At 48.2% G+C, this 143449-nt stretch overlaps 3 long non-coding RNA genes across 4 annotated transcripts; all 3 read left to right on the top strand.

Moving 5' to 3' along the window:
* Window positions 1-28279: 28279 nt before the first annotated feature.
* On the top strand, window positions 28280-92018 carry LOC116666920. Of its 2 annotated transcripts, XR_004323724.1 has the most exons (4): window positions 28280-28387; window positions 52054-52186; window positions 84343-84415; window positions 85271-92018. It is a non-coding gene; the product is annotated as an uncharacterized LOC116666920 (long non-coding RNA). The 2 variants fall into 2 exon arrangements; XR_004323723.1 differs by having other exon boundaries at window positions 84343-92018.
* Window positions 92019-120769: 28751 nt separating this feature from the next.
* Window positions 120770-123596, top strand: LOC116666922. Its single transcript, XR_004323726.1, has 3 exons — window positions 120770-121258; window positions 121811-122036; window positions 123494-123596. It is a non-coding gene; the product is annotated as an uncharacterized LOC116666922 (long non-coding RNA).
* An 8687-nt stretch (window positions 123597-132283) lies between these two features.
* Window positions 132284-137363, top strand: LOC116666921. Its single transcript, XR_004323725.1, has 4 exons — window positions 132284-132417; window positions 133250-133323; window positions 133687-134190; window positions 134419-137363. It is a non-coding gene; the product is annotated as an uncharacterized LOC116666921 (long non-coding RNA).
* The last annotated feature ends 6086 nt before the right edge of the window (window positions 137364-143449 follow it).

Raw genomic sequence — 143449 nt, 5'->3', positions numbered from 1 at the left:
GAACACGCGTATCTAACAAGCGCATCTGCTCCTGGGGTCCGTGGGGGCACTGAGTAAGCTAGCACAGCGAGGCGGCCAGAGCTGCTCAGTGAATGCTGACTTTTCTCCTGTAGTTATTCTAATATGATGGCTGTTCATATTGCTGTTACCTGTTACCATCAGCCTCATCTTCATCACTTAAGGCGGGGGAGGGGAGAGAGAGGAAAATAGGAAATTAGGAACAGAGAATTAATTAGAAACAAACAGAGCTCGTGAGGGGAGATGGGGGTTCTGGGTTTGTACCACCAAGATGCAGGCACATGTTACCTGCCTCGAACCCAGCCACCAACCCCCAGCCCAGCTCATCCCAGGAGTTGTCAAGGAAGCTTTTGGGGGCCAGAGACATGGCTTGGACCCCACTGGCCCTTGCAGCTCCTCCGTGTCCCTGCTTTATCTGCAGAGCTTTTGTAGACTCTGGCATGAGCACCTCCCTGCTGGCGAGGGACTGGCGGGGTGTGAGGGCTGCTTCAGTCTGCTCAAGTCAAGGGCAGGAGGCACCCCAAATGCAGTGAGCACAAGTGTGCGTGTTTATCGTTGGATTTCAGAGCTGGCCCTTGGGGTGCATTTACATGGAGGCCAGAGTCCCCCTGGCCAAGGCATCTGGACAGCTCTCCTGGCCTTCCTTGCTCACAATCCATTCTTCTTCGGAGTGTTTTTAACAGCTGGATGTTTGCCTTGCCAATTTAGAATACACGGGTCCTGTGCCGAAGGCATCGATAACCCGCGGTAAGGATGACGTGACGGGCGCAGATTGGGAAGATAGAAAGCAGATGAGGGTTACTTGGAGGTGAAATGTGGTTTTCGACGCTTACAGTTGAGGCTCTGAAATCCAAGCTCCCCCTGAGTTTCAATGGCCTGTATTTGTTTGCTTATTTTGGCCGCCCTCTCTGCGGTTGGAATCCCCTCTCCTTCCCTGTAACAGGGCCAAATGACACACGTTTAATCTAAAACCATGAATCCAAGTTCTAGGGCCGCGGCTGTCACCAAGCAGCTGTGTGACCTCCACAGCTACTCAGTCCTCTGGCAAGTCCCGGCTTTCTCGTCTGCAGGGGAGGGAGTCGCTCCCGACTGCAGAATTGTGTGGTTCTGTGGGAGCTCGCTTTGCTTAGAGAATACGGTGAACACAAAACGAAATCATGAGGAACTGACACATGGTAACTGACTATACTTCAATTAAAAAAAAAAAAAGCAATCATAAGAGACCCTCCAGGGTCTGCGAACAGGAGGCGGGGAATCAGTGCATTAACTTTTTTTTACCCGTTTGCAGGAAAGCGCATCTGATACACTTCGGTCTACTTGGCTGTCAAGTCCACGTTTAATTTATTTACTTCCTCTGGAAAGTCCTGCTAATACGTGGCTAAACCTCCATCTTTAAATAAAACCTCCGTGTGAAGAGGACTGCACTCCCCAAAGAAGGCACGACCTTAATGAGGTTAACCGTTCTCAAACAGCACCCCAGTAAGATGGATTAGTTGACATCAGGGTGGCGAGAAGTACTCTCTAGTCCGCGACGTGCCGCGGTCTGCCGGGGGACGTCATTTTTGGCTTTTATCCAGCAGGAATGAACAGTAAATAAATGAAGAAGTATATTAGGCTGAACCGCTGACATTTGTATGCAGGGTAGTAAATGTTTGTAGATGAAGAGCAGCGAAAGATTTTTTAATAAATGCTTTTGTGGCGGATTTTACACTAAATCATTTCTTGACATTTCGACTAAAACCAACAGCTTAGATAATGGATCTGATGTTCATACCATGCATATACTCTGGTTTGATAAATCCCCTGCTCAGAGGACCTCCATGAAACCACGTTCCCTCTAGGCCAGGAGAAGATTGTATGTGGAATAAATTAATTCAGGGAAGTCGGGGAGGACGGGGTCTGCGCTCCTGCCCACGCCCTGGGTCTGAGCTGAGGCTCAGGGAACGGTCTCCCTGGGTTTTAAGCCTGGGCTGGACCAGGTTAAATAAACTCCATGGTAGAGATGACTTTATGATGGTTCTATTTCTGCTGGGAACATTTACTCAAGGAAGCAAGACACAGGACAATGGAGGAGTTGGCAAGTCAGCGCAGGGACAGCCCATTGTCAGCACTGTTGCTCTGTTCTCCCTCTCTGCTGGGCAGGCCCTCCCTGGCCATCCTCCCCTTCTGGCCAGCAGACGCCAAGCCAGGACACGTGGCTGACTCCTGGGGCCCCGGAGGCTGCCCTGTCTCTTGCCTGCAAGGCCCTGCTGGTCGGGCCCTCGGAGGCTGGAGCTGGCCTCTGCCCAGTTGGACGCTGGAGGGTCTTCCCACCTGCCTCTGGGCTGTTTCCTCCCCTCCTCTTTGCTCCTGAGTCCACACCATCTTCTCCTCAGAGACTCTTCCCTTTCCTCCAGCCAGGCCTCTTGTGACTTCCTACTGGGGCCTCGCTCCTGCTGCTCCCAGAGCCAGTGTCCCTTTCTGTCTTCCGAGGCAGCTCCATCTGCATTTTCCAGAGTTTCTCTGGGAGGGTCTGCGGATAGCTGGAGATCACCTGGCACGCACTGTGACCAACACTGATTTCTGAATCTGACCCACTGGGGACCAGTGCAGGCCTCTGCATCTTCCCCAGGCACCGCCTCCCCGCGTCCAGCCCCTACAAGGCCCCCAGGGGATGTGTGTGGAATGAATGAAGGAACAAACTAGAAAGGAAGAAAGGCAGGCTGTAACCTTTAGGTCTTACGAGTCCGGGTGATGCCTCCTCTCCCATCGTATTGTTGTTTCACGTGTCCTGTGGTTTCCAGGCCTGGTAAGTGACCTCACCAGATCCATCCTGGTGTAGTAGATTAAGCCATCCTTCAGAAAAAAATTAAAGAACCTTGACAATGATAATTGCTGTTAATATCACTCTGGACATAGGTTTACTGATTGATGGGTTTAGAAAATTTGTTTCTGAAACAACACGAGAAACTGCCCATGGTTTGGCCAGCGGGTGATGTGGCCACGCCCACAGAGGTGTCTGCAGGGCCAGAAATGGCCTCTGTGAGGCTGGACCGGAGCCCCCCCAATGAAGCCAGAACAAGCAGGCTCAGAGCCCGCTGCCCCCCGGACTGGCTGGGCCCTGCAAATACCGTGGAGTGATGCCCTGGGCGGTGCGCAGATACCGAGGGACATCGGAGCCCTGTCCCCAGTGCTGGGGGAGCCGGTCACATGGCCCGCAGTGAGCACCTGCGCCTTTCTGCTCTGATTTGCCTTTTTCCATTTTACAAACGCCCTCTCCCTGGTGAATCGGCCTTGGCAGGTTTCCCAAGATATCAAATTCCAGGAGAGAAAATACACAGGTCATGTGTAAGGACTAAATAGAACCTTTTGCTGGAAACGACTTTTGTCAGGTGTCTGCGAAACAGCTCCGCCTTTAGCTACGAGTTAATCAGACACAGAGCAGCGGGCGGAACGCGGGCACGGGGCCCTCCGTGGCCTCCCAGACTCACCGTGGGCAGGTCACACTGCTTCTGGGGCTGCAGGCCTCTCATCTCACTAATTAGGGCCTTGGATTAGCTGGGCCAGGCTCCTTCCAGGTCGGGGAGTGTGTAATTCTATCTGCCTCCCGTCGGTCCCCAGCTGCCCTGATCTGCAACCGGGATGCAGAGTGCTGGCCCACACTTAAGACGCTCAGCTGGAGTGTGTGGCTTTAAAACCCGCCTCAGTTGGCTTCGCAACTTTCTGTGACTTGTTTCTAATCAAAGGAACAGGTGAGTTGAGCACGTTAAAAACCTTTCACCATGAGAGAAGGTCGAAACACTTTCTGCGCTGATTGTGGTGACCTGTGGCACGTTGGTGTGCCCTGGAGGTGTCGCCCAGGGATGGTGGAGAAGTTTCCCACGGTGCCCCCCGCAGATGTGTGCCCCTGGACAGGGACGCGCAGGGCCCCGGGGAGACACGGGCTGGGGGTTGCTTTGTGAGTTAGGGTCAGGAGGGGCTGGACTCTGAGCCTGGATTTTCTCATCTGTAAAGTGGGCACAGGAGTCCCCGTCAGGCTGGTGAGGAGGAGCAAGGGTGGAAATGTGCTTCACCAAGATATGCAAAGTGCCCGGAGTGATGGCAGCACTGATGAAGGTGACCAGAGTGTTAGGTGTCGTCATGACCACAGTGCAGCCTTGACGTTCAGGTCGCTAGTTGTCTTCAGTCACTTCCCTCTGGTCATGACTTTTCCTTGAATTGGGAGGAAGGTGAAGTTTCTTATCTCTGGTGACCTGGTTCTCCTGGTGGAGCTGGGACACTCGTCCAGGCAGGGCAAAGACTCCTTACAGGGAGGGAGGCGATGAGGAGGCAGCAGGGACGGGGAAGATGTGGCCCCACCTCCTGGGCATTTAATCTGGGGACAAGCTGGGTTGGTCACTGGTTTGGTGTCCAGTCACCACGGTTCTAACACAGGATGTTGGTGAGTGCAAACAGCCCCAAGGACACGACACCCTTGCCCATACACTGGGGTGGCCAGGGTCAGGGCTGGCGTTCCTGCAGGTCCTCGTTGCCCATGCACACGTCTCCACGGGGGATGTGGCGTTCTTGCCAGGGACTCTGGGTGCGTGTGGCTCCCCCAGGGCAGGGACTACGCGGACACCTGTGGATTCCCAGGTGCTATTCCTTAAATGAGTGGGAGGGGGCACAACTGCTCTGTGGGCACTTTGTCCAGTGTGTCTCTTCCTGAAAGAGGGTCCCAGGGGGTTTGTCCATCCCCCGACAGTGTGACCGTATAAGCCTCATTCTCTCAGCGTCTCCTGAGCCTTTGTCACTGTGAGCAGAGTGTCACCCACATGTATGTACAGCTGCTGTGTGTCACCTGCCCCAACTACACACAGGGTTTTCTACCAGCTGTGTTTTTTCAACAGCTGGATTGAGGCACAAATTCCACACCGTAAACTGCACACATTTTCAGTATGTACCTGTCAGTGATTTTTAGTAAACTTACGGAGTTGTGCAGCCATCACCACAATCCAAATCCAGGATGTTTCCATCCACCCCCAGAGGTCCCCCATGCCCCTCTGCAGAGACCCCCACTTCCACTCCAGCCCCAGCTGACACTCAGCTGCTTTCTCTCTCCCTAGATTTGCCTTTTCTGGACATTTCACATCAGTGGAATCATGCAATCTGCAGTCTTTTTCAGACGGCATATTGATTACTCTCCCTCCTGGTTCCTGGCAGGAAACAATTTGTATTTGTGGTTGGAAAGTATCTCGGGGTTGGGCGAGCTGCTTTTGCCCTGGCCAGCCGTGGCCGCACACTTGCTCCTCCAGTGGCCACCCCACTCCACCGTCTGCGGGTCCTGTACCCCCACGTGTCTCTGTTCTCCCTCTCACTACTGAGCATACGAGTCTGGTGATGCACAACGTCTGAAATGGAGCTCCCACCCTGGGGGGCAGGCTCTCAGGTGGCCCCGCGGTCCCTGGCCCCAGTTCCTGCGATGTGAGTGAGGCTGTGACTTGTTTCCGACCCTGTCTTACAGCAGAGGTGATGAGAGGTCTGTGGTTCTGTGGCCTGTGATTGCAGCACCAGTCTTGCTGGAGTTTCTCCCACCCACTGTTGACAAGGAAGCAAGTGGTCCCGCTGGGGATTCTTACATAATACTATGGACTTCCAGAAACTGAGGGCAGCCTCCTCAAACCCAAAGCTCTCTGTTTTACAGCCACAAGGAGCTGAATTTTGCCAACAACCACACAAGCAAGGAAGTGGAGCCTTCCCCAGTCAAACCACCAGATGAGAACTCTGTTCGAGGCGATGCCTTGCCTGTAGCCTTGTGAGACTCATGCTAAGGACCTGGTTAAGTATGTCTGGACTCCTGGCCCACTGAAGCTATGAGATGGTAGCTGTGTGTATTTTTAAGTTGCTAGCTTTATGGTGATGTGGAGTTGTAGCAAGAGAAGACTAACGCGTTCCCTATGTAAGGGAGCCGTCTCTGAGTTCTCCTTCCTGCTGCCCCAGCCTGCCCTGCCCCAATTGTCTTCTCCTACCGCACTGCCCTGCCTCACATTAGACCTCATATCTTGCCTCTGGATGATTGCAATGGCCTCCCACTCATCTCCCTGCCAGAGGGTCTTTTCAACACTAGGACTGGCCCCGGCAGGTCCCCTCGTGGCACTAAGGAATCTCATAATCACAAACCAGCTCCAACATCCTTCTCAAACTTTGTCTTCTGTCCCTCCTGCCCACATCCCTGTGTTCTGGCTACACGGAGCAGCTTGGCCGTTCTCAGACCTTCTGGGTCTGCCCCACCTCTGTGACTCTGCGTCTGCTGCTCTCTCTGCCTGGAACGCTCTCCATCTCTTCTTACCTGAAAAATGCTTATTCATTCTCTAAAATCCAAGTCCAGTATCACCTCTTTTTGAAACCTTCCCTGGACACCCTAGGCAGAGAGAGCGTGGACTTTGTTGGCCACACCGCGCTTTCCTGTGCTCACTGACCATGGTGTTGCATTTGCCTGTGTGCCCCAATACCTCCAACAGAGCATGGACAGGGCTTTGGACCTGCTGCCCCCCAACTTGCACCAGTGGTGCTCGAAGAACAGCTTTAGGACAAAGGGCTGGTGCCCTGCTTCGCTAACAGGCTGATCGCTTCAACACATGAGCCGGGACCTCCAGCTGCAACATCGTAGCATGGGCGTCCTAAGGCTCCTTGACTTCCAGGGAGTTGGGTGTGGGGGTTGGGTGGGATGGGGCAGAGGGAGAGGGGGACAGACCTCAGCTCTCACGGGGCTTACCGTCTCCCTGGGGAAACAGAAAACGAGCAGGTGAATAAGAAAGTCGCGTACATCTGACGGCAAAGAGTGTAGGCGAGAGACAGCAGTGAGCCATTTCGAGACACATTCTGGACCCTTTGGTAGGTCTGAACGTCCTAGTCATTGTCCTCTCCCCAGCTGGGCACCAGTGACAACCAAGACCCCTGCTGTTCCAACCACTCTGGCGCCCTCCTCCATCCCCTGCCTGCGGCCCCAACACACGGAGACTAACACGAGAGTGTTGATAGAGGATGTGAGATATCGAGGGCCTTTCAGCCGCTGATCGCTGCAGTTAAAACCGCACCCCCTCGCCCCAGGTAACCCCCCTTCCCTGCTGGCTGTCACTTCCCTACACACTTTGCCATCAGCTGTTCGTGTCTTTCTTAGTCACCTGCTCGTTTTCTGTTTCCCCAGGGAGACGGTAAGCCCCGTGAGAGCTGGGGTCTGTCCACCCATTCGTGTCTGCCTTCCGGGGGCTGGGCATTCCCGGCCCTCGGGGTGGACGGCTGAGTGGAGGGGAGGGAGCAGTCCCCGCGGCCCAGCTCTGTCTGCACCAAGGCTGCCTCCCCTCCGGGTCTTCCTTCCCCTTAGGATCAAGAAATTAATCCTTACCTCCAGAAAATTTTTACTTTCCAATTCATCCCAGATTAAGGATTTAAAGAAAGCCCTCTTTTTAGAGATTACACATGAATCTAACCTAAACTATAATTCCAGCCGTAACCCTGAAGTCCAAAAGATATAATAGGCATTTGTCTTCCTGGAGTGTTTTTAGTTTAGAGGATAATTTCAGTTTGTCTCCCTGTAGGATACAATTACACATCCTTAGAACCTACCGATAGGTTCCTCTTTGGTTGATTATAATTTCAGGGACTTAGAGTTGAAAGCGTGAGGGTGAAGATGGTCTCAGAACCAGGTGGTGCCCCAGGGAGCAGGTACCCCCTCCGGGGGGCCTTGTGTGGTGGTGGGGGTCAGACTATGATCCTTTACGTGGATTATGGTCCTTTACCAATTTATGCCTGTGTGACACTGGGTGTGGGGTGGGGGCGACTGACTTCTCAGGATAGTTTATATCAATTTTGCGTTCTTTGCAGAGGGAAGAGAAAACCCCCTCCCATCCACTTCTGCTGGGGCTTGTTAAGCCATGGCCTTGGGGGCCAGCCGATCAGCGGCAAGAAGCAGCAAGCAGCCGGCAGCCTTGGCGGTCACCGGGCGGGACAGCCTGTGGCTACTCGGGCCCGGGGCTGGCTGTGCTTCACGGAGGGGGTCACCTTCCTGCAAATGTAAAAGCCAGCCATGTTAGCATCCTGGGGCCCACTGAAGTCTGCCTGGCTTGGTATTTGGGGAAGAAATCAATGGCATGCAGGTACTGGGCCCCACAGCTGGGCAGGGGCCGATACGCACTGCAAGGTCTCAGGGTCAGTGCTTTTTCTGGTGATTATTTCCCATCCCTGAGTCAGTGGGAACAGAATGGAAGTGGTGTTCCTAGCTACTTCAGGGAGCACAAGGGACAAGGCAGCCACTCCTCAGCCAGGACCGCTTGTATAATATGAGGTCCTAAGAAATTAAAATGAATCTCTTTGCGGTCAGCCCTATCCCCAAGGGACATGTTCATTTGGGGTTTTGTTCTGTTTTCAGTAGTGAACCACCCCCACCCCCTCCAGCAACGATTGAGGATTTACTGTGGTGAATCAAAACCAAATGCAGAGACACACTACTATATATAAAATAGGTAAACAACACGGTCCAGTGTATAGCACAGGGAACTCTATTCAGTATCACGTAATAGCTTGTGATGAAAAAGAATATGGAAAGGGATATATATACCTATGTATACCTGAATCACTATGCTGCACACCAGAAACTGACACAACACTGAAACTGACTGTATTTCACTGAAAAAACAAATGCCGCTTCACGTCGAGTCAAGGAGGGACGCCGATAAACGCACAAGCTCATCTGCCGCGTGCACTTCAACTGCAGGGGCCGCGCGTGAGTGACAAAGCAGGAGTGAGTGAGGCGGGAGGCCCGTGCAGGTCAGAGGGACTCCCGCATCACCGGCGGAGCCCTCTCCTCGGCAGGCACGGCAGGGATATGCTAACCCAGGGAAGCAGAGTCTAGAACGGCCACCTTGGTACAGAGCTGAGCTCTATAGACGGTGCGGTTGCGCATCCGGTGAGGGAAAGAGATGCCGCCACAGAGAGCAGGTGTCATCAGAGAGGAATGAGGAGGTCGCTGCAGGTTCTCTTATAACTACGACATCTCTGCTCAGCTGGTCTGTCCTCTCCAGGGAGGCAGGTCCAGGTGCAAAAGCATGAGTGGATCAGAGGTTCCCAAAAGTTCTTCCCGCACCGTCTCCCAATCCACCGCTCCCCCCAGTGGTGGCTGCAGCCCCCCTCCCCCCAGCACCTGCTTCTCCCCTGGGAAGCATGCAGAGGACGGCTTTGAAAGTGAATGTTGTCCTCATGCCCACCTCCTCGTGCTGTCCTCTCCAATAATGCATTTGATGTGGTCTCCAAAGGCCTCCCGGATGCCCACAGAGAGGAGCTATGGAAGAGCCGTGGACGGGAGCCACCCTCTCCCCACGATCGCCGAGGGAGCCCGGGGCCCCCGGCGGCCGCGCTGAGCCGATAGTTGCAGCCGGTCTGCCTCTCTCAGACTTCCGCCAGGCCCTCTGGTCAGCCAGCGACGCTCCGGGCTAAGTCCCGGGTTCCGTCTTGACTTTCACGGTGCCAATTAACTTCCTGTTCCTTTTTTTGGTTCGTGGAATAACAGCACTCCACGCGATGATGTTTAGTAATTCTCATCGACTGTTGAGAAGCCTGCTGGGACACTGCCAACTGATCTTAACAAGCCCACTCACTGCAGGGTCTCCCACTGCTTTCCCGGGCTCGGAATTCCTTAACCAAAGGCAGATCTCCCAGGAGAACCTGGCGAAGGTGCCTCGTTATGAATATTTTGATGTTGGAAATGTTCGGCGTGCAAGTTGTTTGCAGAGCCGGCCAGTGTGTTTGGAAAAGCAGGGTGGGCCTTGGGCAAACTTGGAGCAGGGCGGGCTGCTGAGTCCGCCGCCTTCGCCTTTCATCCTCGCCTCTGTCCCCCACTCCCCCTCACCCGGCTCGCCCGGCTCCAGCCGCTTGCTGCTCCGCTCCACGTCCACACCGAAGGCTCGTGCGCTAATTGGTGATTAGGCATTAATGCCTGGCGATTGTTGGCTTGTTTCCCCTCCTGGATAACTTTTTCTTCCCTTTTGTATTAGTTAGATCCTTTCATGTCTTAACAAGAGGGGCAGACTTGTATGAGATTTCAGGAGTGCCAGGTGGGCGAGCTCTCTCAGATCACATGGACTGTGTGACCACTTGTGCCACACTGGGCCGTGCCTGGCCCCAGGGACTGGTTTCCAGAAGGCTATCAGGGCTGTTTGATGGACAAGGATGGGGGTGTGCATGGCGAGCTCTTCAGTCCGGCTGCACAGTGTAGAGGGGAGGGTCTCTGGATGTCAGGTACTCCGCTGGGGTGACAAAGGAAGATGCACCCCTGGGCTGCAAGGACAGACCCCGTTTTGAGCATCAAGCAGGTGGGGGGGGCTCCCGTTAGAAACACACACACTAGGAAATAGGGGTTTGCCATCAGGCCGGCTGAGGGGCAAGCAGTGTGGTGCACTCAGAGTGTTTATCACCCAAGAGCTGCTGAAATTGTGCAGGAGCCAAATCAATCCAATACACGGACAAACTGACTATGGGGTTTGATTCTGAGAACTGATTCATTTTTATCTTCCCAGATTCCTCAGATGTGGGAGAAGCCACGTGGCGAGAGATCATGGTTCTTCAGCTGAATGAACGATGTTCTCTGGATTTAAAGCAGGGCCATCAACAGAATGTGGTGATGGTGTTCTCTGCCTGCGCGGTCCAGGGTGGCAGGCCCTAGCCTCAGGTCGATATCCACCCCAGACAGCAGGGTGACCTTGGCAGGCGGATTCTCAGAGAGCACAGGAGGATGGCCCTGGGCTGGGCAGGGTCAACTGGGTGAGGTGTCTCTTCCTGTCCAGGCGGTGTAGCCTGTCCTCTTGGCCCTGGGTGAGGAGGGGGGAGGCCGTGAGCGATGTGGAGGCCTCTGGGAAGGTGTTGGCTGCTCCCTATGGTGACAGGAAGAGGTGTGTTAATGGCACAGTGACGTGGACAAGGAGCTCATGTGGGCCAAGGGCTCCGAAAAACGATTTGGCAATTTATTAAAGTATGTAGTTGCTATTTGTTTTGTACACTTATTATTTAAAAGCATTCCCTGCTCTACATAAAAAAGGCTTGTTATTTGAACTAAAGCAGTTCTGTCTGCATTTATCTCTCTTTGTTTATCCTAAAGAAATAATCATGTCCCTGCACAAAGCTTTCACCTGGAAGATATGCCTCAGAATGTGGTTTATCCAAATGCGGGACAACAGTGCACTGGGAAGCAAGAGGGTGGCTGGACTCGGCATCCTTTCAACGGTGGAAAGAAAATATTTAGGGATTTGACAATTTTTCAGGTTACGTTGATAAGTGAAAAAAAAGCAGATTATAAAATAGCACATAGAGTATAATTACATTTTTGTTTAAATAAGGTACATATGTCCACTGAAAAAAAATTAGGATAATATACCAAAAACCATGGTTACTCTGGGAAGTAAAATTAAAATTACTAGACGTTGAGAGGAGAATTATAGATCTAGCCCCCAACGCCCCCCCCAAAAAAAACCCAAAACAAAAATAGATGTTTTAAAATTCTCTTTTTTCCTTGCATTTTATGAATTTTCTACAAAAACATGTTTTGCCATGAAATTGGAAAAACAATTTTTTATTTTTGTAAAAGACAAGCCAGAAAGAAAGGTGTCGTGGAGGCAGGAGACGCAGACAGGCTGTGCCCTGGAATTCAGCTTCATCCCCTGAAGCTCACTGTGTTAGACGTTTTCTGGATGTGAAACCAGGGGATGACTTTCCTGTGAATCCTTTGTCCTCAATCAAAAAAACGTTTTCCTCCTCTGCAAAAAGCAAAGCACAGGCTTTGTCTGGTTCCTGGTGTTAAACTGGCCTCGTGTGGAGGGTCCGATGGGACCTGCCTCCGTGAGCAGCAGTGACACGGCCACTCCCTCGCACTCAGCCGAAGAGGACACCTCACGCCCACTCCCAGCTGGGTGAGGTTCCGGGTGAGGTGCTGCACAGAGCCCAGGCCTTCCCAGCGACAAGACGCAGCTGACATGGGGTCGCCGGCTGGGTTAGATGGAAAAGTCCCGCTCCCAGGGGTCCTGGGTCGGCCAGATGCCACAGGAGTGTGTGAAGGGCGCATGTCGCTAGTTAGGACCCAGGCCAGGGCGGGGCCTTCCTTAAATGGTGTCATGAATCAGGCACACACCGGGCCATGGAGCTGGGACCTGGCGGGGGGACAGCTAAATAGCTTTAATTGGATTCTGCTCTCTCTGGGCACACCCATTGGGTGGTGAGTTGACCCGAGATGGGAGAAAAAGAGAATTCTTTAGATGTGCGGGTGTTTCTGGAAAGGTCTGACTCTCAGGTCAAGGCAGAGAGCGGGTGGCAGGCACGCAGCCAGGCCGGGCTCTCCCGCCCCCGCAGCCCTCCCCAGGGGCACTTTGGGAGGCCATGTGACCCCGTCGAAGTGGAGCGTTGTTCAAAAATACATTGAAACTCGACTTTTGGGACAGCCTTCCAAGCTGATGGTCATTCATCCAATCATCTGAAATGGCCAATCTTATCCTTAGAAGAAGGCAGATTTTCTCCTTGGAAATCGGCAAAGTCATCAGAACCGAGTGTGATGAGGGACCTGCGTGGGAAGCAGCTGTGCCATTTTAGAGCACGCTGGGCAGGAAACAGCCTCTGTGTCTGTGAGCCGAGGGGACAGAGACATAGCCATGCTCTCCTGGGCAGAGAACAGCTGAGTCCCCGTGTTCACGTCCCTGCAGTCTGGCTCCGGCTGGAGTGGAGCTGGCAGATTGGACAAGATGGCCCCGTGCTGGTGACGACTTGTAAGGACACGGTTCTGTGTTCTAGCAAAGTCCCATGTGAATGCTGCTACTGTCCTCTGCCCAAGGCTGGTTCTGGGCATCTGGGGTATTTCCAAATCACATCGCTCTGGAATGATGCTAACAGGTGCTCCAAACCTTTGGATGTGGGAGGATACATTGTGGGAGGAATGCTGGACTTTCTCACGTCTCATCTGAAAGTTTTGGCGTTAGATACGGGCTATTTTCCTTCTTTTGTGCTGAGAGCACATATTTTTCTGAGTTGAGAGATGTATGTTTTTATTCCAATAAAACAGCCTGCCATTTAGAACGATGCCTGTTTGGATGCAACGGGAGCAGAGTGTGTCAGCACACGCTTCCCGGGGGTCTGCTTCCCCGTCGGGGGCAGTGGCCCCACACCCGCTCAGAAATTAGGCTGGGGTTTCTCCGCCTCTTTTGAGTTATTTGGACTTTATCTTTAATATATATTCAGATGGTGATCTTTTCATGAATTCAGGAAAGGTTTTTACCTCCCAGACTCTGTTCATGAGGTTTTGATGCACCGAGTGCAGAGGTTCATGGCAGCAGGGAGGGTCTGAAGTCCTCCATGAAATTTTTGTCGTTTGGGCTGTAGTGGGTATTGTTTGTTGGTCTTTCTTTCTAGGTTTCTATTTCTTTTGGAATTAGACAATTTTAGAGTTTGGGGTTCAGGCTTTTGTGCTATTTTTCCTTCTCCTCCTGGTCTTTCTCCTTCTCTGTCTCTCTCTCACTGCCTTTGTCTCTTCCTCTCGCTGTCTCTATGTCTCTCTGCCTCTCATTAGAAGGAACTAGTGGTAAAAGCACAGAACAGTTGGAGCTGGTGCTCACTGTTGCAAAGGCCCCTTAGGAAGAATGGGGCTGTTGTGGCCCATTTCAAGGGGCACCAAAGCTGTTTGGGGCCAGCTGTTTTCATGACAAGGCATTGCCAAGGACCCTGCAAAGCCTTGGACGAGGAGGGAGTGATGCGAAACCTGTGGGGGACACCAGGTAACAAGAGCAGGACCCTGAGCTCCTGCTGACAGCAACTCACCGTGGCCGGTGCCGAGGTAACAAGCGCCCCAGTCATCCTGCCACGGGGTCCCTCCTCCGCGGAAGCCGCTCGTCACTTAGCAGCCCGTCCCCACCTCCTCCTGCCTCCCACCCCTCCCCAGCCTGTCTTGCAGAAGACTATTTCTTCCTCATTTTAATATTTTTAAAAAAGAAATCAGTGGCCTCTTCTAAGACAGGGATTTGTTGACTGATCTCCTGATGCTGGGAATCAAACCTGTCTTACAAAGCTGCCTTCTCAGCATGGTGGGTTTTTGATATTTGGAGCCACAAAGCGGGCCTTGTTTTGAGAGGGTTAACTAAGATTAATGAGGAAAGAAACATGAAGCCATAAAGGATCAGCGTTTCCAATCAATGACTGAATAAATTGAAAGTGTATTCCATCTGCAGTTTCTTTGGCACAAACATCCAGATGCCAATTCCGAAAGGTTTTGCCTTTTTATGCTTCTGAATAACCTCCTAAGACAACAGCAGTGTGCACTTCCAGTTTAATAGTGCTTTATTTAAGGTTTATACCGCAATCGATGTATCGATCAAGAGGAATTTGTAGAATGCCCAGGCGTGTTTAGTAAGAGCTGGACAGAGTACCGCAAACCTGCTATTCCCAGGACTTCTCATAAGTGTGAATTGCAACTTCAGCATCTTATTTGGGAGATGAAGGAAAAGGAGAAGAAAATTAATTGTGATTGAGTAATGGATGTAGCAAAATTGGAGCTCTGCCACGCATCAAACACCCAAGTCATGAACCCAAGCAGCATCTCCACACGTGTTCGGGAGTACCTTTGAGAGGGCAGCGTGTGCGTTAGCTTTTTGGAGACTGCGCGTTGAGGCTGTGCGTAATGACTGTGCCAGGTGGGGAGGGACGCCAAGGCTCTGTGCACCTTATTTCCGACTTCAGCCCTGTACCAGCAAGAGAACATCTCCCCTTTTGATCGCCCCAAGATTAACCTGCCTTTGCTTCTTTCTACTCGACATTTGAATAACAAGCTTGATGAAGCCACTTAACTCCGTCCAATTACAGGTGCCAAATGGGGGTACAGAAGAGAGAGGCCTTTTACATGTGTGAATGGCTTCGCAGCCCAGTGTCATAATCAGATTCCAGAAATTGAACTTGCAGAAAGTTTGTGCTAGCCTTGTGGATTTTCATTTCAGATGTTGTCAACTCAAGGGCATTTGGACCAATCAATATCTGTCTGTCTTCTTGCACATAGAAAGTTGGCTATTAGAAAAGAGAGGCTTACAGCAGACTCAGCCAATACCATTAGCCCTAGCCTTAGGGCAGTTCTGTCCATGTGCCCGGGCAGGCACCTGCCCCCTCCCCTCCCCCACCATTAGGGAGGCCACTGGGGATGTCATTTGGACAGAGCGGGCAAAGAGCACTACTTTATTCTTTCTTTTTTTACACCCAGGCTCCCCCAAAAATCAATGAATCTGTTCTTTGCTTATTTTCAGAACTTTACTTCAATATAAGCAAGGACTTTCCTTCCAGCAACAAACTTGAGTAACACCATGTCAAGCTTATGTGTGTGTGTTTTCTTTCTCTGTTCCAATTTGAAAAATAATTGGAAATAATATCTGATTGATGTTCTCCCTCTCTGGTTTTTTTTTTTTTCTTTTTTTTTTTTTTAGCTAAAGATTTCCTAGATGAAAGCCCTTGATCCGCCGTCTCTTCCTGATTCAGCACTTGATTTTCTTTTCCACGCATCTTTCTACCCCAAGTGATTTTTGTGAAATTAATGAAACGCAGTATTGCTTCCTTAATCAGAGAGAACTTTACACGAATTGCGTTCATTGACTGCTGTTTTGTGTTTCACTGTTACTGATGCGTTCCTGGTGATTTTTTTGTTTTGTTTTGCACCGAACAGCTCCCTGACAGAGAGAAAAGCCTGAAGCAGTTAAGACAACAGGAAAGGGAGAATGGAGAACTGGTTAGGGAAGGTTTGGAGTATCTCCCGACAGGTCTTAGAATTCTGTTTGGTTTATTGTGATATTTCTCTTTCTCTGTCTCTCTCTCTCTCTCTGTGTTTCTTGCTCTGTCTGCTGCTACTCATCAGAAAGGCACAAAAATGTTGAAATTGTTGCTCACTGTTGCAAAGGACCCTTAGGAAGAATGGGGCCATTGTGGCCCATTCTGAGGGGCACCAACACAGTTTGGGGCCAGCTGTTGGCATGTCGAGGCATTACCAAGGCCCCTGTAAGTCCATGGGCAAGGCAGGAGTGATGAACTCAGGGACCCGGGAGAGACCAGAGACAGGAGACCTGGGGCAGCGGCAACACGGCTGTGTCCTGACAGAGGAAAGACTCAGTGTTGGAAACAGAGAGATGGGATGTGAATGTTCAATACAGTGGTCCAAGAAGATGGCATTTTCTGTGACTGGAACAATGTAGAATGAATGCGTATCTGCAAGAAATATCATTAAGATTAAGTATTCTTCAGAGAGATGGAAGAATCAGAGAATTCAAGTGGGTTTGTTGGCTGGAACCAGCCCTCTGATACCTGACCCATCTGCAGGCGGAAAGGGCAGCCTTACAGTAAAGACATCTGTTGGCAGACAAAAGTAAAGATGTGAATTTCCTTTCAATTTCCTGGGAGAGCACAGTACTTTCAGTTCTCTCTTTTAATGCGACGCTGGATTGCTTTCTCCCTGACGGTTGCTGTAGAGATAGTGCAGGCTGCTGCATGGCGCAGACGTACTCTTTATTTCACTGTAATTAGCAAGGGTAATTTTCTGGCATGGCTCCGGAATGGTCCATGAGGGGTTTTCATATTTGAAAGCAGAGGAGAGCTCAAGGTGAGATCCTGCGCTTCAGCAACGAAGGCCGGTTCGAATCTGAAGCTGGGACGGTGACGCTAGGATGCAGGTTGGGCTACAGCAGCAGAGGGCGTTCAGGCCGCAGGGCAGAAGTGCTGCTGGGGCCCAGGCCAGGGGAGCACACGTGTTCCGGAAGGGCTGTCACTTGCAGAGTGACACGGGCATCACAAGGCGTGCCGTCCTGCTCTGTAAGGGGTCTGCTGTGTAGACGGCTCCGTCGAGCTGACTTCCTCCTTGAATGAGAACACAGACCCTTCACTGGGGGGCTTGTCGTTATCAACCTGGCCCAAGGCTCGCCAGTCCTCAATGAGCTGTTTCATTTATGCTTATGCCTGACTCCCTCCCAGACGGTAAGAAATAGTGTGTGTTTTTGTTCACCTTTGCATCTTCACTATGTGCCAGGGGACCTTGCAGAGACATTGTTCAAACACGGGAAGCCAAGTGTGCCGCTGAAGACACTGTTTAGTCCAAATGAGTCCAACTGACTATTATTGGATAGCAAGACTTTCTCTATAAAGGAACCAGCGTCCTGCTGCGTGCGCTGCTGAGACGTATCTTGGCAGGGACCTGCATCAGAGAGCGTGTGGACGTCACTTTCTCCTCAGACCAGACTCTGGGTGGCGCTGGTCTAACAATGAGCCTCGCCGGCTTGCCTGGATCTGAAGGCGATACTGCAAACCACTCCTGCCCCATTCCGCCCATGATGAGGGGCTGGGGATGGAACTGAGGCTGAGTTAATCCTAGTGCCCCGTTTTATGGTCCTGTGACTGGTCTGGATGTGGTCACGTGGCAAAGTCTAAGTCTAATCAAAGCTGGGAGAGTTACAAAAAATCTTTTTTAGTTCTGGGTTGTGGAACTGGGATGATATGAGCCTAGAAACTTCCAGAAACCCTGCTTTTGCCCTCAAAGAGAAGCTCAGCTGGCAGTCAGCTCGGAGAATAAAGACACAGGCAGAGGGCACAGGAGGGACCTGGCTCCGTCCAGGTCTTAGTTCCAGACACCCCCCGCCCCATTCCCACCCCAGAATGCCCGGCTGTGTGCTTCATGCATCCTCCTTTCTCCCCAGCCTGTTTGAGTTATGTTTCTGCTACCAAAAGAGCCTTGATGAACAAAAAAATCTCAAAGATTCCATAGGAGTTTTGAAAGTCTAAATTTTTAAGTGAGTCCTTATTTTTCAGAGTATTATTCTTAAAAAGGGGACTTCCATGGTGGAGAAGATAAGGAATTTCTGTAGATGCCATGTGGTCTTGCTAAGCAATTTGCATGAGACTGGTTTTTTTCAAAATATTTAAACAATTGTTCCTTTGAATTATTCATTTTCCAATGTATATGTGGTTCTTGGCAAACAAGAGACAATTTGCATTAATCAGTGATCTTTAAGCAAATTCCCCTGCAATCCTTTATTTTCAGATAAACACGGAGCTTCTTAAACATTAGAGGCAATCACACCTGTGTTTTAGTGCGGCTTCTTTTATGAATAACGTGAATGGGGTTGGAAGCAAAAAATAGTCTTTTTTCCCCCATAACTGCAGTACTGAAATCTTTGTTTTCAAGGCAGTTGGATCCCACAGTACTTTTTCACTATAACAGACAATGAAGTAGAGTTAAAAAACTAATAAAGCCACCATCAAGTTCAGAATTATCAATCCAAAGCTTGTAGCACATAGTTTGGGGTCTCACTTACAATTTTCTTATCTTTTAAAACTGTTTCGCAAATTAAATTCTCTTTAACTGTATTTTTTTCTATGCAATCTGAACCTAAGCTGCAAATTAGATGATTTTAAGTTTAAGAACAAAACTGCATCTGAGATTGCTACAAAAGTCTACCTTCTGACCAACCACAGTAGTTGAAATTATCCTTAGTAGACCTGTATTTTTTGGTCTGTTCAAAGTCCTTTTCTTTGAAGAACGAGTCCTTTTACATTCTAAAATGGTCTTGCCCAGATTCTGAGGTCAAGCTGGCACCCCCTCCATCTGCCTTCCAGCCTGGGGAGTGCTAGAGTGGACCCCTGGTCCCTGATGCCCAGTCAGAGAACCTCACCTCTGCAGCATTCACGGTTGCCTTGACAACTGGCTCAGGACCTCTTTGGGTCACAGAAAGCCCTTCTCTAGGCTTGTGCTGGAGCTTTCAGGAAGGAAGCTCACTTTCTCCGGGATCAGGAACTTTAAGGGCCAAAGTCTGGAGCTGCGGAGAGAATCTGCCTGAGGCTACAACCAAGCAGAGGGAAGCAGGGCTGGAGGACCGAGGTGTCCACCTGGCCTGGTTGAACCTTGGGCTCCAGTCATGTAGGAAAAGGATCCTGACTCTACTCATGGACTTTCCAAGATGTTTGAGGCAATGGTTTATCTTTTTCACTTAAGCTACTTTGAGTTGTGTTTCTATTACTTTTGACCCAAACAAACTGGCGACTACACTGTGATAGGGTAGAAATTAGGAACCACTTTAGTTTTTATGTGACTTCTGTTAGAATTCCTAAGCGTGCTATCTGTGTGTCTGAGCTGGTCTAGGAAACCGTGTTTGTTTGTTTGAATCACGGGGTCGAGTCGCTCATTTCTTGCTGGGTGTAGGATACACTGCATGCCTTTATTGGTTTTTTTTTTTTTTTGTTGCCCATCAGTAAGTGGCACACTCAAACAGTAGGGTCAGTTTTGTTCCAGAAGCATCAATAATATTTGGGGACTCTGAAGACTGCAAGATAAACAAACCTTTTAAAACTTGCAGTGAAAATGATAAGTGGATTGTGAATTGGAGTCAGGTTAACTAAAGCAGACATTTAGTGAGTGAAATCCTGAAGTTGTAAAAAGCTGCTGGACAACTGGAAATCACAGTCTTGAGTTGGGCCAGGTTTGTCATTTGGCTTCTAAATAAGTTTCCTTGAGTCCTGGCAACGTGGGATCTCCCGCTATCAGGATTCGTGAAGCCGGGGCTACACGTGGCCCACACCACCTGCAAATGATAGAAATACTAACCTCTGGCAGCGTTCCAAAGCATTTGCACATTGACATCTGTTTTATCCCAACTTCTAGACTTAGTCTTGCCTGTCACAGGCTGGGAGAAAAAGGACTGCCCAGAGCAGGGTTCTGTAATGGAGATGAAGGAACATGGATGGCAGAGAAAGGAGGATGGCGAAAAAGACAGGCCTGAGCTGGTTCCATGTCTGAGATGAAAAACAACAACCTTCTACTCCTAAGATTCTTGCTTTTTAAAAGTGAAAACACCAGTATAAGAGTCTGTTGACTTCCACTGTGCCTGACTGTTAAGTCACAGGCTGCCCTGATTCTAAGCACGGTCCCGGCCGTTTCAGCCTTGGCTTGCCCTCCTGGCTGTCTCTGCAGAGCAACCACATCTAATAACTGAGCGGTGTCGTGGCCGGAGAGTTCCAGGAGAGTGCAGACAGGGACACAAACAGAGAGGACAACAAAACAATTCTTTGACTATAAAGTTGCAAATGCCATGGGTAAAAGCCTCAGCCAGCTGGTCACCTCTTATAACGGTTTCTGCGATGCCCAGAATCTTAACCTGGTGTGACGGCTAGCTCTTCAGAAAACTCTATTTCATTGTGAGATCGTTGTAGATTTGTATCGGTTGTAGGAAATGATTTGGAGAGCTTCTGTGTACCCTTCACTCTGCTTCCCCCAGTGGTGCCATCTTCCATAACGGCAGTCCGATGTCACAGTCAGGACACGTGTCGATATAGGTCACCGACGTGATTCGTGCTTCACTAGTCTGACATGCACTGATTTGTGAGTGCGTGTGTTTATCTCTGCAATTTTATAGATTTGAGCGATCACCACCACAGTCAAGATACAGGGCAGCTCCATCACCGGAGGGTTCCTCCATATCTAAAAATTTAAATCTGTGATTTTTGTTGTGGTCTTAAATGTGATTTCTTTTTATTGTTTGGAGCCCAACTTTTTCATGAAAGATGATGGGAAAATAGGGCTTTGGGTGTTAGTGTTTGTTCAGCTCCGCGTGGACCACACGCTGCAGACTTGCTCGCAGTTTCCACGATGAGGCTCCTTGAGACGGATGCTGAAGGACGCCCTCTCTGGGAGGAACCGTCCCTTGGATTTCTCTGCACTGATCTTCCTACTCACCAGTCATGATCCTGAAATGAAACCACGAGTCTTCGTGCTGAAATGCCAGTTCCTTTCCCCTCCACCATGCTCCGCGCCCGTCAGCTCATTTGGCTGCAGCCTTCCCACGTTTACTTAACTTGATGTATAGAAATAATGGAAAATAACGAAAATTCTTTGAAACTATTGATTTTCTCCTGTATGCACCCAACTGCTCCACAGAATGTAGTTATTTTTAGTCTGTGCCACTCCCTGGCCCATATTGTCAGTATAAAGTATCATTTAAAAAAGAAAGTGGATTTAGTTAGGGATTCTTAAAAAATCAGTGCATCTGTAATAAGGAAGCCCCACCAGGTTCTGTGACCTACCTTTCTGGAACTCTGTTCTAAAGTCTCCTTCTTTGTACCCCATAGTCATCTGAATCTTAGCTCCTCATGGACCAGCTCTGCACACTCCACACAATGTGCCTCAGCTTCCTGAGTTCCAGTTTTTTTAATGCAAAATTATACATACCTTATATTTTTATTATAAAGATTGAATGAATTAATGGGCGTAGAATAGGCTCTTAATTCTGGTCCTTTTTAGTCATTTGTCAATTATGTAGCGCCTTCCACAGGCCAGGCACTCGCTGGATGGTAAGAACAGAGAGAAAATAAAAGCTACCTCTGTCCTCAGGAGAATGCGCGGCTCCAGCAGTTATAACAGAGCATATTCAGTGCTGCGATAATCATTTCTCTACAGGGAGGCTAGGCTTGCCAGGAGCCAGGGAAAGTCTTCCTTGAGTAGGTGGTACTTGACTTAGGCTCTGGGAACAGATTTTGAAGGACCCAGGCTCTGAAGAGACAGAAAGGCATTTGAGGCTGAGATTGTGTAAGCAAGGTCCAGAAACTAGAGAGAACTGGACGGCTCAGGAAGCCTCGTGTGGACCAGAGACAGGTGGGGACAGAAGAGTGGAGTGGGATGCAGGGAAAGGTCAGAAGGTCCAGAGCCCCACAGCCAGACCACCTCCTAAAGCCGCACTGTCCACCACGGGCTGAGTTCTGGGTGGCAGAGGGTCCACCGGCAGAGCTGAGATCTGGCACCCAGGTGGACTGGGTTTGGTACCAAGACCTCATGGGTCTCCTTAAGTTATAAGGTCCGGGGTAGCTCAGAGCCCTTCTGCTTGTGCGATGAGGATTCCATCTCCAGACGCCAAGGGGCTGACTCTAGGCCCCCTCAACCTCCAACCAGCAGTGGATCCTTGGGCAAGTCATCTTGTGAATGAAAGAGACTGGTCTGCTAGCTTCTAAAACTCCATGCAGAGTGAGGATTCATTAATTCTCAATGGTTTTACAATATCATAAAATGAAAATCACTTTAGGATAGCAGTGTGTTCTGTAGCTGTGAACATTTTATCCTGTGCCAGAGACTGCCGTGCACAACGGGACCCACCAAGGGTCCTGAAATTGAGCTGTCTCCTCGGCCAAGACAAATCCTACTTGATTACAGCTTCCTGGATTCTGTCAATCCCTAATTAATTTGTCATAGAGGTAGGGCTGGGGACTCACATAGATGTGAAATCTGAAGGAAGGTTACCATTCTCCACATGAGGTGGGGAAGTGTGTTTGGGAATTCCTGGCCCCTGTGTTATCCGATCCATTTCTCCTAGTTGAAAAGGGACAGTCTTTGTGTGTTCACACTGTGCATGGACTGGGGCACTCTCTCTTGGGGTGTCTGTCCCCCTGTTTTGGGCCCTTCTCAAGACAACCCTTTGAACTGAGCTTTGGCTGGATGTGGCCCAGGTATGTTTCGTGGCAACATGGTAGCCTATCCTGGGGACTGGTGTGTGGCAGGTCCAGGAGGAGGCTTCCTTGACCAGGCTTGGGACTAGGACACAAGATTCTCAGAATCTCTTCTGTCACTGTCTTGCTGTGACCTTCTCAGGCTCCTATTCCATGACCGTGTCTGTTCATCTGCGTGCCCTTCCTTCAGAATCTAAGGCTATAAGACCAAGCCTGCATTTTGACGAGGGCCAATAGTCACCTGAGCGGTGCCCCAGGCCAGCAATGCACATGTAGGAGTGGGGGGCCGTCACCCCGGCGGGGGCCGGTCAGTACCTGCAGGAGCTGCTGCAGCCCTTTCAGTGCTGGTTCTGTCTTGCCCGCCTGAAGTGGGGTGGGGATGTGAGGCTCACAGTCCTGGGGGGCCCCACGGATGTCCTGCTGAGTTGTGAGCGGGGGTCGCTCCCTCTGCAAGACCCAGAGCGTCTGCCATCACCACTGACCACCAAGTGTCTCTCACTTTGTGGGGACGGCTTTGCATAGATCATGTCCTCTAATTAGCCTTGTGATGTTCAGCGTGTGACCCCAAGCTGTGAATCCACCGCAGGCTGGATGACGTGCCCCTTCTGTGGACCCGGGAGCCTCCCAGCACCACATTTGGGATGAAGTTTCCCTGTGTAGAGAGGGGTACATGTAGCCTGTCATCCCATGGGAGCTAACAAGTGGATGCAGCCCTGGGCAACTTTGAACTTTAGCAGATGAAAATCTAATGGCCCACTGGGTTTTTGTGTCACAGCTGTGGACGCACTAGGGGGCTTGCCTGGCTCCTGGCAACAGCCAGGGCGTGGTGAGCACATGTTTCCTCATTTCTGAGAGTCGGATGCTCTGGGCTTCCGGCCTCAACCAGCCTCTTTTTCCCCCACGTTTGTCCTTGAAGTGCAACTTCAGCTCAGCTGGACGTGGCCATTCACAGATGGTGCCGTTTTTCAGTATGAATTTGTGTTTCTGATTCTAAAAATAAGTTCTGCTCATTATTGAATATTTGAAAATGAAGAAAAGTGCGTGGAATGAAGAAGTCACCCATATGATTGTCTTTCCATTTGCAGTCCCTGTGACCCCAGGGTCTGTGGTTCTTGTTCATGTATCTGCGAGCATCCTTTGTGCACTGGTTAGGGTCCTCCTTCAATGCTCCTGCCCTGCACCTTGGCTCCTCCTGCATCTCCACTTACAATCCTTTCCCATCCCAAGCGCCTCCTCCAAGGCTGCTCTGCTCCAGTCTGTGTGCTCCTTGCAGACTTTCTCCGCTGACCACCCAACGCTCAGGGCTCCTCCTCTGAGACCCAGAGCCCTGTCTGTGCCTCGTGTTGGGTTTCTAACTGCAGACACCCTGGCTTGTACTGTTCTCTGACTTTGTCCAAACCTCCACGGCCAGGAGTGCATACTTCTATTTCTCCATACACCCAACAGCATCTCATGTTGGGCTAGAAAAGTGATTCTTTAACAAGATACATGGGGATGTTATTGATGAATAAAAAAAGTAAATGAATATATTCATAAAAGTATTGTATCTTCATTAATAATTGCAGTCTCAGATGCCACCGTCTTTTCTGCTTTATTGGTAACAGTCAGTGCACGTCATGGTTTTTATTCTTGGGAAAGTTGACCATGGCCTTTACCAAACTCGGTGCTCTCAGCAGGTGTTTCAGGAGGGCTGGAAACACACCTTTCCAACCCATCTGCCACATGGAACCATTCTTTTTAAGCGGCCCAGAGCAGGCTCACCATCCAAGGGGTTTCTTGGGCAATCAGTCTTAGTCTTATGGATCCTCTCCTTCCTCTCCCTCTGGCAGATGTGAGACGAGGCGCTGGAAGCAGATAGAATGGGTTTGGGGGGCGTGTGACCTTTTCATGGGGTAACCCCTTTAAAGAGCTTCCTCTGGCCGTAGGAAAAAAGCAACAAAGAAAATGTGGCTGTCGGTTGTGTTTCATAGATAACGTCCCCAGACTCGGCGGAGGCAGACCCCCACCCATATTTATAATGATCTGACCCAACAGAAATCTACTGGTTACAAAGACGCTGCCTTAGAATTTTAAAAAACCTAATAAATAATTTGTTATACCCGCAGGGTATCATGTTACCATGTTACTTATTATGGAACTGGGATAATATTTAGATTGCTTATTTACAGCGTTAAAATAAATAGTGGTTTGGGCATTTTGGGGAAGCAGGGGACACACGTGGTGATTCCCTCCCCCGCTGCCTGCTCGCCCCCCCCAGCTTCAGGACACCCTTCCTTCCTGCCGGCTCTGGGCTCTCTCCCCAGCTGCAATTTCTCCATTATGCTATTAAAGTTCAAAATGTGCAACATGCCTGACCCCGAAGGCATTTGCCACTCATTTTTTATCTTTTCTAATACCTGTAGCTCCCTTTCTGCGCTAACATTTGACTGCGAGCCTTCCAAAGAATCTGCTAGTTAGCTGTCCCTCCAAGGCCACTGGCCTCTCACCTCTTACAGCCACTGGTCGAGCCCCTCTCAGATCTCCGAGGGGGGCGGCAGGCAACACAGTGAATTAAATATCAAGCAAATCAGATCAAATGGCAGCCTGCCCCCCCCCCCCCCAGGTAAGGAGCAGGCTGCGGCAGGGAGCGGGTTTGAGCAGGTGCGGTCCTTCCCTGGTTCACACGGGTGCGCACCCTCGTTCCACCAAGTGGCCCTCACTTAAGCCCCACTAATTGGGTAGGATTGCTGCCGTCTGATGAGTCATAATTAGGACGAGGCGGCTCCAGTAGGAGCCATCTCATCGGGCAAAGGGTCGGGGACTAATGACTAGCAGAAGGGAGCGGGGTTGTTGGTGCCTGTACTCTGCTGGAAAAAAACCCCACTCCTGCTGCATTTCTTCCGGCGGCAGGCGCTGAACCTCTCCCCTCATTTGATTCAGTGACCTCTCAAGTGCATCGTCGCCCCGAGGGCTCCGGGCCGCCCAGCAACTGTTAAGCCCCTTGGGTTGACAATCTTCTCCCACATTTGCCCTTAACACCAGGCGTGCCACCATTAGCCGCAGCTGCACTGGTGCTCATTAGAGGCGATCGATACGCAGCAGGGTACAGCGTGCGGCTGCACCTCGCCGTCTCCGGTTACTGCAGATGAACAGCCTTCCCACGCCCCGCCTGCCTGTCAGCCACGTGGAACAGGGGGCTTTAAAAAAGGGAAAAAGTGATGAAGGATGAGGGGAGAGTACATATTTGCCTTCTCGGTCTCAGGATGCTGTTGACTGTCTAGAGGAAGTTTTATTTTCACTTTGATGTGAAAATTGCACATCTTTGCCTCCCAATGCTCCTGGCGTCAGGCGGGCTAAATAAAAATGTTTCCTAACGAAAGAAGGGCGGGCTCTGCCCAGAGTCAGGGGCAGCGGGGCTGATTCTGGACGCAGTCGCCGGGGAGCCCTCCGGAAAGTGGAGGACTGGGGAAGCAGCCGGCAGCAGTGCCTGGAGTCCTGCTTCTCTCCAGAAGGTGATGCCAGAGAGCCTGGTAATGCCAGCTCTCCTTTCTGAGTCCGAGAACCCAGCCCCAGCGGGTGCTGGAGGCAGGAGAAGCCTTACGGTGGCCCAGTCTGCTGTCTTCTTGGACTTGCAGGCCAGCATTGTGTCCTGAGAGCTGGGTCAGGTTGCCACTGGGCCATTCTTCCCCTCTGGTGGGCTGGGAGGGGTCCAGAGCCTCACAAGGTGAGGAGCAGCTGTTGGGGGAAGGGGCCAGTGGGCAGCAAGGTTCCTCATTCTCAGGTGGGATGGGCACTGACTTTGGTACCCTCATGCCTGCATCTTTTGACCCACCCTTACTGCCCATGGGAAGGACCAGAAAACTGTGAAAGTAGGGAAAAATCCAGGGCGGAGCCAGAGACTATGGTAGTGTCTCCAGACTAGAAAATTCAAAATATTTACCTACGTTTTCTGTACATGGGGCCATAGGGAATGAAAGGCTGACCTGAATCACATCTTTTCCTAAAGGAAGGAATACTCCTTTGAGAACAATCTGGAAAAGATCCCAATCTAGCTGTACTATTATTCTCTATGGGGGAGAGGCTAGGCTGGGGAACAGAAGAGTCTCGGTGTCAGGAGAGCACGTCTGGATGCCAATAGCAGCCGTGCCAGGCGGAGAACCAGAGCTCTGCTCCTGGAAGTGTGGGGTCCCCACACTCAGGGTAGGCACTCTTCAGGGTGAGTTCTCACAGGGGAAGGCATCCCACTCTGCTTCCTTATCAGACTCACTGCCAGGTGGGTCACTCAACTTTCCCTATGTTCTTTAGTCTGTGCCTGAACTGTGTAGTGACAGAAGCCATAACAATGTAAAAATGGGCAAAAAAGAAACCTGCCTCCACAAGGATAAGCAGAGAACAATGACTCATGACCAAAAACCAGAAGTTCTGAGCAAATATCCTTCTATGACATAAGTAACAGCAAGGAATAGAAAAATTCCAGAAATGTACAAGTTTCTGTTTTTAACAAGATGTAGGGTGACATTGCACTTATGAAATCAGAACAGGCATGTTTGAAGATGGCAAAAAGCAAAACCCTCCCCCCTGCAAAGGCTACATACAAATAAGTCATTGCTGAATTTTAAACTGTAGTTTCACAGCTAATTATGGAAAATTGATTCAGTGAGTTGAAGATGAACTTGAGACCTCAGGGAAGTTCAGAGAGAAAGTATAAATAAATAAAGTCATAAAGGAGAAAATGAGAGACCTGCAAAGGTAAGAGATCCAATATACATATAATGGGAATTCCTGAAGGAGAGAGTAGTGTGAGCGGAGAAGCCAAAATCATCACTGGGGTATACAAAGAGCTCATGAATACGAGGCACAATTAATGGAACCTGAATTTCAAGGTAAAAGAAAACATACATCCAGGCTGAAAAACACTTACCTCCAAAGAAATAAGACTCACACTGCAATTAGTCTCTTTTGCTTACAAAAAGTCCAAGTCAGTGTCACTTTTATTCGAACCCACAGCTTTTATGCAGTTCTGCTTTAGATTTCCAATGGTTTTGTTTACTTTGTTAGTTATTTACCTAAACAGTTTACCTGAAAAAAAAAATTCAATTCCAATACTCCCCCATCTCCCACCATAATTTGTTCCTTGGGATAAATTGGATAAGCTGGTAGACTTTGCTGCAATAATAAAGACAAGACAGCAACGCGTCAATACTTATAAAGTTTTTATAGAAAAATAGTTTGACCCAAGTATCCTCTACCAAATGTGCCCTATTTGGGTGCATCTGGTTTAGCCTGTAAGCTCTTTAAGGTATGAATCGCAAAGATTTGTGCCATCTCCTTCTCTCTCCCCTGGATCTAGCTAGGTGATCATGGCGTGTGTGTTGATTTGAGTTAGAAACAGAGAAAAATGTTCTCAGATATGCAAAGAAATTGAAAAATATACCACTCATGTCTCCTTCCTGAAAAATGCACTTGGAGCCACATGGCGGCCAACTATGGAAGTTGTACATTCACTGCAACCCTTCTGAGTCTGGCCCTAGCAAGGGTCCTCCTTCCCAGTGCGGTTTGAGCCAGTAGGAGACTGAGCTCAGTTCCGAAGGGAAGCTTTAATCTTGGACGCGGGACCTGAGAGGCAGGAGCCGGCGCACTAGGGCACCTGCTCCAGGCAGGCTGTGGGTGGGGCTGCTCCACAGGGCTCCCGCGGGGAGGGGGCGGGGCTCTCGCGAGCGTTTGCAGGCGCGATCGGGCGCGGTGGGCGGGGCTTCTGCCGCGCTGCGCTGAGGCGTCTACGCAGCCGTTCGTGGCGGGAAAGCTGGCCTGAAGGGCTGCGGGTCAGGCCTCTGCGGGGCGTCCCGTGAGCGAGGGAGACCAGACTAAGCCCGAAGGAAAAGGAAAAACAAAAAAGGTTAGTCTTTGCTTTATTACCCAGGTTCTATTTTTATTTCCCGGGAATTGTTAATGCATTTTGCCGGAGACAAAAATCACAGCGTAAGAGAGAGAAACAACAGATTCAGCAAAACGTGTAGAGTTGAAATAACTCTGGCTCATATGACTAAAAGCAACTCATATAAAAAAGCATAACTTAGATAATTTAAGATTAATTATTTGGTTTAAGCTCTTCCCTCATGGCAAAAAATTGGGAAATCAGACGGAGCAGGGAAAAAAAAAAGTGTTAAATTTCTGTTTTACTTGGGAAGAGATGCTGGATAATATCTCAGTGTTAATAGAAACCAGAGGAAAATATGTGACTTCTTAAAAAGAAATGCGAAAAGAACCACACGTGGAATAAAACCAAGATTCACACTTTCCAAATTACTAAAGAAAAAAACTATGAAAAGTATCTTGTCAGAAAAAGATGAATAAAAAGAAGCAAGAAGGAAATATTTAAAAATAAAGCATAGCAGAAGTAAGTCCAGAGATAAATATGAATAGGCCAAACTACCCAAATGGCAGACCTTCAGACTTAATTCAGGAACAGAATCAAAATCTGCTGACAAGAGACACATCTAAAATTAAAAAAATATGGAGACATATGCTATCACTTATATGTGGAATCTAAAATATGATACAAGTGAACTTGTTTACAAAACAAAAACAGATTTACAGATGTAGAAAACAAACTTACGGTTACAAAGAGGGTGGGGAGGGATAAATTAGGAGTTTGGGATTAGCAGAGACAAGCTACTACATATAAAATAGATGAACGACAAGGTCCTACTATGTAACACAGGGAACTATATTCATGTCCTGAAATAAACTGTACTGAAAAAGAGTATGTATGTATAAGTGAATCACTTTTCTGTACACTGGAAACTAACATACTGTGAATCAATTATATTTCAATAATTTTTTTAAATGGGACCATTGAAAAATAAAAAAATTAGACTTTAAATAGTTTCAGGTGAGTTATTTTTATATTGATAAAAGGTAAATTTACCGTAAAGCTGTAACAAATGACAAATACTTATGTGTAAAATACAATTTTTAGTATATATAAAGTAAATGAAAATACAAGAAGAAATTGACAAAAACAATTAATTTACTGAGTGACTTTAATAAGCAATCATCAGTATTGGACAAGTTGACAAAAATAAAGAGATAAAGAATTAGACAAATATAATAAATGGAGCTTATTCAATATTTAATAAGTTGTAATGAAACTTGTACCGTACAAAGAAAGATGATATGGCCCATGATATATTTGTATAAGCTGGTCACTAAAAAAGCTTAATCACAAAGAAAAGTGTAATGAATTCTCTTAAAGAACAAACTGTACTGACCACAAAATACATACAAATTTTAATTTAAAAAAGAAACACAAACTACAATATGCTTAAAAAATTAAAATGATACTCTCCCAGTGACTATCAGATAAAAAAGGAGCTAAGTCTATAATTCTAGAATATTTAAAAAACAAGGACACATAAAAATTTAGGGGATGGAGCCTAAAGTTAATTCAAGGACAAATGCATTAAATGTGTTTGTTATGAAACAATAAACAACAGCAAAAAACTGATAAGCATTTAATTTAGGATTTTTTTTAAAATCCAGGATATTAAGTTCAAAAAATACTGAAAAAAGAAAATAAATATAGATTTTATCAAGTAGAACATAGAAAAACAGTTAAGTTGAGAAATTCAACAACTTTAAAAATAAACAGATACACATTAAAGTAGATTAACTACTGGCAAATCTGATTTAGGAAAAAAAAGAGGAAATATATATTTATTATATAACATATGTAATAAAAAATAGTGAATATGACTGAGGAAACAAACGTAAGATACACTGAAGGACTCAATGGTAATAAATAGATAATAAATATAAGGAAATACTATAAATTGTTCAGTTTTCCACTCAATGAGTGAAAGATTTTTCTGAGGAAAATAGAAATCTTCAAGTTGGAATGAAAAAGAACACTTCTACAGGCTAATAACCTTGGAGAGAAATTTCAAAAGTTGCTTGTGGTTTAATTATTATAGCTTTGTAGTATTTTTAAATGAATCTCTGTCATTTCCTCTTTGTTATTATTCAGTATTTGGTCATTCTTTTAGAACAATTTTAGAATTCTTTAGAGTGTGAGGCTGAGGGAGTGCAGAACACATTATTCCTCTCTTAAATGCAGGATTGCAAAGCACTGGGAGGAGATGTTTCCAGGTGTATTTTGCAGAGAGAGGCTGAGGCTTAACTCTAAAACCTGAAAAGGCTAAGAAACTTCCAGACCCATCTCACTGAGAAGGTAAAGCTTAAAAAGTGGATCGGGCTGGAACCTGCAAGATGCAGACTGGACTCATTGAATCAAAGAACAAAAAGTCCTAAATAATATATAGCAAGTTGAAAACAACAGTTTTATATCCCATATAGGTCTATTCCAGGAATGCAATAATGTTTCAAAATTCAGAAATCTATTAATAAAATATATCACATCAGTAGATTAAAAGAGGAAAAACTTCAACAAATTCCCTGAGGACATTTGATAAAATTCAACATCAATTTCTAATAAAAACTTAATAAGCCAGGAATAGGAAAATGATTCCTTGACATGAAAAAACACTATGAAATCAGCAGCTAGATAGCATTTAATGAGGACCTTCTCTAGGTCCCTCAGAGTCTGGAGCAGGATGCTGCAGCCCCACCATTATGAACATTGTTCTCCAAGTTCTAATGCAGGTAATAAAATGGGAAGCAGATAAAGGAAGATCAACTATTAGAAAGGAACAGACCTAAATCTGCATGTGGTATGATTATATATCTAGAAATTCTAAGAATATTTTAAGGAGAGTAGTCAACAGAGATTCTTTTGTTGGTAGCAGGCACAAATCTAACTTTCCTGGATTCCATTAATGATTAGCTGGAAAGTAAAAAGATAAGAGATTTCCAGTCCCCAAGACCATGTAATGTTCTAAATCCTAGGAATAAACCTGGTGAGATGTGCAGGGGGTCCATGTGAAGAAAAGGACAAGAGGTTTGGAGAGGTGTCAAAGACATCTTCAGTAAATACAGACTAGCCCTTGGTTCTGGACAGTGCAAAAAGGCCAAATTCCCCCAATTTAGCTTATACTTTTAGAGCAATTCCTATCAAAATTCAAATTTAAGGTTGATTAATTCATTCTAGAAGAATAGTCAAAATATTGAAGACTAGAGAGCAATTAAGTGGTGCGCTCTACAGCTTTGATGGTTCCATGGTGGGGTGTGGGTGCGGGGCCAGACAGGCAGATGGGAGCCCACTGGTGCAGCACACGGTAAGTGTGGCAGTTCAAGTATGTGGGGGAATGTTTGGATTATTCAGTGAATGATGTTGAGAGAGCAGGTTAAGTACCTGGAAAAGAATCCCTTCATCACCCTTAGATGAAAATTCATTTCAGTGGGTAACAGAGGTCAAGTACAAGAGAATTGGATGGACCTGAAGCACGAGGGCGGCACACATGTCTGGTTTCCAGGTAGGGGAGGAAGAACAAGGGGAGAAACGAACGGGAAACACCAAATTACACACTAACCAGTCTTTACACACATGGGAACATACTGTAGCATATTGTTAAATAAAGGATTATCACCTCTAATACATAAAGAACTCTTATAATTCAGTAAAAGTCTTGGGAAAAATGCCTAAAAACTTGAAAAGGCATTCATTAAATAACAACTCCAAATGCTCACTAAACATTTGGAGAAATGTTCGTCACGTTAGGAATGAAGAAAATGCAATTTTAAGTAAAAGATATATTTGTGGCTGATCAAATTAGTGAAGATTTTTGAAAGACGTAATGCTCAGGGTTGGCATGGTTATGGAAAAACAGCAATTACTACGTATTGTATATGATATTTCCTGGAGGAAAAAAACGGCAGTAAAATAAAACTTAAGCATTATTCACACTTTGTGGTCTGGTACCTGGATTGACTTCCAGGGGTTTGTCCCATGTAAACAATTAAAGAATCACAGAGAGCTGTGTGTACAAAGAACACTCTGGGTGGGGCTGTCTGTAATAGTGCAAAGCGGGAAACCGCGTAAATATCCGATGAGAGGGAACAGGTTATATAAATTGCAGTCCATTAAAAGCAATGGAATACTAAGTAGTCATTAAAAACCATGTTCTCAGAAACGAAGCATGTACAATAACATTCACAATATATTAAATGATAAAAGTAGGTTGCAAAATGTTATGTGCTTTATAATTCCAATGTTGTAAAAACACATATGCCTAAATAAATGATGGAAGGAAATACAGTGGTTATCTTCAAGTATAACCACTGGGAGTATAAGCATTTTTTATTCTCTTTATCCTTTTCTGGAGTTCTCAAAATTTATGCAATGCCACTGTGTTACTTAGACACAAATCATAATAATAATTATAATAAAAGAGTTTTAAAAGCTCCGTAAGGGAAGCAGCACTGGTCTTGTTGTCTGATGCGCATCGAACAGTCTTCCTCTGCCCAGTGAAGTCCAGGGATTAGAGAGGACGGCTCGAGGCACAGTCTCTCTGTCTCTGTCTGTCTGTCTGTCTAATACCAGACACTTATTTCCCTCTGAAAAGGTGATGGTTTCCAGTTTCTCTGATTTCAGTTAACATTTCCTTATTTAATGTGTGACTTGATCTTTTGGAATTGGATGCATTTTCCTTCTCAGGCTTCTAGCATCCTGGCTTAATTTCCTGAGAGAGCTGTTTTCGAGTCCCAGGCATCTCACTTCGATCCTTGAAGTCAATGTGAATGAGGAAGGAGCTGGATGTGGAATTTCTGCTACTCCTCCCGTGCTCTGCTCAGTCCTAACGGGGCCTGCGTTGGCTCCTAATTTAGTCTGATTGTTCTGGGCATGAATGAACTTGGCTGTCTTTTTATCAACAGAAACCTCAAGTTAGGATTGCCAGATTTAAAAAAATAAAAACACAGAATGCCAGCTAAATTTGATCTTAGACGAATTAGTAAACTTTTAGTTTAAGTATATCCTGAACATTGCATGGGATATATTTCTACTAAAGACTATTCATTGTTTATCTGAAATTCAAATTTAACTGGGCAACCTGTATTGTATCTGGCAACCCTACCCCAATGCTTTCAGTGGACCAAGTGCCCACATGGCCTCCTGCCTTACCTTGGCCTTAGTTACTTTGTCTGCACGGGGGTCTTCATACTCCATCCCCAAATGGATGGCCAGCCAGGACCATGGCGTCTGAGCGCTGTCATCCCCTGCTGGATCTATTTGGGCCCTGCTGATGGGTAGCCATAAACTGGCTGTCAGAAAATTAAAGTTTGGCCATTCCTCTCTGTAATCTAAAATTTAACAGCCACTCATTTTCATAAGCAGAGAGAATAATTAAGAAGTTGATGAAAAAGAGGTGAAGTTGTGGTTGTTTTGTGACTAGAACACCGGCCCCTGGAACAGGAGGCTGTTCCTCTGCTGTGAATGGCGTTCACTCTGCCTCCTTCTCGAAGGGCCTTCAAATACTCTCCCTTATGCACACACCCTGGAGGGGGAAAGACAGAGTCTGTGCCAGCAGTGTCAACAGGATCACCTTCCTTAGGTTTGTAGACCTTAGCGGCTCCCCCTTTCTTCTGCAGAGTGGAAATGATGAAAGAAGGGCAGACTAAAGCGGCTAAGAATAAGGGACTGTAAGTGCAGGAGGAACCCGAGGCATCCAAATCCAGCTGGCTGAGTTTTGTTTTCCCCAGTTATTTAAAAAATGGTTAGGGGATAGACATACTTGTTACAAGTTGCTTTAGGGTTAAATCTGGCACATTAAAAGCTTTGATTTGCAGTGGCCGCCTCTGCCATCATTTGTGCTTCTAAATTTGGTTGGGGTCAGGGCCATCCCGAAACCCAATGCCCATCAACTGGCCTTGCCACCCTGGTGCTGACCCTGGGAAAGCCAAGCAGCCAGGAGCCCCTCTGGAGACGTCTCCTATGTCCCTTCTGTGAGAGCAGCAAAAGCACGCGGTCCAGCCTCTCTCCGGCATTAGTCATCCCTTCTCCGGGAAGAAGCCTGGCCCAGAGCTGGCCTGGGAGCAGACCATGTTTTATTACCTCTCTGGCTTCTGGTTGCCCGCCAGGAGCTGAACCAGAAGTGCCAAAATGCTGTAAGAAATCAGATCATGGAGAGCGACTGCTTGCGCGGCATTTCCAGCTGTTGGCTCCGCAGCAAAGCTCTTTGTGAATTTTGTAAGAAAACATGTTCTCAAGAGGTTTTCATTTCAAGTTGGCAGCATGAAGGAGTCAGGAGAGCTGGAGTCAAACTTTCCAAGGAATGTCTGAGCTTGGATCCCGCTCTGCACTTGGTGCGGGCTCCAACTTCTGGGGCCTCAGATTTGGAACCGCTGTTGCTGGCTGATAATGGGTTGTATTTAACGTGCCAGAGGGGAGGAGTGGAAGCGTGTGGCTCCCGTAACACCTTCACTGGCTTCAGAGGGTGCGCTGCACATGGCGGGGGGTGGTTTATGGGAGCCTGGTTAGGCGAGAGATTATGAGCATCGTTTAAACATGGATTTGTTCTTCTTTCTTCTGGAAAAGTAGCCTCTTTTCATTCAGAAAAAGGTAGCAGGAATCCTGTTTCATGTGTCCAGTTTAGGCCACCTCTGTGCTCTCAGGGTGTTTTCCCCAAATTCTTGTCAGAATCTTTTTTTCTCCTGACCTTTCCGGCTCTGACGCTTGGCCTGGATGGCTGAGCATTCCTGTGTGGCGGGGCTGCTCCTCACTTAAGGCCCTATCTTTGTTCCTAGTGTTTGTCACGGACAATTTTTCATCCTTCCTGCCATTTATCTTTCTTATTTTTCTCGTTTCCCTGCGTTTTGCTGGTGGTAGATTGATACTGACACCGTGCAGGAAAAGGCAGCAAATGGCAGAGAAAGCCCCTCAAGCTGAATGAGAAATGGGACCGCTCCTTGTTCGGCCAACCGTTGCAATGCCCCGTTGGCCAGAATGGCAGTGGGAGCCTACATATGTTATTTTTATTATTGTGCTAATGTGAGAACTGCAAATTTTTAAAGTGAGTGGATTTAGGAAGTACCAAACTTGCTACGTTTAATATTTTTGTCAAGAGAGTATCTTCATCCGTGAAAGCAAATATTTTCATATGGATGGAGGCTCGTAACGACGTGGTCTTCCTGCGAGGCAGTGTCGTATACTAGATTATAAACTTCCTCCACATTAAAATAAAGCGCTGTGGGAGGGACATTAACTCTTTTAGGTTACTTAACGCATTTCCCAAAGTGCCCATCATAAGTCCAGGAAATTGCATTGTCATTGTTACATTCAGGAATAATTTTACTCCAATACATTTCTGCGGCACACATAATTCTATTTTAGGGAGCAAAGATGTTTAACTTATGTCAGAAGAGTCTAATGATTGGTTGTGTTTTGCACCAGTGTTATTTTAAATCAATGGCTGCTGCTGCAAAAATCAGATAATGTCTCAGAAGACTTGCATGGAAACAGATTCTGTGGTGGTTTATGTTTGAGGTGAAAGCTTTCAGTTCGAATCACTGTTCCGAAATGGATGAATGCCGTGTACGATATCAGTCAGTGTACCTCAGGCAACTGGGGAGCCTGAACTGAGTTGAAGATAAGGCTGCTGAAAGAGTTGCTTCCAGCTGGAGCTTAACCCCAGGTGCTAATGGGAAGCTGGAAGTAAGGGGCAGGTGTGGGTGCCCCGAGATGAGGAAGAATTACAGACACGTGCATCCCCAAGCCTGTAAGACACAGACGGGGCAGTGCCGTCCAGGGGCTGAGGCGTGACAAGCACACGGGCGACCTGTGTCTGAGCCAGGAGGGGCGTTTGGACAGCGGGTGAATGGACGGAGGTTTGTGAAACGCCCCAGACACGCAGGTGGAGAAAAAGATGTGTAATCACATATTCTTCCTTGGTGTCCAGGCTTCTCAAGAAATTGGAATTCTGAAACGTGTCTTCTGAGTTTACAGATCAAAAGCCCACGGATTCAACCTGGAAAGTTGCCCCAGAAAATGAGTTATCAGTGAAGAAACAAGCATATTTTGTCTAAAGGGATGACATCCTCTTTTTCCACAGCCAAAGGCAAACGTCTTCAGGAGATCTGTACAGTGTTAGCGAGACTCAGCCCCCTTGCCTTGGGCGTACAACATACTCGGCACAACAGCAACCCTCCTTGCTGCGCTGGGATGACTTAAGTTTTTTCCAAGAAATGGGAAGGAGTGTACTACTTTTATCGGAAACATTTCAACCACGAAGGGAGTAGATTTCAAGTCCCAGAAAAGACACGACTTGAAGATTTTGTAAAGCCTGAGTGGAAATTGGTGGTCCAAATGAACATCTTGTCCCCCTCAGCCTAGCGGGGGCATGGCGGGGCACGGCACATCTCATCAGATGTGCATCTGGGAAGCGAGTGGTGGAACAGGACACACCTCTCAACAGGCACGAAGCAGGAGCAATTAGGTGCGACCGAGACACAGCAGGTAAGAGCCAGAGGAGGAGCAAGATGGGAGCAGGCTTCGAGAGGGACGTGGGGCTTGACTCAGCTGCAGATAATGAGGGCGCATCCTGTCTCAAGAATCGCCACCATTTTTTATGAAAGGTAGACACTGACAGCTTCACAAAGGCCACTGCAAGGGAACGAGCATCGGAAAATCTGAGCAGTGAACATGGAGGCTCCAATCAAGCTGTCAGGTCCTGTAGCTTTAGACAGCGCGAGGAGGGCAGCGGGCCGGGGCGGGTCAGGAGGCCGGCTGCCTTCTCCCTGGGCGCCTCCTCCTGGAAGCGCACACCAGGCGCCGGGAAGCAGGACACCCGCTGTCCACGCCCCTCCCTTTCGCTCTGGGCCGCAAGCCTCACCCTTTTTGTCTGTTTCTTCTATGAGCTGATTTTTATGAATAGAGAGTGATTTTCCTATTATTTTCTTTCCTTCAGGGGAAGGGAATTTCATCAAAAGCGCACTACTAATAAGTATAATACATTAGTAAAGTAGAACCATGAGGTGTGGGGCTAGTGAGAGTAATAATCTCTTTAAACTTTCAAGCTGTACACAATACAAAAATTAAATATCAATGCACTCAAATGTTTTTTCACTACCGTAATTACTGAAAGGAACACACACGTGCTCAAGAAATTTGTTACGAATTACTTGTGGATTCCTGAGATCTCTCTGAAGATCCTTCTCAATCTTAAGTTAGAAAGAAGACTAGGTTGACCATTGCTGTTGGTCCCAAATGTTGTTAATAGAAAATGCTGGCTCAGAGGACAATCCGGGTGTCTCTTCCTTGCTGGGGTGTGGAGTGCATTACATCATCCTGCTGACACCTGTGGTGGGCATGGATGCCGCTGCTTTTGGAAAAAGCAGCGCTCAGTAAACGGAGGAGAGAATGCTTGGGGATGGAGGGCTGGAAGGTGTCTGGTCTGGGCCTGTACCTCGGTGTTCCCAGTAAGTGACTTTTTCTTTGAATCAGTTTTGAGGTCTTGGCAGCTTCGCCTTGATTTTGGAACATTTTCTCTGCCCTGGATGCCTTCCTGTTCTTGAGCTTTTAAATCTTTTTGTTATTTCGGACTTTGGGATTTCCACCCCCACTTCATGCGCAGGGATCCTATGACTACACCCTCTGCGTTTCCCAAAGTGCACTCTTTTGTTTGAGATTTTAGTGTCAGAGGCTTGGATACAGCAACATTGGCCTTTGCTTCTCAGAGATGAATCACCTTGACGTAATGGACTGTGCTTTGTAGAGTCCTTGTGATCTTCCCCGTGTTTGTTTGTATCAAACTCCTAAGAATGACAAATGCGAGAGAACTCAAAAATCTTTTTGGTCACCAGTGTCCCAAAACTGAACTTTCCTCTGTGGTTATTCTGCTTCTGAGAGAACAAGGTAGACCTGGAGAGGAGGAGAATGGGCTTCCGTATCACCTGCGATTTTCAGATTGCCTTCTGTGAGCTGTGAGTCTCCGATGGGGACTGGAGGTGGCCGGCAGTGCCCGGCGGGGAAAGGTGTGTGCGTACAGGTTGTGGGCCCCCACCTGCAGCTCAGTCACAGCCACCCCACCATAAAAGGGTCGCCCACTGTATGTACAAGAATTTCGACAGATATTTTATTCGGAAAAAAGAAGGGGTGATAGTTAAAGGTACAGTGTTTCTTTTTGAAGTGATGAAAATGTTCCAGAATTGATTGTGGTGATGGTTGCACGTATTTGTGAATATACTAAAAAACACTGAATTTTTACACTTTAAAAGGGTGAATTGTGTGGTATGTAAGCTGTATCTCAATAAAGTTGTTTAAAAAAAGAATTGAACTATTAAATTTGAGACCCCATTTGCTGAGAACCATCTGTTCATTTCAAAGATTGAACACAGTGAAACAGATAAAATTCCAGTGTTTTATCAAAGTGTGGTGTCCGCACCCTCCCTGCAAATTAACCATGCCTCCTGACCTTCACTCTGGCGGGTTGTTTGCCTCCCCTGGAGTCTGAACCTCCTCTGCCCCTTGCTTTTGACCAAGACAATGCTGTGGAAGGGATGCTGTGTGACCTCCAAATCGAAGCCTTAGTGCTTCCAGCCGGGCTTCTCGAATGCTTTTAAGACATGTACCTCTGGCAACCCAGTCACCATGCTGAGAAGTTGAAGCTTCATAGGCAGGCCATGTATGTGCTCTGTGTAGCAGCCCCAGGTGAGCTGCTGGCCCAGAACCAGCATTTACTGCCTACCGTGTAAGTGGGCTATTCTGTGCCTGCGTTTTCATTTTCTTGATAGTGTCTTTTGAAGCAACAATGTTTTTATTATTTGATAAAGATGAATTTATTTTTTTCCTTTTTTTACTCATGCTTTGAGTGTCATATCTAAGAGACTGTTGCATAATCCAAGGTCATGCAGGTTTACATCTATGCTTTTCTCTAAGAGCTTTATAGTTTTAGCTCTTATGTGTAGGTCTTGGATCTGTTTTGAATTAAATTTTGTATATCATATAAAGCTGGGTCCAATTTGATTCTTTTACATGTTGGTATCTAGCTGTGCCAGCACCATTTGCTGAAAATACTATTCTTTCCCCATTTAATTGTCTTTGCACCCTTATCAAAAATCTATTAACAGTAAGTGTGTGGGTTTATTTATGGACTCTCAATTCAATTTTACTGATACTATATGTGTCCCATTATGCCAGTACCATACTGTCTTGATTACTGTTGTTTTGTAGTAAGTTTGAAATCAGGAAACATGAGTCCTCCATCTTTTATTCTTCAATTTCAAGATTGTTTTAGCTCTTCTGGTTCCTATATGAATTTTAGGATCAGATGATCAATTTCTGAAGAAAAACCCCAGCTAGAATTCTGATAGGAATTGCATTGAATCTGTATATCATTTTGGGGCATATTGTCATCTTAACAATAGTTTATCAATCCATGAACATGGGATGTCTTTCATTTATTCAGATCTCCTTTAATTTCTTTCAGTGATATTTTATGGCTTCAGTGTACAAGTCTGGCACTACTTTTCTTAAATTTATTCCAATGTATTTTATTCTTTTATACTTTTAAAATTATTTTTTGATACTATTGTAAATGGAATTGTTTTCTTAATCTCATTTTTGACTTCTTTGTTGCTAGTGAAAAAATCTGACTGACTTGAGTATTGGTGTCGTATGCTGTATCCTGGCTGAATTTTCCTATTAGACCTAATAGGTTTTTAAAAATTCCTTAGGATTTCCTATATATAAAATCATATCATCTACAAATAGAGATCATTTTACTTCTTCCTTCCCAGATGATATGTCTTTTCTTTTTTCTTTTTCTTTGACTTTGTCTATTGTTCTTCTACTCTCTATTCTATTTGTTTCTGCTCTAATCTTTATTATTTCATTCTTTATGTTTGCTTTCAATTTAGTTGGCTCTTCTTTTTCTACTTTCTTAGGTTGAAAATTTAGGTAATTTGAGAACTTTCTTCTTTTTTGAATATAGGCATTCACAGCTATAAATTTCCCTTCAAGGAATGCTTCAGCTGCACCTCAAAATTTTTAGTATGTTATGTTTTCATTTTCATTGCTTCAAAGTATTATTACATTTTCCTAGTCATTTATTCTTTGATGCTTTGGTCATTTAGGAATGCATTGTTTAATTTTGATATATTTGTGAATTTCCCAAATTCTCTCCTGTTATTGTGAATTTCATTCCATTGTATAATTTTAATAATTGAAAATTAATTGAGATTTTTCTATATGGTCTAACATATGGTCTGTCCTGAAGAGTGTTATATATGCATCTAAGAAGAATATGTATTCTGCTCTTGTTGTGAGGAATGTTCTATAGACATCGCTTAGATCTAGTTGTTTCACACTATTGTTTGAGTTTTGTATTTACTTTCGTGTTCATTTTCTGTCTAGTTGTCTTATTCATTATGGAAAGTGGTATATCAAAGACTCCAACCTCATTGCTGATTTGTCTGTTTCTCTCTTTAAGTCTGTCAATTTTTGCTTCATGTACTTTTGGTCTCTTTTTAGGTGTGTATATGTTTATAATTATATATTCTTAATATATGGACACTTTAATCATTATAAAATGTTATTCTTTGTTTCTAGTAACAATTTTTGTCTTCAAGTACGTTTGTATACTAGTGTAGACACTCCACCTCTCTTTTGTTTACTATTTTTATGGCGTATCTTTTTCATCCTTTTACTTTCAGCTTATTTGTGTCTTTGAATCTAAATTATGTCCCTTATAAATGGCACATAGTTTGATCATGTTTTTTTTAATCCATTTTGCCAATATCTGCGTCTTAATTGAGGCTCTTAATCCATTTACATGTAATACAATTACTAATAAGGTATGATTTATGTCTGCCATTTTGATAGTTGTTTCATATATGTCTTATTTCTTTACTGTTCTGGTATTCCTCCATTATTGACTTCTGTGTTAAATAGATATTTTGTAGTGTATCATTTTAATTCCTTTATTGTTTATTTTTTTAACATTTTTTTTATTGAGTAATAGTCATTTTACAGTGTTTTGTCAAATTCCAGTGTAGAGCACAATTTTTCAGTTATACATGGACATACAAATATTCATTGTCATATATTTTTTTTTTTGCCGTGAGCTACCACAGGTCTTGTATATATTTCCCTGTGCTATACAGTATAATCTTGTTTATCTATTCTGCATTTTAAAATCCCAGTCTGTCCCTTCCCACCCCCTACCCCCTTGGCAACCACAAGTTTGTATTCTATGTCTATGAGTCTGTTTCTGTTTTGTATTTATGTTTTGTTTATTTGTTTGTTTTTTTAGATTCCACATATGAGTGATCTCATATGGTATTTTTCTTTCTCTTTCTGGCTTACTATTGTTTCTTTTTTATTGTTATTATTTCGGGTATTTTTTTTTATTGAAGTCCTTTATTGTTTCTTTTACTATATTTTCTGAGTTATTTTCTTAGTAGTTGTCCTAGGGGGTTAAAATTAACATTTTAATTTACAACAACCTAGTTTAGATTAATACCAACTAATTTCAATATTATATATCTGAAAGAGTAGCAAATATTTGTAGGAAGACACTTCTGGTAGGATGTTTACCAAAAGCTTATACTTACAGACTGTGGCGTTTTCATATGGAATTATTTTATTTGCACTTAAGCAGATGCATTAACAGAAAGTAGTTTGGTTATATGTCTCCATGTGTTAAATTATTTGGGGAATTATTTGCTCATGCATTAATTCAGTTAACACTCACTGAGATTCTAATATGCTCCAGGTATTCTTGATGCTGACTTAAATAACTGAATTGGATTGATTAAGCTAAAGTAAAGTTGGGGTTAGATGATTTCTTCCTAAATGGCTTGAAAGAAAAAAGATGCTAATTTGATATAAACTTCTCAGAAGAACTGAATTAGTGTTGACCAGTCGCCTGTACTCTTTGTTTCTTCCTAGAACTAGAAAACTTATATAATAAGATAGGTACACTAAGTTAATTATTAAAAGTAAAATTGAGTAGGGGGCCTTCTCTTGTGCCTTCGAACAATGGGCCAGTTTAACAAAGCAAATACAGCTTTAATTTATATCATCCATATGTAAATCAAATTTACATATATAAATGTCCTTTGAAATACAGAAGGAACCACACATGTCATATTCTCTTATCCCTTATTTGTGAGTCAGTAAGAATGCAGACTCAAGTCACATGCTCTGTCCACCTACCAGCTGTCAGATTCTGCGTATGCTATGTATCCTGTTGCCTCAGTTTTCTTATGTATAAATGGAAACTATAATGGTGCCCTCCTCAACATTTGGAAAGTACTTAAGGTAAGTCAGGCATGTAGTAAATCAATATAAACAATACTAAATGAGCAGGCATGTTATTATTCATACTGTTTTATTACATGGGGCAGCTGATAATAGTAACAGATATTTATTGACAGATTGTCTTCTACTATCTCATTTAATTTTTTTTCTTGAGGTTGACACTATCACTCCCCACTTTCACAGGGAGTGAATTTGAAGTCCTGAATAGTTTAAAGCTAATAAAATTTACTTATTTCAGTGTACAGTTAAATGGGTTTTAACAAGTATACATTATATATATTTGTACCCCATACATATTCATATATATGTACATATATACACACAATCAAGATATAGAGAATTTCCATTAACCTGAAAATGTGCTCATTTTCAGTTAATCCTCTCCCCAGATAGGCTCTAAATAACGTGGTCTAAATAGTGGTCTGAACAACCACTTCTATGTTTTTATTATGCTTTTTAGCATTTGAGTTTTGCATTTCCTGAAGTTTCATTTAAGTGGAATCAGATAATATGTGTTATTCTGTGTCTGACTTCAGTCACGTAGCATTATGCCATCTATAGAACACATCCTTATTTGTTTTAGTTTTTATTGCTCAGTAGTACTCCTCTGGGTGGATGTACCACAATTAGTTTATCATCTGTCTGTTGATAGATATTTGAATGTTACCAGTTTTCAGTGCTGATTTATGAATATAAATCAGTTATCAACATTTATCTACAAGCTCTTTTGTTTGGGTACAGTTTTATTTCTCTTCAGTAAGTACTAAGGAGTAGGATTGCTTTAATTTAAATTTCCTCAGTGATTAATAGTGTTGAACATTTTTAATGGGTTTATTTGCTTTTGTATATCTTTCTTCTGATCAAATCTTCAATCTTTGGCCTAGCTTTTTTTTTTTTTTTTAATCAACCTATCTTTTTATTATAGAGTTCAAAGAATTCTTTGTATATTCTGGCTATAAGTCCTCTGTTAGATATGTGTTTTGAAAATCATTTATTCTTTCTCCTATTAATGGTTAGCCTTTTTGTTTTTCTATCAATGAACATAGTTTTTAATTCTTATAACAATTTTATTGAGAAATAATATACATACCATAAATTTACCCTTTTAAGTTGAAATATTCAGTAGTTTTGATACATTCACAGATGTATGCAACCATCACCACAGTCTGTTTTAGAACATTTTCTTCACTATGAAAGAACTCCATATAATTTAACTACGCACCCCATCCCCACAAGTTCCACTCCCAGCTCTAAGTAACCACTAATCTAGTCTCTATATAAATTTTCCTGTTCTGGACATTTCATATATGTAGAACCATATAAGATGTGATCTTCTGTCACTAACTTCTCTTACTTAGCATAGTGATTTCAAGGATCATCTCTATTACAACATGTATCAAAACATTATTGCTTTTTTTGCGGTTGAGTAATTTTCCATTGTATGGATAACCTTCATTTTGCTTATCTACTGTTCAATATATTTGGGACATTTAGGTTGTTTCCACCTCTTGGTTATGATAAATAATGCCACTGTAATTTTTTTACATTTTTAAATTTATAATTTTACCATTTTACGTTTCAGGTGTATGGTGGTTATGATTTCTCCATATGTTTGCCAACGATTAGCAGCTGACTTTTTAATTATAGTTGTCCTATTGAGTGCGAAGTGGTATCTCATTATGGTTTTGATTTGCATTTGCCTGATGACTGATGATGAATATCTTTTCACGCTGACTATGGTTATTAGTATATCTTCTTCGAAGAAATGTCTATATAAGTCATTCATCCATATTAAACTTGTTTTATTTGTCTTTTTATTATTGAGTTGTGTTTTTTATATATTCTAGATACAAGCCCTCTGCCAGATACGTGATTTGCCAATATTTTCTCCCATTCTATGGTTTGTCTTTTTACTTTCTTAAAGTGTTTTCTAAGATTTTTTTTTAGTTTTAGCTGTTACATTTAGGTCTTGATCCATTTTGAATTAATTTTCATAGAATCCAATATTATTCCTTTGCATGTGGCAAAATCCAGTTGTCCCTGCACCATTTATTGAAAAAACTATTCTTTCTCCGGTGAATGATCTTGGCAAAATTGTCAAAAATAAATTGACCGTAAGTCTATTTTATTTCTATTTTATTGATCTTTGTGTCCATCATTATGCCAGTACCATTCTGTCTTTATTACTGTTGCTTTGTATTAAATTTTGAAGTTGAGAAATGTGAATTCTCCAATTTTGTTCTTTGTCAAGATTATTTTGGCTATTCTGGGTCCCTTGCAATTCCATATGAATTTTAAGATCAGCTTGCAAATTTCTACAAAGACTCCAGCTGTGGTTTTGATAGGAATTACCTTGAACCTCTAGATCAAGCTGGGAAATACTGCCATTATAATGATATTACATTTTCTGACTTACGAACAAGGGATGTATTCCATTTTTTTTTTAGAATAGAGAAAAACTTCCTCAATCAGATAAAAGTTACCTATTGTACAGTCACAACTGACATCATTTTTAAAGGTGAATGTCTGAATGCTTTCCCCTCTAAGATCAGAAATAAGGCAAACATGTCCACTCTTGCCACTTCTACTTAATATTATACTAGAGGTTCTAGATATTGCACTTAGGCGAGAAAAAGAAGTGAAACACATCCAGATTGGAAAGGAGTAAGAAAACTATCTCTACGCACAGGTGATGTAATCTTGTACATATAAATTCCTAAGGAATCCACTAAAAATCTATTAGAACTCGTCAACAAATTCAGCAAGGTTTTAAGATATAAAATTAATATATAAAAATCAATTGTGTTTCTATACATTAAACAATGAACAATCCAAAAATGAAATTAAGAAAACAATTCTGTTTACAATATCATCAGAAATAATTTGGAATGAATTTAACTGAGAAGTGTAAACCTTATATTTTGAAAACTGCAGAACCATTGAAAGAAAAGTTTTAATGTTGATGAAGTCCAATTAATCACATTTTGCTTATTATTCAGGATTTTCTCTTATTTAAAAAATATTTGCCTACCCCAAAGTCACAAGGCTTATTTTTTAATAGAAATTTTATAGTTTTAGTTTTATGCATAGGTCTATGATCAATTTTGAGTTAATTTTTCTGTATTACACGGTATAAGGATTAAGGTTCATTTCTCTCATAGGCTGTCCATTGAATTACCTTGGTAGCTTTTGTCTCATATTCATTGATTAGGTATGTTTAGGACAGTTTCTAAACTCTAGCCTTTCTGACTGCTCTATGTCTATTCCTACACCACTACCACACTGTATTGTTTCCTGATGCTGTGTAGTAAGTCTTGAGGTCAGCAGTGTGAGTTCTTTGCCCTTGAATTTTTTTCTAATTTGTTGTGGGTATTCTCAGTCTTTATATTTCCATTTAATTTTGAGAATCAGCTTCTTAATTTCTGAAAACCCTTTGTTTAGATTTCAATTGGATTGGATTTGTGTTATGTCTAAGGATAAATTTGGGGAGAATTGGCCTATTCACTTGTTTTGGTCTTAGGGTGAAGCTGACCTCTTTAAAATTGCTACTGTTCTTCTATTTCCAGAAGAATATGTGTAGAACTGGTATTATTCCTTTCTATAATATCTGATAGGATTCATCAGTGAAGATAGTTGGGTCTGTAATATTTTTTGTTGAAAATTTTTTAACTAAAAATTCAGGTTATGTATTCCCTCTTGAGTGAACATTGAAAGTTTGTGTCTTTCAAGGAATTTGCCCATCTTATCCTGTCAAATATTATAAAACATAAGAGTTTTATAATATTCTTTTAGTATCTTTATAATAGGTAATGATGTCACCTCTCAGTCTTCGCTTTCTTCTGTCTTCTTTTCTGACCAGTCTGTATAGAGATTAATCGGTTTTACAGATCTTCTCAAAGAATCGGCTTTTTTTTTCCTATTTCTTTTCCTATCTCATTGATTTCTGTTCTGATCTTTATAAACCAGAACAGCATTTCGTGAAGATGCACTTGTTCCTTGCTCCCAAGGCAAGACTTTCTGACTGCTTTACGCAGTGACTTGTGGATCATAAGGTTTGCAGTCTGACTGACGGGATCAGGTGGGACTCTTGGCCTGTGTGATTGCGGGGCATCTCTCCCTCTAATCCTTGCAGTGGTTTTTCCCTCCAGCCTCCAGCAGCTTCCTCACACGCGCACCAGACCCAGCACTCTGCTGAATTCTCTCTCTGCACAGATCTCTCCTCTCTGGCACCGTGTTTAAGAAGTTTACTGTCCTCTTTCCCTGGACTCTCAGCTTCCTGGTCGTAGTGCGGCGTACCTGCAGGCCTCCACCCGAGCGTCCCTGCCTGCAGATTCTCTCACGTTAGATTCTCTCACGTTAGCCGGAGCAGGTGTGTGGTGAATATCATTAGTTTTCTGTCCCTCATGGATCACTGTCCTTTATGCCTGATGACTAATGTTTTGAAAACACTTCTTTTTTCATCTATTTTGTTTAATTTTTTTGATGGTTTGCAGATGAGGGCAAGTCAAGTCCTTATTATTCCATCTCGGCTGGAAGTGGAAATCGTATCTTTAAAAATTTATATGTCACTATTTGGGGGGCAGTATTCAGGTATAACTTTATTTTTCATGTTTATCTAGAATCCAGCTAATTGATTAAACTGTTTCATTAATCATAGTCAATTTTCTAATGGCTTCTTTTTTATTTTGTAAGTAATTTTCATAATGAAAATTTTTGTAAATAATCTACATAATGAATTTTTTTCAACACACCTTTCTGATATCATTTAATTCTTCCCTTTCATTGTATTTGCATGGCCTGAGCTTCCAGAACAATGATAATTAATAAGGTTGATAATAAGCATTAGAACTTGACTCCTAGTGTTAATTGGAATAATCCTAGCATTTCACTAATAAGTGTAATGTTTAATGTTCTATCTTCTATCATGTTAAGCAAGAATGCTTTTGTAATAAGTGATGTTTTTATAAATCAGAATTTTTCATAGAAAATATTTTAGGGTATATTGAACTGATTATTTATGATGAACTCTCCTTCCCCTTTTTTAAAGAACTATGCTTTTAAAATTTTTATCTATCTATCTATCTATCTATCTATCCATCCATTCATTTAATGGAGGATCCGGGGATTGAACCTGGGACCTAGTGCATTCTAAGTATGCAATCTACCACTGAAGTACCCCCCTTCCCCCACCAACTTACTTTCTTAAACAAAAATTCCTAAGTCATAATATTCTATTTCTTTAATCTATTACTAAACTTTATATACCAGTGTCTTAAAATTTTTATTAGCTCCTTTGTGGGTTAAAGCATTCTACTGATACATAATTTTAAGAATTTTGGTTTTTACTTTCTCTTTCTATTATCATGGAAATAGGATAGGGAAACTATAAAACAAGTAGTCGTTGTTCTCTTGTCTTTGCTTTAGCGTTAAATACTTTATCACACAGTTGCTATTATACAGTCTTCTCAATCTTAATAATTTTGCTGCCTTTAAGTATGAAATGGGAAGTGATGATATCTTTATGATATGTTTATTATTTTAGGTTTCCTGAGTAAAAAATGACCAATTCAAACAGCTTTTTGGCTATTTTAACTTTCTATGCAAATCAAGAAAAAAGTGGAAGAATCGTCTCTTTACTTTCCAGTAGGCCGTCTCATTCTGTCTAGGGACTATGAGCCATATTTTCTGGAAAATTTTTTAAAAGTGCAGTTGCTCATGTCCGTTCTCTGTGGACATCAAATTTATTGACAGTGCAGGGTAGAATGTACTTTAATTATCAGCTATTTTGAGAGCGAGGGGGTAGAAACTGCTTACTGGCATGTTTGCAGGAACTCAGCTGGCTGTTTCCATGCTGGGTATTTGACCTAATTAAGATGGCTGTGAGGGATGGGCATGGAAACTGCTCTTACTCTGTGTGGAACGAGCCCAGATGCTGATGAAGATTCTGTTGAGGCTTAGGGAATCTGTCACGAGCACATAAAGATATACCTGATGTGAAACATCACCCAGTGAGAATGATGGAAATCAGCTTGAGTCGAAGTCTGGAGATTTTTCTTTTGTTTTCATTATTTTCAAATAATATCAAAAAACATTTTCCATATTCTTTCTGTGCTTCCCAAAGTATTTGTTTTTAATGAGTGAGTGGTAACAAAAAATTACTGTAGATTAAGAAAGTAATTCTGGGTTTTTTTGCTAATTTTTTTGAAATTTGGAGTCGCAGGTTTTGTAGATTATGCTGTGCCATATTGTACATAGAATTTCCATAACCTTAAAATGAAAGCTTTCTGAGAAATACGGGAAGGGACTTTGAATGCCTCTGCAGCACTTAGACCTTAGGAAAGCAAGCATGAGAAGGCTGAGAGCCCCCCGCCTACCCGGACTAGTGACTCATAAAACAAGAGCAGACTTACTGTCTTAAACAATCGTGCATGCATGCATACGTACATTAAGGTCGCCTTCTATTTATAAGCTCCAAAGTTTGCTGTAGAAAGCAAACATTAAACTAAAAGGAAAAAACATTTCTATGTACAATCGGAACAGAATTCCTTGGTGGTTAACAACTTCAGGTGCTATTAGGCGAGTTAGTGATATGTCTCTAGTTTACACTCCCACATTGGTTTCCACATAGAGCTGTGGATGGAGGGTCCTGTGACCAAAGAGCTGAGCGAGGAAGGCAGGTTTGGAGCTGGTGGGTGCTCCCCCTTGACATTAGCGTCATGAAGACACAAGAAATCCTTCAGTTTTCTTAGAACTTTCCAAACATATTAGACATTGGAATCCTTCCCCAGAAGAAAAGGTGATAAACCCTACGTGGCCTAGGAGGGTCTGGTTCTCTGACCGTCCCTGACTTGACCTTCTATGTGTCCTCTCTGCTTCTCTGATTTCAGCACAGTGGCCTCTTTGCTGATCCTCGTCAGAAACCCCCACTGTGTTCCCACCCCAGGGCCTTTGCAGCAGCTGTTTCTTCTGCCTGGAATGCTCCTCCCTCACCTGGTCCCACGGCTGGCCTGTTGTCTCACTTTCTTTATGTGTCTCATCAAATGTCACTTGGTCAGAAACGTCTTCCCTGGCCACCCTGCATAAAACAGTAAGCCCTTGACCCCCTCTCCTCTTCCCCTGCCTTTCTGTTCTCGTCTTGAAATAATATACACTTGCCTTTAATTTGTTACTGACTGTCTCCTCCAACTAGAATGCCACTTCCACGAGGGCCGGGTGTAGTCTGTGCTATTTGCTTGTGAACCTCCAGTGCCTGAGTTTTGTCTGGAACACAACAAGTGCCCAACCGTTGTTTGGAGTAAATGAATGAACGAATGACTGGATTTTGCTCCAGCAAAATGCGTATGTGTGAAGGCAATAAGATCGATAGCAATACTAACCATAGCAACAGCAGTGACGCCTGGGTGACGTTTATTAAATGTCACCCTGTGCCCAGTGGGGGCCAAGCGGTTGAAAGAGAAGCAGGCGAACTGTGCAGTATGCCGAGTTCCATGACACAGGCTGTGGACTCTGGTCTCCGTGCAACAAGGAGTTATACACTACCTTTGCATCTTTGTATGAGGAGGAAGGTGAGCGGTGTTTTGAAAGGATGAATCTGGGATAGGATGGACTGGAGGAGGGAGAGGCTGGAGGGATCCATCAGAATCACTTTGACTGGTGTTAATTATCATCCAAACTAGTTGGATGTGGGAAGTTGAAGTGGAAAGTCGCCACATTTGCGGGGCATTTTGGAGCTAGCAACACCACCATTAGCTGGTGATGATGGAGTCCTGTGAAGTAGGTGAGAGAGGAGGACGGATCTAGGATCATTTCTGTGGGTTTCCCCACTTTAGGGAAGATCACAACTTTGCTTTTGGGCATGCTGAATTTGAGGGGCCAGTTGTTCATCCCCCTGCTGCAGCTGCAAGCAGGACTTGTACGCAGCAGAAGGGGCCGGGTGAGACACTCAGATGTGACGACTTCTCCATACAGACTCTCCACACAGACTAGGGGTTGAGGGTGACAGGGTTGGATGCACTCCCCAAGAGGTTGGGGAGCTGGAAAACACAGAGGTAGGGATGGGGCCGGGGGGGAGGTTAGCTTCCAGTGTAGAACTTGGCTGCTACTTGGAGCAGAAGAAGAGGGAGGACAGTGCTGGATCTGGCACTGAGGACACTGGTGAGCCAGGGGAGGAGTGTTCCAGAAAAGCAGAAGATGTGACTAGATGTGGCTGCTATGCAATGCCCAGCATACAGTGATAATTCATTTGTCTTTTCCCAGCTACGCCATGAGCAGCTTGAAGCATGGGGCTTGTCTTCTTCCAGATCTGTCTCCTGTGCCAAGCATTGTGTCCGAGAGGTGCTGGGTGCTCTGTGTTTGTGGAACACCTGAGCAAATGCATGAAGAAGCCATAGGTGCAGAAAGCTGTCAGCCTGGGATGCAGAGTGAGCATCTGTGCCAACCAAGCAGGAGCAGAGGCGTCCGTGTTGTGTGGAAATGCCCCGCCCCAGTGCTACTGCCTTAGCTGGGCATTATCTGGGGGTCGCTCCGAGCAGACCTTGGTTCCAGCTACCGTCTCTGCTACATCACTAGCTGAAGGCCAGTCTCAAGAGAGCCTGATGTTGGCCCCAGACTGAGGCGGCCAGGGAGGAATTAGCAAGTGGAGACTGTCTTCTGACCGCCTTCCTCTAGTTGAGCAGAAGGGCCTTTCTTGACGGGGGATGTGAGAGATACATTCCGTGTCTGCCACAAGACCACATCACTTGGTTGCACGTGGTGAAAAATTTTAAATGACGAAGCAGGGAGGGGGGGTATGTTGGTTTGCTTGCTTGTTTTCTGTTACTGTGGGGATGGACGCATCTCCTTCCTGCAGTGGGACATTGCTGTTTAAGCTGTTAGCCTGCTGTGCACTCAGGCTTGGTGGCCCTCGCCACAGCGTCGGTGCTCCGCGGTGGGCCATGACGGACAGCAGGCTGTCCAGCCAGCTCCTTGTCACTGCTCCTACACCTGCTCGTGACTGCACGCAGTCCAGGCCTGTCCTTGGCAAGGCATTCCTCTTGTTTCCCTGCTTCTGAGGCCCCTTTTCAGGGGCTGGGGAGCAGGGTGGCACTGGGGAGGGTTTGCAGATAGATGTAGAGAGCGCTGGGCCTGCCCGTGGGCCTGAGCCGACGCGAGATTGTCCTGTGCTTTCCTGGAGACGTGGGGGTCTCACTGTCTCAAGGAGGCCCCGCGTGACCTGGCCAGGCCACCTCCTTGTGGACTTCTGTTGGTTCTGTTTCTTTCTGGATCCCGCAGCCTGGAGACCTACACTGTGGCTCTGCCCTTCTAGGGGTTTCTCTTCATCTTTCAAATCCATTTTCCTTCCCGTGTTGCAGCGTGGGGCTCGCTTTGTTCGCCACCACTTCCGTGCAGACGTCCTTGCGAGGGTGCGCGAGGCCGACCTCTCCCTGCCGTGAGCCGTGTGCTGCGTTCATTGCTGCGAATCACCCGCTGTGGCCTGTTTGGTCGGTGAGTGTGATCTGACGGGGGTTCTGAATGCGAAGGGCAGGCACGCCGCCAGCTCAGGAGGTGCTGCGCTGTCGGGGACGTGCGGGCTCTCCTTTCTCTCAGGCCCAAGGGTAGATGCCCTGGGGTGCAGGCCCAGAGACTGTGGAGATGTGGGACATAGATGTGAGCTTCAGGACAACTTTAAAATGGAGAAGTCTACTGCTTCCACCAGCTAATCATTACCACTTACAAATACTCTGCTCACCCGGGCGGAGACTTCCCCCTGAGCCCTTACCCCAGGCCACAGGCGTGGGCTAGGCTGTGGGGATGCCAGGGTGGTGGGCTGGGGTTGGGGGCAGCCGTGAAGACAAATCGGAACAGTCACTGTGATGGCGGAGCTGTGGAGGGGCCACGGGGGAGGGGAGGAGTCACACCTCCATGCCCCATTCAGCAGCGAAGCTCTCTGTGGAGACCCTGATTTGACTCCATTTGGGAGGGTGGTTTTTGAGATGTGGTCCCCTGGCTCCCAGTGGATTAGGTCTGACATTTAACTCATTTCACCTAACTCACAGTGGTTTTATGGGGATTAATTAGGTAAAGGGCTCCTTGGGGGTAGAGCGAATCAAAAAACATGTTCTTTGCTTTCTCTTAAATAATTCGAAGAAGAACGTATGACAGACTAACTGGTTTATCTCTTCCAATCACAAGGCCAAGGACCAGATAAAATAATTTGCTTTGCTAAAAAATAACAAAGCAAGCTTGAGGATCATCCAGTTTTCCAGTGCTGCTTACTGGGATGGCCCTGTGTCACCTCTCCCCTGGGGTCGGCGGGGAGATGGTGAACAGGGTAGTTAAGCACATTTCCCAGGCTACACACTTCAGAAAACAGTTTACAAGGCAGTTAACTATCAAGGCACTGATTTCAGCCGGGAAGTCCGTATTCCCTGAGTAGGCTCATCGTCCTAGGAAGTCTGCTGAGTCTGCAACTTGACTATGAATGCGAGGAGAGACGCTCTTTGCTTCTTTCTGTTTGATTCAGTTACAGACTTCTCCCGAGCAGCTCTCACGTCACTGTCCGGGCACGAGGTTTTCTGTGGTCCAGGACCATCACTCCCTGCTGTTCTGCAGTCTGTAACATAGCGAGATAAGCAGTGAGCAGGGAGTTCCAGTGCGGTGGGCTAACGCTCGTGTTGGGAGGGAACACTCGGCTCTTTGGAAGCAAAGCTGCCCAGGCTCCTCTGGAGTCTCAGAGATAGGTTCCCAGGGGAGGTGGTGTTTCAGCTGACACTTAGCAGACCAGGCCCCGCTGGCCCTGAGAAGGCAGTGCCCGCCTGGGGAGGGGGCACCGGCTGTGCAGCTGGGGAAGGAGTAGTGTATGAAGAGGAGAAGCCGTGAGAGGCAAGTCTGGAGCAGAAGCCGACTGGGTGGGACGTCTCGGACTTGGGAAACCCCACAGAGGAGTCTGGGCTTCCATCAGAAGCATGGAAGACAGTTTTCAGGGATGTGCCCCGGTCAGATTTGTGTTTAGTAAGAGAATTCTGGCTACGGTGATGGCAGGGGAGTTGGCCTGGAGGTGAGGAGACCAGAGGGGAAGTCGGTACAGTGGCTCAGGCCCGAGATGATGGAGAGCTCACTCAAGGCAGGGCGGCGGGATGCAGAGAGTGAGGGATGCAAAGTGCCTTGGCAGCTCCGTGCAGGGGGGAGGTAGGAATCAGACATGGTGCCCAGGTCTTGGTGGATGGCAGGTCCTTTTGCTGGGATGGGAAGACAGAAACTTGAGCGGGTCCCAGAGAGGGAGCGATGAACTCAGCTCTGGACAAGCTAAATTTAAGCGGTTCACGAGACCACCCAAAGCAGCCTTCAGGGAGGTGGATGGTGGTGTGGGATGAACTGCTTCCCCCTAAATGCTACGTTCAGCTCCTAATCCCTGGTGCTTCTGAGTGTGATCTTATTTGCAAGTAAGGTCTTTGCAGATGCAATCAAGTTATAATGAGGTCCTCCTGGGTTTGGGGGTGCTAATCTAGTGATGGTGTCTTCATAAGAAAAAGAAGAGAGGATCTGAACACACAGACCCAGAGGACACAGGGAGAACGCCGAGTGGCCTTAGAGGCAGAGATTGGAGTGATGTCAAGGGTTGTCGGCAGCGGCCAGCAGCTGGGAGAGAAGGAACCAAGCCCCCCAACATGGTGATTTGTGACTTAAGGCCTCAGAGCTGTGAGACGAGTTCCTGCTGTTTTCGGCCATCCAGTTTGTGGTCCTTGTCCCAGCAGCTCCAGGACACTAATAAGGCGGGTGCGTGGAATTTGGGAGAGAAGTCCAAGCTGGAGATACGGTCTGAGAGTCAGCAGCAGAGGTGCTGGCGAGGCCCTGGGGCTGTGCAAGCAGGCTGTGTAGGAAGGATGGGGCGAGAAACCCCAGTGGTGCCGGGGAGAGGAATCACGAGGGGGGCACCTCCCGACGGCCCAGGGACTTCTATGATTGCCTGAGAGTGGAGATGCTGCTCTGGGACAGCCTCGCAGAGTTTGGTGTGTGTTCAGGTCACCTGGGGGGTCCTGCTGAAATGCGGACGTGAACTCCGTGTGTCCAGGGTGGGGCCCCAGAGTCTGCGTTTCCTGCGGCTCCTGTTGGCTCATGGAGGTACTTAGAGAAGCGAGGCCCCAAAGAGCTGGACAGGCTGTGAGGAGACTGAGCAGGAGCCGGAGAGGTCCTGCCAGGAGAGCCCTGACTTGAAGCCAAAGGGGAAGGCCCAACAGGAGGGTGGTCGTGCCGTCGGAGCCCAGCACATGGGAGGGGGAGGGGGAGAGCTGGGCAGCGTCCCCCGAGCTGTGGCAGGCAAGCCGTCGATGCCCAGGGCAAGAGGGAGGGCCCAGAGCGCAGGGCTGGTGCTAAGGTGGGCCGGGCTCTCTAGCTCTTAACGAAGCTTGGCTGTGAAGCTTGGCAGAGACGTGTATTGTGCAGTCTGGAAACATCCAGAAGTGTTCGAGGGGAGGGGCGATCTGGCCATGGGAGGTCCGGGATGCCTTGGGCGGGAGGAGCACCGGGCAGCACTGAGGCGTTTGCCGGAGCTCAGGGTGAGAAGCTGAGAGCAGAGGGAAGGCAGGTGAGGATGTGGCTTCCCCAGACCCTGGAAGAGGACGTCCTCGGACTGGGTGACAGCATGGTGGGAAGACTCTGGGGACACACATGGGGTGACTGAGAAGGTGAACTACTGGGAGGATGTGGAGGAACATGGTGGGCCCCCCTGCTCCTGGAGAAGCAGGTTGATCTGGGGTGTGAGACTTAGGAGGAGAAAAAGATCCCCGGTGAGAGCTGGGGTGCTGGTCCTGGTAGCCCACCTCTGGTCTTCTTCTTCCTTTGTGACACGAAGTAGCAAATGGCTTGGGCTTGGGTGTCTTGAAACCTGGGGCCAGGCCTGGTTCTGACACTGGGGCAGCAATTCAGGGTCGAGAGGACCCGGCCCCAGCCTCATCCATTGCTCCTCCAGCCTCTCCACCTCCATGGCCCTCACCAACCCGACGCCAATCACACTGCTGTTGCCGTGATGTTCAGACAGCGCAGCTGCGCTGCGCAGAGAAAGGGCATGCCTCCCGAGGGCGGGGACCGGACCCGCCCCAATCCAAGTGCTCCATACACGCCAGAGGGAGGGTGGAAGTAAGTACTGGGGCCGGAATGGCTAGAGCACTTGAGCGGTCAGTGGTTTGTGCTGCAACACGCTGAGGTTGGCCACATCTCAAACACACAGTTTAGATCCAGAGCTGGGGCCTATTTCAAGCTTTTATGGCTGGAATTAACCAAACCGAAGTGGGAGACTTTGCAGGAAACCAGTGCAGAGAGGGTTTTGTTCCCATCACAGCTCTTCACGTGGAACCCACCGCCCAATTGTCTCAGTGGCTCTGCTGCCCAGCCAAGACTGCACCCAGCTGCTGGGAGGAAAGGGATTTCGACAGCACACATGCCACCGAGCTTCCCAGGGACCGTGCTGGGCTGAACTCTGCGTGGGGACATGGGCAGAGAGGCCCACCGCGGGGCCCGTGCTGGGACGGCGGGCACTCTCCAGTTGGAGCTGGAATAATCACTCCTGGACAGACATGGCTTGGCTCCCAAACACATGGTTTATGGCCGAAATGCTCCCAAGCGCCGTCAATGACACTCCCGCTGCTTATAAAGACGTGTGGGTTCTTTTCCAAAAAAAAAAAAAATAAGGCTGCTGCCATCCCCCTCCTCCCCAGCCATAAATGATTCAAGTGTCAGGCTCGCCTTGGCCTCATGCTATGAGGACGTATTAACCTATCAAAGAGGCGGGCACATTATAGGCAGCCTGCCTTCCACCCCACCTCCATATTTATGTTTGAAATCTCAGGATATGTTACCTGCGCTCGCCACCTTCTCTCCCTGCGTGGGAGATTTATGACGCGGCCAGCCGGCAGAGAGGGACAGAGGAGTAAATACAGTGACCTGACAGGTTTATTCTGATGTGTGTTCTGTGCTTGCAATCTCGTGTGCTTTATGTGTTTCTCCGTGTCAGGGTCTTGTCTTCTTTTCCTGCTTTTTCACTTTTTCACCCCTTTTCAATAGCGAGTTTGGTAGGTCTTGGGCGGGAGGGTGTGGCAGGGGAGGGCAGAGAACCCAGCTGTTTCTATGCTGTTTGGTTGATTGTGACACTTTTCTCTCTCTCTGTCTCCCCCTTCCCCACATTTATCCTGCTATTTGATAAAATTTCCTATCGTGCTGACACTGGGCTCCCGGCAGCATCTCTGCAGGAGCAAGGAGTCCCTTCCTCTTCTCTATTCTCAGAAATTGTTGCCTTTCGGACGCAGGAGTCATTACTCCCGGTCCTGACATGTCCCATTTCTGCATGCTGTTCTCTCTTCTCCCCAGCTTTTCCCCAGACAAATGCATGGGTCTGTCCTCTTCTTCACCAAGGGCTGAGTCGGAGGCTGCCCTTGGCGTCCATGTCCCTGGAGCAGAGCCATGGATGGTGGCATGTGACACTTGCATGTGTCTGATGAGCAGGCGGACTCAGGGTCAGCTGGAGACAGGAGCCTCTAACGGGAAAGGACTGATCTGTGGATGCAGAGGGCCACTCAGCCCTGTTGAAATTCTTTGCCCGAATGAGAACCGGAGGACACAGGAAGCGTCGGGGAGGAGAACCACTTCGGTGACCCGGAGGCTGCCTGTCCCCTGGCCTGAGAGGCGGCCCGCATCCAGCACTTACGGAAAATTACAGAGCAGGAGATGAGCTGGGGCGGGTTTGTCTCATGGTGACGGGTGTCAAAGCGCATCATTTGTGACACACTTTACGTGCCCCAGACTAGCTGACAAAACACTCATAGAGTCTGCGGCAGCATCGCAGAACCACTTAGCGTCAAAGTCCCGGGAGAGCCCCAGCATTTTTGTTACCTTAAGCAAAACGGGCTTTAAAAAACCCAAAAAACAAACAAACAGAAAAACCCCAAGTCCTTTGCAGGGTACCTATGAAAATCGCTGGAAATCGTGGCTGGAGTCTTGGTTTTATTCTGCTTTTTCCCTAGGGTGAGCGGTGGATGGTCCTTCTGGCAGGAAGCGGTCCTTCAGAAGACCCCCTACTTGGAAGACCTACGGGTGGAGGGGGCTGCGGGCTCCCACCCTTGACACTGCAGGGACCCCCAGGCTGGCGCTCAGCCCCGGGCCTGTGACGGGGAGGTGCCGGCCAGTGGCCAGGCCGGCCTGACCCCATCGCAGAGGCCGAGCTGTGAAGGGCTGTCGGGACCAGTGGGGCCACATGGGGGTGAAACCAGCGCGCCCTGAAACCAGCACTTTGTCACCTCCCCCCAGCACCTCGAAGGCTCATTTCAAGCTTCACGAAATTGCAGAAGACGCCGGCGATGCTGAAAGCATACACGGCGGACAGGTTGTTCCTGAGGGTGTCATTACCTGCCTGTGATATGAAATGATGCAAAATATTAAGGGGATTTTTATGTTGCAACAAATGAGGAGCCGCGCGCTGGCCGCCGGGGTGGAGGGATCAGATGAGTCGGGAGGCAGAGTCAAAACCCAGCTCGAAAAAGAACGCGAGCGCGGCTGTTCGCAGTGCCGTCCGCGTCAGCATCACTGCTCTGCTTCACTGGGATCAGTGTTCCCTCAGCTTAAATATTCGATATTTCCAACTCATTAAAGGGAGAGGATTCTGTAAAAAATGGATTTGTCTCCAGATTTCCTACCCATGGCCTCTCCGCAGATCACAGGAGCCCCTTCGCCGTCCGCCGCGTTCTTCAGGGTAATGAATGAGCGTTTGGGGTGTTTCATCCGTGCCGACAGTTTCCCAGTTTCCCATGGATCAGCGGTGACAGGAAACCCCAGGTAAGGATGACGGAAGGAAAATGAAAAGACTTAATTTTGAAAAGCTCTTCAGCGCCTCAAGCCTTGTATTCAAAATCTTTCCGTGACTGAGTGCTTGGAAACGTGACCGCCTCCAGCTCAGAACTAATGATTAAAAAAGAAAATTAAGTATTCTGTTTATACCTGGTGGGGATACCTGCTTAGAACATCCTGCTCAATGAGGGACACTGTGATGGGGACACTGTTGCCCAGAATTCAAGGTGCTGGGCCTGCGGCCCCATCGTCTTGTGGCTGCAAGACCTCAGCTTGAGCACCCACAGCGGCCTCCCTGGCACGGTCACTGGCCCTGGGCCAAGGTAGGCGCTCTCTGGGTCACAGTCCCTGCCCAGGCAGGGGTCCCTCGGGCAGCCGGCTTTGGAAATTCGCACGTCCGCTGCCCCTGTGGTCCTGGGTCAGGGGCCCTGCTCCTTCAGGAAGTTTGGCATTCGTGCTTAAAATTGGTTTGGACAAAACCAGAAAAGCAAAGTAAAAAGTGGTTTATTGTTACCTACCTTTGAGGAGGACGCGTGTTGCTTTTTGTGAGCACCACAACGGTATTCTAAGTCCTCGCAGACAATGAGCTGTAAGTGCTGAGCAGAACATGCTGCTCTTCGCCCCCGGTTCCTCCTCACTTGGAAGTGAGAAGACCTGTGACTAGTGCCCCCAGGGCATCTTCCTCCCGCTCAGGTTTCCTCTGGCCAAGGATCCTTCCCCCTCCCACTTCGGGGACCACGCGGGGACAGCCCCGTGTGGGGGGTGTGCCTGCGATGTTTGCCTCGTGCTTCAGACCTCTTGCTCCTGTTGGTGATCTAGGACCCCCGGTCTCTGCTTGTGTCTGTATCTCCAAGGACAATTTGCTTCTCTCTGATGTGCTCCGTGAAGTGCTGGCTGTCGGCTCTGCCTGTCAACCCGAGAAGGCCACGCAACGGAAATACTCCTTGAACACACGCTCGTGGAAGATAGAAGGACGCTTAGGTTCCCCCACTGCGGGCTGCTCTGCCTTCCCCGCTGCGCTGTTTTCTCTCTGGGACCCGCCTTTGGTGATGGCAAGGATACCTTAAGCCTCTTCTGAGAACAGCCATTCTTGCACATGGGAGTTTTGTTTTGTTTTAAGTCTGGTAGTTCTGGTGACCTAACATCTCAAAAGTGGCTGAAAGAAAAACAAATGAAACGGGTGAATTTCCTAGCCTGGAAAGAAACTTGAAATAATCAGTTTATTTCTAATGTGGAGGGTTTTTTTGAAGGTGTATTTTTAAATAGTTAGCTTCTAAATGGATTTGATGTCAATTCCTGTCTTTCTCCTCAGAGAGGAGGTGGCTGTGGGGAGGGGTCAGGAGGAGCAGGGTACGGAGATGACTCTGAGGAGGGGGCTGATGTTCATGAACACTCAGCTCATCCTGCTTGCAAATTAGTTAGTTGATGGTTTCCTTTTCGTACATTGTCACTTTTTAAGAAAAAAAGTTTTACGGATTTTCCATTGTGCAGAAGTTCTCTCTGTCTCTCTCTTGCGAGTATGAGAATGCTTTAAACAGAGGCTTAAAGTGATAGTGTTGCAATTTTCATACAGGAAGTCTGAGAACAAACATCCTTTTGGGCCCTTTGATGATGTGAAAGTTATAACTTGGCCTCATATTCTTGGATTTATTGGACACACAGACTGGAGCGGTCTGTCAGTTCATGGTCTGAAATGGAACAGTCCGGAGGAAACATACATGCAGCTGTGGGCAGGTGAGCAAGTGTGTTCAGACCGGCTCAGAGACGGGGTCTTTCCTCCTCCATCTGCACCTGAGGCTAGTGAGAGCGAGCAGGTGGCCGTCGGCCTTGGCCAAGCCGGGCAAGTCTTTGGAGACATGGCATGGGGTGCAGAGCCGGTTAGGACCAAGCCAGTGCCCTGGTGCTCACAGTGCGGGCAAACGTTTCACCCGACTGCAAGCTTTCTGAGTGTGGGTCTAGGAAGGCCCCCGGCAGAGGCTCTTTCTGCCTTTCCGGCTTTTATTTCTCTGTGCCGCTTCCTGGAGTCAGCAACAGGAGCTGACTTCTAGTCCTCCTGCTTTCCACAAGCGTTTGTTCAGGTGTACATACGGACCTCCTCGCCTTCTAATAGCAGAGGCTTACAGGTGCGTCCTGCCTGTCAGGCGCTCTTCCAGGAGTGTCACCAGTAGGAAGCCCTGTGTAGGGAGCTGGGTGTGACTGGGCCCAGGCACGTGTGCCCTCTGCATGCACCCTCCCTGCCGGGCACCCACAGGAAGCAGCCGCAAGGAAACGGGTACCACTGGGAGGTGCCCTGAGGCATGGAGCAGGGTGCTGGGACAGAGAATGATGGCTGCAGGGCGGAGTCGGGGCAGGGACTGTGCCCTACTCACTGTAGAGGAGTCCCCCTCCTTCTCCCCAAAAAGAGGATACAGGAATTCATGGTACATGTCCAATCCATTTGGAAGATACCTGATAAAAACTATATTGGGGGAAAAATCCCTTGATGTTAGAACTAAACAATGATCATTTCAGAATTTTAGGCTGGCTAATTCTAGCCCAAAATTCTGGATAACTTCTAGGCTGGATAATTCACCCTTGATGTTTCATTTACTTTTCTTTCAACCACCTTTGGCCCATCAGTTCACCAGCACTGTCACAACGAAAATGAAACTGGGGTCTTCAGTGTAGGAAGAAGGTGCCGTGGGGTGGGGGGGGATTGTAGGGAGGGACCACCTTGTAAGAAGAGCCAGAGTGTGGAGGAAGCACTGCAGGCACTGACGTCATCCTCTCCACTTCCAGCTCTGACGCCTAGTCCCAAACCTTCAGGGCACCGGGGGCCACAGAGGCTCATCCTGAAGGACAGGGAACGTCATGGATGGAGGCTTCTTATTATTCAGCCCATTGCCAGTCATGCCTCTCCCCAAACTTCCCAAGAGGGGGACGTCTGACTGAGGGTGGGCAAGGGTGCACTGTGCCATAAAAGGGACACTTGGGCTGTAGTTTCTGTGGCCATCTGCCTCCCGGCCTCAAGCCGGGCTTGGCTTTAGTATGGTGCAGGGCTGACTGTTCCGTAGCCTCATTTCAGGGCTACGAGGGACGTTAACCACAAGCACATCTTCCCTTGCCCATCCTCTTGAAATCGTCTGGGGCCGTCGAGAGGGGCCAGGCCAGCAGGTGCCATGTGCATGTACAGGACACCACCCAGTGGGTGCCCAGCAGCCTTTTGGATGAGATCATCCACCTCTTGGGGGCTGCCCTCTGCATATCCTCCACATGGTGTGTCACAGGGCACCACTCTGCCCAGCCACCGTCCCCTTGAGGAGGTAGGGCTGCGGAGGGCCCCTACCTTCACACAGAGAGGAGAACCAGGACCTCCTTCTGTGTGCCTGTCTCCCCCTACAACTGTGTGTTTATATCGCTGAACCTAATTATTTCTAATATGAGGCTTGAAACCCTTTCTGATTTTTCCTTCTCCTGCTAGTGATTTATTAATAGACGCGCCTGCAGTCCCTACCTCAGAGGAGTTTTTTATCTGCCAGTTGTAAATACAAGGTATGCAAATACAGCCAGCCATTCAGGCAGTATCTGCAATCCATTTGAAGTGGTCACATAATAAATTAAACACACATTCGTGCTAGGAAGTGTCAGCCCTCACAGGGTCCTGTGCAGCCACGTCACAGCCTTTCAGTGCCCTCTTACAGGTGTCTGGATGGGAGGGGTGCTCAGCAGCCAGTCAGCAGGGCGCAGGGCTTGCTGACCACACACCCCCACCCTCATCTCCCCAAGCAAGGGGCTCATCTTGCAGACGACAGGCTTGGCAGAAGTAGCAGCGTGTAAGTCTGGCTCGTGGAAATAAACATGTTGTCTCATTTGCCCCCACCCCCATCCCCCCTCCCGATGTTGGTGGCAGAAAGAAGGCATAGAGTCTTAGTAAAAGCAATAATTTTTACCTTATTACTAAAAGGGTTTGACCTGGCCTTGTTGCTTCTTTGAAATAGGTCCATAGAGCAGCAGGCATGCTGAAAGGTTTTTGGGGAGCTGGTCGACAATCTGGAAGCAGTGAGAGGGCAAGTTACTAAAATGGTCTGGCTGCTGGGCTTCAGCCACTGGGCTGCACGCAGACATGCGATGTCAGTTACAGCATCTTGGGTTGCCTGTTTGTGGAGGGTGTGTGGCTGGGTGGGGCTGGCTGGGCGCTGAGAAGTCTGCCCTTTGGACTCATTTTATCCTTCTGCCACCAGGGGAATGAAGCTGATATTGAGCCAGATAAAACACTGTTTCCGTTTTGGGATAATCATGTATAATTTCTGGATATTGGGAACTGCAACAGCCCATACACTGCACACTTCTGATCAAGGCATGCTCCCCTGAAGACAAGCCCAGATCTGCAGAGACTAAAATAGTCTCCAGATCACACACATTCCATCTCAAAATGTTTGCCTGTCGAGTGAGACTGAATACTAATCTGCAGAGAAAGGTTGCTTCCTCAGATCCCATTGGTGGGGGCAAAACCCATTGAACTTGGGATGACAGTCAAGGAGGGTGGGTGAGAGTCCCGAGAATAAGCTTGCTGGCATCTACTCACTTAAATAAGAGGACTGAAAAGGAAAGAACAAGACTCAAAATGAGCCGGGTGCTTTGTTTGCTTTGAAAGTGTTCTTCAAATGAAGTAATTTGATGCAAGCTGGAGACAGCAGAGTCTTTTAAGTTTGCATTTATAAGAGGATATATTTGCAGCTTAGGAGGGAGGTGAATTTGACAATGAGGCTGCATATTAACTACAAGACAGTAAAATAAAATATTTGCAAGGTAGTTCTACAGGAAGATTTAAAAATATGCCAGAAATATTCACATGAGTAAAAAAGCTTAGCAAAACCATTGTTAACACAAGAAAGGAAATAGTGAAGATTAGAGCAGAGAAAAACAAAATAGAGACTAGAAAAAGAACAGAGAAATTAGTAAAACAAAAAGTTGAATCTTTGAAAAGATAATCAAAATTGACAAAACTTTATCTAGGTGGACTAAGGAAAAAAGAGAGAAGACTCAAAAATTTTAAGTCAGAAATGAAAATGGGACATAACTACTGATTTTTCAGAAATAAAAAGGATTATAAGAGAGGACTGTGAATGATTGTGCACCAACCAACTGGATGAGGTGGATGAAATGGACAAATTCCTAGAAAAACAAAACCTATCAAGATTAAGTCATAAGGAAATAGGAATTTAAAATATACCCATAACTAGTAAAGAGACTGAATCAGTAGCCAAAAATTTCCAACGAAGAAAAACCCTGGACCTGATGATGGCTTCACTGGTAAACTTTACCAAACATTTAAAGAAGAACTAATACCAGTTCTTCTCAAACTTTCCCAAGACTGGAAGAGAAGGAAACTGTTTTTAACTTTGTGTGTGAGGCCAGCATTGCCCTGATACTAAAGCCAGGAAAAAACACCACAAGAAAAGAAAACCACAGACTAATACACCTTAAGAACATTGATGCAAAAACTCTTGACAAAATATTGGCAGACCAAATTCAGCAGCATGATAAAAGGTCTATACACCATGACCAAATAAGATTTATTTCTGGAGTGCAAGGATGGTTCAACAGATGAAAATCAATTAATGCAATTTGCCACCTTAACAGAATGAAGAAAAAACCCCACATGATCATCTCAGTCGATGCAGAAAAGGCACTTGATGGAATTCAACACTTTCGTGATTAAGCCTTCTGCAAAATAAGAATAGAAGGAGACCACATAAACATGATAAAAACCATATAGTAACCCCCCAGCAAACAGCGCACTTAACGTGAAAGATCAGGAAGGTGAGAAGTCACAGAATCTCTCAGGGACCTGTTGCCCCCATGTCCAAGCACACCGGAGAATCAACTAAAGAGGAGGGTTAAAGATTAAATGTAAAAATTTAAACCCCAAAAGGGGCTAGAAGAGAGTAAAGGAAGTGTTTTATACAATCTGAGAATGAGGACGAATTTTCTATGCAACACACCAAAGGCAGCTGTCTTAAAGCCCCTGTTCGTAGACTTGACTAAATATTAAGCATCCTCCCCCACGTGCCACCCTAAACACGGAAGCTGCAGAACAGGTGAGAACTTCGGGGAATGTGAGCGATCTGTATGAACACTGGTTCCATATACTTAACATATACTTTCTTAAATTGACAAACTAAAAAGAAAAATATAAAAATGCTCATAGAAAAATAGGTATCGAACAGGTAATAGCGAAAATAAAAACCACAAATGGCCAGTGCATAAGAACGAATACTTAAATGTTATACTACAGCAAGATTTTTCATTTTTAAACTGAATAAAGATTGCGTGTGTGTGTGTGTGTGTGTGTGTGTGTGATAGAGTTCAGAGAAATCGCTCGTCTCAAAGAGCTGGTAGAAATGTTAATTAATTTCTGGGGAATGACTTTGACAATATGTTGCAAATACCTTCAGATGGACTTCACTTGGTCAGGTAATTCTATGTGTAATAATGGACAAAGGATTTGCTCTGCTTGAAGATTATCTTTAAACAGGCACAGAGGTGTGTGTTTCAATATTTGATAATGGAGCATCGAAAACCACTTATCTGTTCAAAACCATAGGATTAGTTACATAACCAATGTCATGCTCATGTTAAAGTAAATACCCTATTGCCTGGATCAGTGATTCTCAATCTGTGTTCCTGGCAACTTTGGGGGTTCCCTGGAGAACCCCTTCAAGGACCGCAGGAGAGCACCTGTGGGGCGATCTTCTTGACTCGTTTTTACAAATGTGAAAGGATTAATTTGAACAAAACCTTCCTCACTTTAAAAAGGTTTAAATCGAGATTTGCAGATACTAACTAATATATATAAAATAGATAAACGACAAGTTCATATGGTACAGCACAGGGAACTCTGTTCAATCTTGTAGTAACTTATGGTGAAAAAGAATATGACAACGGATATATATATATATGTTCCTATATGACTGAAGCATTGTGCTGTACACCAGAAATTGGCACAACATTGTAAACTGACTATACTTCCATAAATACATACATAAAAACATATATATATATAGTTTAAATCCACAGTTGCAGAGAGATGTTGAGTTGCATGGAAAGCTGTCTCAGGTGCAGTTCTGTTTTGGAGACTGTGGGAGGACGCCCCGCCCGATCAGCTGTCCGAGTGCCTGTAAGTGCTGTGGTGCGGATGCTCAAGCCGGCAGCTCCGCATCTCCCGCCAGCACCACCCTGCCCTCTGACCTGGGCCGTCAGAGGATGCTCCCTCTGCACAGGCCTCCCACCTCTGTGTGCCCGCACCCCCAGCCCCAGCACGCACCCCTAGCACCACGGCTGGGGGCCCATGGCACGCGGCTCAAAACCAGGGCTCCCAGCCCGGCAGCTCGAGGCTGGACTCCAGCTCCACCCACTGTCTGTACAGCTCAGCAAGCTGCTCTGTGCCTCAGTTTCCTCATCTGTAAATGAGGCTGATAACAGCTCCTATTTTATAATTCAGCTGTGAAGATTAAATGAGTCAGCTCAGTTAATGCCGTAGATATTAATTGTGTGTGTGTGTGTGAGTGTGTGTGTGTGATGCACATTATATGTGTGTATATTTATATACACTCATTAATATACATTTTTAAACGTGTATTTGTTACAGATTTATAATCCTCATTGTATACATATTTATAAAAACTCATTCAATCCTGTGTATATAGGATTCCACATATATGTACACATAATACTTACATATAAATATACAGATAAATCTGGTCTTATATATTGTATTAAAAAAATCCATGATTAAATATATATAAAATACATACAAAATCATTGGATATTTTGGGGGGTATATTCAAATACATTCATTTATGTACGTGTAAATGTGTGTTTGTTTATATGTAGATCTGAGGAATGAGAAAATTGTGATAATGGGTAGGATTTCATAAGTTCTTTAAATATATATTCGTTTAATCCTGTGCTGTAGCACCTGGCATGTAGTAAGCACTCTACGTGGCTAACTATCACTGTTTCTGTCCCTCTGCTTTTACGTCAGACCCTGTCCTTCCTCTACACAAACTACTACGGAACTTTCCCATCTCCCTCGGGATACAGGGTGGCCGCCTCACAGCCCATGGGGCTCTCTGTGACCTGGCCCTGCTGCCCCTGGGCCTCATCTCCTGCCATGTTCCTGTTTTGCTCACGCTGCTCTGACCCTCTGGCTCCGACTTAGCCTCAGACAGCCTGGTGTGTTCTGCCTCAGGCCCTTTGCACCTGCTGCTCCTTGCTTGTCACCTCAGTGCTCTGTTCAGAGTCGCCTTATCAGAGACCCCTTCCCTGGCCCCCAGTCTAAGGGCGCTACCCTTCAGCTCGCTCTCTCTCGACTCTCTTTCTGCAGTGAGTTTTGGGGGTACTGCGGTGAGACTTAGTGCCCCGACTGTTGAGCTCCCACGCTGGAAAGTAAAGCTCCAGGAGACATAGTGTGGCCGCTCTGCGGTGCCCCTGCGGTGTGAGCGGCGACAGCACCCAGAGGGGGCCTCAGGGATGATCGTGCAGTAAATGCGGCGCGCCCACAGTGCTCATCTCTCAGTGGGAGGATTGTGTAAGTTCTTTTCATTTATTTTTTGTATATATTTAATTTACTTTTTACAATGAACATAAAAAAATGAAAGTTACTTTTAAAAATAGATTGAAGCATGGGGTCAGTCCGAGAGCCAGTGGGAGAGTGGCCCGAACGTGGCTGACTGTTCGCTTCCGAGCCGGTCACCCTCACAGGTCTGCCTTGCCGTGGACTTGGGCTGCTGTGTCTTACTTTACGGCTGTTTCTGGCCTCTCAGGAGATGGACGTTTTATTAGAGATAAACTTTTATTTTTTTGCTGTATATTTAAATACCTAGATCTCTTCCTTTCTACATGGAAATGCTGGTCTGAAAATAGAGGTACCTAAGAAATAAAGAGAGGGGTAAATATACTTAATCTGTTTTTGAGTTGTCCCGCGGTCTACACCCTGAGACACGGGCTGTGTAAGAAGCGGGGGTGAGGCTGGCGGGAAACAGTGGACAAGTGGAAAGATAATGCTCGAGAGCTGGTGAGATTGTGCGCACCTAGGGCTCAAATTATTTTTGGAAAATGTCAGAAAGCTTGGCAAGATCACTTTGTTAAATAATTATAAAAAATGACAAGGCAGCAACAGCAGAGCATTGAACTAAGTGCGAGGGATTTCCAAGGAACAGGGTCCTGTACAGTGACTCTAATTCCTGGAGGGTGAGTTGGAGGTCAAAGGGCTTCCATCCCTCAGCGGGGAGTGAAGGGGCCAGACGTGGGCTTAACATGGAAAGAGCTGGAGCTGAATGCTGCCTGATGGAGACGTGGCCCCTCCTGGCTGGGGACAAAGTGGAGGTGGTGCTGGTCAAGGTTGGATGGCTTGTCAGGGCCAGGGCCACGGCACCCGACTCTGTGTGTGTGTGTGTGTGGTCTGTGGTCACTGTCACACCCACTTAGGGGAAGGTGTGTCATGTGCTCCGATCAATCCACATGCCAGGAATGCAGGGGAGGACGGGACAGTGCAGGGAATACGGAAAGTAGTGCAAATCCAGCTGCACGGGTGGAGCTGGGTGCGGGGGCACTCATGGCTGCTGGGAGAGAAAAAACCAAGTGAAAGAAAATCGTGGAGAAGCCATGTGGAGTGGGCATGGCCTTTAACCCTTTCAGGTGACCCGAGCATGTTCTCAGTCTTTCAGGAGTTTGGCTGCGCTGTTTTCCGATCCCTCTTTCCCTCCGTCACCCGTCACTGTTCTCTTTAATTACTGTGTTTGGGCCTCTTCTGGTTTAATCGCACAGTGTCTGTCACGGGGTGGCATCTCATTAATAGGACACTTTCTTCGGTTCTTATTTAGCAAAAGGTGATCCATGACCCACTCCCAGCGTGAGCCTTTGCAGAGCTGGGTTCTGCTCCGGACGACTTGCTGAGTTAGCAGCTTGGCTGGGCGAGCGGAGCGTCCTCCCCGAGTCCTGCGCGCACGCAGACGCTGATTAGCAGGGAGCGCCCTCCACACGTTCACATGGGGAGACGCCGGGGTCTCGGCGCTTCTCTCCAAAGGACTGGCTCTTTCCAAGGCCTCTTTCGTTTCCTCTTTTCCTGTGTCTTATTGAGAGACTGCTTATTCTTCCATCTGGTTCCCTAACGCACTCACCTCCTTCTAACCGCATCATGCCCAAGGTTTCCATCTGTCACCAAGTCATCACCTCGCTCTTGGGACACAAAGGCATCCATATAAAACGCCCACTCCAGTGCCCGACCCAAAGACGTGCTGCGAGGAGCAGTAGGGTTATCGAGGGTGCTGTGTGGTTTGTGTCATCATTAGATGAATGGAATTCACCTCTGGGAATCTTAGGAATGTGAAACCATATATATATATATATTTTTATCCTTCCAAAGGAGTCTGGCCACAATGAGATACCACGTCACATCCAGTACTATGGCTACCATCAACAGAACAAAATAGTAAGTGTTGGGGATGTGGAGAAATTGAAATCCTTGTGCACTGGTGATGGGATTGTAAGATGGTACAGTTGCTATGGAAAACGGTATGGCAGCTCCTTAAAAATTTGAAAATAGAATTACCATGTGATGAAGCAGTGGACTTCTGGGTGTGTCCCCAAAAGAGCCGAAAGCAGGGATTTGAACAGATGTTTGTACAACTGTGTTCACAGCAGCACTGTTCACAGTAGCCAAAAGATGGAAGCAACCCAAGTGTCCTTCAGTGGATGAATGGATAAATGTAATGTGGTCCACGTAAAATGGAGTATTATTCAGACTTAAAAAGGAAAGAAATTTTACAAATGCTGCAACATGGATGAAACCTGAAGGCATTATGCTAAGTGAAGCAAGCCAGTTATAAAAGGACAAATACTCTATGATGCCACTGATACGAAGTCCCTCGAGTAGTCAGATCCTTAGAGACAAAGCAGAATGGTGGTTGCCGAGGGCTGTGGAGGAGGGGGTTAGGGAGCTATTGTTTACTGGGTACAGTTTCCGCTTTGCAAAATGAAAAGAGTTTCGGAGATGGAGGGTGGTGACGATTGCAGAACAACGTAGTCAACTGTGCACTTAAAAATGGTTATGGTGGAAAACTTTATGTTTTCATATTTTACCACAATTAAAAAGAAAAGACACCTGGATGCCTAGAAGTAATCCTCAGAAGAAATATTGTAAATGAATATGAATTAGGATGAGTTCGAGAATGGCAGGTCGTTGCTGCATCCTGATGAAAATTTGTCTCTTATGTCAGTTATTAATAAAAGCTCCCAGATTGTCTGTTCATGACCGGGAGAGAACCCAGGAGATCTTGACGAGGGTCATGGGACGTCTGGGTTTGTCAGGACAGAGTGTCCCTGGGCCCTGCCCAGGATGTGCCCGTGTTGGCTGGTGGCCTTGCGCCCGCACACGAAGGGCACCTGGCAGCCGGGCTTCTGTCTCGCCAGGAGTCCAGGCGGTCACGGAGATTCATCTTCATTCTGGCACCTGCTGTGATCGCCCCGCCAGCCCTGCGCTTGGTCAGCCCCGGTCGGGAATCCAACCTGGTTCCGTTTTCAATTTTGGAAGCATTGTTGCGGATTAAAAACCGGTCAAATGATGGGAAAGAGTCATAGTGAGCAGCTGCTCTGTACCCAGCGCCCTGCCAAAGCCTAAATGAGCCTTTGGGAAGCTTCAGAGTGATGAGGGCTCGGCTCCCAGCAGGAGTGATGCGTGCCCCAGGAACGGCAGCGTGTGGGGCGGGATGTGCAGCTCGGGGAGGACCTGTCCGCACCCTGCCAGTCCCTCCCAGAGCCCACGAGTACACACGGAAACCTGAGTGGCCAAGTTTCTGGTCAAACTTTAAGGACTCACCAGTGCAGACACAGGACAACCTGGACAGTTCTTAAGTAGCTGGTTCATCTACTCAGCTCTTTGTAAAAAGATCCCCAAGGACACAACACAGAAGAACCACTCATTTTCTATTGCTTGTGTGTCTGTGATTTCTTCGCTTCCTTTATGTCCATTTCGTACCCGTAACGATCATCTGCGTGTGCACAGCTGGCCGAACTGCTGAGCTCTTTGGTGAACAAGTCAAACACAGAACGTCAGGGCCGTCTTCTGACCCACTCTGGGGGGGTCAGTTGATCGTTTGGGTGGATAGCAAAAAATGAACTGTTCCTGGTTGTTAAACGTGGGCTCAGCCTCAGAGCCAAGCCCTGGGTTCCTCGCCTCTGCTGCGGAGGGGACAGTCAGCCAGCCTCAGCCTGGGCGGGGCCCGGGGAGCCTGGCGCCAGGCGGGGAGCAGGAGCTCTCTTCCCAGGCACTCTCGAAAGACCTCTGTACAAGTCCTTCTTTGCAAACTGTGCGGAGTCCCACTTGGGGGGCAGCTGGCTCAGACAGGCCTTACAGCAGAGGAGAAGCTCCCCACATCCCAGGACAAAGTGTCGAGAGGGTCTGTGCCCCCCTTGCAAGCAGCGCTCCTGTCTGTGGGAGCGGGACAACGCAGAGGGGGTGGCGGGCGTGGAAGCACAGGGAAGCTGAGAGAAGGCGGGAGGCCGGGCAGGTGCGGGGAGGGGGCTGAGTCCAGGGCTATGAGCGTCTGTGGCCAGCAGTGACAGCCACCCGTGGGCACTGAGATGCAGGCAGAGTTGTCATTGTTCAACTCGCTTTTTACAGTAACACTCGGGGATAACTAAAACACGTATTTTTCCGTTCTTTCACACAAAGATGTTCGTTTGGGGTGTTCTAGTCTTCATTCGTACCTTTGCAGGGTGCATAAGTGTTTTGTAGACAACGTTTGTTATGCTTTCTTATTTAACATGAGACCATTATTAAAAATATTGCTGTGATGATAATACACACACGTAATTTCAGGTGCAAAACTTCTCTCCATTTGACATACTATGTATATAACCGTTCCCGCTTTGGTGTGTATTTTGGGTTACTTCTAATCTTTTAATTATTATGAAAGGTGGGAAATGCTTTGTCTTTGGAAAAGCAGTTTTTCTCATTTTGAATCATTTCCTGATGCCAAGTATTTGTTACTGGCTGAGAGGTAACTCAGTTCTGCTGCTGCTGGCTGCCCGTACCAGCAATAGATGAACTTCTCTTTTCCTGCAGCCTTGCCAGCGCCAGGTTTCAGGATGAAAACTTATTTTCTGTTTGATTTTTATGCCTATCCTTTCAACGAGCACTTCCTTGCTCAGGGGCTGACTGGAGCCATGACCCTTGTGTATTTACCACCCCCCCATCCGTAACTGTCTGTTTCTGTTGGCATTTGGCACCGTGTGGTACTCAGCTGTGAGTGTATTTAGCTGGGAAATACAGATGAAGTTCTTTCCTTCATGGGTCCAATCTAGGAGAAGAGTCAGAGAGGCGGAAGGCAAGCACATAAATACTCACACAGCCACGGATCATGCTGGGCTCCGCCAAGGGAAGCCCATGTTACGTGAGAGAACACCAAGGCAGCCCTGCTCCGGATGGGATTTCAGAGAAGGCTCCTCTGAAGACGAGTTAGGCTGAGCCCCGAAGGTGATGGTGAGGTGGTGCCTGTAAAGGGTGAGAAGAAGTGCTTTGCTACCGCAAGAGAGGGAGACATGAGGGCCAGGAGGTGGGGACAGGCCCTCAGACAGCGTGGAGCACAGGGGCTGAGGGACCAGTGAGGGTGGAGAAGGCGGCGGGGCCAGGTCGTGGCCTTGCAGGGTGAGCGCGGTGGGAAGCATCCTTCTCATCAGAGCGCAGGCTTCTGACGTTTACATCTTGACCCAAAACACTTTCCCTGAACCCACGTGGGAGGTGCCTGGGTGGCCCTCAGGGAAGGAACTCGGGCAGCACGGAGGCCTGGACCTCGAGATTGGTTTTCCACTTGTGATGGTGGCCTGGCGTTGCTGGCACACAGCCAGCATCACACCCTCCAGGCCACGCTGCAGACAACTTGAAATGCCTCGCAGGTGACCGCCGGGACCGCTTGCTTTCAGTGCAGGCGGCGCAGCTTAGGAGCCGCCACAGGGCTTTGCCTGGTCGCCTCTTCACTTGTCAGAGGCAGGCAGTTACACCAGAGATACCGTGAGAAACTCTCTCTAGACGCCCTGTCGTCTCTCAGGGACGCTCACGTACTGTGAGCTCCTACTGCTTTTCACTCAAACCCGTGTATCCACATCTAAACTAAACACTTCCATGAAGGAGGCCACTGGACCTTCCCGGTGAAGTGCCCAGGGGTCTACAAAGGCTCGTTTCCCCGGGAGTTGCGTTCACGATCCTGGACAGCTGTAGGAGTTACCCCGAAAAAGAGCCTGGGCTAGAAATAAAAATGCAGCAAATAAAGTGCAAATTCTTACAACCATCTCACTGAGTGTTCCTTGGTTACCTGTTACACGCCAGCGCTGCTTCTGGGAAGAAATATTAGCCATTTGTCATTTTGGTTTTGGAAAAACACATTGACAAACAACCATATTTGGAATCACTCAGACATCTAATTTCAATAAACATTTATATCTAATATATTTATAATCCTCAAATCTCATTTTGAATTTTAATTTGTTATGGAGATATAACATATGCAACAGAACGTATAAAATGTACTGATAATCTTTAATGTACAGTCTGATGGATTTCTACATGTCTACTCCCAGACACTTCCAGCCCTCAGAGGCTTCCTTCACTCCTGTTTCTACTCAGTATATCCTTCCCCAGAGGAATCACTGTCCTGAAGTCTTCCACTAGCCATTAGCTTTTCTTGTTCTTGACACTTATATAAATAGAATCACGTCGTGTGTACTTTTTTGTGCTTGGCTTTTTTCTCTAAACGTAATATCTGAGATTCTGCCTTGTTGCACGTATCAGTAGCTTATTCTTTGTTGAATTCCACAATTTGTTTATTTATAAGTCTGTTGATGGACACTTGGATTGTTCCTAGTTTGGTGCTATTATATAGCAGAGCTGCTCTGAAGATTCTTGTACACGTCTTTTTTGGACATACGCACTCACTTCTCTTGGATATACCTGGGACCAGAGTTGCCGTGTCATAGGCTGGATGTGTTTTAGTTTGAGTAGATTCTGCCAAACCTTTTTCTAAAAGTGGCTGCACTGATTTGCACTCCCAGGAGCACTGTATCGGTAGCTTCAGCTGTTCTGCATCCTTGTCAACACTTGGCTTTGTCTCACATTTAATTTAATGTTGGGGTGTGTGTATGTGTGTGTGTGTGTGTGTGTGTGCGCTTCCAGGGCAACTAGGGGGAACGAGACACTAAGTGTTGAGACTATACTGGGCGCCCTGACTCCTTGGGCCTGTGTCTCAGGAACAGTAGTCAGACTTTAGGGCTGAGATCTGGAAGGCTGGAGGTGGCTGAGTGTCATAGCTCATCTGGAGAGTGAGATCAGGGGATGAGGCAATCCTGGAGGACAGTGAGGTGAGGAGTTTTCATGCACCGTTTTGGAAACCTTCAGAAGGTAACCAAATATGTGTAGAAGATATTTGGAGAAATTTTGGTTAAACAGGGTTTATCAGACAGGGTCCCAGTAGAAAACAGATTACCCATTCAAATTGAATAATTCAAGGAAAACATGACAAAGGGATTATTTGGGGAGATGTGAAGATGGTGTAGGGAAATCACAGACACTAATGTACCACCACTGTGGGTCTGCAGGCATAAGGAAGGGAGCAGTTGCTTGATTTCAAAGAAGACAGTTGGATGGAAAGCACACTGTAACAGAAAGTGTGGTCCTCTGTGGAGGTCAGCCGACCCATGAGATCCACCAGGAGGGAGGTGGGGCAGAACAGGTCCCAGCTTCACCCTCTTTCCTCAGTTCCTCTGATTTGCTTCCAGTGATCTCATGGATGAACCCAACCAGATGCCAAAGGGTAAGGATGCCCGTTTATGTAGACCAACCTAAGTCTGTCTCCTTGGGCCAAGCTAGGGTGGGAGAAGGTGGGAGTGGACAGCATCTAGGGAGCCAAAAGAAAGATTCTCAGCGCACTGGGTTTGCACAAAGGTACTCATTTTCCATTAGAGCTTCTTGTAAAACATTGTGACCAACCAACACTGTGGTTGACACTGTCCCTGTGGAATGACACTGAGCTGTGGAGTGTTTTCGTTTCTGTTTACCTTTCTAAAAATTATTAGTTGATTTCTACCCAAGTCAGTTAGGACTGGAAAGTACAAACAGATGTCCCACATGTCACAAGTCATTCAGCAGCTGACGGGGAGGTCCTGCACCAGAGCATGGCTTCCTTGAAGGTTGGCATTGGTCTTCCTCTCTCTGGATCCCCAGTTCTTAGCACAGCACCCGGCATATAGCAGGTGAGAAAGGAGCAACTGCTGAATGGAGATGGAGGAGTGGCATCGGGGGAAGACGGGCCTTGAATGGTAAACACACAATCTGGAAATACATGCCTTTGGAGATGACAAATTATAACAAAAATGTGAAGATAGCTCACATAGTTCTTCAGAAAGTTTAAAAATGAATCTATTAGAAATGACCTGTGAATGTAAAGCTTGGCGAGTGTAGCCCCGATGCCTCTGCAGAGCAGAGAAAGGCGGCCGGCATGGGCACTGCTCAGACAGTGGCTTCTTATTTGGTGATGGCTCTTCAAAGCTAGCAGCCCCAGCCCTTGTGGCCACTGGATGTCTCTAGACTGTCTGCTAAATTGGCCACGTGAGCCACAGCACGAAATTTCAGTGGTCCTGGTTTTGTGCAACATGCTCACCATTGTCTCTGTGCAAAAAGCAAAGGCGTGGCCGTGACTTGTGATGATTTGTTATTGTAACTTGGATGCCTGCTTCAGCTCCAGCTCTGTGTGACTAGCAACCACAAACACGCTTCTCTAGACCTGTCAAGTTTGCCTCCCAGCAAACCCTTATCCTCTCTCTAGTCACCACACCTCAAACTCTCTTTTGGGTGGATCCACCCACCAAAGTGCTCAGCCAATCTATTTGGGTGAGACACCTGCCCTGGGCTAAGCCAGGCAGCACATCTCCTCTCCCTGGATGCAGGAATTCATTTAGGGGTAGGCTTATGACACAGTCAGGATGGAGAGGACCAACAAGACTTACTCATGGGACCCTGGCTGAGGTACTGGCAGACACCAGGGTGTCCTGCTTTCTGAGGATGTGGTCCTGAAGCTGACAGGGACCCTGTGGGGAAGCTGAGAATCCAGTCAACTCAAGGAAGCAGGACTGAGTGAGGTATCCTGGTGGCATCAACCAAGCCCTGGGCCAGCCACATGTACCCCTGCACCCTCCTTTGTTTAGCCTAAGCCAGTGTGCATTTTGTATTCTCTTGCTTGCAGTCAGAAGCGCCGTCACTAAGGCAGACACAGCTGGAAGCTGGGCAGTCAGTAGTTGATCACTGTATCTTCTATTTCTTACGTTTTATGATCTTAAACGTTGGGTACATAAAGTATGCTCCTCCCTCCTACCAGTGGATGGGGTTGCCCTGGATGGAGGTTAACGGTTTTGGTTTATACCCACTCCTCCACTCGTAGGTCGGTGGTGACACACTCGTGAAGGAGTTTGGCTGTGGCCACAGACAAGAATAAAGACCATGTGAGGGAAGGCAAGGCTTTGGTCACATGATATTCTAACCACTCAGCACCTCCAAACTCTCATATTGGAGGCTGGCTTTAAAGAGCACAGCCTGCACTGAGCATGAAGCCAGACAGAGCCAGGGCAGCATGTGAAGGGCGAAGGGCAAGCGTGCAAAGAGGCAGGGCGTGGTCCAGGTGAACAAGGCTCCGCGTTTAAACGAGAGAGAGCAAGGCTCAGGTTCTTCCCAGTTCTGTGAGCTCCCAGACCTCAGTCAGTTCTTTCACCAGAAAATGGACAGTAACGACCTTATCTTGAAGGTTTGAGAATTGTGAGAATTCAAGTTAAATACGGTCTCTGTCTGCCATGAGCGCAAAGCAGGCCTCCCGCCCCACAGAGCGGTTTGCAGGGGGCCCCCTCGTGCCACTTCTTTGCAGTGTGGCTCTGTTCTATTTTGTTTGTACTTTCATCGTCGTTCTGATTCTCTCTCTCTTGCCTGTAGTTGACGTTGCTAGAGGGGCTGATACAGTTTCATTTCCCCCAACTTCTTAGATCTTTAAGAGTTTGTTGGGGATAAAGATATCTCCGTGGTGAGTCACAGACTTCCTGGGTAAGAGAAAAGTCTCTTTTTTTCCAGTTTTATTGAGAAATAATTGACATCCATTGCTATGTCAGTTCAAGGTGTACAGTGTGATGGTTTGATTTACATATATTGTGAAATGATTACCACAAGAGCTAACATCCATCTTCTCACATACGTACGATAAAAAGAAAACAAAGGGGAAAGAATTAAGGAAAAAATTTCTCCCTGTGATCAGAACACTTAGGATTTACTCTTTTAATAACTTCCCTATATACCATACAGTGGTGTTAACCATGTCATCCCATTGTGCATTCCATCCATAGCACTCATTTATCTTCTAACTAGAAGTTTGTACCTTTTGACCACCTTTCTCCGATTCCCCCTTGCCCCCAATGCCCTGCCTTCAGTAACCATAAGAATGATCTCTTTTTCTATGAGTTTTGTTTCAAGACTCTACATATAAATAGAATCATACAGTGTTTGTCTTTCTTTGTCTGGCTTATTTCACTTAGCAGAATGTCTTCAAGGTCCATCCGTGTTGGTGCAAATGGCAGGATTTACTCATTTTTTTATGGCTGAATAATATCCTATTGTATGTTGATACTACAGCTTCTTGGTCCATTCACCCACTGACGGACACTTAGGTTGCTCCCATGTCTTGGCTATTAGTAATGCTGCTTCGAACATAGGGGTGCAGACGTCTTCTTGAGTTAGTGTTACACTGTCTTTGAATACATTCCCAGAAGTGAAGATGTTGGGTCACATGGTGGTTCTACTTTTAAGTTTTTGAGGACCTTCCACACGCTTCCACAGTGGCTGCACCCATTTACATTCCCACAGACAGTGTGCCAGAGTTCCCTTTCCTCCACATCCCTGCCAAGACCTACCTTTTTGATAACAGCCACTCTGAGAGATGTGAAGTGCCATCTCGCTGTGGTTTTGATTTGCGTTTCCCTAATGGCTAGTGATGCTGAGCATCTTCTCAGGTACCTGTTGGCCTTTGGTGCATCCTGTGTGGATAGATGTCTACTCAGGTCCATTGCCTGTTTTTTAATTGGGGTTTTGGGGTTTTTTTTTTTTTTTTTTTTTTTTTTTTTTTTGCTATTGAAGTGTATGAGTTCTTTATATGAGTTGTGTTGCACATTGACCCCGATTGGACGTGTGGTCTACAAATCTCTTTCCCACTCTGTTGGCTCCTTTCACTTTGCTGATGGCTTGGTTTGCTGTCGTCCCTCCTGGTTACTGTTGATTTTGTGGCTTGTGCTTTAGGTGTCATCGCCAGAAAGCCACTGCCAGGACCCAGGTCAAGGAGCTCTGCTCCTAGGTTTCCTTTTAGGAGTTTCATGGTTTGGAGGCTTACACGTAAGTCTTTCACCCATTCTGAATTAATTTTTGTGAGTGATGTACAATACGGGTCCAGTTTAATTCTTTCACATGTGAATATCCGATTATCCCAGCTCCAGTTTACTGAAGAGGCTGTCTTTCCTCCACTGAGTATTCTTGGCTCCCTTGTCAAATGCTAGTTGACCATGTATGTTTAGGGCTATTTCTGGGCTCTCTTCTGTTCCACTGGTCTGTCTGTCTGTTTTTATGCCACTTCCACACTGTCCTGTGTCTGCAGCTTTGTAGCGCAGCCTGACATCGGGAGGCGTGATGCTTCTTGCTTTGTTCTTCTTTTGAAGGATTTCTTCAGCTATTCAGAGTCGATTGTGGTTCCACACAAATTAGAGGGACAGTTTTTCCACTTCTGTAAAAAATGCCACTGGGATCTTGATAGGGATTGCATCAAATCTATAGATGGCTTTTGATAATGTTGACTTTCTGACAAAGTAAATTCCCCCAATCCATGAACACAAGCTGCCTTTCCATCTCTGTGTCTTCTTCGGTACCTTTCATCAGTGTCTTGCGGTTTTCAGCGGACAGATCTTTCACCTCTTTAGGCTTATTCCTAAGTATTTTACTGCTTTTGAGCTACTGTAAGTGGGATCAATTTACTTATTTCTTTTTCAGAAATTTCATCATTAGGAAAGTGTTAACAATACGACTGAGGGCTGGGCTTCCAGTGCACACACTTTGCTGCCATCCAGTCAGCCTTGCGCAGGTGCAGACCGTCTGGCCTCCTAGCTGGAACGCCCCAGTCCATCTTCCTGCTTCAGTGTGGAACGTTGATCTGCCTTTCAACTCAGTTGGGCTGCAGGTGATGCTCCATTTGCCTGTTCAGCCTCCTCGTGGTGGCGAAATGCAGATGAAGTCGTCCCTGATGCATCAGAGGCCTTGTAGCCACTGGTGCCTGTTCTCTCCCAGAGCCAGGGTCTCCCTGAACCTCAGTACCAGGGAGACGGTCTCAGGAGTGGTGCAGGCCATGCAGGGGCCTGGCTGGTGGGCGGGATGCTGTTTCTACGAGGGTGCGTTCGTTACCAAATTAGACTGTCAGCCAGTGTCCGTGAAACTCCAGGACAGAAGAGAAGGGATTTTTTTTTTTTTTAAGCAGAGAGAAAGTTAGAAAGCAATTAGTATGCACTAATTGAGAATAATACTAATAACATTTTGAATTTGTGCCTAGAATGAGAGTTAAGGTGGGCCCCTTGCCAAACCTGGTATCTCTGGCTGCCGTCTTCAGATTGTCACACATCCATTTTGAGAGATGACAGTGGTGCTCTGTTTTGAAACATTAATTGCTGACATCTTTTATTGAGAGATTTTTGTAGCCTCACTTAGGCCTCTAATTTCACACAACATCTGCTATTGATGTCACCGATTTAAGTATTTAGAAACGAGAGAGGAAAGTAAGTGAAGAAAATAAAAATATACGTACCTCATTGCTGTGGAGGGACAAGGGTTTCACTTGGGCATTGAACACCTTCAGAGCCATCATACGGGTAATCAAATGTGTGCCACACTTTGCCAGTATCCTGGGCTGTCACATCTGCCATCACCACCTGTGATCATTTTCTTCCTCTTTTGCACTAAATAATCAATTACAAGATTCTGGGTTTTTCTCCCCTCACTCATTTATTACTGGCTCGAGACCTTGCTTCCGGTGGTGCCAGGGTGAGAGCACGAGAGCTTTCTGCTTCAGAGGACAGGGTGAAGGATTTGTGAATCATTATTAGCTGAGCTCCGGGTGAACACAGCCATTGACAAGGTTCTTGAATATCTGTTGGGAGAATGGTTTCAAAAATGTAGAAACTCATAAAACTTAACGCTGCTGAAGGCTTAGGGTTGAGCCAGGCTCTCTGAGCTACCGTTGGGAGTGTTACATTGTCACGGACCTTCTGGGCAGAATTTGGTATGTGCACCTCTTTACTGTTTAACTCAATATTTCCTGTTCTGGAAAGCCATTCTAAGAAAATGCTCAGCACCCAGCACATTCTAGAATCTCAAACTCAGTGAACTGAATGAAAATGTAAAGAATTATGTATATGTTACATAATTGTTTATATATATATATATATATATGAGCATTAATTAACCCCTGCCAAAGGAATCAATCTAAATGTTCAATAAAAGGGGAATCATTACATAATAGTGGAGTATTATGCAGTCACGAAAAAAGAGCCATACTGAGTTTCTAGTGGGGCTGATACAATTTCCAATGGTACTGTACTGATAAAATGTTAAGTTAAAAAGGAAGAGTATACAGCTCTGTGTACTGTAACCTCAAGATACACATGCATGGAAAAGAGAAGAGTGGTGAAATCACAGATGATTTTTATTCTTTAGACCATCTGTATTTTAAAAAATTTCCACAGTGAGCACATGGTCTATAGGTTTGTGTGTGTGTGTGTGTGTGTGTGTGTAACATAACATTTTAAACATGCATGTAGAAAGTTAAATACTCTTCAAAAAGTTCTCATTATACTGGGCAGTGTAAAAAGTATCAAGTCCTCTGTTGTTTTCAGGTCTGTCCTTATTAACAGCTGCTAGATTTTTCTTAGACAGAAGGTAGGCACCATATCTGATGGTCCTTGTGATATACACCTAATCCTAGTTGCATGTAAGGCAAATAGGAAATAGGATCAAAAGATTGTCTGGTCCTGTTGGGTATCTTAACAGGTGCAGCCTGAGGTCAGGTTGGGCCAGCAAAGCCATTCACAGAAGCCTTTGGCACAAGAGGAACTTGGGATGGAGGCTATCTCTGATGTAGGGTGGGTGTGCTCCAACCTTAGGTGTTGAACATCGTCAGGAAGCTCCTCATAGATGCTAAGTATCAGGCTCCACCCTGACCTACTGCATCATTACCTGCAATCAGTAAGGTTCCCAGGGGAGCCCTGAGGAAAATGCTACTGAAGAAGGTGTCTTGGGAGGATGGATGGCAGGACTTGGAACCCTGGGGAGAGTGACGTGTGTGCAGCCCCTCTTTTTGAGAAGGGGAGTTGGTGGTCACGGTGATTGCCTTTCTGTAGGTGGCAGGAATAAACTTCACCAGGTGTGTGTAACCTGCATCAGGCCTGTTGGGATGATGTGTGATTCAGAGTTCACTGAGCTGGTCATGAAGTGAGGTCTGGATGGGGGGACCCAGGGGAGTGCCGAATAATCCTGAACATCCCTTCGAGGGGTGTGTGGCTCCAGAACCCGGGCTGCAAAGGTGAGCGCCTCAGAGGGCGGAGCCCCTGGAATTTGTTGGCGGGCCTGCTTGCCTCAGGATGATGAAACTGGCTCATCTTATTTTTTTCCTAAAGAAAGAAATTGACAAAATCTGCCCAATGGGAGTTTCATGTGCCCATCAGCCAGGAGTCAGCTGAGCCCTCATCCCTTTAATTTGAGGTTTCTCCTTAGACAGCCCCTGTCAGATGCCCCCTGTGTCTGACCACATGCAGCAAACCCACCTATGGATCCAAGTTAAGCTGGGGGGTAGCCGACACCTGTCCTCAGACCCGTGCTGGTTCCGGTAGAAGAAAGCCAGAAAACAAGTACAGTCTGCAAGCCTTTTACAAAGAATGAACAGACTCGATCTAAGGGCAGAACATCAGCGGATACTAGGAGCTTCCTTTTTGCTTTTGACATTATTTTTTTTCTTTCCGATGATAACTTAGTTTTCTTTGAATGTTCCTGGCCCAAAAAGAGTGTGAATTAGGTACCTACCCTCTTTGACTTTTTGCTCAGGTCTGTCTGAGGGGCCTGTGTTTTTAAAGAAGTTGACATTTCATCCTGTTGGAGACCCGGTCCAGGCTCCGGGCACAGAACCGCTTGCTTGGGGAGCGACGTGTCCACGTTCCTTCCTAGAAGGGTAACTTCTGTCAGTAGTGTTTTAACTCAGCCCCCACCAAGTACACCCACCACCACCCTCACCCCAGATGTCATCAGCCAGAAACGCCTCCAGGGCAAGCTGAAACTTGACCCGTTTCTAGCTGACTTAAACAACAGAAGCCACACACTGTCTTCCATTAACTCTTGGAATCTAGAATCAGCAGCAGGGGTGGGGTGTCGCTGGAACCCAAAGCGGTATCAGTAGTTCTGGCCCAAACACACCTCCACCCCATGCTTGCTGGAAGTCTGAACCCCTCCAGGAGGACCGCACATCCCAGGGCTGGGGGCTTGAGGCCAGCTCTGTTGGCCACCCCTCCCAGTTCTCGCTTCTGCTCTCCCTGAGTCACTCTGGTTTGGAGGGGGTCACTATCCTGCACACAGCTGTCTCCGTCTGCACCTCCTTTCCCCTCATCTCTGCTCACTCTCCCCACCCAGCCTCCCCAGAGCCTCCGACTCCCGCCCACAGGGACTCACGGACACCTTCTAGTGCCCGTGATCATACGGCTCTCACCCTGGGACGCTACTATTAGCAAGGAATTAACTGCGACTCTTCGCCCCTGACCGAAAAGGAAAAAAAAGTGTGAATTAGTGGCTGTCACCTGGGCCTGGGGCCTGGAAGCTGTGAATCCCGCAGGCCTGGCCGTGGCCTCTCGGAGCCCAGCGAAGTGAGCAGTGGCTCGTGCCTGACTCTGCCTGGAGCTGGGCTGGCTGGGCGCGGCCGGGTCTGAGTCCCTGACCGCACTGGACCGTCCCAGGTGTGGATGAGCGGACCCGCTGTCCACACGGGCTGTGTGTGGTTCCCTCAGGTCTGGAGGGAGACCCGGGTCCTGGACGGACGCGGCCTCTGCATTTAGGCTTCGGTTTTCCGAGGGCAGGGCCGGCGGTCTCACTGGCACCTTTGCCTGATGCTCAGAGCTGCTCATAACCTTTTCCAGTCATACAGGCTTCCACGTGGGAGACGTTCCTCATCCCTCAGTGTCCCCGTCACAGAGAATAATGTCACGGCGCAGCACACCGCCCCCGGCAGAGCCGGGAGCCCGCCCGGCGTTTCTGAGCCTGGCTCCTGCCGGTCCCACCCCTTCTCCCTGGGTAGGCCTTTGTTATCCCGGGGTCTCCATTTCCATCGTGCTCGTGGCACAGACAGAAGAAGGGAAGACCTGTAACTTGAATCACAAACACCTTGACACTTTGTCCCAGCGTGTCCCCGAGGCTCATGCCAGGGAACAAGACAGCCCATTCGGATGTCTTAGCAGGTGGCGTCTGCGGTGCCTGAGGGCCCGCGCTGTGTGGGAGCAGAGACGGACTCCCCCGGGGGCTGTTGCGGCCCGTCCTCAGGACTAGGTCCTGCGGATAAAGAGGGGGGCTAACAGCAAGTGAGGCGGACGCACGAGTGTTGAGTGTGCAGTTCGTAAGTGTACGTAAAAATGCCCCGGAAATAGACGGGGGAGCAAACTGACTCAGGCGGGAGGTGCAGAGGCGGGGAAAACGGCCTCTGGAGCGTAGGGTTGTGCTGGGCTGGGCCGGCTTGCGCTGCAGTGACGGGCCGGCCCACATCTCCGTGGCTTGAACTGTAAAGGCTGTTTGTTCATCTGACAAACGAGGGAAGGAGGCTCGCCCTGCTGAGGTGTGCTGGGTCCAAGAGGACAGGTATTTAGGAATGACGGACGTGTTTCCTGGTGAAATGGTATCTCTTGCCAGAACACCTTTGCTCGAGTGCCTGTGGGGCACGGGGTCCCAAAGCAGACGCTTAAGACAATAAAGCCAGCCTCATGCAGGGCGAAGGGTGGCAGGAAAAACGGCTCCAGATCACACTGCACTTTCAAGTGGGGGGGCCCTGAGGTTCACAGCTGGTCTCATGTGTCCCCTTGTCCCTGCCCTGTCAGACTTTCGGCAGATTTTCCGGCCAGCATGAGCTCTGAGAGCTCAGTGGGTGAGAGGATGTGCTGCCAGGGGAGATGGGCTGAACTTGAGACCCCCCCCCCACCCCTCCAGAGATGCATTCAGTTAAACCACCTGAGCTCCTTAATCTCAGTCTTGAGTGCTCACTGCATTGGGCCAGTGAGCTAGTTTGGAGTGACAAATAGCTGAAACTGATCAGTTCTGACAGTGGAAGTTGGCTTCTTGCCCATGTGACAGTCCTGAGAGGGTGCCCTGGATAGCCGGGGTGGCCTCTAGGGGAGGGCTGTACCTGGGCGGCTCCATGGCTGGACACGGAGGTCACATCCGACTGGAAGGAGCCAAGCACAGAGGAACACAGAACACAGGTTTATTGCCAAGCCCAGATGTCGCCCGCTGGGCTCATGTTCCACAGCAGACAGAGTCACACGGCTGCACCGACGTGTAAGAGGGGCCGGGAAATGTAGCCTCGAATGTGCCAAAGAAGGGGCAATAATGGAGCCTTATGAGGGGCACCTGGACCGAAAGGGCTTCATCCAAGTCACAGGCTATTCTGGAATCATTTCTTTCTTCCCTGCTTGTCTAGGAAAACAGTGAACTGGACCATTCACGGCAGACAAACAGAACATGGAATCATCAAGAATGCTGCCGAGATTAGGGTGAGCACATTCCCCTTGGAACCAGGCCGTGTGTCTGCTCATGAAAGTCACATTCCACAGGGAGCGGTCGTTACTTCCCGAGGGCAAATCCACTCCCGGAGACTAAGCGCCACCCCTGCCCTCTGGGGCGCCTCGTCCCCATCCGGGCAAGCAGAGGGCGGTGCCTCCTCGATCCTGTGGTCACCGCTGCCAATTCCAGTGCGCAGGGCTGGTGCAGGGCTCCTGGAATCCGCGGGGACTCGGCACCACGTCACCGACTCCAGCCACTCCCCGTGGTCCACACCAGAGCCCATCTGGCCTGTCAGAGGGGCCACCTGACCATAAATCCACTTCGTGGAGTACAAACTTCTTCCCATAGTGGCGGACAGTCATCAGCGCTTGACTTTCTATCCAGTGATTTCATGAACAGGTGTCTTTACAGAGCAACAGGAATCACTGTATTTGTTGAATCTACTTGGGTTTATTTAAAAATATTTGTTGTATGCATGGGAACGCAGCTGGGCTTGGGGTTTTGCTGCCTGTGGCTTGCCTCTGGAGGTCCGCCAAACGGCCCCCCGTGTGACATCGCCCAGCCATCTGATTACGGCTGAGACGGCAAGTACCACAGCGCTACCTGACTCTGTCTGTGTTCCCACTTGTCTAACATCATCCGAATTCCATTGAACATAATCACGTAAGGTAGAATGTGTTTAAACTGCTAATGGACTGGGTCATTGACTTTAACAATGTTCTCAATACTACATTTAATTACTGTGCAAGCTCTTCTTCAAGGGCACGTTTCCGGGGATCCGCTGGAATTATGTTAAGTGTACTTCGGCAGACAGTAATGCATGAAACAGCTCTTTCATAATTTAGGAGAAGAACACGGTGCTTCTGTGGTGAAGAGGAAGAGGCAGGTGGCCCTGCACGCACACACGGGCACACAGCCATGCTGACAGCAGTCCCGCGCCACTGGGAGGCATTCAGCGATGCTCGGGAGAAGATGCAGGCGCCCCGGCAGCAGGTGGTGCCAAGTCGTGCAGCACGGGGGCTGGACACCGCGGGGAGCACCCCGGAGGAAAGGGCTCCAGTGGAAGGGGCTGCTGCTCTTTCTGGGAAGAACGTGAGGAACCCAGGCCACCCTTCCAGGCAAGAGAGGGATCCTGAGCTGGCCCATCGAGAGTCCCGTATGGGGCTTGGTGGGGACACATTCAGTCTGGGGAGACTGAGCAGAGTTTAACAATGGGGCTGTTTGCCTGTTGTGGGTGGGATTTCAGGGAACCTAGGGAGAGTGATGTACCTCTGGGCTGGTCACCAGGGTCATGGCCACCCTTAGGCTGGGGTGCAGGGAAAGTGGCCAACAGAACTGGAGAGAGAGTGTCACGGAGAGGGCGGCCCGACAGAAGCTGTGGCTGACGGTGGAGGGAGGCCTCCCTCCATGGCGACATGACAGTGGGGAGGCTGGGGTCCCCACTCCCCCTGCACCTCTGAGTCTCCTGCAGGGCCCCTCCTGGGTGAGCCCCACTAGGAGCTGAAGGAGCCCGGGATGCATCCAGGCTGGTCTGCCTCCCGGGCACCGGGCAGGGGGTGGGGTGGGGGAGGAGAAATGAGGCCGGCGTGATGGGGAGGGAACAAGAGGCCGGCTCTCCTGATCAGAGGGCAGCGGGCGCCGAGCCTCGCGGGTAGTTCACACTCTGCCTTGCAGCCCAGGGAGACTCTGCAGAGCTGAGCAGCAGGAGGCGGGGCTCAGCCCTGCCAGTGGCGAGAACAGGGAAGGGCCTTGAAGTGGAAAGAAACTCAGTGAAAGGTGGTTGTGATGATCTGTTTCCACTGTCAATGCTGAGAAGGTGGGAGTGGGTGGGTCTTGTGTTAGTTACCTAGTGCTGTGTGACAGTGTTACTACAATCTTAACAGCTCAAAATGGTTTATTAAATCTCACAGTTTCTGTTCATCCAAAGTAAGACAGAGCTTAGCTGGGCTTCATTGCAGGTGTTGGTGCCAGGACTGTGTTCTCATCCGAAGGCTCAGCTAAGGACATTTCTGCTTCCAAAATCATGTTTGTTGGTAGCATTCATTCTCTTGCAGTGGAAGGACTGAGACCCTAAGTTTCTGGCTGGCTGGAGACCACCCTCGGAGACTTGCAGTGTGGCTCTCTCCGTAGGTCATCTCACAAAGCCAGCAAGGGAGAGCGTGTCCCAGCAAGGCCAAGGCTACAACGATATGCAACATAATCGTGTGTACGTAAGCCCAGGTTTCCTGTCGCTTTGCCGTGTTCTTCTGGCTGCAAGTAAGTCACAGGTTCCCCCACATCCCAGGGGTGGGGAGGGGTCCTACACAAGGGTGTGAACACCATCAGGGAGAACCGTGGAGTCTGCCCACCACAGGCCCCAAGACACACGTCAAGGGTTGTCATTAAAAACAAACAAACAAACACAAAACGAAAACTGAACACCCAATATAAGCTTTTATGTGTGTGTGTGTCTAAATCTTCTCTTTTTTCTTAAAAAAAGAAGAGGCAAGTAAGGATTTCAGTTACATGCAGGGTCTGTTGGTTTGAAGTACATTATTTCCCTAAGTTGTGGCATCAGAATCCAATTATGTTACTCTAAGAAAAAGAGCCATGCAAAAATCCCCAAAGTATATTTGAGACCCCCCTGGGGTTTCCACTGGCCTCAGTAAGAGAAACAGTCACTTCAGAAACTGAAATTTTATTCCATAGACATGGCTTTTGATGGGAACTTATGGTAAAAGAGGTTTTTATATTGCAAAAATAATTTTTTTTTTAGGTTTGCAGCCAAATGACAACAGAAAAAAATTAAAAATTCTCAAGTAACTTACAAAACTCCCTGAAATACATCTGTGAACCTCTGGCCTTGGACACTATTATGAGAAATATTATTTCAACCATTAATCTCATTGTGCACAATTCTACTAATAATGTCAGATTTATAGAGATCATAACATTTACGTTTTAGGAGACGTAAAGAGAATTGTGAACAAGTTGGTTTTTGGCTTACAACGTTGTCCAGGTTGAACCACAAGTAGACCACGGGAAAAAATGTAGATAGTAACTAGATATTTTGCTAGTTGTTTTAAAACTGAATTTAAAGCATCTGTCTATATGCTTTTATGTAACTAGACACCAGGGCAATTAGTTGACCTTCTAATTTTTTCAGCTTCATCTGAACTTTTTAATAAAACATACTCATTATTTTCTCAGCTATTTGTTTCACGCATCTGCAAGGCGCATGAGTTAAACATGTTAATTGTAATAAATAGAAGAGAAGAGAAGCAGCAGGTGTTCCCTCCCAGGTCCCACAAATAACCTGATCCTTTAAATGGCTGTAGTGTTTTGGCTGCCGCTAGGCCAGATTACAGGCTCTGCACGGGGACCTTTCCGGGGTGTTGTCTCTGAAAGGTCCGCCAAGTATGTGGTGCTTTGTCCCGGGAAGTCTGGGGAGATGGGGGTGTCACCGCCACTCCCTGGCCAGCTGGAACCCAGACAGATTCCCGGGCAACTCTGAGGTCAAGGGAAAGGGACATACTTGGGAAGAGAGCTTGCTTGTCTGGAAGAGAGGAGGCATTCACCTGCCCAGCCCAGGGACGAGGGCCGCAGGAGGGCGGGCCGGGTTGCCAGGGCCCAGGGCACCAGCTCCCTTCCGCCAGGAGCCCCTGAAGCTCCTTCCTCCTTGCGCTGGCAAGCCCGCATTCTGTGACTTCAGAGCATCTGATCCCTTTCCTTCTAAAAACTTTGCATTTTGACTGGAGAGAACCAGTTGAAACAAACCTGAGGGAGATGGCTAACCAAAGAGCGTTTTAATTACTTGTTTGCATTTAGACCCTCGCGAAGAGCTGTCCGGAGGGCCTGTTGGAGCGAAAGGCTACATGTGGTGCCTTTGAAGACCTGCAGTTTTGCTAGCTTTTCTAGAGATTTCTTTTTATTTTACCTCTTTGGGATTATCTTGGCCTCCTGACTCTGTGGATTAGAGTTTCCACTGGTTTTGGAAAATTCTCACTCATGATCTGGTCAAATAAATATTTCCTACTCTGCTTTTTCCTCTCTCCGGGGGCTCTGACCACACATACGTGCGGCTGTCGAACTTCGTTCCCTACGTGCCGGACCCTCCCTCCCGAGCTCTGTGTGTCTTTTCTGGGTCTGTGCTGAGCTCTGGGCGTTTGGGCCTGGCTTTCTGCTGGCTCACGGGCTTTCTTGGTCATTGTGCGTTCTTCTGCCAAGTGTGTCCGTCGGTTTTGTTAAACTTTCAGTCACTGTGGCTTCCATTTCTAGAAACTCTGTGGTCCTTTCTTGAATCTGCCACGTCATCCTTTTCTTGTTTTTCATTCTCTGCAGATTTCAAGCTTGTGGCTTATTTCTCGTGCCTGTCTGAAGTTCAACAGCCAGGTCTGCCAGGGCGGGTTCTGCTGTTGATTGTCCCTGTTCTTTGTTGCCTAATTCCCCGTGTGGCCCGTGAACATTTACTCTGCAGTCTGTGGGACCGTGCCCTCCTGGGACAGGTGCTGGCTGGGGCCCACGTTCTTGTCTGAGCTTCCCTGTCTCACCTGGGTCTGGGGCACAGCTACGCACTTGGCTGCTCTGGGGTCACAACCTCTGAGGGACAGGACACTATTCCTGTCCCCAGGGTGCCTCTTCTGTGGTCCCCTGAGATGAGGAAGGGAAGGGCTGTGTTGGTGTTTGCCTCACACCGTCAAAAGCAGCCCACGCCCAGAAGGGCAGGCTCCGCTGAGGTCCTCAGGGTTCATAATTCCTGCTTCTCTGGGTAATTCCAGAACATGATCCAGGACCTCTACTACCTTTTCAGTCCTCTTCTTTCAAGGGGATGGCTACTTTGTGAAGAAGCATTTTTTATTGTTTTTAGTCAGAGCTAGTCCCAGTTTATAGCTGCCATCCTTGGTACAGGATCTTCCCTGTTGACTGATAGACTTTAGGTTCTGGAAGGGGCTATGTTTTTCAAATTTCAAATGAAAATGTTTGATTAAATTTTTATATTCAAATTTAAATTTAATTTAATTAATTTTAAAATGCATATTTAAAGCATAAAACGCTGCCTCTTGATTTCCAGTTGTGTAGTAATAAGACGTCAATTAATTGTAGAATCTTTTCTGTACTCCTGGGATTTCAAACCCCTCAAAAAATACAGACATTTAACGTTGCAAAGGAGAAATCTGAAGCCAGCCTGACTTTTGTAAGCAACTTCTTTTCATTTTCACTTTTGTTTTTGTTTCCTGCATGGATGCTGGCCATTTTTTTGTTATTAATTCTCAAAACTTGAGACGTCGGTCAATGTATGTCTATGAGGTTTAGTTAGTGCAAATCCAGTTTTTTGCTAGTGAGGAGCCCGTTTCAGACTTTAGACTCAAGGTTTCCTGCCTCCTCCATCTTTAGGAAGATGTGTTTGGCTTCTGTTCCATTTATCCTGGGCCCTTCTTCATGGAAAGCGAGCGTCTACATGTCCCAGTCTCGTTCTCTGCTCTTGTTGGTCGTGTTCTGTCTCACAATGGACGTTAACTGTTCTGCTCTCCTCCTCTCGGGCCTTGGAAGGTCATGAGTCATGTCTTGGTCTGATGTTTTCTTGGGGGATCACTTGCCTCGTTTAGAGCCTCCGGCCCTGCTTTACTCAGTGTCAACCTCAGTTTTTCTTTAATTTGTTCTTCATTGGCTCCCTTTGAATTCTTTACCGCCTTTCACCCTGTTGGTTATTTGTTCACCCTTCATCTCTTGTTTCTGAAAGTTCTTCTGTTTTTTAAACATGCTTTTGAGGGTTCCAATCAATGCTATTCAACTTTCCTGAAGTTTATTTTGTACTTTTTTAAAACATATTTTCAAAGGTGCTCTTTTTCTGTATTGTAAGTATTCCTTGTTTTTTAATGTCACGAAATCGCTGGGGTTTGTTTTCCCTTCTTATGATTGAATGAGGAATGGTCTCTCCAGGGCTGGTGCATGGCCGTGAAAAGACTGGGGGCCCCCGCCTTCCCTGTGACACTGATGCTCCCCTCATCCTCTGGCCAGAGCGTCAGAGGATCCAGCCGTGTTCTAGGAGGTCCGCACCCCACCCCGAGGGGTGGAGGGGGGTGCGGGCCGTCCCGGCGGACAGGCCCCTCCCTTGCAGATCCCCCCACGCTGCTCATCCGTGTACCTGTGCCCTCACCAGTGTGGACCTGCTCCCTCTCTGCGCAGTGACTGCACGTGGTGCAGAGCTCGGAAATAAGGCAGTGTGGCTCCTGCCTGTGTGGACCTGTATCACAGGAGGAGAAACAAATATCCACAACTAACCCCAGAGTTCAGTTCCCCAGCTCAGCCTCGTGAGAGCTGCAGGGCAGCCCCGGGGCCTGGGTCTTCCCTCCCCGCTGGCTTTTGCCGCCTGACAAGGTGTGAGTTCTCGACAGAAACAGGATGCCCTCAGTGCCGACGGGGTGCCACTTACATTCTGCCTGGTACTTCAGGTGGGAGCTCCCCCCCATGGAATCTTGCTTGGTGAGTGGTTGAATGAACCAGGGGGCCTTCCAGTGGCGGGGGGGTTGCCCCAGTTTTGTTCCCGGGAGGAGAGGCGCCTCCCAGATGGAGCACTCCCTGCAGGCCCGCGTTCCGCGCCCGAGCCCCCTGGCCGGGGGAGGGCTGTGGGAGGGTAACCACCCCCCCCAGTGTTTTCTTCACTGTGTTTGGTTTCCATCTGTACTTTTGTTAGTGTTTTGGTGAGATAAGTAGTTAGACACCTGTGCCAAGTTCACTGCTTTACTGAGAAGGTTTGCTGAGTTTTTTAAAGCTTGGGGACCTGCAGGCACTGTCTTCAGTGTTACTAAAAGACAAGGCTCTTCCGCTGGAGATGCCTCAGCGTTGTGTAGCGGAGCTAACTGTGGACTCTGACTCCCCATCCTTCTTGCACTGGCTCCGTATCTCTTCTCCTTGGGTCTCGGTTTGCTCACTCACACAAGAAGGACCATGGATCTGGGCATTAGGGCTAGAAGGGGTCTTGGATGCTCTGTAAGTTATGTGAGAAGAGCTTCTATCAGAATGAAGGTGCCGTTCTGGGAGAGCTGGAGAGGAAGAGCGCCATCAGAGGACGGAGAAACGTGAGAGGGGACAGGAGACGCGATGAGCAGAAGCCGTCGGCAGCATGTGACAGGTGAACAGCGGTCCAGGGGCAGTGCCACACGGAAGGGCTCGCAAAGCAAACAGCGGCCCTCCAGCTCACGTGTCTGGCCGGCTTTGCATGGAGCGTGGAACAAAGACCCCATAGCTCCCCGTTCTGAAGGCGGGCGCCTCTGCACCCCCGGTTCCTGATTCTGGCGTGACTGCCGGGGGCACAGTGCGAGCCATGCCAGCGTGCGCGTGCGCCCCCCCGCCTTGCTCGGCGCTTGGCGGGCAGCGCTGTGCGCCGGGACGGGGAGGCCGTGCTTTCCGCTTGGACTCCTTACTCTTGTCAGTTCTATGAGCGTTTTCTTGACTCTCGTAGATGTTGATATTTATTCTGTAGAAACTATGAATTTTGAACCAACATTTCTTTTAACCCAGTGAGCTCCAATTCAATGTGCTAAGTATTCATTGCACTCTAACAGGAAATCTTGTTTGCTAAGAATGTTTGGGGGAAAAGAAATAAAAACTTGTCCTGGAGTCTGTGTATCTGCTGTTTTTCTGGTGCTGTCTGTCTGGCCTTCCCTGGGTGGCTGCTGGGTGCGCCTTTGCAAGGATCGTGCAGAGAGAGAGGGCAGGGTGGTCCAAGGGGCGGCCCTGGTGGTCTCTCAGGTCGGGTCAGAGTGCTCAGAGGCCCTCACGACCCAGACTGGTGAGCGGCGCATAGACGCATCACTGTTCACGGGTGCCTGGCCTGACCCCTGTGCTCAGCTGGCTCTGCTCCAGCCCAGGGGGCATGCCCTCTTCCGTGTCTGGCTGCTTTCTCGAAGAGCGTGCAGCAGCCCAGCCCCAGGTGTGCGTGGGTCAGTGACCCTCCCGCTCCCAGATAGGTCTAGATAGAGAGTCAGAAGGTACAGGGACTCATCCTGACACCCTCCACGGCTTGGCCTTGGCAGGAGGCCTCCCATACCTCTCTTGGTTTCCTTTTCTTCATCTATAAAAAAGAGGCAAGTGGTAGAGTGCGGTGTGTCCTGCAAGGCTGGCCTGAGGGCTGCCTGTTGACAAAGCCAGCTCTCTGCTTGGGGTCACCGCTCAGCGAGGCAGCTCCCTCCCATGTGTGACACGAGCACTGTAAGGAGATCTGAGCAGTAAGAAGGCGCGAGAGAAAGAGAATTAAACATACGGAAAATAGAAAAGGCTGCTGAGAGAGAAGTCCATTGAAGTCCAACAAGAGCTATACACAACTTACCTGGTCCCTAGATGAGGGGCTTTCTCGGTTTTAGGGACATTTGTATGCAACCAACTCACATCAGAAGCTTTAAAAAGCCATTAATTTTGGCATTATTTTTCTGTTTCAAAACCAAAGTGAGGGTTATAAACATTTTAAAGAGCTTGAAAAGGCTAGCACCATCCATCCGAGACCCCAGTGAATACCCAAAAGAACGTGAAAGTGGACAAGGTTCCATTTCATTCCTGAAAGCTCCCTGAACCGTCCACTTTTTTCCTGCCTTGATGTTTGGTGCCTGTGAAAGGCATCTGTCTCCTGAGGGCTCTGCAAGGGGGTTCACGGGAAGTAAAGCAGACTGGGTGAAGGAACTGACTCGAGTTCTTTCTGTGTGTGTGATGGTAGGAAACTGACTTCTAGATTATCTCACAAACACATAGAAAACATAAATAGAGGCAAAATTATGCAGAAGCACATAAATTATGCAGATGATGCAAAGCCTATGGAAAACATGATATGTGCACATAATAGCGTGTTTCCCGAGGGGCTAATTGCATCCTTTGGGTACCTTTTGAAGCATCTGAATATTCAGAAGAAAGCAAATTTATTATAATTTGAAAAATACCACAATAAATAAGGCTGAAAAAATAATGCATGTTATAGTTGGAAACTGGAAACTCACAATCTGGCCATTTCCCCCAGTTTGACCAAAGCTCAGAGCTCCCGACTGTAACCTTAGTAACACATTTCATGGTAGTGTTTCATATTCTTCAATAATTCTTTCTTCTCCAGATATACAAGTTGTGCAAAACCCATTCATTCATTTAAAAATATTTATTTGTTGTCATGACAACGTTCATTCTTTTTTTTTTTTTAAACCATTCAGAAAAGTATTTTATGAAACCTATAATGTGCTTCCCCACCTCATGGAACATGTGACTTAACGTGGGGGTCAGACTGTGGAAGTAAATGGAGACCACCCAAAGGAGAGCACATGGAGGCTCCTGGTTCAGAGGCTGCTCCAGCAGAGGGGCTTGGCCTCCATCACCTGCATTTGGCAGAGACTCAAAGGCAGGCAGAGGGGTGGGAATGCTTCATGTGTTTAGAGAGTGGATTTGGCTTTCTGTAGTTGGCCCTGCAAAATGAGGGAAGCTGGCTGTTGCTGGCCCGTCCTGACCTCTCTGGGCTGATTATGGCAGGGGCTGTGGTTTGACTTCCTGGGCTGGCAGTGCTGAGCTTGTGGGTCAGAGTCCACTGTCATCCTCGGCCTGGCCATTGTCTGTTTGTATATTCAGTCTCCTGAGACTAATCACCTAATGATTATCCCACAGAAGTTCAGGGGCCTTGAGGACACAGGAGAGAGGCCCCCACACAGGATACAGAAGCAACCAGGACCTGCCAAAGGCGAGGCTGTGACAAGGGGGTAGACCCTTCAAGTACCTTGTATTAGTCAGCTCAGCTGCCGTAACAAATACCGCAGACTAGGGGCTCGCACAGCCGAAATGTGTCGTCTCACCGGCTGGAGGCCAGAAGTTCACAATCAAGATGTGAGGGGGTGGGTTCCTCCTGCGGCTGAGGGAAACTCTGCCCCAGGCCTCTCTCCTGGCTTCTGGGGGCCTCCGGGGTCCCTGGCGTGTGGCTGGCTGCCTTCTCCCTGTGCCTTCACATTGTCTTCCCTCAGTTCACGTCTCTCTCTGTGTCCACGTTTCCCCTCTTCATAAGGACGTGAGTCACAGGGGTCAGGGCCCACCCGATGACCTCATCCTCTCTTGACCCTCTCCCCCAGTAAGGCCACATTTGCAGATTCTAGGGGTTAGCACTTTGGGGGGACATCATTCAGCCCATGACACACCCAAAGGAAGTTCTGTCTAGCTGGAGCCTGGGTTTTTTTTTTTTTAAAGAAAATTTTGTCTCTACAGATGACACTCAGTTCTAAGCCTGCTGACTTCATCAGGACTGTCTGAAACTGCACCAGTAAGAGCTAGGCTCCCTCTTCCCTTCCTTTAGAGTGATTTGTGGGTGACCATGAGAAACAGTCACAGTCGTGACTCCTGAGGACACTGAACTAGGAGGTGGCTGATTTCCTAACCGTGGGGTCTCCCTGGTCCTTACAAAGAGCAGCAGGCCCGGGCAGCGGCTTTCCTTGTGTCCTCCCACTCCAGGAAACTGGTCCTTGTGACTGAGTGACACACACCCTAGATTGAGAACCACCCCATGAATTGCCTCCCAGGAATGGCGGAACCCTGCCTTGCCAGTTGATTTTAGAGTGATTGTAAAGAGAAGAAGAGACCTCAGAGAGAAGCCACCTCCTACCAGAGTTCCCCACCGCCTCCCCACCCCCCACCCCGGGGAGGAAGCCGTGGGTACTTCCAGGTGTCAGAGTCCAGGCAAAGATCCCGGGACAGTCAAAACTGTCTTCAACCACCTCCTCCCTGCTGGCATATGTACGTACAAATGCAAATACATGACCATACGTGCAGGCGTGTTTACACACGTGCGCGCACACGCACACACACACACAACGTCTTTGCTGATTTAAACTTGCATCAGAAGCTTAAGTGAAGCAATAGGAGGGTCTAGACAAGCCACATTTACCATCACACCAGGACCACGGGCTTCTGCTGACAGTGTTTTCTCAGCTCGGGTAAGTGATGTCTCCTTGTCAGATTCAGGGATGTGGCTCTTCCAGGCAGGGGGTTCCTGACACTTCCCACCGGACACAGAGACCTCTGACAGCCCCACAAACAGGCAGTGGCTTCGCACCACCAGTGCTCCTGCAGGTGGTGGGATTTATTTTGGCAGTGAGTGTGGACAGACCCTCACTGTCTGAAGAGCAGACCATTTTCTCTAAGCCAGGAGCCATCAGCTAATGTGGTTCAGTTCCACTCATCCTGGAGAAGGTGTCTACTGGCTGAAGCCAAGAAGTCAACTTCACGTCTGGATGTTCACACCCTCGGGGGCCTTCCCACTCTGGAGCAGGGTCGGGTGTGCCCGACGCCCTGGGCAGCGGTGCAGGGGCCTCCATCCCACTGCTTCCCTGGGGGGACCTGGGGCACAGAGCCTCAGCCCAGAGTTACTGATGACACACTTAAAACAAAGAGGCAGAAGCCATCTCTTTCCTCCCTCTGAGGAGCTCAGATGTCCCCAAAGTAAAAAGCTTGACGACTTCTTCCTTCCCAGTCGTGATGAAAACAGGGATTAGCGGGATGTTGGAGGCGAAGCCTCATGTATGAAGTTACGAATGAATAATTCTAATTTCTTCCTGAGTTGGGGGAAATCAGTTTGCTTTACATAGAAATGCAATATGTTCTTGATCTCTGTGTATGCGATTAGAATTCCTCCCTCTACCTGGTATTTGTTTCATTACGGAATGAAATTTTGAGCTTATATTTTCAGATATCTCTCACCTCATGCATTTCAATATCTATTTCCCCCAAATCTCTGCTTCTATAGACCGTATCATCCCTATCTTTTTTTTTTTTCCGTATTAGCTTTAGGATGTGGAAAAGTAGGTGGAGATGCTTTCTTTAAGATTCTGACTCTCATTGGAGTAGACACCCAACCTTCTCATGAATGTATTTGGAGGAATGTGCCAATTTTTAAGATAAATGATGATTGCTCAGTGCTGCTAAGAAAAATGGAATTGCCACGCCAGCCCCGGCATCGCTAGGTAAATGAAGCTCCTAGTGTGCAGCATGGTGATGTTGAAAATACCCCTCCAAGAAGGGCGGTCAAGGTTATGAGTCCAAAACGCATGCAGGTTTCAGAAGGGAGTAGAATTTCTGGTTTATGGAGAGGAATCAGACTTCTCTGGGACTGGAAGAGACCAGGCAGAGGGGGCAATGTGACCAGAGTGGGGAGGAGCAGGTGGTCAGTGCAGGCTCTGCACACTCTCCAGTGGGGCCGGAGCTGGGGGTGCAGTGCAGGGACCCACGGGCAGACCGGCCCAGGCTCCAGGCACCGCAGAGCTGGGGACACAGCAGCGGACAGACTTTAGCTCTGATGAGCTTACGCATCCTTTTAGATGCGTTTTAGGAAATGTGGAAGCATCGTGGATTTTAATGTCCGCACATGTGTGTTCTACTTTTTCTTTTTTAAACGCAAAGGGGATCTGGAAAGGGTGGAACACTACCTTGTTTTCAGGTCCTGGCACCCACAAGGGTAGCGTCAGGGGGTTGGGCATGGAGGTGAGGACAGAGGGGTGAAGGAAGTCCCTGGAGACGGAGAAGCCTGGATGTGCTGGCAGTGGAGGATTGGGGGGCCTGTTGAGTCAAAGGGTTTTGCACAGAAAGCATCACGATCCACTTCACCATTGTCCAGAGGTAGATTATCCAATTTGTGGCTTCCCCAAATCTATTTCTTCCCCCACTGCTCTCTTCGGCCACTGTCCTGTTCATTAGCACCTCTGCTAGCATGATGGGGAGTTGGGAAGAGGCAGCTGATTTATATTTCAGCAGCCTACTTGGCTCAGGGGATGAAAGCACTGTGCTAATGAAGCTGGGGTCAAAGGTGGGAGCCCCAGGTGGGCCAGTTAGCTGGGCCGCTGTGGCCGGCCTCAGCCTAGAGCCCCGGCCTGGCTGACTGGCCTGCGCATGCGTTTCTGCTGGTTGAGGATAGCGGACAGGCATCGGCATAAATCTGTTTGCGCCGTCGGAGAAATGACCCGATGCTGGTGGCTGGTGCCTTCGTGGGGCAGGCAGGTGTGGCTGGGTGTGATTTGTAGAAAGCATGTGTTTTCACTCGCCGTGGATGATTTGGACTCTGTGGTCAGTAGACCTTTCTAAAGAGTTTCAATATTTAATAAGCTGTGTGCAGGGTGTATCAACAGGACAGCCTGATTGCTTTCTCTCACTACCATTAACTTATATCAAAATGACCCTGCCCTTTGCACTGGGATGGAGGAGATTTCATTTAGGGGATGGGGTGGACATTTTTATATTTATGCAGCTTTTTACTGAAGAAGAATGTGTTTATTAAGGAGTTAACTATGTAGCAGGCATCCTGTGTGAATAAAGGCCTCAAAGTTGAAAATTGGTAAAATCTAAAAAAAAAAAGTTACTTTGGCAACCTTTCCAGCATTTTATATGGGTTGGGTCTTACCAAGAAAAAACAGATTCAGGGTTGATACTCAGGGGATTGTGATGAACCCAAGGAAGACACAATGTTTCTGAGTTTGGGCGATAGAGAAACGTTTGGTACTTTTAGGCTGCGGTTTCCCCAAGTTGTGTCAAAGCCCAGGTGGTGACTGCACACATGGAGAGCCTTGGCAGGAAAACAGCACAAAGCAGGCGGCTGCAGTCAAATACCTGAGTGTTTAAAAGACGGCCAGTGACTCTCGGCTCAACACCTTTTGTGCAGAGAGATACGCAGAAGGTGAGCTGTTTCCTGAAAATGTCTTTGTTCCAATTGGATGGGGCTACAATTATGTCTTGCTTATTCCAACTACAAGTAAACCAGGTGTGTTTCTTAATCCAGCCACATATACGAGTAGTCTGGGTGTGCAGGCCTGGCTCAGTGACACGCCAAGGCCTTAAGACTGTCCTTTAAGATCCTAGAAAAGACCATGTAAGTATTTCATATTTAGGTGAAGCGATTAGCCAGAACTGGGCATAAGAGACATCGTGTTATGAGGCAAAGGGAGAAGAGTTTGTCACATTTTTGCTGGAACTTGGCTCACTGTTGGGCAGTGTCTGGGGGGTGAGGCCCCTTGTTTGGAGCTGTTGGGTGAGATGAAGGAGCAGGGAGGAGCGGGGAGACTGAAGGGTGATGGGTAGCACTGCCTTAGACTGAGTCTGAATGAGTGAGGAGAACGGACCCCAAGTGCAGTTTAAAAACTGAGCACAACTAGTAGCCACGTGAGGGCTGTGCCGTGCTGCGGACCATCCCGTCACGTGGGCCCGAGTGCTCCCTCAGGAATTTGTAGGGTCAGTTGGTTGGCAGCTCTCCCCACTCAAGCTTCCTGTGCCAAGGACCCCTTTGGTCTGGCTGAATAACCTCAACTCTTGAAACAAGTGGGGCTGTTCACCTCTAAGACTGACCAAGGAGAGGTGTCCAGGGGTCCGGCCCCAGAGGCAGCACAAAGCCTCATTTTTCTCCCAGAAAACCTGGGAAGTGACTGGGGCCAGGCAGTGATAGGTATGAAACCAGCTCTTCCTTCCTCACCGCCTGTGAATTTGGATCCGAGGTCAAGCCTGCAGCAATCTGAGCACCGGAGGAGGTAACAGAGATGTGTCTTTCTTCTGGAACGTTTACCATTCAAAGACTCACAAAGGAGCAGGTTACGCAGTCCATGCCGAGAAAGGGAAGGGAAATGGGTCATTTTTTCCGCCTGATGGGGAAAAATACAACAAAACCTCCAACAGGATTTTCATTTTTCTTTCATAGACATTTCGTTTTTTCATTAATCATTTTCTCCAGGGAGGCAGCAAGAGTGGGCAAAGGGAAATGTGTAGGGAAATGGCCTTGCTGAGATTAAACAAATCTCTGTCGCCGTGTGTCCATCTGCCCGTCCATCTGTGAATAACCTGTAATTATTAATAATATGAGTGATGTCATGAGCATTCTGGCAGGAGCGAGGAGCCCCAGAGACCACTCTGGAGCCAGCCAGCGCAGGCCGGAGCTGGAGGCTGCTCAGCCGTGTTTGCGCTGGAGCTGCGGGAAAATCTGGCTAGCTGGCTCGCGCCCGCGCGGCAGTAGGACCAGAGCATATTGGCTTTTCTCATAAACTTCCGATGAGATCAGATTGGCAGCATCTCAAAGAAACACCTCTTATATAAAAAAAGTTGTGCACACAATCCAGCAAAAAATGTCATTAAAAGGACACATGGTGCTGAGTGGGACAACCTTAAATTTACTGAAAATGGAGAGTTTAAAAGAGCATGGGAGAGAGGCATCCAAGAAGATGACAGAGGAGGGGGGCAAAAATATTAGAGCTGTCCCTCTGGGCCCAGTTTCTGTTTCCCATTAAACTACTCATGAAGTCATGTCAGGGGCAGGGGGAAAAAAAAGAAATTCTCAGTAAGAGCCGCCTCCTACAGAAACTAGGATCCCAGAATATTCCAGAAAGACTTGATACCTGTGACTGAACTGAAGAATTGGCACTAGTGCAAACCAGTGGTCCAGGCTGTGACGTGGGAAGTGTGTGACCAGGGAAGTGTGTCACTACAGGTGTGCCCTGGATCCGGGCAAATGGCCAGGTACTGGCCGGGTGCGGGCCTTGGGCCAGCATAGGGTGCAAGCCACTGGATCCCAGTGTGGCTTCAGCATGAGACCCCAGCCAGTTACGTGGAGGTGTGCGACAGCAGGGGGTTTTGTGGGCGCTGTTCACTGGTGACAGCCCGGCTCCTAGAATGGGGGCAGGAGAGTAGGCGCTCAGTGAAAATGTACTGAGTGCATCGCTCCGAGAGGACGCTGTTGCAGGTCCCTGGGAGCATATGTGCACCTGGCCCGGGGGCCAGCCCAGTTCTGGGGGCTGCTGGCCAGGGGCTGGATGGTTGGTCCAGCGGCATTAGGGAGAGAAAGCACCTCTTCCAGGTGATGTGGACGTCATGCCTGGCCCTTTCCTTGGGCTGCAGAAGCCCTGGAACTGTCCCTTCTCCGCCTCACTGCACCGGGGAGCCTTCCTTGGCAGCTCACCGTGTTGACTGAGCAACAGGAAACTTCACAGCCACACCCCAGGACAACCTGCTCCCTTACGAGTTGGAAAAAATAGATGATCCAATCGCAAAACTCTCCTTGTTCAAAGAAAAAAAGAAAAAAAAAAAACAGAAAAAGTGCAAAGGCTGATCTCACCCCAGAACTGATATCCCTTGCGAAGCCTAAGAAGATGTTGGCAAAGGGCTCTGCTCCACTCCCAGGAAGGGAGGAGAGGGGTGAGAACTCGCCGGGCCGGAGCCGTCCTACTGGGCTCAGGAACACGGAAGTCAGGGCTGGTGCTGGCCAGCAGGAGACAGTCCAAAGCACCCCTAACCCTGCCGGCAGTGAGGGTCGGACGTGAGTGAAACTGAAAGCGAGGACGGCGAGGCTTCGTTAAGCAGCTGCTGTTGTTGGCGTGTTATGTACATTATTTCTTTTCGTTCTCACAGCAACCCTACGAGGTCAATGCCATTATTATCCCAGCTCCACAGATGAGAAAACTGAGGTTTAGAGAGATTGAATAAACCGCCAGTGTCACAGGCTAAGGCGTGGTGGGGCTGGGGCTGAACGCGGGTCATTCTAAACTTCAAGCGGGACGCTCTGCCTCCGGGACACAGAAGGAATGAACAGAGAGATTAAAACGTGAGAAAATACAGACGTGGAGAAGAGAACTCCGAGGTCCTGGGAGAGAGGAAAGAGAAGAATTTATTATCAGGGGAAACTATTCAGTTCTAAACTTACTAAGATAAAATAAAAACCGAGTAACTGTTAATCAAAGAAAAATTTGAAAATGAAAGAGTAATAATCCAGGTAGATATGACAGAAAATGCAGCCCAGGTCCTGAGACCTGCTCTAAATCTTGCTGAGTCGGTGTCTTTTGTGTTCTTGAGTCCGACTGGTCCTCCTCCAGAAGACCCTGGTGCTCCCCCTGCCCTTTGACCTCCATGTTCGTGTTCTCCCTCCTTCTGTGCAGGCCGGTGTCTGCGCGCTCCCGCGGTCCTCAGCTTTCGCTGGAAGCCGCCTGGCCCAGCCCCCAGGGCCACCTGGATCACTGCAGGCAGAAGGCACACTCCACCTCCGACCACGGTCACGGTCAGCAGTGGGCATGGGGCCAAGGAGCCTGCCAGGTGACCCTCAGGCCTGGAGATCCTCACCTAACCATGAGGCTCCGCCCAGGGAAGGGTGGGGCCAAGGGCGGAGGAGGTAAACGGGGAGAAGGCTTGCTCCTGGCCCTGCCCCACCAGCACCAGCACAGCTCCTTCTCGCCGAAGCCAGGGGAGCTTGGCTACAGATCTGCCAAGAAGGAAACCCTCCCGGATCCATTCCTCCCTGCGGCAGCCGGTGTTTGGCAGGACCGGTGTTTCTGTGTCTGAGGTGCAAGTCTGACCACCGTCCACCCCAGCTGCCAACCTGCTCTAGCCGCCTGGCCAGGCCCGGGGCCCACCATGTCCCACGACCCCGGCTAGGCCAAGCCTCGCTTCGGTTTGTTTTTTTTCATAACTTGAGCGTTTGTGAAAGGTTCCTGTTCTTAGACACCCTCTTTATCCTCTCCCCACCCTGTTGGAGGTACCAGGGAATCCTTCCCGTATGTCCAGACAAAGATCTCCCCAGGTTCTCACTCCTTAAATTGGATGCCCAGCTCTGTCTCTGCATCCCTGGGTACCGGGACCTTCCCCTGCAAGGGAGCTTCCCTCACTGCCGTGTTCCCACATCTGACCCCCGCCAGACCATGAGCTTCTCCACAGGGCCATGTTTGTTTCCCTTTACAACAGTTACACTTTGCAGAAAGCTGCGGATAGGGGAAAAGGGCTTGCTAGCCATATGCTGGATTATCCTGAATGACGGTAACATTCTTCAAGTGCCAGGAAAAAAACGAAAAAGAATTCTCCAGGTTCTCCAAAGGAAAAACGGAACACAGTCACAGGAACTAAAACCAAGCTAATTTCAACTTCTCAGCTGTAACAAAGAAGGAAGGGAGTCAAATAATGGTTCCATAATTCTTAATGAAGACGGGTGTAAACTGCGGCAACTTGGTGGGGCCACCAGACCAAATAGTGCAGGCTGGCTGGTGGGATAACAGACGCTTACTCTGGCACAGTTATGGAGGCTGGAAGTCCAAGGTCAGAGTGTCGCAGGACTGGTTCTCCTGAGGCCTCTTCCTTAGCTTGCCCACAGCCTTCTCCTCCCTGTGACCTCACGTGGCCTTTCCACTGTTTGAATGCACCCCTGGTGTGTCTCTTCGGGTTTAAATTTTCTCTTCTTACAAGGACACCAGTCAGGTTGGATTAAGGTCCACCCTAGTGTCTTTGTTTTAACTTTATCATCTCTTTCTGGGCTTTGTCTCCAAATACAGTCACATTTCGAGGTGCTGTGGGTTAGAGCTTCAGCCTGTGAATTTGAGGGGGTAGGATTCAGCCCATGACATAAGCCACACCATCTCTCTCCCGTGAAGGCACCAGAAAGACCTTGTAAGACTGGCCCTTCCCAGGACTTACCTCCAGCTTATCTTTTCTTCTGAGATGACAGAAGGCTTAGATATGCCTGAAATAAAGAAATCTTAAGTAAATAAACAGTTGTGAGAAAACACGTTTGATGACCTGTGAAATGAGCAATTTAAGAGAAAAATAAGACCTTTGACTGTTACTGATAGAGCAGAAGTGAACAACCCACTCAATTGGGGGCTGGCTTACCGGTATGTCTGACTGGTAGTCTCTGGAGCCACCAAAGAGGACTCAAGTACCTCAACTTCATCTTTCTCTCTCCTCACATCCAGGGCATCAGCAAATTGTTAGCAATGCTTGGAAACATCTCCAGGGCCTGCCGATGCCTCGCCACCTCCTGCGCCACCAGCTGCCAAAGGACCTGGATGGAGCCACAGCCTCCTGCCTGTTCTCCTTGCAGCCTGACCTCCACTCAGTGGCCAGAGGGATCCTTTAAAAATTTAATCAGACCACTTAAAATTCAAATTACTTCTCTGCTCAAAAACTTCTAGAAACTTCTCCAAGCTTCCTTTTCTCTTCCAGCCCTTTTGCTCCCCAACACACACACATGACCTCACTGATCTCATCAACCCCCTCTCTCCCTTCTCCAGCCCTATTCACTTCCTTGTGGACCCTGACAAGCCACATGTGCCCCAGGGCCTTTGCACTGTCTGCTGGCCCTGCCCAACTCTCTTCCTGCCAGCTAGTCATGTGACTTGTTCCCTCTCTGCATTCAGGTCTTGCTTCAAATGCCAGCTTAACTCGTCAGCTTCCCTGACCACCACAGAAAACAGCTCTCTGCTGGCATCTCTCCCGCCCTCAGCTCCCACTTTACTTTTCTCCGTGGGACTCACTGCCATCTCTTGTTCTCCACTATTGCCTGCCTTCCTCTGCTGGGATAGTGGAGCTCAGACTGGACACTCGGGGGTTCTGCTCTGGGCTGTATCTACCGTGCCTAGAACAGTATTTGCCGAGTGTCGGCTGAATACATATTTACCCAATGAATGAACAAAGTCACGATGCCAAGTACCAGACACCGGAAATAAATTCCCAGGATTTGAGGCTAAAGTGAGGGAAAAGAAGGATGTCTAGAAGAGAGCAGCACCCTGGTCTTCCATGAAGAAGTCAAAAGGACAGCGTCAATGGGATGGTAGTAAGTAAAATGTTAACTGGCTAAAAATCTATGTATGGTGTGTTAAGATCACAGTAGTAGTAAGAATGGAACATTTGCTTTCCAGATAATTTAAAGTGTTAGATCCAGGTAGATTATGGTTAATGCATCAAAAACCATACGTGATAAAGCTTCTCAAAATGCCAGCAGCAGACTGTGGTCGTGATTACATCAGTGACAGCAGTTTAAATTCACCCATCAAAACAGTCAAGTCCTGTGTGGATTAAAAACTAACAAGACATTGCCTACTAGACATCCTCTTATACAAAAAGAAGGAATTAAAAATAGACAAGGAAGACAGATGAAGCATGCTTAATTTTTAAAAAATTAGATAAAAGATCAATTTATCTTGATAAAATATTAAAAAGAATGAATACATGACATTAATTAAACTTCTTGAACAGGGACAGATAATATAGCATCAGGGTATTTTAAATAAAATCTATTTTAAAAAAGGCAGTGGAGATGGTTGGGTAATAAAAAACCACAATTACAAGGAGAGACATTAATTTACTATTAGTGGGAAAAACAGATAAGACGAGGGCAGAGGGAAAGCTGTTAAAATAAATAATAGGAGCAAACAGACGTGCAGGCCTCTTTTACCAAAGCAGGAATTACTCGTATCTATGAACAATTTTCTGTAACAAGGGAGGATATAAATAAAAATGATAAAATCATCCAATTAAAAGATTACCCTTTGATCCAAGTATAAAAGCAGATGGACACTAAACAAAGCCCCAAAGAAAATCTAAATGATCTTCAAAGAACAGACGCTTTCAGAGACCTTATTCTTTAGTAGACAGAGGGAAAAAAAGAACTCAGAAATGATAGAAATGAGAAATACATCCAAGAGCTAGTTCTTTGAAAGTAAGAGCAAAAACAACAGCATTTACACATCACTGGCAAGCCTGGCCCAAGTGAAAAGGGAAAGCAAACACACTCCACGTTAGAAATGAAAGGAAGGGATAAATAATAATAAACTAGTTTTTGGAGGCTTCTCTGCTCTGTTGTTTCTTCTGAGACCTGGACTGGGGGTCCCAGCTTCTGCAGGGCTCACGGTTTGGGGGTCTTTCTCAGTTGGATGTGGGTGGGTCGCAGGTCCTGATACTTGGGTGCAGGTTCTCTTTGGGGCCAGCACCATCCCTGGTTCCAGAAGGAGCAGAAGGTATGTGTCTGGGCAGGTGTGTTCCAGCTGTACGTGGGGTCAGCTCAGATAGCTGAGTTTGGAGAAGGGAATATTTGATGTTGTTAAGAGTGTCTCTCATCTTCCACCCTGGAGCAGAAGGGAACCCTCCTGATGTCAGCCTGTAATCTTTCTTAAATGTCACAACGGGCCAACTCTAGATTTCACCCTTGAGTGTGTGGCGATAGTCAGGTTGGGCTGCCACAGCAAAGGGCCGCAGGCTGGGAGCCTTAAACAGACTTTCTCTCCTCACAGTCCTGGAGGCTGGAATCCTGAGATCGAGGTGCCAGCATGGGCAGGTTCTGGGGAGAGCTCTCTCCTCCAGGCCCACAGATGGCCGACATTCACTGTGTTCTCACGTGGAGACAGACTGAGCTGCCTGGTGTCTCTTCTTGTAAGGGCACCTGTCCCACCAGGAGGACCCCGTCCTCACCGCCTCATCCACATCCAGCACCTCCCAGAGACGCCATCTCCTAGTCACTTTGGGAGCTGAGGCTTCAGTGTGGGAATCCGGGGGACACAGTTCGGTCGACGGCAGGTGGGTTCTGCCGTTCTGGCTTCCAGACACGTCCTGAGCTGCATGCTTTAAATGGCTGTGACAGTTCAGCCTAGATTTATGACATGAAAAGTAAGAAACAAATAGTGAAAATGGAAAAAACAAACAGAAGGGGATTGTTTGTAGATGATAGAAGTATTTAACTAGAAAATCAGAAGTCATCATAATTTAAAACTGATAGAAATAGGGAAATGGTTAAGTACGACCACCAAAAAATCAAATGAGCTCCTTTCCTGCTGCAGCAACTGGGTGGATTTCCCCCTCCCCAAAAGCCATCCCACCAAGGAAGAAAATCAGAAGAATGTTGTACGTCTCTCGGGGTGATGGTGCGAGTGTGTGCGTGTATGTGAGTGCATACACGTGCCTGTGTACACCTGTGCCGTGCCAGACCTTTTTGTCTTCACCACTGCCAGCAGCAGGGGCCACTAGCACGGAGAGGCCTGGGGGATCCCAACTCGCTTCTCAGGTGAGTGGCCGTGGGCCTCAGTGCCCACCTGGGTGCCCCCTTGGAGCCATAAGCCAGGCTCCAGTCCCTCCCAGGGAAGGTGGCTCCTGGCCACTGGGCTCCCAATGCTAGGAAATCACCTGCTTTTGAGGTGGGAAGCCCCATAAAAAGACAGGCAGGACCCCCAGGCAGGGCCACTACTCTCCTGCCAGCGCCATCCGGTTCCCTGGCCCAGAGGCTCTATCTCACTTTTTGCATCTGAAATGGCTTACTTACCCCTAAAATTCTATTGGTTCCCTGAGCTCACTTCTGATTGGTTATTTCCTTCACTCCTGATTGGTTGTCTCTCTCCCTCCTGATTGGTTATCTCTCTCCCTCCTGATTGGTCCATTTCTACAAAGCTTGTTCCTAATTAGTCAACTTTTGTTACACCTTATTTGCATATGATGTTGCAAAGTGTAAACTGGCAGCTTATAAAAGCCTGTGTAAACCTACAGATGAGGTCCAGCGCTTGGAGTGTTAACTCTTCTGGGCCTGGTGGCGTAAAGAACCTGAGTTCTCCAACTCTCCGAGTGCTGCCTGGTCTCTCGCCGGGATCCAGGTTGCTGTCACAACAGCGCTGTAACACCGAGCTGTAACATTTTTTCTGCAACGCTTTGACCTCGTTATGGTGAGCACGCCATGTGTGCCTTCGGCTCTCAGGAGGACAGAGTCCACCACGCGGTGAAGGAGAACAAACCAATTAAAAGCTGGAGGAAGTGCCAAGTGGGGTTCTGGGTGGCACGTGCCCCCTGGCTGCTGGCACCCCCCACGTGCGCAGGCCCTGAGCACACCGGACGTGGGACTCGAACTGCATTCTTGGATGTTCTCCCTGCCCCATCACCACTCTGCAGAGCCCACCCCGCCTCCCAGGATCCAGGTTTGCGTGTGCAGGGGTGGCTCGTGTCAGCTCTGTGTCTCTCCTCGCTCCTTCTTTGCTGACACAGGTGTCAGGGCAGAAGGGCAGGTGGACTTCAGTCTCTGAGCCATGTTTCCCCCCCAGGTTTCCTGAGAAATAACCGACACACACTGCACCACCTTTAAGAGCCTGGAGCAGGAGGTGCCCTGCATGGCTTTCCGGCCTGCCGCCTGCTTTCTGCACCACGTCGCCTGTTCTGCTACAACCCGCTGGGCGGGAGGCTGCGGTGCAGGAGAGCACCCCAGGTCTTCTCTCCGTGCCGCGAGGAGGAGTCTTCCCACCGGCACCCGGCTTCATCCTTCTCCCCGTGTCTCCTCTGCTCCATTCCTGTCTGCTGCTCACAGCTCCAGCCCCATCCATTTATGTCGGGGCTCCCGGTCCCTGGCGCCCCAGTCCAGGGCCAGGCTGATGCGTGACTGAACTCCCCACCCCGGGGCCCTTGTTACCAGTTGACAGCTCACTTGACTGACCTCCTTTTAAGTCTCCCAAGTTTATCACGGCTCCACGCGCCAGCTTGATTATTTTTCTCCTGCCTCCCTTGTCTGCCGCCGTTGCTTCCAGGGCATTTCCAGCAAGTCACTCTGCAGACCCTCTGTCATCTGAGGGGGGGCAAGGCCGGCAGCTTGCTGAGCTGACATTTAAGTGCTGTTTGGCTGACAAGAATCCCCAAAGGTGAAACACGAGCAAGAACGTGCCCCAGTGGGGGTGTTGGGGCTCTGCTGGCAAAAACTTGCATCTCGTCTGGCCACCGGCATGGGCCCGAATCTGCCCGCCAGCCTCCCCTGCAGGTGGAGGGGTGAGAGTCGAGGCCCACTGAACACTAGGAAGTGTCCTAATGCATCACAATTACAGAAACACCTGTGCTAAATACCTTTGTGTGGGTTGGGTGTGCGAATTCACGGGGTGTTCAGTTGCCTCGGAATTTCTCATTTCTGTGCCGTCAACAAGCCGCAGGTGTGCACGGCATGAGCCGGCGAGGCTGGGGTTCGGAGGTCTGTGCTGACAGATCTGCTTCCAGCATGCATTTGTCCTCACCGGCGCCGACACCCCGTTTACACTCAGTGTTTACAAAGGGCTCGGAGGAGATCTGTCACGTTGGGCCGCCTCTTGGCTCTTGGAGTCCCGGGAAGGGAGGGGAGAGCAGAATCTGGAGGCATTGAGGGGATGGCGCCCCTTGGGCACTCAGGTGGGCCTGCTGCTGGTGGAGGCTTATCTGGTGGAAAATGGGGAGCCAGGGCTCGTTCCACCAGCAGCATCTGGTCCAGATAGCAGACAGCTGAGGAGAGACAGGTCTGTGGCCACATCTGGCCCATGGACATAATTTAAAAAATATTGGCGATCATTACTGATGTTAGATGTTAAGAAGGTTCACCTATTAAATCTAGATTTCTGGCTTTTGTGGAATAATCAACAAGACGCTCCAAGGGTCTAAATCTCCCGTTAAAGCCCGAGCCTCGGCCCCCGTGGAAGGTGCACCCACGCTGGCCTGTTTCGTGCGCCTCGGTCCCTCGAGGGCCCCCGCAGGCGGCGGAGGACTGGGTGCTAACCGGCTAGAGCGCCGTCCCTTCCACACGCGCGTCCACACGTTTACTGTGTGTCCTACATCTTTGCTGTGCTTGCTGTTAAATCTGGCGGCCCTGCTTGTATTTCTAAGGATGATGCCTGAGTTCTCAAGGTTTCTCTGTGTGCCCTAGTTTCCTGGGCAGTAGTCCAGCTCGGCACACCTGGATCAGGCCCCAGGCGCCGGACGGGGCTGTCGTGGGGCCTGGGGCGGCATCCCCTCCTCTAATTGGCCGTCAGTGTTTCCTCTGGGCACCGCTGAGCTCCACGTAGCTGCTGGCCGTGGTCTGGCTTCCTGACGAGAGAAACACCATCCCTAGTGCACGGAGCTTCGGCCGCTTTGGTGAGGGAGGAGGTTCCACGGGCTGCTGGAAGGTGTGATGGCCTCAGCGCGCCATGAGCTTGTCCTGATGGTTCACACACTCAACAAGTCCAGTGATGTCCTTCCGGTGCATCAGGTACCACAGAGGATAGAATAAATGTTCGTTTATTGAGCCCCTACTGTGTGCTGAGAGCCACACTGGACACAGCAGCACAGTGGTGAGCTGATAAGCTATAGATTCTGCCCTTGAGCTTCAAGCTCACTGACAGCTACGGAAGCGGGGCCCAGGGGCTCTCGGCAGGAGGGGTGCTCGAGCGAGGCCGTCAGAAAATGCTTCCTGGCCATGGTGCCATGTGAGGCCTGGCAGGACATGACCATTCCAGGCGGGGAACGATGGCCGCGTGGCTGTCTGGAGGCCAGAGGCTTCTCAGGAGGTTGGCCTGGGCGGGGGGCAGGGTGGCATGAGCTCCCCGCCTGAAGGAAGAAGGGCGACCACCTTGCTCGTGCCTCTCCCTCCTCTCCTCTCTCTGGAGGGCACTGTCCCCAGTGGGTCATTTTGTGACAGTTCTTCATTTGACCTGTGCACATGGCCTCTGCCCTCGCTGCCTCTCTATCTCTCTATGAGCAAGGCAAAGCCACAAGCCTGGTTCCTATAATAGTGACATAGTGACAGGTCTACAGGGGTGCCTAGAAGCCTGCAGAGGGACGGCTTTGAGCAGCTCAGGAACGCTTGTGGCATAAATGACCACCATTCTATTGTCCGCCATGGTTTTGTGGGTAGGAATTTGGGCAGGGATTGGCTGGTTGAGTCTCCTCTTCTACGGTGTTGAACAATGTTACCCAGTGGTATTCAGTTGGAGGGTCCAGAAGGGTTTCATTCACACACCTGGCTTTTTGGCAGGGATGGGCAGAAGGCTGGGCTTAGTGGGGACTGTGACCAGTGCCTCCATGTAGCCCAGGGCAAGCGTCCCAGAAGAACCAGGCAGCAGCTGCACGGCCCTTTATCACCTAACTTCAGAAGTCACAGAATGTCTCTAGGGCACAGGGATGGATGGGCTGCAGCTGGTCAGGTAGAAGTTCTCCAGGTACCTCTGATTCCCCATCAGCTTCATGAATTGCCAGTTCATTTGCCATTAGAGGAAGTGAAGAAGGAAAACTGACCAAAGGGATGGAGAGAGGGAGGAGTGGCGGGGGGACAGGCAGAGGCTGGAATGGCGCCAGGAGTGTCAGGGCTGGCCAGCTGCCGCTGCGAGCAGGGAGAAAGGCTGGGGAGGTTTCTCCGAGCCCCAGGAGGAACCAGCACTGCCCACACCTGGATTTTGGACTTCTGGTCTCCAGACTGTGAGAGAACACGTGTCTCTTGTTTCCAGCCACCCACATTGTGCTGAGGTGGAAACTAAGACAAGGGCCGGGAAATCAAGGGGTTTGGCAGCATGGGATTCATTAGCATAAAGTAAATAAGGAGAGTATTTAATTCTTTAAAATTTTATTGCATTTGGACCCATTGCCCGGTCCGTCTTACTGTTGGCTAACTGAACAGATACATGAAGGCTGTTTTTAATAAACAACGGCGAGGCGCTTGCAACACAGCTTGTGGGGCAGCCGAGGGCGGTCACCCCCAGCTGGAGCCCGGCGGGCCACGCGGAATCCGGTGTTTCCAAACGGTCCCAACTTCCGCTGTGAAAGGAGGCTGGAGCCCGACTCTTTTGCAAATCTTGCTTCTGAATCATCTTCACAAACTCTGTTTTGGGTAAAAGACAGGAATCTATCAAACACCGCACAGATTAACTTATCACAGAGCTAAACGGGCTGTCAGTGCGGGGAGCGCGTGCTTGGCCCAGTGAATTCAAATGCATGTAAATTTCCCCGGTGGCAAAGTTGAGGACGGTGGAGCTGTCAGACGGTGACATGTGGAAATACATTAACAGTGTTTAGAATATATTTGAAGGGGCTGCCTCATATTTTGATAACACGCTCACCGACAAATGATTTGTGGAAGCTTGGAAATTCTGAACTCATCGTCTGTTCCAGAGGAATCTTGGTAATGAGCCACCTCCCAGGATGCTGGGGGTTTTAGAGAAGTTCTAAAGCAATTAACAGTGCCAGCCCAGCCTGGTGAAGGTCCCCCGTGCCACTGGCGGGCGGAGCCAGGGTTCTGATGGCTCTGCTTGCAGCTGCTGCTCCAGCTCACGGAGAAGGTGACTGGAACTTAAAGAGAATCAATTGTGTTTGTTGTACACTGGTGCCGCGCTCCCCAGCAACAGAAAGCCGCCAGGTCCTCCGTTCTGCACCTTGTGGGGCTTGGTGTTTTTGTCTTGTGCGTTTACTTGGAAACTAGATGTCCCTGACTTAATGTAATTATTCTCAGTGTTGAAGGAAAGAGCATTACTAAGAGCTGTCTGCTTAAAGGAACGGGGACACATCTGTTCATGATGCGAGTCAGTTTTAGTTCTTACAGACTTGCTGGATGTCTCCTGAATTTTCAAGTGAGGCCACAGAGATACGTGATTCTTGAACGGTAAATGTGGGTCCCGTGTATCCTCCAGCTTCCCTGAATCAGAGGGTCAAGTCCTTCTGCAAAGACAGCTGGCTGTCTCCTGCCATGTCCTAGGTCCTTTCATCCGCCACTAGCCACACAGGATCCTTATTTCCTCCCAGTTCCAAACTCCCCACCTCCCCTTTCATGTGCCAGCCTGTCTTCAAACTTGCCTCTCCAGGGTCAGCCTTACCTGATGAGGAGGAGGTGTGATGGGGCAGCTGCCCTGCCTGGAGCGAGAAGTAAATGCACCAGTATCCATGGGCTGCGCAAACAGATTGTAGCTTCTTTCTTGATGTATTCTTTTAAAATCATACATATTCATGTCTGCATTTATTTGACATGAAATAAGTCTTGCTTCCTGTCTTACTAGCCGTGCAAACACAATTCTAAAACTCCATGATGAGGGTCATGGTGGCAGAAGGTACAGAAGGCTCTGGGAGCACAGAGGAGTGGTACCTAGTAACCCGCTGGAGAGACATGAGGGCAGGAGAGCGCCAGAGGCCGGGAGCTGGCCGGGTGCGGACGGCCCTGAAGGGTGATCACGGCAGAGACTCACAGGTTTAAAGGAATGAGAGACTGACTTTCATTATGCACCTACTCTCTGCTACATCCTGGTAATAAGTTTGGGGATTTGGAAAGAAAAGATTAACCTCTTTTCTCAAGGAGGTCACTGGAGATACGTGCTGACTGATACATGAGCCGTCCGTCACAAAGGCAGCACTGAAAACACCTACCTTTCCAGCGTTAAGTGTAAGAGGACCACCCCTCCGTAGCAGGGGTCCTCCGCCTGGGCGCTGCTGGCATCTGGGGCAGGGAGATCTGCAGGGGGGAGGGCTGTCCTTTGTTGCAGTTTTGCCATATCTGAGGCCTCTATGTAGGACACGCTGGTGGCACCCCCAACCCCCAAGTTATGACAAAAATACATCCAGAAATTGCCAAGTGACATTGCCAAATGTCCCTGAGAACCACTACTCTACAGTCAGAAGAAGGGACAGTGACAAAGCTCTTATCTTCCTTGTTCAGCTAGGAGATGGGGGCTGTACAGAGGAGGGCTGAAGTTTTAATGGCTCAGACAAGCAAGAGAATATTACTTTCTCACAAGATGGTGCAAAGTCACTGGGCGCCCCAGAGTGGGCAGGCTGTGCCACTCCATGAGCTGTTCAGAGTCCCAGGTGTTTCCACCCTGCTACTCTAGCCTACAGTGTGGCCGCAGGCTGAAGGTGGGACCCAGATCCCCCACCGTGTCTACCACCAGGCCCCAGGAAAGAGGAGAAGGGCAAGTAATTACAAGCAGCAATTTCCTTATGAAAGTGTCATCAGGAAGCTGCTCACCTCACTTTTTAGTGGCTCAAGCACAGCCAGGTCACCACACCTCAGTGTGGGTCAAGCGGGGGAGAGCAGTCTGCGGCCGGGAGGCCGTGGCCCCAGGTAGAATGCAGGAGGAAGTGAGCCGTTACAGAAGGAAGACGGGGTGTGGGTCCTGGGGAAGGTGCGGAGTCTCTTCCACATTCAGCAGGAACCTGACGGGGGAGTGCTGCGCACAGGTGCCGATTTAGGTACCAGGCACCGGCAGGGAGTGAGACAAGGCAGTCCTCATCCACATGGGACTTATGCTCTAGCAGGGAGGGGAGAGGCTCACAGGTAAGCAAAGAAATGAATACAAGTTATGGTAAGTTCCTCGAAGGAATCCATCATAGACAGAGAAGACCTGGGTGGAGGGAACAACTTTGTGTAGAGTGTGTTGTTACATAGTACGTTATCATTCAGGTGCTGTTTAAAAATCCAGTTACATAGGCAGCAGGGTAGATGAAGCCAAAATGATTAAGATCTTTTCCTCATCCAGAAAAGGAAGTTTTAGTAACACAATGATGCACGTAGTAGAGTAACCACTACATAGTGTCAAAAAGGAGCAGTGAATGAATGAGAACTGACAAAATACTAGAATGAAAAAAACGAACAAATGAAGAAATAAAAATACTTAATCCCAAAGCAAGCAGGACAGGAAAGGAAAGAAAATTGAAGGTCGGAGCTAATGTAGGCAACAAGACCCACGCAATAAGATGTCATGGTCGGAAGCAATAGATCAGTAATTGCTTAAATGTAACTGGGTTAAATACTCTTCATTGAAGACAAATATTATCAGGTTGTATAAAAAATTGTTAATTACGTGCTGTTTGCAAGAGATACCCTTATATACAAGGACACAGAAATTTGGAAAGTATTCTAATGGTAAAACAGTCAATGCAAATATAAATCAAAGAAGACTGGCGGTTATGATAATAGGAGACAAAGTAGATATTAAGGCATTGTCAGAGATAAAGTGGGGAATTGAAATAACAGACGAGTCACTCCGCCAGGAAGATATAAAATTTAAAAATTGCGTGTATCAAATAAGTTCAAAATTTGGCATAAAGGAGAAATAGTCAAATGTAAAATAAGTGGAAGACTGAACACACATTTTTCAGTAAATAATTGGATAAATAGACAAAAAATAAGTTTGGTGATTTGAATAACATGATTTGTAAATTAGATCTAATTGATGTGTTTCAAGTTACAAATCTCAAAATATTTATCTATGAAGATACAGATGGTCAGACAGACAGAGAGACAAATAAATAGGTAACACTGCACCAAAGAACTGCGAAATATGTATCTTTTCAAGTAATCAAGGCACATTTAAAATTTATATAGTGGGTAGTAAAGTAAGTCAATAAATGTCTGCTGATTAAATTCAGACAGAGAATGTTCTCTGGCTGGAGGAAACCCCACGGGTTGGCAAATTAAGGGATATGTTTTTAAACTGCTGATATGTCAAAGGAAAAAAATAACAGTAGAAATTAGGAAATATTTCAAACTAAATAATAATGAAAAATCTACATATAAAAGCTTGTGGGATACATACAAAGCCATGATTGGGAGGAAATCTGCAGCCTTAATGTCTTGTATGATAAAAGAAGAGAAACTGGCCATGAGCCACGAAGTATCCAACAAAAGAAACAGAAAATAGGAAAATAAAGAAACAGAAAATAGGAAAATAAAGAAATTAGGATATAGGAAAATAATAAATTTAAAGGCAGAAATTAAGGATTAGGACACAAAGTATGGCAGAGAAACAACAAAGCCACAAATTGGTTCTTTGAAAATTTTTATAAAATTTATTACTCCCTGGCAGAAAACTAGAAGACAAAAATACCAGTATTTGGAGGGAACTTTGACCTCTACTTCGCACGTAGACAAAAGTTAACTCAAAGCACTCATAGGCCTAAACATAAAACCTAAAGCTGTAAAAATTCTAGAGGACGACATGAAGAAACATCTTTGCAATTTTGGGTTAGGGCAAGATTCCTTTGATATATGTTCCATTAAAGAAAAGTATCTGATAAATAGGACTCAATATTGAGAACACTGGCTCTTCAAAATAGGATAAAAAGATAGGTCACAAGTGGGAAAAATATTTGCAAGTCATATACTTTATTTATATACACATAATATAAAGTCATGTACTTTATATTAAGAACTGTCAAAACTTAATGATAAGAAAACAACCTAAATTTTCAAATAAGCAAAAGATTTAGACAAACACTTCACCAAATTATATATACAGATGTCTAATATGCACTTGAAAAAAGTGTTCAGCAATACTAGTCAATGGGGAAATGTAAATTAAAACCACAGTGAGGTACTATGTATTTATTAGAATGTCTATGATTAAAAAGACTGTCCAACTCAGTACTGATGAAGGTTTGGAGCAACTGGACCTCTCACACTGTTGGTATAATAGAATAGTTAAATTCTTGGAAAATATTTTGGTAGTTGCTTAGAAATTAAACATATACCTCCCTTCTACATAATTCTTTGGTATTCACCTAACAGAAATAAAAGCGCATGCCAGTACAAAGACTCGTATGTGAATGGTCACAGAACCTTTGTGGTGACAGCCAAAAACTGGAAACAGCTAAAATGCTCATCATCAGGTGAATGGATAAAGGAAAAGCAACACGCCACACTATGGAATACTACTTGGGAAATAAAAGGGAAGGAGTTATTGGTACGTGCAAAAGCATAGATTGATAATTACATGGATGAATAGTCTTAAAGTACTTAAGCAAAGTAAAAAAGGCCAGACAAAAAGGGTATACCTAAACTACAATTTCAGTTGTGTAAAATTCTAGAAAATGGAACTAATTTTCAGTGACAGAATGTAGTTCAAGTTTGCCTAAGGATGGAGTAGAGAAAAGCTAGGAGAAAGGAGATTAAAGGACATAGGGAAATTTTTAGGGATGATGGAAAAATATGTTATCTTGATTGCGGTGATGGCTTCACAGTATTTACATTGTGTTAAAACTTATTAAACAGTACATTCTAATATGTCCAACTTATTCTATGTCAATGACGTATCAATAAAGCTGTTTAAAAAGGGTAGGGAAAGAACAGCCAAATAAATCCAAATAAAATACAAGGAAAGAAGCAATGTAAGGAATAGAAACTTCTGAAATAGAAATAAAAAAGTAGAGAAGCTTAGTAAAAACCAAAGCTGTTTCTTTGAGAAGACAAAATAGAGAAAATTCTGATGACTGAAAGAAAGAAAAGGCACAAAAAACAGTATCAAGAGGAAGAAAGAGAAATATTATTAAACAAGTTCATGGCAATACATTTGAAAACCCAGACAACAGAAGTGATTTCCTAGAAAACATTATAACAGCCCTGACTTAAAATAATTTAATAGACCTATGGCTATTAAATAATTTGAATTATTAGTTTAAAGTAGATCTGAAAAACATCTGCTTGGGTGATTTTACAGGCAGAAACATTTTTGTCTCTAATTAACTCTGCTTCCATTTTCTGATTTCTCTTCTGAGCATGGATTGCATTTCTCTGCTTCTTCCCAAGTCTGGCTATCTTTTGTTTACATTTGCTCACTGTAAATTTGGTGTCGCTGCATACTGGGTTTTGTTGTCTTCTTTTAAAGAATGTTTGAACTTTTTCTTTTTTTCTCACAAGAAGTTAAGTTACTTAAGAATCAGTTTGATTATTACAAGGCTTGTTTCTAAACTTTACTAGAGTTGTTTCAGCGTCTGTTCTAGTTTATCACTGCTCCATAGGTGTGACGCTTCAGGAGTCTTCCCTGAATACTCTGAGACTTTCCAATCTCCGTCCTTGCAGCTCTAACATCTCCCAGGCATGTGTGAGTTCTGGGCACAGTTCAGCTCATGGCTTCTCAGTCAGTCTTTGACTGTCATTGTGGAATCTGTCTATCTGTCTAGCTATCTATATGTCTGTCTGTCTATCTATTTGTATGTCTGTCTGTCTGTCTGTCTGTCTATCTGTCTCTGTCTGTCTACCTACCTAATGGAGCGACACATGCAAGGGCCCTGCTGTGCAGAGTTCTGGAGGCTTTCTCAGCCCCTTGGTCTCTGGTTCCTTGCCCACACTTAGCTGCCTCAGCCGCGTGAGACGCTGATCTCGGATCGCTCTTCCCTGATTAGCATCCCCTTTTCTATATCAAACTGAAAAGAGCCTCAGGGTGGGAATTCAGGGGGATTGTGGGGGACTACCTTCTTCCTTTCTCTCAGGGTTCACGCTTCTGAGACATCTGTTACCCAGGGTCTGAACCAGTTGTTTCATCCATTTTGCCCAGTCTTCTAGGGCTTTTATTTTTTTTTTTCCGAGGGGAGGATTTCTGTTGTTGCTTTCATGTGTGATTTTTAAGCAAAGTTTCTGAGATTAAATAAAAGAAATATTATACACATGTTTTATAAAATTGTGTATTTTAGAGTTTGCGCCTCTGTTACCTGAATTGAGTTTCATCTTCCAGGTGCCTAGTTGCGATGATTTTCTGTTTCTGGGACCTTTTTTGTTCTAAGCTTCTTAAATATAAAAGAATTGGCCTTGAGGTGACAATCTGATTAAACTGATATGATCATTTCCAAGAATAAAATCTGAGTCTTCTAGTTTGGATATATTGAAAGAGTACATACCATCCAGGTTGCTCCACTACATCCTTATAAAAATGCTTTGACATTAAGACACTGATTTGTGTATTTCCCTATATTGACAGATTAAAAAGAAAGAATGCATAACAATTTCAATAAATGCAGAGTAACGTTTTGATAAAAACTAATGATAAAGATATTTTATCAAACTGGTAACAACAAAGGATTTAACTAGAAAATGGCACCTATCAAAATCATACAGTAAACTTCGTGTTTAACAGGTAACCGTTCTTTCAGTAACACGAGTAAGATAAACATGCCACCGTCCTAATTTCCATTCAACATTGCAACTAACACAATCAAACAAAAAAGTATGAGGCCAGGAGGCATAAGAATTGGAAAGGAAGAAACAAAACCGTCATTATTCGCAGATGATATGATTGTATACATAGAAACCCCAAAAACTCTACAGACAAATAATTAGAATAAAAACCATGGCAAGTTTACTAGAAATAAGATCAATGGGCATAAATCAGTTCTTTCCTACACACCAGCAATAAGCAACCAAGAATGTAATTTTCAAGGTAACATTTATTAATAGCACAAAACTATAGTGACGTCGGCAGAACAAAAAAGTAAAAAACCTTATTGATTAAATGTTATCTCACTAAAATGAACTAGCCTTCTTTGAAAAATTGCCATTTCTTTGTCTGAGGAGCAGATGGTTAGTACAAATACAAGAAAAGCCTAGAAGAGTGTGTTGTTGTCAGAAATCATATAAATGGTCAAAATTACTAGGACGGATCAGCAGAACATGGGAGGGAGCTTAGATTTAAAGTTGTACAAATGTGGGTCAGTTTGAAGGTCACCAGATGTACCATTTTCACTTTCACAAAGTACCATCTTTACTTACTTTTTGTAAAGATGGAATGGATTATAACACTTGGGTCAGAAAAGAAACTCATGTGTTCATGATGATAAGAAAGAAAAAGAGGCAAGTTAGGAAAGGATCAAGTTCCTCAGCACCGACGATGGCCAGCTAATAATGGCAGGAAGAACCTTAAAACTAAGCACAGTGTTTTGCAACCACCAATGCAACTGATGCGGACAAAGACCATGAACGTATGCCGGAGGGTTTGGGTACAGGTGTGCGGTCATGTGGCTTAGAATATCACCCCACACGTTGCTTCCTAATTAAAAAGAGGACGATGCTTCTTTCCAAGAACTAGAACTAGCAAACTAACTTGAACAAGTGGCCAAACGTAGCATCACTAATAACAAAGCAGGCTGACTCTTTGTGGCTCTTTCTGTGTCATTTTCCAGCCAACAAAGTTTAAGCTAATCATGAGGAAATAATCATAGATCGTGGGACACTCAGCAGTCCAACTGGCCTGGACGCGGACACACGGAAAGCATTAGTGCCACGAATGGCAAAAGGGAAAAACTAGTACAGGGATGTTGTAGTTCGAAATAAGCAAATACCATGTTAACCCAAACGCAATGAACAATACTTGATTGGATTCAGGACGAAGGAAAACAGCTCTTGAGGGCGTGTTGTGGACAATAGAGAAATGTAACCACGAACTACATATCAGGTAATATTTAATTAGGTTCAATGTCTCGGTTTTGATAACAGCGCTGTGAATATGTAGAAGAAGGTTCGCTTTCAAAGGAAATAGGTGCAGGTCATCTGGGGAAAGACGGGTCATGATTTCTGCAACTTGCTTTCTGATTGTTCGTTAAAAGTGAATATATGGTCAAATTCTGATAATTGATGAATTTGGGTGGAGACTACGTGAGTATCCGTTATACTATTTTTTTTCAATTTTTCTGTATTTTTAGAAAAATTGGAAATGAAAGACTTAGAGAAAAGGAGATAAAACTGGTAGGAAAAGAAAACTCAACCTTAATGGAGAAAATAATCAAACATATTGGAAGGCATAAAAATAGAACTAAATATTCCATATTCATAGATGGAAAAACCCAGTATCTTAAAGGCAGCAAGTCTACCCAAATTATTTCTGAGAAAAATTCTGGTATGATAGTTTATGGGAGCTGGTTAACCTGATTATAATGTTTATAAAGAGAAACGGCAAGGTAGTTTTGAAGAAGAGCAATGCAGAAAGACTCCCTCTGCCTGCTTTGAGACTGCCGATGAAGTTTTGGTAATTAAGGCTGGGAGGCAGGTCCTGAGGGTCCGTGCGGAGAGCCCAGAGCTTGACCCGCAGCCTGTCCTGGGGACCTTCTGCGCTGGAGCGGGGCGCTGTGAACTAGCTAAAGAGACGGTTACATACCTGGAGCTGTGTCCATTGGCTCTTCCCAGGGAAAACAAAAATGAAATTAGATCCATCCTTTAGACACATACAAAAATCAATTCCAGCAGAATTAAAGACTCCCATACAAAAACTGAAACTTGGTAACTTTTAGAAGAAAATCTTGGGACATGTTTTCATGGCTTCGGAGCAGGAAAGGGTTTCTTAAACAAAATATGGAAACCATAGGCCAGAAAGAAAGCAACGGTCGACACATTCATTTGACCGATTTTTTTGAAAGGATGGGAAACCGCACTATAAAGAAAATAAAAGCTAAGACAGAGACTAGGAGCAAACACTTGTAACATGTATACCAGAATGCTTAAAGGATGTCTAAAAAACAATTACAAATATACGAACAACCCAACCGTAAAACGGGCAAGTGGCCTGAAGAGATCATTTGTAGCAAAGAAATACAAATCACGAACACACCTGTGGAAGGTGTTAGGCTGGAAAGTGGGTGATGCGAAGGGAAGCGCTGAGACACTGTGGGTACCGAGTCATAGCGCGGAGCGCTGGCGGGGCAGGGAGTGAAGGAGGCCCCGGGGGAGTGTAAACTGTTACAACCACAGGGAAGAAAAATGTGGCAGCAGGTAGCCCTGTTGACGATACGTGCAGAGGGGAGGGGGTGGCCAGGAAGGCCCACTTCTGTACAGAACCCAGAGAAGCTCGTCCCGTGGCCCGGGATGGGCACAGCACAGACTTGGAGAATCGCAACAAATGTAAACGAAAACCGCTGTTAACACAGAGTTTATAAAATGTACGTGTCACGTACATCCGCACGGCGGGTAGGGAGCTGGCAGTCACAGGGGTTGAGAGGTCCCAGGACCTGCAGTCGGGAAGCTGTAGACCCGTGGAGCACACGCTCTGAGTGTGAAGGCCTGAGCACAGATGGCTCCAGTCCAAGTCCAACCCAAGTCCAAAGGCGGGGGAGGACCACTGTCTAGGCCGCGAGACAGGCAGGCAGAGAGGGCATTCTCTCTTACTCCGCCTTTTCCTTCTATTCAGACCTTCAGTGGGTTGGATGCGTCCCACCTACAATGAGGGCTTTACCCGACCTACCAATTCAAAGGTTAGTCACGTCCAGAAACACCTTCACAGATGCACCCGGAATAATGTTTACCCAAAGAGCTGGGCACCAGGCAAGTTGACATGCAGCGTTAACAATCATTCTGTGTGTCTGTCTTTCTTCTATCTGTCTGTCTCCTTCTATCTACCTGCCTACCTACCAAGCCATCCCTGTGATGAGCAGCATACAGACAGATGGCGCCTTGTCCTGCCAGTGCGGCAGAGGATTCGGGCCGGTGAGGCTGTCAGCGAGCTTCCCTGGGAAGGGCGTCTTCCCAGGGGGCTGAGAGGGGAGGGAGCGAGCGCTTCCCAGGAAAGGACTGCAGGCAGAAGGATGGGAGTCCTGGCACCTCAGGTGGCCCTTGCCTTCATTCCTGAGCATTCAAGGTGAGCGTCTGACGGCTGTTTTTCTCCTGGGATCCCTGGGTTGCAGAGTGGAGCAGCCCTGGGCGGCTGGCTGGATCTCAGTGTGCGGAGCAGCCCCTGGGCTCCCGGGCACCATGGCGGTGTCGGAAGGACCCCCTTTGTCTGCGGCGCTGAGTGGTGCCACCTCCTTGCCTGGGGAGCAGTCTCAGCTGTGTGGCTGGCTTACTGCACATTCTGTTTGCAAGGCCGGTCCTCTCATGGCCTGAAACAAAGGATGAGGGTGGTGCTGGCTCTTGTGCTGGGCGGTGTCTGCCTCCCATGCCCCACCAGGAGCACAGCACGTTGCTGTTTGGTGCCTTCTGTAGTGCCTGCTTTGACATGGAATGAAGACACCTCAACACAGGAACCCCTAAAAGCAGCCATTGCATTACGCTCCCCAGTGTCTGCAAAACAGCACTGGGCAGCCCTGATTCTCTCACGGTTCATAGCAGACTCTGCAAACAGAGGCCTGCAAGGAATTCTTCAGAGCTGACTTGAGTTCATCGTCATGACCCCTGCTTCCTTTTATTGTAGTTCTGCGCAAGATCCCCTCCGTGTCCGGCTGCAAACAGGTGAGACCTGTGCTGGTCTAAGACAACGCTTTCTTTCTGAGAAGCCCCTTTGGTTGGCCTTTATACGAGAGCAGGAGGTACCTGGCAGCCAGCACATGGCCAGTGAATGAAAACAACAGACCCCTTTCTGGGCCCGGGCTCTGCTTCCAGCATCAGATCCACCCCGAGACCTGGAGGATGCTGGGGCTGTAAGTTGGAGCTTGTCATTTTGCTGGGAAAGGGATATGGTGAGGCAGCAGTTAAAGAAAAAGGGAAGTCCCCCCCAGACCTTAACGAGACACAAGCGTCTGAAAACCTCACTGAATAAGCTCACAGACTCGACCTTTGCTCACAAACCGTCGGACCTTCAGAAGGTCTCCCAGGTGGAGGAGGGTCTGGTCCCACGCGGATCCTCTTGCGCATCACGTGGGCGGTGTAGTTGGGTGAGTCACTCCACCTCTGTGAGCACAGAATTGCCATCCACAGAGACGGAACACGAAGACCCACTGGGACCCCGGGACGCTAATCAAATTGTCATCAGTATCAGCCACATGCCCACGTCCGTGGAATATTTTCCTCCTTTGCTTGTCCTTTTTTTTTTTTAATCCAAAGCAACTTCTGGTTGGACAACAGACGGTTTGCAAGGATATTATCAGGTGAGAGCTTAGGAGACAAAACATTTCTCGAATGAGCCCTGACCCCCAGGTCTTCCCGCCGGAACATGCCCAGGAGTTTAACGCCCTCCAGGACCCACGCGGCTCTTGCGGGTAACGCCAGGCGCTCTCCGCAGTGGCATCTGTGGTCCCAGTCCTACGTGTCCTTTTTTCCCAATCAAAGATCTGTTTGCAGTGGCTGCTGTGAGTCACATCTGTCACCTTGTCTGACATCCCAAGTGGAGGAAATGGGAAATCCTTTCAAAAAGCTGAGGCTAAACTCCTCTGACAGCCCCCACCCGCTCTGTTCTAGCTCCAGCTCCCAGGAGCCCCCCCCCTTCCTTTCCTGGTCCCCCTGAAGGCTTTGAAATCAACTGCTAAACCACAGATGGCAGGGGAAATAAAATATAGTTCTAATTTTCATATTTATTTGTAAAGATTTAAACTTGTTTTCCTGTAGCCCTGCAGCAAGCTTAACTCTGTTCTCTAAAAACTATTGGAAAATGACATTTTAATTTTTTTTGAAAAACTGGATTATGGATAACAGAACATGCAGCGAAAGGAGTCATTAAGATGCATATTGTAAAATTGAAACTTAAGTGTCAAGTTTTTATAGCAGTCTGTCAAATGCTTGACAATTAAAATAGCTATTTTTAAAATTTTAATGAGACACAATAAGGGTGAAATGTGCAGGGAGATTGCACATTTTCAAGACTGCGCATTTTTAGCATAACAAGTCCATTCTATATCATTACGGTAATGCCCCATTTGTAAAATTTAACATCTATTTTTAATTAAATTAGTGTATGTCATTTATTATGGGCATTATATTATTAATCTTTAATATTTAATTTAAGATGACTTATCTGAGTAAAAGACAACTTAGTGCAACCAAGGAGACCCCTTAGAAGTGATGGCTTTGCTGTTCTGAAGGCAGTAAATATGCTTTAGTCCTTATTTTTTATGGCTGAAGCTTGGGTAAGTTTAGACGTGTCTCTCCCCTTCTGTTCCAGGTTACAGGCAAGTGGGCCTCAGGACTTTTCAGCTTCTGTTGTTCCGAGTCCTGCTGTTTGCGTTTGTTTGAAATAACCAGAATCCCTCATTCTCATATCATGGGTAAGTTCCCTAAATTCTTCCATGAGCAACGTCTCACCTTTTCTGTCCTCTTTTATATCGAAACGACTGTTTCGTTTTTGATGGTCAGAGGGCGGTTCATTGAAGACTTTACATGACAGCCTGTTAGACGTGTTGTTTTGTTGCAGCCTGGCTTCGGGGTCTCCTGTCTGTGCAGCAGAGAGGGCGGCCTGTGAACTGACCCTTCCAGCCGCACAGGGGACTAATGGGGTCATCCTTCAACACCAGGAACGTCTCTCCTCAACAAAGAGGTTAGACCCTGGCTCGTTACTTAGAAATACATTTAGAATCCTGGCTTGGTTGAGGTGAAAATGATGAGAAGATTCAGTGGTGGCTGGTAGGATGCTGTGGGGGAAGGAGTTGGATTAAGATTACATTTACTTCTCCTTCCTTATTCCTTCATCTGGTAAACAGAGGAGGATGTGTGCATAGGCATGCAAGTGTGTGCACGTGTGTACACATGTGCGTGCATGCATACGTGTATACGTGTGCCTCTGTGATCTAAAAGAACCACAGAAGTTGGGGACGTCACAGGGTCATCTGACTGTGCTGCAACCCCCACGGGTGTGCTGCGGAGTTCCCTGGGGCGGTCCTGGGGCTGTACCCCTGAGACCACGGTCATGCTTGAGACCAACTTCAGATTAAAGACAGAACCTCGGTACCTTCGCCTCAGCGTCACGTGGACCCCTCAGCACAGCCCCTGCTCCACGTGAAGTGGTGCTTCACAACGTAATCAACTCGGTGAAGGAACAGCACAGGCCAAGGAGCCTAAGGAAGCAGAGGCCTCACGTTCACGTAAATACCGGCAGGCTACCAAAACCAAGGGGGCAGGCACACCCGCGGTCAGTGCCAGCCTCCCGCCCGCCATGTCCAGTGACGCATCAGACTGGGGTCTCAGACTTTGCCGACTTCACTGAGAGAGCTAAAAGCACACTGTAATTATTTCCAAATAAAGGTAACTTATTTTGTAAATATGATCGTTAGAGTGATTTGCATTTGCTGTGTTTAACTCAGCACATTAATGGATAGTTCCATATTCATTTGCTTCAAGGGAAAATGTTGCACTTGCAAACTGCCATTGTTCTCTGAATCTGTGGATAGCTCAGGGTTCGCAGGAGCCAAGATTCCGTGTTTATCTTCAGTTTCATTTCCTCGTGGGTAGCAAGATCCCCTGTGAGGGAGTAAAGGTGGAGAGTGGTTACAATTTGTAACTGGGCTTTGGTGTAAACGGGAAAGCTAACTATTACCCTCTGCAGCGCAACTGGGACACTCCAGGCCTCTTCGCTGGGGAGGAGCTGATAATAACAAATAATCGCGAGGCTGGTATGCTCAGCTCATCTCTTCACTTCTGGCTGGTTACTGTTGGGTCAGATCCATGGAGGGCCCGTCAGTCCCATGTTAGCAGCAACGATACCTCCAAGTATGGCCTCCAAGACCTGGTGGCCCGCCACGTGCACAGACTTGAATCCTGGATCCATCTTAGACATTCAAGCACAGAACTTTGACCACGGGGACGTGCAGAGCGGGCTTCTGCATAGGACTTCGGCATGGATTCCAGGCATTTTCCATTGGAGGAGAGACCTGGAGGTCCCAGGGCTGAGCAACAGAGAGAAAACGAAGTGAGAAACCAAGAGCGATCAGGACCCAGTGACGGCGAGAAGACTCAGCCATTTGTGGAGGAGGGAGGCACCAGACAAATTAATAATAAAAAAAAAATAGCCAGAGGAATTAGGAAAATAAAACAAATGGGGCCATTTTGTGCGGGGACAAATGGCCCTACCCACGTCAGCAACTCCTGAGGGCACCCTGTAAACCGGAGCTCAGCACGCTGATTGATGGTCCTAATTATGGCCTTGTCATTAGGGGAAGTTAAATGATGTTCATACTCTGCTTAATTATGTTGTTCTTTGTAGGGGCACATATGCTACCTTTTATAAAGTTTTCCATACAAATGGCTATAATTTTTTAAGTTCCTGATGTTATTCAGAAACCTCAGCTATCCAGAAAACCAATTTCTCTGCCCCACCTCCTTTCCCAAAGAAGACACACAAAAGAGACCTCTTTGGAGCTCAGTATGAATTCATTGGCTCTGGACAAGCATCAGAGGGATGAGAAGACTGCCGGTGGGTAGAGACAAATGTTTCAGGGGTCGCCAAATACCACCCGCATCAATTAGCCCTTTCTTAGCAACAGAACCCAGATTTTATTTAGGGTAACAATGTGCCCAGGTAAAAGGCTATTTTCTCAACTTTTCTGTTCCGGCTAATGAGATACAAGTGGTAGTGTTGGGAGGGAAGGCTGTTAAAGATTGTTGACCTAGCTGGGAGATGAGTCTGTGTTTTCTCTTTCTCCTCTTCCTCTTCCTGATCATTGGAATGTAGACATAAAGATTGGCACTCTGGCAGCCATGTGGGACCACTAGGTGAACTTGAAGATGGAAGCTAGGTGCTGAGGATGACAGCAGAAAGATAAGAGATCTTAGGTCCTTGATGGCTTTAGGAATCTGTCGAACCAGTCTTGAACTGCTTTCTTTTCAACTTAAATAAAAAACAAAAAACTCGTGAATTACAGCTCCCAGTACTATGGATTCTCTTTTCACTGAAGCAGAATCCAATCCTAACTAACATAATAATAAGTCACTGGATTCGTGGCCTCTCTTACGTCTTCTCTGCTTCTAGGAGCAGGTAGAGAGGGGAGGCACAGAGGGGGCTGCTGGATGCTGGTGCTCCCAGCAGGGTTAGGGACGAGAGAGCACGAGAGAGCTCAGGAGCACAGATGAGGAGGCCAGAGGGCGGAAATCTGGGCAGAAGACTCTGGAAAGTAGGACCAGAAAAAGATTGAAGAGGAGGTGAGGGAGAGCATGTGGCAACTCCCTCTGAGTGGGACAGGGGCTCCCTGGGGACATTAGTCCAGGGCTCTGGGGCATCCACCCACAAGGGAGCAGATCTGAAGCAGGGAGCCTGCCCGATACTTGCGTTCATGTTGAGTAGAGGTATTTTTCTTCCCCTTCTCATTTATTCAGAGCAGTCACACATGCATGAGTTCATTTACGCTCATGTCCACGCTGTTAGAGTAAGGTGGGACTCAGAGGGGTCAAGTGTTTGGTTCAAGGTCACACGCGACTTCTGCTTAGGCCCCGCGTCCCTTCCTCTCCATCCCCGCTGCCTCATTCATTTACGAGGCTCAACTCTGCAGGGACTTCCTGTTGGAGAGGGAGCCAGCAAGCGCTCCCAACAAATCATTTTTTGATACAGGAAGAGGGAGAGGGCACGATTCACCCAACTTTAGACCTGAAAAAAGCACAGGCTTTCTAGTCTGCAGAAACCCCACCCGGAGGCAGAGAGGGGCACCGCTGTGCTGGGGCCGCCGGCACAGGGCAGGTCACTCCGTCTACTCTCCTTGTGTCCCCGGGCTGTCCTCAGACACGGGCTGACATCCTGGGTGACCTGCACGGGCCAGGGTGAGGAGAAGGAGAGGGCCTGGGACGTCGGCACCAACCTCACCCCGGTGGGGGAACCTGGTGACAGGTGGGGGGAGGCTGTCTGTGGCCAGGGGAATCCCCTGGGAAGAGACCACGTTGGAACAGAAGGTGTCTGTGCTGGTGAACCAGGGTTTAGGAAGACAGCCCAGCTGCCACGGGGTGGTGTTTCCGGGCACAGGTTTGGAATTGAACATGCACTTAGGAGCCCTCCCAAGAGAAGATGTGGGCAGAGAAGCACTTGCTAACAAATTGGTATGTGAGTTTATTTATTTATTCATCATCCCACTTACTGAGCACCCATCCTCATCGAGGCCTGGGGGGCACAGGAGAGAGAATTCTGGCCCGTCACCTGCTCCCCAGGCAGCTTTGGGTGTGTCACCTTCTGTGGACCTCAGTCCCCCATTCTTCCAGCCTTGATTCTCTGCAAAACCTCTGGCACAAATAACGGTGAGTGCTTTGGGCACTCTGTCCCTGGGACTCTGTATTGGCCACAGGGACGCTGGGCCTCAGCTCAACTCCCCCGGGGACCCCATTGCCACCTCACCACCCCAAGAAGGAGGCATCTTCCACCCTCTGCTCTCCCTGGTCCATCCCCAGAGAGGCAGTGAGAAGAGGTCTTGGGGAGGAGGGGCCCTTGTAGAGGGGCCCTGACCCTGACCTTGTCCTTGTCAGGCCCAGGGGGTATGGGAGGGAAACGCAGGGCTGCTTTAAGTAGAGCCCTTCCTCCTGGGCCATGGGAAGGTGAAGGAAGACAGCAGCGCTGTGTGTCGCTGGCCGGTGCCGGACCCTGTCATACAGCCCTGCATGGCGGGGCCTAAGCACTAGTCAGCTCGGGTTCTGACGCTGATACTGTTTAATAGGTTAAGGAATGAAAACCAGAACTTTTTAAAAGATAGGCTTGACGGAACAGAAGGATTGTGTGAGTGAAGGCTGAGAGCAGAGGCTGGCAGGGCCTGAATCCCAGCTGCTTCTCTTCTCTGGGCCTGCCTCTAACCTGGGGGGATGATGATGACAATGAGAGCAATGCCAACAGCCTTGCTGGTCGTAAGGATTGAAAGTGTCATCAGTGTAAAGTGTTTAGGACAGGGTCCCAGCATAGCGTATCAACATGAGCTGGTTGTTGTCACCATCCTCAGCATCACCATCCTCAGCATCACCATCCTCAGCATCACCATCCTCATCATCACCATCCTCAGCATCACCATCCTCATCATCACCATCCTCATCATCACCATCCTCATCATCACCATCCTCAGCTCACCATCCTCATCATCACCATCCTCAGCATCACCATCCTCAGCATCACCATCCTCATCATCACCATCCTCAGCAGCATCATCCTCAGCCTCACCATCCTCAGCATCACCATCCTCAGCATCACCATCCTCATCATCACCATCCTCAGCATCACCATCCTCATCATCACCATCCTCAGCAGCATCATCCTCAGCCTCACCATCCTCAGCATCACCATCCTCAGCATCACCATCCTCATCATCACCATCCTCAGCATCACCATCCTCATCATCACCATCCTCAGCAGCATCATCCTCAGCCTCACCATCCTCAGCATCACCATCCTCAGCATCATCACCTCACCATCATCCTCAGCAGCAGCATCATAGTCTTTGGTGGGGCAGCTCTGAGGATAAGGGGGTTCTTGGATTCAGAAGACAGAGGTAAAGTCTTGTCCTGAACGAGTTTAGACTTAGATCTTGCTTTTGTTCCAGTTGCTTCTGGAACAGCTGAGCTGGGATCCTGGTACCAGGGTCTGCTGGACACAGGCCGTCATCCCAGCGAACTGGCTTCCTCCCTGAGGTCTCCTGCTCTTTGCTCCTTCCTCTGGGAACGCGGTCGTCTCCTGCTTCCACTCTCCTACATCCCTTGTGTGGGGAGGCCCCTCTGGCCACTCACCAGCCTCATCCAGCCTGCACGTCATCGTCACACTGCACTGTATCTGGAGGCACCCGGGGCAGGGTGGGAGTTGTCACACACAAGCAGGTGAAGCTGAGTGTCTGGGCAACCCCTCCCGGACGCCGAGGCTGCCCCTGGCAAGCACTGCCTGCACACACCCCAGCAGGCGAGGCAGATGGGGCCGAGAAGAAGAATAATTAGCCTCCGCACCACTGGGTTCAGGCTGATACTTGGAACCAGGTATGACATCAAGTCATTTCCAGGGGGACAGAAAATGTCACGAAGATGGGGATTCTGCGGAGGCTGCTGCTGGGAGCAAACAAGAGAAAGGTATTAACTCTTGCAGAGGTGTGCGGCCCTGAAGGTGGTTTTTCTTAGCTACAGGCTGGAAACCACTTCTTTTTGAGGCTGCCACCCTCAAAATCAGTCCCTGGGGGGCTCAGGAGCCTACCTCAGGCCTAAAGACTTGTTTTCCTTTTCTACAAAGTCTGCGATTTCAGGGTCTATTTGCGTCTGTTATGCAGAAAGACATTCCTGCCGGCTGCAAAGGCCTGGGATCCTGGGCTTAGAAATGGAAATTTCCCCTTCTCTTCCGGCAGCCACCAGCCCAAGTGATCCCCGAGGGGGGTGTTGGAGCATGAGGCCCCAAGACAGGAGGTCTGGCAAAGCACAGAAAGCACGTTCTTGGAGTCTTGATTACATAGCAGAAACCGAGGTGCTGCTGGCATGGTTCTGACAGCCCTGCTGGCTGTGGGGAGACGCGCCCAGCCCCTCTGGCCAGAGCACCCCCAGGGAAGACACGTGGGTGGTCCCTGCTCCCCGGTCACTCAGCTCGACCCCCAGGGGACCCGCTCCACCAGCAGCGGCCCCCTTTCAGTCCCAGGGAGCAGCTGGGGAGTGGGCCGCCCGGCCTGGCCTGCGTGTGGGTCCTGACCTCACTCCTGCTGGGGACACGTCCCCTTCCTCGGAACCACCAGCCTTTCAGGTTCATTCGGCTACAGACCTGTGTATGTGTCAGGGAGAGAGAGCTCCAGCAAAACAAAACAAAGCCCAAAACTGAGGCTGAATCTACTCTTCAAAATGTGGTTCTGATTTCCCATTTGGTGGCTGCTCTGTAAGCTTCACTCTCATCTGGGCCCCTGCCCTCGTGCATCTGTGTCAGACTTTCCCGGCAGTTTGGGGGAGCTACGAATGCATTAATTGAGATAAGCACCCTGTCGGGCTGACACGTTTGGGAGGCTTATTAAGGACTGGAAAGTGAAAGCGGCTTCAGAGTCTTCCCAAAGTGAGCCAAGCACTCCTTCCTTCCTTACGGAGAGGACCACAGAAACTTGATGAAATTATCCAAAACCTTCATCAAAGAAGCAGAAGCTTTCAGTCAGAAGCAGGATACTGGGCAGGCAGGTGCTTAAAAGCGGCAGCTTTTAATGACTGGAACGGACCAGACCCCCCATCGCTCAGCTGGACAAAGCGACCAATTAACTATGTAGAGCCTGGCGACGGGGCCACCCCGTTCAGCTGCCGTGACTGCGATCTCAGGGCTCAGCCCCAAGTCCACGTATCCAAATATTGTAATATATAGCTTTGTACGTACATTTGAGGTTTGTGCTGGGATAAAACAATATTTGATGCTTTTGGAGGCTGGGAAAATATTGACAGCAGGAGCTCTGTGATTTTAAAATTTCATTATAGAGGTTTCAGCTTTCTCTTCTCTTCCCTAATCTTCTCTCCTTCTGCTCTGAAAAGCTGCACAAGACAGTAATTAGGCGGAATGTACGGGCGTGGGTCGTCGGGAGCGCGGGGGCCCTTGGAGCCTCCTAGCAGGGGTGCAGGCGGCGGGGTGGGGCGGGGAGACGGCCTCATCAGACTCCGCCTGCGGGACCCCTCACAAGCGGGGCCTGGGCTCCACTGGCCTTGGTGACAGGACCAGTCTCCCTTCTTCCTGACCTTGCTCCTCAGTCACGGGGCCACCCAGGGGGAAGGGCCGCATCTCACATCTGCTCAGCCTGCCCACGTGCCCACGGCTGGGCCGCGGAGGGTACCTGGGCTCCAGGTTGGCTCGGCCACCAGGACTGTGGGGCCAACTCCTACTCTCTCCTTGGTGCTCACGAGGTCAGGACCTAGCGACTCTGGACTCAGGGCGTCAAGGTCTCAGAATGCAAACAGGCGAACGCACAGTGGCCAGCATCTCATTTGTCACCTGTCCAGCCCTCGCCCTGTCAGAGGGAGGCTGTGGCTACAACACAATTTCTAGGTCATTCCCTGAGGCCATGACTGAACTCCCAGGGAGTTAGGGGACCCTTTCCCAATAGGTCGGCCGTGGAGTGTTTTGTGGGGAGCAGAGGGGGGCTATTTTTACAGCAGACTAGACAGGCCCCCCTGTCTCTTTGTGGGCCTCCCGCCTGCTCTGTCCTCCTCTCCTGTCCCCTTCTCCATCTCTTCTTCTTCCCTCCTCACTAGAACCCGTGTCCTGACTTAGCATCCCCTAATTGGTACCGTCTGGAAGACTCCATCAGAGCTGGATGAAATTAAACCTTCTCCTGCAGTGACACATTTGTGATTTTTAAAAAGGGTTATTTTCTATTAATTAACAAAGAACACATAGTTCTGTGGCCATGGGGGGGAGGGGTGGAGAAGACGAGGGGTTGATGGCACAGCAATCAGGGACGACCGTAGCGGTTTCTGGGGCCGGGGAAGCCCACCGGGGAGGGCTGTGCCGGTTCTGTGCTGTGACCCTTGGTAACTGGGGGCGTGTCTCCTTCCTCCTCCGGAGGCACTTCCCGCTAAGTGGGCTACACTCCATGGTAGTCCGTCCTCCTCGCTACTGTCGTTGCACAGCGGGCCCTTTGGAGACTGAGATCCCAGATGGCTGCGGAAGTGTTATCCGATGTCCCGACACAGCCCCTGGTTCGTAGATGGAGGACCCGCCCAAGTGGGTCCTTGATTCCCGGCAGGGACAGCTGTGGAGGCTGCACCGGGTCCAGAGGTGCGTTTGCCCTGCATGGCCTGTGTTAGAGCCAGTCCCTAACACATATAACCTGCTTTGTCAACTCAGAGGGTAGGGTTGGAAAAGGACCTGTATAACCAAGAGATGGTGAGGAGCGTTCAGGGGGCTCACTCACCCCTGGGCTGCTTCCCCCTAGACCGGGCGGTGGAGGGACGAGGCGGCTTAAGTGCAGTCACGGCTGATGGAAGTCCTCTCTCTGAGTAACTTAACTTGGTCACGACGCGTGCTCACAGGGCTGCTCCTCTGCAGGGCCGGTCAAGAGTCTGCGTAACTGAGGACAGGCACTGTCTTCTCCACATACACCCAGCGCCAAGAACAGTGCCATGTACACGGCCAACAATGACGACCAAAGGTCGGCCAGCAGACGGGCGGATGCGGAACCAGTGCATCGACTTCTCAAGGTCATTCACGCACACCACAGCTATGTTCTGACAGTAGGTCCAGTCAAGACATGTGTTTATTTTCATCAGATTGGAAAATACCCGTATAGAAGGTTGGTAAAGCACGTACCCACACAGTCAGTGTGAAGGATAGAGATGGCGGCGTCAACAGTAATGAGCGTTTCCATGATGCACTCGTGTCGGTGGCCGTCACGACAGTCCTGCAAGGTCACTCATGGTGTCAGACCTGTTTTGCAAGTGAAGACAGTTACATTCAAGAAATTAAGTGGCTTGTCCAAGGCCACAGAGCCAACACGCAGTGGGGCTGGTCCTTCACACAATCTGCATTTGTTCAAACTCCAGTTCTCTGCAAGGCACTGTGCAGAGCACCCAGGGGATATGGAAATGATGATGGAGCTCAACTTCTTTCTGCCCTCTCCCTCCTCCTCACAGGTTCCTCTACAGTCCCCAGGAATGGACTCAAGGCCCCTGACCAGACAGGTCACCCACAAAGAACAGATTTCCTTTTTTAAATAAAAAAAAATTTGTTGAAGTATAGTCAATTTACAACATTGTGTTAGTTTCAGGTGTATAGCAAAGTGATTCAGTTACACATACATACTCTTTTTCAGATTCTTTTCCATTATAGTTTATTATAAGATATTGAATATAGTTCCCTGTGCTCTACAGAAGGTCCTTATTGTTCAGCTAGTTTATATATGGTAGTGTGTATCTGGGAATCCCAAACTTCTAATTTATTCCTACCCTCCTCCCTTTGGTAACCTAAGATTATTTTCTATGTCTGTGAATCTGTTTCTGTTTTGTAAATAAGCTCATTTGTGCCATTTTTTAGATTCCACAAATAAGCACTATATGCTACGTGTCTTGCTCTGTCCGACCTCCTTCACTTAGTGGGAGCATCTCTAGGTAAGGATGCGTCTCTTCACTGGCCCCTCTGATCCCTGGGGCACCCCTCTGGGTACTGGCAGGTCTGGTCCAGCTGCTGCATCCGACCTCCCAGAGGGGCCTGTGCGGTGGGGATGGTCATGTACCGGTTCCTCCTGTTCTCACGGAGGCCTCCCGGGGGCCGGTGGGGGCCCAGGTCCACGTCCAGGTCTGGTTCCGGCGGTGCCGTGGATTTAAGTGCGGTGGAAATCTCTCCCCAACCTACACTGCAGACTGTATTTTATAAGAAATCTTTTTGTTCTTTGCAATATTTATTATTTAGTCATTCTCACTGGACGATTGGAGCTTTCGGCTCTAATTTACTTTTCTTCTTGACTTCTTTAGCGGGAGCAAGCTGACTAGAGAAATGCCCTCTTGTCTATTGAGTTAATGAAACTGTCTGCTCATGAGTTAGAACCCCAGCTCCTCGAAGGAAGGGTCCTGTTCGTCATCTTTGTCCCTGATACGCACTCCCCAGGGACCCCCAATGCACGTCTGTGGGTGAGCTTGGTGCTCTGGACGCCGAAGCAAACAGCTAGGGCTGTGCCAACAGCCCATCTTCAGAAGGGCCGCCCAACGGCCACGCTGCTGTCCAGGCGGTTCCTGCATCAGGGAGGCCTCGAGGGCCAGCGTCTGCAGTTGGAATGGTCCTCTCATCCCTGCGGTTCCCCGGGTCACAGCTTGGCCCGGCTCCAGTGTAGCTGTCAAGGGCGCGCCTGGGCAGCTAGGCCAGCGTGAGTTAAAATCGCAGCTCTGCTCCCAACCTTGGGAAACCCACACAGTCTCTGAGCTCAGCACCCTCGTCTGCGAAGTGGGGCGACTGTGTCATCCCCACGAGGTGGTGTGAAGGTGAGCGGGCAGTGCCTGGTGTCCCTGCGGTTGTGGTGGGAGTTACTGCCCGGCACGGAGCAGGCTGAGAAGGGAGGAGGCAGGAAGCCGCTGAGCTTCCAAAAAGACTCCCCCCGCCCGCCGCCGGCCACCATCTCTCACAGGGTGGAGGTGGGGGCAGGGTCCACGGGGACCTGTCCCTCTGCATGACTATTTATGTCACTTCCACTTCCTCTGCCCCCTCTACAGTGACTCCTGGATATGAGGACGAATGTGCCTGAGCTGAGAATTGAGGACTCACTGGCCTTTGCTTCAGGAAGATCTCATTTGGAGGCTGAGCACTGATGCTGGAAGGAGGCGCACATGCAGGCTCGGCTCAGCGGGGCCCCCCCAGGTAGCTGGGCCTCTGCTGCCCTGTTGTACTTGGACTGGAGGACCCCAGCCGACTGAGAGTTAGAGATGACACCATGGACCTGAGAGCTGGCTCCAGAGAGAGCCTGGCGAGGGGCTGGTGGCTGAGTCTGTGCACAGCCGTGTGTAATTACACTCTTGCTTCAGTAACCATAATGCTGTATTTTTTCTATGGAAAAGGCCATAGACCAACAATGGTAATAATAACTCTGCTTGTTCGACAAACAGAGGAGGACAGTGTGCTTTTCTGTTCGGAGTTTTGTGGTGTAAACACTGCCATCCTTGCTTCTCCTGTCACCTAACTCTGACTGCAGTAACACTGTTCTCTCGGTGTCTCATCAACCACCCCTCACTCCCCAGGCCAGCCACGGGGCCTGCTGCGGTGCACCGAGAGCCCGGATTCGAGGAGGGGGGGGATGTTTTATGACCAGGTTGAAAATGTTGTTGCTGCAGCTATAAATTAAGAAGTGAAATTGCTCCCATACTGGGTGTCGGTGTCCTACGCATGGCTGAAGCATTCGTCTGAAATGCACTCCTCAGCCGGTGCAGCGGCTCCCCTCTCTGGACCACGTGGAGGGCCGCTCAGAATGAGGGAGCCAGGGCCCGGCCCTGGACCTGGAGCCTGAAGAAGATGGCGAATGGGCAGGAAACGGATGTGAGTGGTGTCTTCACAGAGGATGGAGTTGCTGGCTTCTGGGTGCCTTGTGGATGCCCCCGGGTGGGAAGAGGGGTCAGCGTTTCTGGAACTGTGGTGCTCTGGGCATCCAACTCAGGACACCAGCTCAGCCCCCAGGGGTCCTGGGCCAGTGTGGTTCTGGAGCCCTGAGCCCATTTCCAGCCCACTGTCCACAGCCAAGCTGTCTGATTGCTTTTCGGGCTGACCTTCAACATGCATAAAATCTCACTTTTCCTGAGCTTCCACCCCTGCCATCAACTTAGCCCTGATTTAGAAGCAGGCGCTCATAAGTAGCAGGAAGCTGCCTTCCTAAGGAATCTAGAGAGTGAGTCCTTTTGGAAAATCAACTATTCTTTCCAAGGGCTCACGGCTAGCCAGCAGCCAGGTAAGGGCATCAGCCCTGGAGAGCATCTTCTGCGTCAGGTCGGGTTCGCCCGCGTCCAGGTGGGGAGCTGGTTAGTCACGTAATTCGTCAAACTCTGGGTAAACCATTCTGTCCTGCAGAAAAGCTTGGTTGCACCTTCCACACCTCCCTCAAAAGGCAGCTTCAAGTGAAATAATAATGAATCGGGGTGCTTGGAACCCCCTTGCTCAGCCTCTGGGCTGGAGACCGAGTGGCCCTGGGAGTGGGAGGAGGTTTGTTTTGGTTTTGGCTACAGCAAAAGTCCCCTCCCCTGTCTGGATCATCCCAGTGGGGCGCCAGTGTGCTGAACATTCCAGGCATGGCTGCGTCTCCTGGAAGGCTGAGTCCTTGCCTGGGACACCAGCACCTCGCTGCCTCTCGGAGTGAGCGCTGGCTGTCTCTGCAGATGCCTTTTGGAGTCCGTCCTTGGTGAAGCCTTTCTGGATGTCTTGAGGCTCTGTCTTCTGCGCCTGCTGCCACCTACTTCTCTCAGAGCCCTGAACATCTGATCAGCTGCGTGGCCACCTCCATCCCTGGAAAGGGGTTTCCGGAAAAGCAAGAGCATGTCTGTCTTGTTCCCCAGTCTGTCCTCACAGCCTGACTCCCAGCAGTACAACGTTAATTACAGTAGTTTATTATATTAGTAACGTATTCGAACTGGCATCTCTCAATCATAGAAGTGTCAGACACTGTGCTAAGAATTTTATGCCCAGTTCTTCATTTATCCCCACCCCCTACTTCATAACTTCAGTGTCCCGATGTCCCCATCATCTTTCTTCTTATGGTGAGGAAGTCAGAATCTATACCGAGGAGGCTCAGAACCTGTACCGAGGAGGAAGCAGAGCGAGAAGGGGATGGAGCTGGAGTCTGAACCCTGGCAGGCTGGCTGTCAGCCACGTGTGACTGAAATCAGTGAGCCCCCAGTAGGTGTGGGGGACCTGTGAGCACAGGAACGAGCTGACAGAAGGATGCTATCAGCCAGGAATGCAGCAAATGGGGATGCACTCTGGGGCCCCCATGGCCCAAAACCCAGCAAAACTGCCTTGCCTGGTAGGGCTTTCTGAGGGCCAGAGTGGGCAGCTGGCCACCTGTCCTTCTGTGTTATTTAATGGGGAGCACTGTCACTGCAGCCCCGGTGAATCTGGAGGAGACTCGAAGGCCAGCATGCTGCTCGTTCTGTGAGAGCCCAACTCACCAGAGCCCTGGGTACCCCAGGGACAGCACCCAAGTCTCAACATCCCTGCGTCCCCTCACGATGACCGCCCACCGGTGCCCCCAGCCAGGCCGCAGCGAGCTTTCCAAATGGGCTGGCTAATCGGCCCGCATCTATTATCATTAGTGCCTCTGCGCACGCAGGTACAGGAGGGGCTGCCAGGCGCCGGCTGCGGCTCGCTGAGCCAGGGGCCACGCTCCACTGCAAATGAGGATGAGGAACACCTGCTCCAGGGCTCGCAGGCCGCCGTAGCCATCCTTCACATCTCATGCAACACTTGTTCTGTCGGAGCGCGGGGCTGGCACGGGCGGGAGCAGCCTTCTGCCAGCTCGGCCCGCGCCCTCTTCCCTCCCTGTGGTCCTTTGCTCGAGTTCAGCTCTGAATGGCTTTTCAAAGGAGCCTTTTAAAAATGTATTCGTTTCATATTAGCCATTCAGTCGTTATGTTAAGAGTTTAAAAATGAAGATTTTAAAAAGAAAAATACCTGCCTCAAAAATAAACTTTTTTGGCAACAAAGACGGAGCCTTGACATACTGATTGTCTAGTGATTGTATCCATCCCCCATCACAGTGTTAGGAACGTGTTTTCCCAGGATTTGGGGGAAAGGACCCACAGTTGACGGCTGTGGGCGGGCCAGGAATCTCTTTCTGGGCGTGCACGATGTCTCTGTATCTTCGGGGAGGCTCACGTTTTCTAGACAAAGGCCAGCATCCTGAGCATCCTTGGCAGCCACTGACCTCACCCACCATCAATTCCATCACCAGGGAGCCCTTTGAGTTTCCTTGGCCTGTTTCTGCCCATCTGTGCAGAAACCTCAAAACCACACACACACAAACACACACACACACACACACACACACACACACATACACACACATCTATTTTTTTTCTGCTAGTTTAAGAGTCTTTGTGCCTTTGTGCCTGTGATCCAAAAATCCCCAAGCTCCTGTCAAGTTTATTATTGCTCACCTGGATTCTTACCTTGGCCCTGGCTGGCATCTGGGGACTGGGGCCCTTTCTGACAGCTCTGAAAATAGTCCCTTGGTTTCCGCAAAAATCTTGTGGAGGGAAGGAGGCCAGCTCCCCTCTGAAGAAGGTAAGACTTTGGGACCCAGAAAGACAGAACATGCAGGTCCAAGGGAACCAATCTCCCATGGCTGAAGCCACTGTTTACCCTTTCCGCCTCCAGAGACACCTCAGGGGGGAGCCACCCACCCCCACCTTCATCGCCCTGTGATGACCCTCTCCTGCCTGGCTGTCTCCCAGCAGGCAGAGGCACCTGCCTGCCCAGGGCTGTCTCTTGGGCATCTCTGTCCGCTTCCCCTTAATCCCCAAACACACTGCACCCTCTTGGAGATCAGGACCCTAACTTACAGCCTGGGCTTCTCAGCCCCCTTTCACAGGCACACTCAGGGGCTCGGTGGTGGCAAACACAGTGCTGACACGGGGACTTCGGGTCTGGCAGAGGACTGAGCCCAGGTTCGGGTGTCAGCAGACCTCAGCTGACTTGCAGTTTTGATGTTATTTTCCTGGCTGTGTTTTCTCAGGTGAGTTACCTGCCCTCTCTGGGTTTGGTTTCTCCACTTGTAAATGGAGATACTGATGCCTTCCTCTTAAGGACATTGTGAAGATCTAACAGGTCAGAGAAGCAAAGGGCACGGTAAACACTCAATAAACAGGAGCTTCTATTCCTATAGAGGTGAGCTGCCTCTTGCTGCCTCTGCTCATTAGATCTGTATCAAGAAACAAGCTGACATCAGTCATTTACACTTTAGCATAAATTTAAGAGGAAGCATATCTTGAATGGGAATTTGAAGCCTGAGATTGCTCTAGCTGAGAATACAAGATTGTTTTGTCTTGTGGAGGGGAGAAGCTTCCTAGGCATAGGGGTTCCTGGGGGTGGGGGTAGGGGTCACACCCCACCACTCAGGCTAGGGTTTGAATGAACTGCAAGAGATTGCCCGAGGAGTAAATGGAAACTTGAAGACGCCTGGGGGTGATGACAGGGGACTTTCAGGAAGGGTTTCAGAGGTGAGGGGTCTTTAAGGGAGAGTTTCCACTGTCCTCCCTGTCCGTCCAGTGGCTCCAGGCTTTCTTCTGACACCCCCATGCCCAGTTCTCCATGGGTTTCCCTCCCTTCTGTCCCCAGTGTTGTCTGTCCCAATTAGCTCCATAATTTAGTTCCCATTTCCTGTTCTGACATGGAAAAGATCAGATTCACTCTGTGAGTAAAATTCTGTAACTTTTTGAAAATGACCTGGTAAATATTTGGATGACGGCAGTGGTCCTGACTGTGAGCGTGGGGGCCCCTGGGGTGGGTGTGCACGTGTGTGTGGGCTCGAGAAAGAAATGTGAAGGCTCCAGCGATGTCTTCCCACCAATGACTGAAGCCTTTCTCTGACTTTTCAGGCATATTGTCCAGTATTTAAAGAAAGAGCATGTTCCCGTCACTGTCCTTGGCTGTACCGCTTTGTGAGTAGGTCACCTTTTCCCTCTGTCCTCGTCACCGTATCAGGAGCTGGGTGCTTGCTTGGGGAAGCAGCGATCGGAGGAGGCTGCAAGGTTACAGGCGACAGTCTTGTCCTAAGGTAAAGAGTGAGACATCAGGAGGTTTTTCCCCGAGACGTGTGCTCACCTTTAGCCCCAAGCTCCGTGTGGAGACAAGCAAGGTAAAAGGCAAAGAGAACTTTGATTCCACCAAAAACCTTTGGATATTTAGCGGTGTGGCTTGTTCTTGGAAGTCTTGACTTGGTCAGGAAGAGCCCAGCTTCTCCTAGTGTCCCGGAGAGAGGGTGACACGCAGACCGCGCTCTGCTTGTGCATCTGGGGAGCAAATCATCATGCGTGGCCTGCTCCTCCAGCAGAAACGGGGAGCCTCCCTCCCGCGGAGCTCCGTGCCCGTTTCTAGAGGCCGTTGGGGGAGATGGGCTGACACAGCGCAGGAGCGGCTGGAAACTTCCGGGCCTTTGCCAGTCAAGGCCAAACCTGAGTGGTTCTCTGCCGTGGTCAGCGGTCCCCCGGACCTGTGTGTGGGACCCACCTGCCTGCTGTGAGGATTTGAGTGGCCTTCCCAGGCTGTGTTCATAGGACAAGGCCACTGGGTCCCATCAGTGGGTGTGTGGTGACTCAAACTCCACTCTGGCTTTCGTGTGTTGGCGATTGAAGCCACTGAATTTTTGTTCAGACACAGGATTTTGTCTTTTAGTATCCGTTCTACTAGTTAGTGTTTTCCCGCTGCACCATCTTGTTGTCGGGTGTGTGTGCATGTGTGTGTGTGTGTGCGTGTGCACGTGCATGTGGGCAGTGAGGATTCCTAAAGTGGTCGTAAGAAAATGCAGCCCCTTTGTAAAGACGCCAAGGGAAATGAGCTCCCTCTCGGCCCACAGAGCTCCCCTCCTGCCTCGGCCTGCGGTGCGTCCAGCCTGGGCCGCTGTCCTCCGCCTGGTCCTGCAGGGTCTCGTGTCGCTGAAGACGTACAGGCGGGGGAGGAGTCAGCATGAATCCCACCTTGAAGACGACAACACAGAACCGCAGAGGCAGGATCTAGCCCAAGACCCGAGTCTCCCCACCTTCCGCACAGACGACATGGGAGCTTCTTGACCCCCAGCAGCAGTGGCCTTTGACGTCATCTCACTGGAGCCAGCCTGATGACGAGACCCCGGACCTGCCTGGCCGTGGAGCCCCCTCCTCTCGCCCAGCCAGGACTCCACGCGGGGGGCAGGTCCACACTCCCCTCCTCGGAGGATGAGCACACGATCGCAGCAGTGATCATGGCCATTTACTCACTGTGCTCCGAGCGCTGCGTACCACTGTCTGCTTTGATCCCCGCCACGGTCTGGTAAGGTGGCTTCATCTGCACTCCCACTTGACAGATCAGTAAACCGAGGCACGTGAGGAGCAGGGGCTTGCCTGAGGTGGCACAGCAGTGTGTCACAGCCAGGACTGGAACCCTGGCAGACTGGTTCCAGGCCCCACTCTCACTATCGGGCTGGGCTGTCCCCACAGGAGGGAGCCCAGGGTGTCAGCAGTTACCTCCCAGGCTGCCCTGTTTCAGATGCATTTTCATTTAATGCGACATCTCCTCTCCTTTGAAAACACATGTTTCTAAAGCCATGGTTTGGAAACAGTGAAGAATCCCCTGCTCTTTGGAAGCCAAAATCCTTCAGCCGAGCAAATCACCAAGTGAATAGTCCCAACACTGCAAGGAAGGCCATGGGGCAGGTGGCCTGAGCGCAGTAGACGGGGCCGCCGGGCACCGTCGTCACACCCCCTGCCCCAGCCTGAGAGGCTCTCTTCCTGGAAGTCTGCCTCCTGTCACCACCCCCGCCACCCCCTTTCTCCAGCCCGGTTTCTTACTCTACCAGAATCTAAGACAAAAAGGAAGGTGACACAGGAAGCTGGAAACAGGCTTGCTCCTTACTCCCCTAAGCGTTTCCACAGAGGGGGCTTTGCAGGCTGTCTGGTACACACTGGACTTTCTGAGGGTTTCTTTTCCCAAAAGAGTTGTGGGGAGAGAGAGGAGGAGTTGGGAGGGTCGGGAGGGCAAGGCGGGGGCTCCAGGTCCCGCAGCAATCTGACTGCACTTAACCCGGCGTTTCTGCCCTGGCCTGGGAGCTGGGGGCATGCGGGCCCTTTGTCTAGCTGGCAGCTCCTCCCAGAGCCCCCGGGAGCCCTCTGGCCGGTCCAGGGGGCGCAGGCCGCCGGGCTTCGCGTTTCTCAGTCGCTGATGCTCAGCATCGCCTCCCCTGAGATGCGCGTCGTTGACAAGCCGGCTCCGCTGCGCGTATGGGGATTAATGTCCCCAGCGTGGAGGGTTGGTGCAGTGTGCAAAGGCCAGTATTAATCGACAAATTAAAGCCAATGAAAACCTGGGCAGGTGAGAGGAAGTCTCTGAGCTTGATCAAAAACACACTCCTGTTTCAGGTCTAAATAACGGGCCACGGGCACATCTGTAAATTATACAGGAAGCCTCCTGCAACAACTGATTCAGCCTGACAGCGTTACTGGAGTGTATGAAAATGAGTATTAAAGATGTGATCTGTAGGCTTCCTTCCAGGAATTCCAATCTGGTTTCAATAAAATGGGAACACTGATTGGAAGTGAAGTTGCCTTCCGGTTTTGCCTTTGGCTATTACGTGCTCATTCGTGAAATGACTGGATTCCACAACTACTTTTAATATTCACCTTTTGAGTTCATCTCCAGCACTGGACACATTGGAATGATTAAAAGAGCACCGGGTCCCCATGCCGGGTGCTGTCTAATGTAAAACAGCCCAGGTGCTGAAGACAAGTGAGACCTTTTGGTAAGTCCATTCTTTCTTTGCTTAAAGTTGCTTTGTGGGAGCACCGAGGGTGGAATATTAATAGTAAAAAAAAAAAAAAAAAAAAAAAAAAAAAATTAAATAAAATAATGCTCCTTGAGTAGATGCCTGGGGGGAAAGATGAAAGCTTGGTGCTAGGCAGAGCTTGTACTTTTGGTGGGATTGCTCTGGTTTCCTTGGTTTCTGAGCTTTTTGCTTGGATCCTGGGTTTGCGACTGGGGGAACAGTGCGGCCTGAGCTCTGCTCCCTTCCCCCCTGGGGCCCTCCACCGGAGGTCAGCCATGTGCTCTGAGCCGGCCTCGGGCTGGGATCCCACAGCAGGGGTGGGATTGTGCGAGCCTAGCGTTCTCTCTCCACCTCTCCCCTGCGACCCAGGCCATCAGGGCACATTCTCAAGAGGGCACCCCAGGATTAAGGAACTCAGAGGGCCACCAAAAAGGGGAAAGTTAATAGGTTGGTTCTTCCAACACCTACCCCCAACCAAGCACCCTCTCCCTTCGCTCTAACCACTGGGCTAAGGGGCCACTGATAACTCTGACTTCTCTGAAGCTGACTACACAAGGTAGGTGAGCTCTTTCATTCCCTTTTTGCTCCAGAGTTCCCTCAGCCTTTGATGGCAGGGAGGAAATAGTCAGGGGTGCCTCACACCGCCTCCCTTAATGTTTGCTTTTTTAAATCCAAGTTGTTATGAGATTTTTTCAGTGGGGAAAAATGGACCTGAACCCTTGGGAGACTGGGCACCGCTGGGAGCTCTGAATTCATTTGGAAGTGTTTTTGTGGGATTGCAAATGTTGCCTTTTTCATATGCAAAATTCACGTTTAATTTTCTCTGATCTTCTTGAAAATCTTAAAAAAACAGTTTTCATGCATTTAATTTGGGGTGAAATTTAGTTGTGTTTGCTGCTTCTCATTCAAGGATGACTCAGTTGTCTGTGTTTTGGTCTCAGTTGTCTAAGGACGTGAAAGGCGCACTTACCTGTTAGTATGTCTGCGGTAAACGCCATTTCTTGACACAAAGGACAAGGTACGCTCCTGTGTTGGGATTAAAGACGTGTTCTTGGTCATCAGCTGTCCTCTCTCGAGCGAACCAAAAAGTTATGTGCATGGATGGTAGCAGAAATGTCTGCCCTTGTAGGAAGTCATCATGCTGATGACCAGCCAGCTAGATGGAGCCTGGGACCACATTTACAGCCCGTCCCCCAAGCACTCTTTCAAATTTAAGACTGTGTGGTCATCATTCCTAATGTGGTGGTAAT

The sequence above is a fragment of the Camelus ferus genome, chromosome 11, assembly GCF_009834535.1.
Source record: "Camelus ferus isolate YT-003-E chromosome 11, BCGSAC_Cfer_1.0, whole genome shotgun sequence".
Lineage (NCBI taxonomy): Eukaryota > Metazoa > Chordata > Mammalia > Artiodactyla > Camelidae > Camelus > Camelus ferus.
This window is presented reverse-complemented; position numbering and strand designations above follow the sequence as displayed.